This window comes from Cygnus olor, chromosome 3 (genome assembly GCF_009769625.2).
Source record: "Cygnus olor isolate bCygOlo1 chromosome 3, bCygOlo1.pri.v2, whole genome shotgun sequence".
NCBI lineage: Eukaryota > Metazoa > Chordata > Aves > Anseriformes > Anatidae > Cygnus > Cygnus olor.
In genome coordinates this window covers 67,373,218-67,517,396 of record NC_049171.1, presented here as the reverse complement: position 1 = coordinate 67,517,396, position 144,179 = coordinate 67,373,218, and the positions used below count along the sequence as shown (strand labels likewise).

Genomic DNA, 144,179 nt, shown 5'->3' with positions numbered 1-144,179 from the left:
GTGTAGGTTAGAAGGTACCTCAAGAGCTCATCTAGTCCAACTTCTTATTCAAAGCAGGTCCAGCAAAAACAGCTTTAATTCAACATATCTGAATAATGGGCAGTTATTTGAAAGTGTCCACGACACATCCATTGTACAAAAATATACCTCTTTAAAAGAGTGTGTTTATGAATAGCAAAGCGAGAACATATTTTAACTAGAAAGAAAAGGGTGATTTATTTTCTACAAGATATTAATTTTGTGCTGGAATGATCCAATGTACTCTGCAGAAGGAACATGAAGACAACAAGCACAGGAAGTAATAATTGAAGATTAAAGCTTTCGTTACCTTGAGTAGGTTAGCATGCTCTTGTGCAGGTTCCAGTAATACAATTATAATTACACTGCATAAAGGTGCAAGAGCTGAAGTACCATTTTATAGTTCTTATAGGCAGTTAGCCTTTTTTAATATCCTGTTTGAAGATTAAAGCTTGGATAATAACAAATAACTCGTTTCCTTCCTATCATACACTGGTGAAACACAATAAAGCTTCAATAATTAGAGAAATATGTAGATATCATGGTGATGAACATGGTACAAAGAAATTAATAAATTAGACAATTTGGTAAATTTCACTTTCCAAACCTCAGCAAAATCATACACGTGAGTGTGCAAAGAGGAATTTCCTAAAGGAAGCTCACATTATTACAAGGTAACAGTTAGTGAGTAACTATAAAGCGCTGTTAAGGAAGTCATGCATCCGTCAGCGAACTGAATTTATGCTTCAGTAAAGCCCTAAAGACTTGCATTGTATTTTAAAGTCAGAGGAAAGACTCTCTTGTGGGTTTGTCCTGTCTTTTTGCAAGATCCCGTTTCTAAGCTGTGATTGTAGACAATGCTTAGATTCGGAATATGAACATTCCTTTGTAATAGTAGACTGCTACATGGGAAAAGTTAACATAATATTTTTTTAAATCAATCACAGAAAGAAAAAAACATCTGAATTGAGAACCATATTTCTAAAATTTAACCTTAGTTCCTTTGAAGATTCTGACTGCCATGACTGAGGAGAAGAGCAGAGAGGGATTTGCTCTGTTACTTGAAGGATACATGACCATTTATGCATTTATGTTTCTCCAAACACATAATAGGCTTTTTCTCCTTAGAGAGAATAAAGAAAAGGTGTGTCGCCCAATTGGAAAATCCTTTGAACAAACCAGTTTTACGAAATCTCTATGGTCTGGAGGATGTTCTGCTTCCTGAGTGATGCAGATGTGGTTTATAAACACCCTGGCATTTAGTACATATTAAAGCCCTGTTGATGTAAAGTCCTGCATCTCACATGAAAGACCCTCCTACAGCAGTGAAGTCAAGCTCGGGCTTGACTGGGGGAAGCACTTTTGCTGAAAAAGTGCTGAGGGTGCTGGCAGACAGAGAGTTGAGCATGAGCCAGCAGTGTGCCCTGGCAGCAAAGAGACAGCCAACAACATCCCAAACTACGTGGCAAGGAACACAACCAGAGATGGAGCAAAGTGATCATTCCCCTTTAGTCACCACTCATGGGACTATACCTAGAGTATCATGTTCAGTTTTGGACTCCCAAGGAAAGGAAATAAACTGGAGTGGAGTTAGTGGAGGGCCACCAGGATGGTCAGAGGCTGGAGCACTCACCCTGTGAGGAGGTGCTGAGGTACTAGGGTTGGTTCAGCCTAGGGCAGAGATGCCTTTTTTGGCACCTAGCAGCAGCCCCTCAGCACCTATAGGGGAGGTCAGCAAGAAGATGGATCCAGGCTCTTCAAAGAAAGGCATGGCAGGAGCAAGAGAAATAACGGCCAGAGATAAGCCTGAGCAACTTGGTTTGAGCACACAACTGGCCCTGCCTTGAGCCGGAGGTTGTTCTAGACACCTCTTGATGTCTCTTCCAGCCTGATTTATCCCATGACCCTACCTGTTCCCAGAAAAAAGCCAAATAGTAGAGAGGATCACAGCTCAACACGAGTCAACAATGTATTGCTGTTGCCAAAGCAGCAAATATCATCCTGGGATGTATAAAGAGGAGCAGATTTGCGAGACTAAAATAATCTTTCTGCTTTCTTGTACTATTGGTACTTCCTGAGCTGGAGCATGGTTTCAGCTTCAGGCAAAACTACCAGCTTCTTGACCCTGCAAAAGTAGAGCATAATATCTGACTTTGAAGAACACATTCTGCAAAAGACAAAGATTAGGCACAGGGCAGTAAGAATGATCAGTGTTGTAGAAAACTGGCTACACAAAAGAACGTTAGGCTGTTTAATTAAGAAGGAAATGGAATGGTGGGGATGACTCCTGTCTTCAAATGCATATGAGACTCCTGCAGAAAAGAAACCAATAGTTTGCCCTCTTCTTGAATCGTGAGTAGGAATAACCTTAAATTCTAGCAATAGATTCAACAGCCACGTGTTCCCCCTTTTAAATATTGTTTAGCCATACCCTATTCTGCAGTATTTATAAAGCCTCATTTATTGCTTGTTTTCTCTTTATCTGTGTTCTCTTTCTGATATTGTCTGTTTGCTCCTCCAGACACTTGAGACAGTAACAATAACAATAAAAGCATTTATTTTACCCTAAAATACATGCATTGGGATAAGGGGGAAGAGGAAAAGGAGCCTGAAAAAGAGGAGAATTTAAGCTTTGTTTTTTTTTTTTTCTTGGCAAGGAACGTTATCATGCTGCCGTACCTTGGTACTGACAGAATTACTTTAAGTAATTTCAAAAATGTCCAGAAAATCAATTAAGTCAAGATAAACACTTCTGTTATACACTACATAAAATCAAAAAACAATGAGGAGGAAGAAAAATAGCTGTGGATCATTAGAGGCATTATTCTTTCTTGAAAAATCAAGTGCAAGCACTGCAGATCCTAGGATCAGGATTACAGTCACTAAATAAAATCATGTGCTTCAACAGGTTTGATCTAAAAAATGCTGATTTTATCACTTCCATCTGATGTGAAGTCAATCTTTATTGGATTTCACAAGAGCAGAAACATTCAATAGCTGCTTTTACTAGTCTAATGAACATTTACGATCATTCTCAAACCAGATTTCTATTTCTAGATAGCAGAAGAGCTAGATAGAATGACTGTAGAGAAGAACAGACAAACAAAAAACTTGCTAAGTGGGCACTCTAAGAAAATATGGTAGATTTGTGCTGAATTTGTAATCTTACTTATCCTTCACTTCATGCAAAAACTTAGTGGACACCACTCTTGGACATAGTTTGTGTTCTTGGAAAAAATCTTAATGAGTTTATTGATTGCTTTGCAGCCTTTAGTTAAAACTAGAAGGTGAGTTAAGAACAATAGAAACATAATCAACTGATGTCTTTTTTTTCAGTCATCTAAAAGAAAATAGGGAAAGAGTTAAGTTCTATTTCAGCAACATAATCTTCTTGAAGACATGGTAGAAAGTATCCCTACAGAGAGCTCTCTAAAACAAGGAATATATCTTACTACCTTGATCAGTTACAATGGGGAACAGAGTGGATAATTCTATGAATTTTTGATTTTTCTAAGACTAGAAAATACATTTTGATCCTTGGACATTTAACACAGTGCCCAGAGCTAACACAATCTGAGTTGTATGCATCCTTATGAAAACAAAACAAAAAAACAAAACAAAAAAACCCACCTCTGGAAATATTTTGTTATATGAAAGTGGGATATAACTAAGATTTAAATTAATAAATAGTATAAAACCTAAATAAAAATAAGGAACATCATTTTGCAGAAAGGACTAAGAAAGACAAATTTCATATGCATTGCATAAAGTGGAAAAGATAGAAAAAGAAAAAAATAATAGAACAATTAGTCATTTTACACTATTACCGTAAATTTTTTTAAACCGCTTTCTATATGGAATCCCTATTCTGCAACAGTTAATGTGGATTTTTATATAAATTGTATTATGTACACTGTATATTATTCAAATAGCATTGCTCAGAGAAAGAATTATAGTTTTTCATTGAAGGACGTGCTGTATCAAGACAGAAAAAGTGATGAACCTCTTCATGATACCCATATTTCAGTACCTATAAAGAAAATGGCCATAAAAGACAAATGCCTTCTCCTCCATGACAGGGGATGGGGGGTGGAGAGAAGTAAATCGTAGAATCATAGAATACCATGAGCTGGAAGGGACCCACAAGGATTCTCAAGTCCAACTTCTGACTCCACACAGGCACACCCAAAAATCAGACTATGTGTTTGAGAGCATTATCCAAACACTTCTCGTACTTGGTGGGCTCGGTGCCATGACCACTGCCCTGAGGAGCCTGTCCCAGTGCCCAACCACCCTCTGGGTGCAGAACCTTTCCCTAACACCCAGCCTGACCCTCCCCTGTCCCAGCTCCATGCCATTCCTTTGGGTCCTGTCGCTGTCCCCAGAGAGCAGAGCTCAGCGCCTGCCCCTCCGCTCCCCTCGTGAGGGAGCTGCAGGCCGCCATGAGGCCTCCCCTCAGCCTCTTCTGGTCTGGGCTGAACAACCTAAGGCAACCTCAGCTGCAGTTCTCTGCTATGTGTTGAATGAAAATCTTTCAGTTAAGCCTCAAGTCAAACCTTCAGCTGCTACTAAGGTTTCGTTCAATCAATCTTTATTTTAAAAAAAAAGGCTGCCACACCCTCATGTCTAGAACCAGGACAAAACCTCAGATTTTTGTATGACCCAAGTGAGCCCATATTGATCTTAATCAGTGTACTGGATGAGGTACATGGTGAGGTTTTGGTAGTGGGGGTTTGCAGGGGTGGCCTCTGTGAGAAGAGTCTAGAAGCTGCCCCATGTTAGATAAGGGCCAGCTCCAGTTGGCTCCAAAGGGACCCGCTGCTGGCCAGAGCTGAGCCAGAGAGAGACGCTGGGTGGGCCCCTGGGAGAGCAGATTGAAGAAAGGGGGGGAAAAAAACCTGCTGCATAACAGCAGCTGGGAGAGAGGAGTGAGAACCAGCCCTGCAGACCCCAAGGTCAGTGCAGAAGGAGGGCAGGAGGTGCTCCAGGCATGCAGCAGCAGTTCCCCTGCGACCTGAGGAGAGGCCCCTGGTGGAGCAGGCTGTCCCCCTGCAGCCCATGGGTCCCACACGGAGCAGATCTCCACGCTGCAGCCCGTGGAGCAGGTGGATGTGGCCTAGAGGAGGCTGCGGCCCATGGAGAGCCCCCGCAGGAGCAGGCCCCGGGCCAGAGCTGCAGCCTGTGGAGAGGAGCCCACGCAGGAGCAGGGGGTCTGGGGGGAGCTGCCGCCCACCCGTGGGGGACCCGTGCTGGAGCAGTTTACTCGTGGGGGATGGATGGACCCTGTGGTACGGAGCCATGTGGGAGCAGTTCTTGAAGAGCTGCTGCCTGTGGGCAGCCCCTGCAGGCTCAGTTCGGGAAGGACGGCATCCCGTGGGAGGGACCCCACGTGGAGCAGGGGCAGAGAGTGACCGTGAAGGAGCAGAGGAGACAAAGCATTAGGGACTACCACAACCCCCATTCGTCATTCCCCTGTGCTGCTCGGGGGGAGGAGGTAGAAAAGGGTGGATGGGGGAAAGGTGTTTTTAGTTTGATTTTAGTTTCTTACTGCTCTAGCTTGTTAGTAACAGGTAATAAATTATATTAATCTCCCTATACTGAGTCTGTTTTGCCTGTGATGATAATTGTTGAGTGATCTCCCTGTCCTTATCTCAACCCTTGAGTCCTTTTCATCGTATTTTCTCCCCCTTTCCCTCTGAGAAGTGGGAGAGCAAGAGTGGCTGTGGTTGTGGCAGAGCTCAGCTGCCCAGCTGGTTAAAACCACCACAATCAGATATGTCCAGGATAGAAGTCAGGGTTAGGTGGAACCAGATCCATCTTTTTTAATTATTTTTTTCACATAGCTTCCACCTGAGTTCTACCTAAAGGGAGATTATACACCTGTGGGGCTTTTCCTCTCTCCATACGGACCTGCCAATTTCCACCATGCTGCCTGCATTGGGAAAGGGATCTGTCTTTACTCAGAACTGAGGAAAACTGCTCCCATTCACTTTCTGACTCCTCTGAATTTCTCAAGCTTTACCAGTCATTACCACAAACCACTGCAATCATTCCCTTGGAACCCAAATGGCCTACTTTCCGACACAAAAGCTAAGGCATCTCTGAGGTCACAGCTAGGTGTACCGATAAGCCAAGGCGGGAAAAAGAAACGTCTGCACTACCACTGAGTTCCTGGAGAAAAAGCACTACCACTGAGTTCCTGGAGAAAAAGGACTTTGTCCCTCAGGGATGCAGATCCTGTGCTACAGAGGAAGTTCTCCTACTGCAATCCTGGCAGATGGCAGCAGAGAAGATCCAGGGGCAGGAGAGAGACAGTCGCTGGCCCCGCAACCAGGAGAGGCTCCAAAAGAAAAGCTGGATGTGGTGTTGAGCACCTCAGTCTTGACCTCCTCTGTTTTGTCATCTTCTGCTCAGAGGGCCATGTCTTTGAGTGTCTTATTCATTGGCATTTTCTGCTAGATAGATAGGCAACAGTTAATCACCATCTGACCCACACTGCTTACTGGGCCAGTGAGTTTGTGGCAGCTTGTTTTGCTTACTGACCAGATGAATTTGCAAACACTTCTTAGGCAAATGAGCACACAGGCAGCTTTAGGAGTAATTTTCTGTGCTTTTTTTTTTTTTTTCTTTTTACTATAAAACCTGCTCTACAATTAACTGTACAAGTAAAATGTCATTGCTTGCAAATTTGCTGTTGTCAACACCAAGAAGGCAAAAAGCCCTACCAGCTTTATATACCTATTACTTCTGCAGATAAACTCTAAGAAGGTGGTTTTTTTGCCCCTTAACACTGGTCATTTGTAGAGTTTCTGTCTAATCTTCAGCCAGGCAGATTGGAGGGCCAGGGAAGAATGTCACAATACATACCACAAACTGATCTTTGAAAAATACCAGTCCAGAGGGGAAAAAGAAAAAAAAAAAGTGCATACTGGTGCATTATGATAAAGCCCTAAATTCCTATTTACTTCTTTGTAAGGAATGAGAGAAAAATAGTTTGCTTTTTTTTCTTTTTTTTTTTTTTTTCCCTAATTGATCTAACTTGTGGTGAATAAAAATTGCACAACTGCATCTGAATGTTTTCTTTAATTCTAATTTGTAATGAATCCCTTTATGCTTCCTACGTTGTCATCTGTCTCAACAACATTAAATTTCAATTTGTTGACATCTGGTCCAGTCTAAATCCAATCAAAGATGTTTGACATTGCAGAGCTGTACACAACAAGCTCCAGACAAACAGCAGAGGTTGGGCAGAATTTCTCAAACACTGCAACAGAACTCCTTCGTACTCAATTCACGATGAAAAATAATGTGATAATCAAGTATTAGAAGAGAAAGAATCAATAATTAAAAAGGGAAATCAGAGGTCTGGTTCTTTCTACTTTTTAAAACTTTTTTATAATTGTGGATTATAATAATTCCACTGAGGTCAGCAGAATTGATCTGGTGGAGGAAAAAAAATTTACATTTTATCACTTCAAACAAAAGTTGGTTGATTTTTAATATTGTTATGAATATTCTTTATTATTCACAAGTGCATCATTCTAGTCCTCTTGTAAAACAGATATAAATAAGCTTTCTGTAGCCAAACTTTTCTACCTGAAATGTTGTCTTATGTAATGGATAAAACTTTCCTCAGGAAATCTGAAGCAGAGTCAGTAAAGCAAGTCAGAAACAGAAGGTTTCAAAGTAGGAAATGATCTCATGTCTTATAGATTGTCTTCTTTCTTACTAAAAATCCAAAATAGATTAGCTGAGTAATTTTTAAACCTTTAAGTCATTAAAATGAATGAAACATTTTCCAGAGTTACTGGGGAGGGAGAAGAGCTCTCTTCCACTATCGGAAGTTATTTTGTTCGTTAATGTCTGATTGAAGCTTTGTAAGGGCTTAAAGGTATGTAAATTTTTGAAGCCTTTATGAAATAGTGTTTAGACTCTAGAAATGGGAGACAGAAACATAAAGGGAGTGGAGATTTATAATGAGCAAAAATGAGGGTGGAAGTCAAGCACCCCTGCATTGTAATCTTGGCTCTGAAACATTTTGAAGTGAACTTTCAGCTAGATACAAGTTCTTACTTCCGATTTTTCATTTGTGAAATGTAAATAGATTATAGGTTTATGAGAATTAGTGTGATTGTACAGTGCTTTAAAACTCATAAAGTGAATTTAAGCAGAGGACATATCCATTAAAGAATGGAACGGGAAAGGTAATTGCACAGGCAAGATCCAGGAAGGGGAGGATTTAGGTGGCATTAATGTTTTCATTTCTTCCAGTGCAGAGCTCCTGAGGAAAAGCTGTCTATTTTAATTTCAGTAAGGTAATTGTACCCTCCTGGCCCTGCAAACCCTTTCAGATTATCCATGTCCACATCAACCAGAGCACCATCCAGCAGGATTTCTGGTCCCTTGTAGTATCTCCTGGATTACATTTTGCAAGAGAATCTGCCTGCCTACACTGCATTGTAGGCTTTCCCCAGGCGGTTACAGAGGTTTAATAGGTAACATCCAAGACATCTGCAGTGAGAGCTGTTCTCTCGAATAACACAGTCTTTACAGTATAATTTCATATGCAGTTTGAGCTCAATTGTCATCATTCCCAAACTAGTGGCTGCAGTACTTCACTGAAATATCCTTTTCATTATGTGAGTTTACGTTAGTCCGCAATATACATAATGCTTTTTGGGGGAGTGGGGTTTGTGTCTGTTTGTTTGTTTGTTTAATTGAAGATTGCTGTGCCAAATTATTAGCTCTGAAAATGTAAAGATCCCCCTGAATGAAATGATAGCAATAAGAATATCAGTGTAGTGCTAAATACAATCAAGAGGAAGAGTTGTGTCTTTGCAAAGGCCAGTGGCATTTATCAATATGTTGTAAAAAGTATGAATGCATACCATCCTCTGCTGGAACTGGCTGTGTGACTGGAAGAAAACCATCAGTCCTTTTAGCAAATAGATCAACTCACAAAATGAAGTTCATGATTTTTCTCCAGCACCCCAAAATGTGCTGAAAGACCCAGCTTTAGCCCAGAGGATGATACAAGCTCAGCAGCAGCTAATCTAACCTATGAACAACACCTACAGCAACAGCTAGGTGAAAGCTGTGGAGGGTGCATGAGGACAGAAACATGATGGTGAGCACCTACAACACTGTTAGCAGTCTGATGGGTAACTTTGAGCTAGCGTACAACTATTTCTGCAGAAAAGAAACATGCAGGATGGAAATGTGACCAAATCAGAAAATATTAGTATATATGTGCAGAAGAGTGCTGTTCTCTACCCAATGCCACAAAGAGATGCTGCACGTCAAAGTCCCGTGGCAACCATGTACACTACGGGCCTATTAAGTGCAGCTGCTCTTCACTGACCTCAGTTTCTAAAACAGAAATAAATAAACAAATAAAAAAGCAACACAGACATACCTAGCAAGAAGAGCTCCACATGAAGACCCTAGGTGCAGCAACCTATGTGAAGTGATTTTGTGGGCTCTAAGCAGCTGCAGATACCATCTGGCAGAAGGCCTGTGTCAGGACCAGAGCCTCTATTTGATCTGTTTTTCACTGTAAGAAGTGAACGTATGATTCAGTGTCACGAACCTCCCTACTCTCTCTCTTTACCTGTTGAAGGATGATGCCCATCCTGTACTCCCCCACCTTCCACCTCCACGTGTGTTGAAAGATCTGCCTGTCATATTTTAAAACAGACCTCATCTTATGTTGAATAACAGCCACTGATATGATCCTAGGCCACCAGACTGTGCGGTTGGTCATAAGTGTCTGAAGTTATTGAGACTTCTTCAGTATGCCTGTTGAGGAAGAATGAGCAACTCAGGCCCTTCACCCTCGAGTTATCAGCTGCCCCATAGTGGGTGATGGATGGGCAAGCATTTTCTAGAAGTGCTCCAGGGAAGGATCTGCTGCCAAAAATCGCCTCCCATAGAAACCTGCATGCCACCTTTTCTCCTCCAATCACCTGAGGAAGTTGCTTCTGTGAGGGAAAAGGGGAATAAAATAAAAAGACAGTCTTGACATCCTGCTTTTCTTCCCTAGCCTCCAGGCTTCTATTTTGGGTAGAATGGGCAAATCCACTGCTTCTTCACCGAGCACCTACCAGGAGCTGAGGGGAAGGCGATGGATGGAAGTACGTCAGCTGGTTGCAGTCTTCTAAGGGTCAGTTCTGAGTCATCAGTCATCATTGTCACCACTTAACGAACAGGATGACCAATGCCTTCCACAAATGACTAAGTGGCTATAACTTTTATTTTCACCTTTCTCTCTTCTTTTTATTGGATCTGGTTTCTCATGTCAACACTTCATAACCATCTTTTAAGTCAACCTTCAAAGAGTAACCTCCCAGACTCAGTTATACATATTAAAGGGAATTGAATTTCCAACCTAACAGCCTGAAATTCACCAGCACCAGGGCCACATCCTAGCTGAGGTATTTCTCTCTGGGCTGCCTTGCTTTAGAAGCTGGTCGACATGGTGGAGCACATGGAAGTGCAGGACGTGCCCTCATTCCTACCTGCCCTCCCACATAAACATGTGGCAGAGGCTTGTCCTCTGCTGTGCTGGTGCACTGCTGGGTGGATTGCTAGGACTATTTGCATTACTCAAATAGCCACACTTCTGAGGAGAGGCTGAAGTGCCAGGCAGGAGTATCCCAGAGTCTAAATCCATTTTATATGTCACCTGCTGGACTGTGCTGTTGTAGAAAATGCTTCCCCTTGTACAGCCAGAAAAAACTAGCTGTTAACAGTATGGTAGTTGCAAAAAATACTCTGCAGAGGAACACCTGTTCTAAACACATTGTTATTAAGGAACCATCTAATTATAATATCTTGGTGATCTGATGATAATTCCTCACTGAATTATCAAAAGCAATAGCATCTCAATATAATTTTTTTAGAATATTATATGTTCATCTACTTTTCTGCTTGAAAAATGAAGTTACTTTCAATATTTCAGCATCATCAATTCAATTGAATAATCAATATTTTCCCTGGAAGAGCATTAAGAAGATAGAATCAACATAATTTATTGTTCTTTAGCCACAAATCTATTGTGTGATGATCAACATGATAGGCTCAATTTAACATGACTATCATGGACTTAAATATGTGACTGCTGGGTTTTAAACTTGCCAGTGATAGCAAGAAACATGACATAAACTGACATCTACACCTTTGCAATGCAGATGTTGGAGCTAATATGCCTTTCACCCAATGATCAAATACTTCTATGTTCATTGAAATTATTGCAAAATTATGCTAATGAAAACCACAGGAAAATCAGGCCTCAAAATCATTCTTATAGCCCAGAAATTATGTACACACAGTTTGGACTGATCCTCGTACTCTGTAAATCACATTGGTGCTTTGATTTACAGCAGCTGAAAAATCTGTCCCACCAAATATAAATTATAGGTTTCATCTGAGAGAAAAATCCCTGGGAAGCTTCAGCCGATATAGAATCTATGTTCTGTTTCAATGTGTTGAGTCTGTGTATTATCAGTCAAAATCTTTAGTTGCTGAATAGCACATATTATATTCATGTGTAAGTAATGCATGGACAAGTTCAATAACCAGAGCCATGCTCTCAGCTCTTCCCTTTCCTTCCCAACCTGCAGCAGGGATTTCAAAACGAGACTTTCTTTCCACCTCCATGGCATTGCTCATGTCTGCAAGCCTTTACCCCTGGCTTTCTGTCATGGTGCACAACCCTTTTAATCTCTCTGTTTCTTCCTTCCAAAGTACCTTGGAAGTACAAAACTCTTTCTTTCCATGTGCTTGGGACAAAGCAGGACACTCAGCTCAGTTATCAGAGGATGTCTGTCATTCCAGTGCTTTTCTTCCTGGGTATTTTTAGGGATGTGCATCTTTCCTGAGAGATGGGTCAGATCTATAAATATATGGTAATTTATTCACTATAATTACTTTTTAAGTTCCTACAATCCATCTATCTAGAAAGTAGGTATACTATCCCTTGAGCAACTACAGAAATTGCTTACATTGCTTAAAACATTTGGAATGTGAATAATGCATTTTTACTTCTCTCTCAAACAGGCTTCAGTCACTGTAGACAGGAATAAGATGAGGCAGTTCACCACAGAGTGCCCAGAGATGTCTTGACGCCACCATCTGGGACTATCTCTGTTGTATTGTGTAGCCTCTGGTGATTTCCCTTAGCTTTACTTCTTTGGTTAGAGATCTGAATGTGAACCGAATGGTACCCAATAAATTCTCATTGCCATAAAGGTAACTAAGATTGTGGACCAAACTTTAACCATGTTTTAAATGTTGTAGTTTCAGTAAAGATCATTCTCTACTAAAAGTTCAACCGGTGGTGTTAGAGCAGCTTAGCCAGTTCACTGTGGCTACCTCTACATAAACAAATTACAAGTTACATTAGTAGACTCCTGGGCACTGAAATACCTTATCCTCTAGTGTTAGAGCCATTAGCCTGTGCTGACTAGCTTTTTCCCAAATAATTGCTGTGTACTGTTCAAAAGTTATTACAGTTGGTGGAGATCACCTTCAATGGGTCATGTACACACAGTCCAACTCTTAGGGAGGCTGAGAGGGTTTGTCAGCATAGACATCGGCTGTAAGCCTCAATTACTATGAATGTTCCTGGACATTTTCATTTTGCCATCTTAAGCATGGCTTAAAACTGTGTATACTCTTAGCGCATTAGCTTATTGCAAAGCAGAATTTACCCTAAACACTACTGGATGGACTTTAAGATAAAATAAATCATTTGCATGAAAACTAGGACAAATATTGAGTCCAGGAACTGTTGCCACACTCAGCAGATAACCAATACTTTCTTAACCCGCCGTAACACACTCAAACATTTGATGTCTAAAACTGTAGCCTACATTATGGATACCTTAAAGCATAATATATATTACTACTACGGTGATTATTATTTCATGAAGAAAAAATAAGCACATACACTGGTTAGAATGCCAGAGCTGAAATGGCTGAAAGCTAAGGACATGTGCCTGTTACATAAAGCTTTAAAACTATTTCTTTTTCAAGTAAAGGGATGAGTATGCACATGTAGTCTGTCTTCAATCAATAATACAGCAATGTCATCATGGACAACTGCTTCAATAGATTAAACCACCCCCAACCTCGTTGTAATTCAACACGGTGGGAGGAGAAGGTCATAGCTTTATTCATTCCTTTATTAAAATTAAGAGGAAGATTTATTAACTTTGAATCCACATGATGATGCTTACAAGCTTATATACTGGGCAATAGCTTTACATTCTTATTAAGAGAAGAATAACTATAAACTGAAAGACTCAAAAATATTTTCAGTGCAGTAATATTTAAAACTAACAGTGATAAAACAAGGTAGTTCAAGAAATATGTAAGTTTGAAAATGCACTGGTTAATACATCAATAAAAAGATAAATTCAATTATGTTTTCTCATCTTGAGCTCTGACATCTTTCTCAAATTACTTTTGGAAATTGATAACATAGGAGCACTGTGCTGGAATTTAGTGCAAATAGGATTTAAAATCTTTATGCATGACAAATATCTGATGAAAGGTAAAAATCTTCGGTACTTACTTTATTTCAAGATCTCTTTGCCTTCTCTGCTTTAGCAGAGGACCCTTACTTTAGATGCATGCGTGGGTACTGGTATTGTTGCTGGCATCATGGGAACTGTCAGAGTTACTGAGATTAGATATGATTTTATACACATTTATAGCAGTGCAAAGAAAAGAACATCAATATAAAGCTAGCCAAAAGTTGGATGATTAAATTAATATGATAGCAAACTTGAAATCAGGGCCAAGTTTAGTACTCTGAATGTGAGGTGGCACCCATGACAAGAACTCTGATGTTCATTACAGCAAACCCAGCAGCAGGAATAAAAAATATCCAGAATCACTGCATGAGTGTGACTGTTTCTGAAAGGTTGTATCAGTGAGGGTTGTATCAAGGGAGGTCTGCACAGGCATACTCTGAAATCACTGCGTTCAAACTGCCCTCCCCAAGATCAAGAACCATATGTGCATGAACAAAACTGCTGTCTGAAAAACCTTTGCAGAGCAGGTAAGAAGACAGCTTTGTCTCTCTGCCCTGGTGGTTAAGTTCTGACTGATATATATATATATATAATATATATATTAAGTAGAAAAGATTGTATGTACACTATTTTAAAATATCAAGCCTTTCAAGAAAGTGGCCTCCAGCTGCCTCAGTACGTGGGTTAAATGTGTGAAGGTGTAATGGTACATCCCTTGCCACCTGGGAGAAAGTGGCCAGTATGGCAAAGCACTGTGGTGGTTCAGCTTCTTGGGCACTGCCTGTGACAAGTTGAAAGTATTTTAATAAAGTTATAGATTATAAATATTTTATATTTTATGAATACATAATACAAATTGGAATTTGGGAAAGGAATTTAAAACTCTGTAAATCCAAAATAAATTAACAACTTCAGAAATTTTTATACGACCTCCCTACTTTTAGCTAGCTCCTGACACAATCGTTGTAGAGAATAAAAACTCGTATTTTATGTCTAACATAATTTGCATTAAGATTAGGTAAATTAACTATAGATAAATACAATAAATACATATACAGAAAACCATGGAATAGAAGTATTCTTAAACCTTATTTGCTGAGTACAAATTGAGCTGGTTTATAGCAAAGAATTTATGTAAATGTGACAATGAGAACTTTCAGAAATATTTTGGAACTTTACAATTTTATTGAGTGATGTGTTGATTTCTTTGAAAGATAAATCTATTAAGGTCAAAACAAAGCAACAGTAATAAGTAATAATGTAAGTGATGGCTTTTTCTTTCCAGTTTATAATCCTTGCAAACCCATAGTAAGCTATATTTAATTTGTTCAGATAGATGAGGAAAAGCTACAGTAACCCTCTACCATCCTCTCCACAATTAATATTTTTTACCCTCTTGTCATGTTAAAGGGAACTTACCATAGTCCAACATTAGCCTGTTTAAGAGCCCTCCTAATGGTTTCACTGAGACAGCTTCACAGAATTTAAAGTAATTAGTAAGGCAAGAGAATAGGCATTGATAAATACACTTAATGCAGTAGCGGTAATATATGGTAATAGTGCTAGCAAAAATGTTATCCCAGGTATTTCTCACCAAAGGGTGAAGGCACAGAGCTTACCAGGGAGGCCTCCCTGTCTCAGTGGAGGAGAAGGAGCACAGCCCATTAACTGCCTTTCCTAGGTTTCCAATTTCTTCTTTCTTCCCCCTGCTTTTCTTTTTCCTCACTTTTTTTTTTTACTTTTTTTTTTTTCCTAACACGAACTTTCTTAACACTGACTCCTAACACTCTTTTATATCCTAACCTTATCTTTTCCCCCTCTGGGGTGATGTTTAGCATGATTTGGGTGAAGAGTTAAGTACTGTTAAGTCATATATGTCATATATGTTTAGCATGTACTTCATTAAGCTCATTATCATATTCAAGAATGTTCATTTTAATATTTATTTAACAAATAATGAAGCAAAAGTTTTCACTCTGGGCACTATGACCTTCAAGACTCTTCTGCCACCAGAACTGGGCTGTCCTTCCACCACAAGATTCCTGCCTTCGGCAGCCTCTCATACCAAACTTGCAGGCCTCCATCCACAAAGGTTGCATAAGAGATTAACAGGAGCAAGCTGCTCAACTCCCCTTTGCCCAAGGCTGGTGCTTATCAGTGATGCTAACAGTTCTGACTATTCTTCATACCTCTGGAGGCTCAAGTCACAGGCATTTCTTCCACTGATTTTTTTTTTTTTTTTTCACAGTGAGTTACACTTACATACTATAAAATAACAAAACCATTTCTGCCTAGTTAGCAGTGCTAAAAGTTAATCCTGTATTTTTACAAGAGCATAAATTTGTGTTTCTATCAGTCACATGAGCAATAAATATGTGATGTAGACTTAAGTGGGCTGTACATGTGTACATCACTCACCTGCAGTAAGAAGTTACATCAAAGGGTGAATCCTACATCAGAAAGAAACGCTAAGATTTTGCTACTTCTGATCTTCACCTCGTCTTAAAACTGTCTGAGGCATGAGCTGAGCCTGGTTTTATTGTTTCGGACAACTTGTTTTTTTGTACCTTTTATTATTATTGGTATTATTGTTGTTGTTGATATAAGTTAACCACTTTAAAATATAACCAATTTAAACCAGAAATCTTTCTCCACATTCATGTTCCCTAAAAGCTTCATTGCTTGTTTGGGCACTGTGTTCCATAAAATAGAAAATGCTCCTTTGATTTTCTACTTTAATTACTATGAAAAGCAGTTTGGATAGGAGAAGATATAGCCCCAGAATTTGGAGTCAGAAATTTCAGGATGTATTTGTAGCTGAAACCCTTCATGATCATGGACTAAGCATTTCATACCTCTCGGATTCTTTACATTTAAAATAGAATAACAACATTCATCTCACTTGTGAAGTTCTTTGCAAGTTACACATAAGGAAATTACATGTGATTTAGGTGTGGTTATGTCTTATTCTATCCTTGATTTATGTTCAAATAAGCCAGGATCATTCAAAAAACTATTTCTGAAACTGTTGTTGGTCATGGATTTGCCTTGCTTAGTATGAACGTTCAGGAAGAAAATGTTTCATTAAGATCTATCACTTTCAAGAAAGGAATTAGAGTCCTTGGGTGTTATTTTTCTCACATCACACATAGGCAAAGAATGAAACTGAGACACATCTCTCAAAAATCAAGTTGCTCTTACTGCAACACTTCTTGTTCACTTCTCATTACCTGCCTTACAAGTTAATATTTTTCATTATTATTAATATTATTGAGTACTTTCTATTTTTTTTCTCCTAGAGTATTTCCTGAGTAAGGAGGGCATATGATCTAACTTTTTTAAATGTACACAACCAGCACCTTTGATTTTGGTCACCAGGATTTATGAAATTAATATGCAAAAGAGTAAATACTGAGATCTATTTTGCTTCAGTGTCAATATGTATAGATAGGACATTGAATTTTTTTTTAACATTAATCGTATTCAAAACTAGCATGTAAACAAAACCCAACATGCTAAATTACTGTCAATGCCAGAAATTTGGGAAAACCTAACTATAGTGAGCTGCTCTGTATGAACAATGAAAATCTTGCTCTTGATTGAAGCTACAATGGAAGAGAGCCTTTATTCTGTCGTGATATCTGATATACAGCAAAGGAGTTGTTTTCATTCCTTTGAGCAAAACACCATTCAGATTTTAATCTGTTTACAAGAGTACCAAGAACACTGCAGAACATTACAATTTCTGACAAGAAAATAAGTACTCTGACTATTAACATACTGACAGTATAAATAGAAATATGTAAGAAGTGCACTCCTTACATATTTCATGTCTATTTCATAGCAGAGTGGGAGGAAAATGGTAGTGGTGTAGGGCACTAAGACATCTTAATAATTTATAATGTATTATATATTTTATATACTAATATACAAATATAAATACAGAAAATATAATAGCTATTTAATAGAGGTAAAAAGACCAGAAAAAATATGAACTGCCTGGCTTTTCAAAACTCCCGATAAAATGTATTCTATGAGTCTGGAAGTCCTGCAGTATTTTTTTTCTGATTTATTTGTTTAATATATGATATCTTACATGGCTTTTTACCCTGCTTCAACAGGCTTTTCCCACTACAGCTTCTCATTACTTATCACATAATCGTGATGTGCCATAAAGAATTATAAGGACATGTGAGCAAGCCACAAACTTCCTGGGTTTTATTCTGGCATATATATTTTTATTATTTTATTTTATTTTATTTTATTTTATTTTATTTTATTTTATTTTATTTTATTTTATTTTAATTTAATTTAATTTTATTTTATTTTCATTTCATTTCATTTTAATCTAGCAGTACATAAGTAAATGCATTGCAGAGACTAAATGCTATTGTGCTGCCTGTTGTGAGATTTTTTTTTTTTATTTTTTTTTTGCTTTTGGCAACACAGAGCTTTTTAATTTAAAAACATTATGTGTATTTTTACAAGCAGCTGGTGTTTAAAGTATGTTTGTAAGCAAATTGCAATTGATGTCTTCTCTGCTAATTTGGTACCCAGGGACAATCTTGAAAATTAGATCTACATATGACTAACGAAAATTTGTTGCACAATGTAATTAACTGAACCGAGGTGGACCCTCATAAAATGACACTAAATATGAGAGGTAAGTCTCAGAGGTCTTGTGTCATCGTGTTTGCATTATGATTCATGCCTGAGCAAGCTACCACCTAAGCCCTTTGAAGCAGCTTTCACCACTTTTGAGAAGGTGCACTGCGCACCCTGGTGGAAATACAGGAGATACAGGCAGAAAGCAAGCGTTTCAGGAGGCAGTAAATGTTGAAAGGACCAGAACCATAGCTGGATCCATATTAAGTCTCTCGTGAAGCTGTAGTCACTGTGCGTTACCTCCTCCTGAAACACCCAGGAGCTTCTGAGCAGCTTCCTTTTGCAGTGCTCTTCTCGGCCAGTGGTGCCGGCATGGGCCCATCCCCACACCTCCTCCAGGTCTCACAGGGGCCAAGCATCGCAGCATATAGAGGGCTACTGTGAAGAGCAGATGAGGGCTGCCTGAACCTTATGTGCCCACTGCACATACTTTTGGTTAAATACTTTTGGTTAGAGCCAACGCTGACCTTCAGGATGCTCTGGGTGTGGGTGATTCGTTTGTGAGGAATTTGGTGTAACTAGGCCATTTAGAGCATCAGCATCCAAAACTACCAGCCAGGTTTGGCTATAAGGTACCACAAACATCTGGAAACCTTTCCTCTGTTTCTCACTGTGCCCCAGAGTGGCCCTTGCTCCAGCTATGCCCCCTTGCTCCATGGCTCCCACCCCTACCCTTAGTCCTGCTCTGTGGCCATGCTTTTCCCCTGCCCCAAGTCCCACATCAGCCTCCTCCTTTTCCCCTTGCCATGCACAGCTGCGTTGACCAAGGTCAGCAGCACTTCTGGCACCTGCCCAAAACCAGTCCAGCAGCACTTAGGAAGTGGGAAATGGAGCAGAGGGTGTCCAGGGTTCCCTCTCTGTCCTCAGTAAGGCCCCTGCTCAACTAGAGGACATCCATTTGTGAGGCCACAGGCTGGTTCTGCCGCTACAGCTGGCTGAGAGCTCAGCTTGGCTTGTATCCCTCCCCAGCACCAAACAGACACCTGCAGAGTAATCAGCAGACATGAGGAACTGTGTTTTTTTATTTGTTGATGGGTTTTGTTTTTAATTTTTACATCTTAATTTCTCAAAATACCTCCCAAGCCTTGGTTTGTGTGAGTATAGTACTGAAGTACAGTGAACACACTTCTGAACAAAAAGTGTGGAGCAAGACTAAACCTTAGGAGACAAACCCGCAGCTGCTGAACCATCTCAGTGGCCATTACAACATGTATTCTTTCATTTGAACCTTGTGAGTATTTCTGTATGTACCTGCAAGTTCAAGGAGACCCTTGTAGCTTTCGTTTTATGTTAGAAATATCAACACTTTGTTTTCCACCTCTCCTTGTCTGCCCCTGGACTTCTTCAGGGGAGAAACAACTCCAACAAGGTAATATTAGCATCAAGTGGACCTGACATGACAATTTGTTCATTCTCAGGTAAAGACTTCCACTCCAGCAGTTCCCCAACTCTGTAAATCCTCATCCTCTGTTCCAAAGATTAAATGCATTAGAGGGATAACCTTTTCTGTCATGGGAAGTGTATTCCAAAATCAAGCATGTATCACAGAAGTTGCCCCAGTCCATCCTTTGATTTCCAGTAATGGCGTTTCAGCTCAAGACACCAGCTCCTCCAAAACACAGGAGAGGCACTGTCTGGGAAGTTGTCTTATGTATTCCCGCTAAGCCTTTTAGATATTTTGCAAGTTGGCAGCGTTAGCTTCTGCTAGAAGACAAGTCCAAGTCACTCTATAGCAGTCATACAGCTGATGCTTAAGTTGTTCAGAAACCAGACATCAAACCCCTTTCTCTTCCCCAGGCTGAACAGTCCCAGCTCTCTCAGTCTTTCCTCACAGGAGAGGTGCTCCAGTCCCTTCAACATCTTTGTGGCTCTTTGCTGGACCTTTTCCTGAATGTCCACATCTCTTTTTTACAAGGGAGTCCAGAACTGGACACAACGCTCCAGGTGTGGCCACACCAATGATGAGTAGAGGTGAAGAATCACCTCCCTCGACCTGCTGCAAGCACTTTGTCCAGTGCAGCAAGAATACCATTAGCCTTCTCAGCAGCAAGGGCACATTACTGACAACTTTGTTCAGACCCACACTGGTAGGATGACTCTTAACCACTGCTTTGGAGTCATGGCTTTGCTCTCTGCTTGTCACTACATGGGCACAAGGTCGACAAAATAAACTTTATGTTTTAGGTCAGACAATCACTGCTTGAAGAAGATGTGTAAATAAACAATACATAGCAGCAGGATAAAGCTTTTATAGAAAGTGCATATATTTGTTTAAGTGTAACAAACAAATACGTATTCTGATAAATATTTTTCAAACAAGTGTCAAAATAAGTAAATGAATTCAAGGTTTAGGATTTGTTCTTTTAATCACAGATTTAATGTAATCATCCTAGACCAGAGTAACTGGTATAGTTCACCCTAGACCAGAGTAACTGGATAGATAGCTATTGTCAGCGGAAATGGAGGAAATATATTCTGAAGTGAGCAAGAAGGAAGTCAATGAATCTGGCCTCATGCAGTGTTTCAAGAGCACCATCTTGTGGTTTTCCCTTTCCAGAACATATTTTATATTTTTTAAATCTCTATACTACACCACAATTTCCTCAATAGGGATGTCAGCCCTTGGCCTTAGGAGTATATGTTCTGGGAGTTGATGAGGCAATTCTTATTGCCGTCTTAATCTAGATCCTTTTTTTTTTTTTTTTTAAACTCTGTGAGTCAGGGAAGACTACACTATTTTACTATTTTTAGTCTTTACTATTAAATATTCTAAGGTTCTTTTTTGTTTTGTTTTGTTTTTTCTTTTTTTTTGATAGTGGTTGCTGCCAGAACTTTAAGTTTTAAACATTTAATCAAACAAAACATTCAGCATTATAAAAGGTAGCTTGTTTGTAGTGGAGCATTCAGCTAGTGACAGAATACCAGCAGTTTTGCCATGGGCTAGACTCAGGAAAACAGAGTCTCCCAGGAAAACAGAGAGGTTGTGTACTAAATTAAGGTGCCAACAGTTGCATGGTTGAAGTAAGCTTTCTTTTTTTTTTTTTTTGGCTTGGTTCTTCCATGTCTCATGGTCCTCATGGCACAAAACCTGCTGCTGGAAGGTAAATTACACTGATAGGTGCATGCAAAGTCATCCTTATTTTTAAAAGTGATTATATCATCAGTTTAATCAACATTTGACATTTCTCTAGTTTTTCTGGTTGCTGTGGTGGGACAGCTGAGAATGTCTTTAATGTTTTCCAAAAAGAAGTAAGCACCTCTTTGAACTGCTCAATAGCAACAGATGACCTCCTTGGGTTCTTCAGATTAGCATCATCAGTGCAGGACAGAAGAGTTGCCAAATGTGGATACTTACTGTTGGTTTACAAGAAGTCCTAAATCCCTTCCTCTACCTCCCTCACAGGGAGAAGGTAAGAACCATTCTGGTATCAAAGCTTTACAGGCTTGGGGAATGGCTACTAGCTGGGGTAATTTACAAAGCAGAGAAATGTCCTGCCCTTCCTTTCCATGTAGAGCCATGCCAAGAGATAAGCAAATAACCGGGAGTAATTTGCATTGCACCAACCATCCAGGGAACTCCATCATCCTGCACTGGTAACCCATGTATTATGGGTTTCCTGTGCTGTTCATAGAAGTCCTTGAATTTCATAGAAGTCCTCGAATTTCCTGTAAAATTTTCCAAGTTTCCAGGAATCACAGAATCATTTAGGTTGGAAAAGACTCTTGAGATTATCAAGTCCAACCATCAACCAGGTATTTATCACCCTTAGTAGATCTGAATGGTGCAAGTACTCTGGCTAAGAAGCTTACCTTGCTTACCTTGCTCCTGCCATACCACTAGGGCCACGAGATGGCAAGTCTGAAAGCATTTTTAAAAACACAGCTGTAGTAATTGGGCATCATTCATCTCTGTTTGGCAACTGTCATGCCATTCTCCTATGTTAGTTATTAATCTTATGTTGATTAGATATCAAAGCCAGGTTTAAGAAGGGCTCAGCACAGACATTAAGAATAATCTGCATATGCTACTGTGTTCCCACTTTTGGCACTTAAATCTTCAGCATTCGTGGGGGCACGAGTTAGTACTAATGTGTAGTGCCTCTAAAAATAGCAGCTTTCTTACTCAGTGGTAGATGTTGGTGTGGGGATGGAGATTTACTGTCCACTCTGTTTTGTTGTTGTTTTTTGTTTGTTTGTTTGACTGTTTTCTGCTGTACACCATTCACTGGAGCTATTTGTGAGGAGACCAACAATTATGTGGCATTCAGGAAGATGTATATGGTTTTCATATGGTTCCAATGCTATGCATCATTGGGAAAGATTTCAACCGTTGGGCGAGATTATCATAAAGAAAGAAATAGCAGTGTGGCCACCATAGATCCCCGTGCTTCTGCTTAAAAAAATTCCATAGGGAAATTACAAGCATTGGTAACAGGTCCAGATCCTTGAGGAGTTACCACAAAGGGACTCTTCTGGGGTATGAAGTTCCCTGCTCTTACCAGAAAGCAATTTATGCTAAGGTTTTCCTAGTTTCTAAGAACACATATTTGCTTGCTACACTTAAACAAATACAGGTGCTTTCTATAAAATCTACTAAATAAAAATTCCTTCTTCAAGCAGTGATTGGCTGCACTAAAACATAAAGTTTCTTTTGCTCACCTTGTGCCCATGTAGTGACAAGTAGAGAGCGAAGTCATGAATCCAGAACAGTCGTTAAGACTGCTGGTTAAAGGGACTCTCATCAGTGTGTATAAATACCTGAAGATGCAGTGAAGATAGAACCAGGCTCTTTCCAGTGGTACCCAGTGACAGATAGGACAAGTGGCAATGGGCACTCACTGGAGTACAAGAAGTTCCCTTTGGACATCAGAAGTCAATTCTTTACTGTGAGGATGATGGAGCACTGTCACAGGTTGCTCATAGACGTTGTGGAGACTCCCTCCTTAGAGATCTTCTAAAGCTGCTTGGACATGGCCCTGCGTTTCCTGTACTGTCCATGAACTTCCTATAAGATTTTCCTAGTTTCTAAAAAAGGGCTAGGAGTCACAGAACCCACAGGTTGGAAAAGACCCTTAGGATTATCAAGTCCAACTGTTAACCTGACATACTGAGTCCCATCACTGAATCATGTCCTAAGTGCCATATCCACACAACACTGAAGTACCTTCAGGGATGGGGACTCCACCAGTTCCCTGGGCAACCTGTTCCAGTGCCTATCCACCCTCTCTTTAAAGAAATTCTTCTTGACATCCAATCTAAACCTCTTCCGGCACAACTTGAGGCCGTTTCCTTGCATACTACCACTTGTCACCTGAGAAAAGGGACCAACACCCTCCTTGCTGCAATTTCCTTTCAGGTAGCTGTAGAGTGTTATGAGGTCTCCCCTCAGCCTTCTCTTCTTCAAACTAAACAGTCCCAGTTCCCTCAGCTGTCCCTAAATGCCTTGTTTTCTAGTCCTTTCATCAGTTTTCTTGCTCTTCTCTGAACTGAATCCAGATATTCAATATCTTTGGAGTACTGAGGGGCCCAAAAGTGTACACAATATTTGAGGTACGGTATCACCAATCACACTTTGCATTTCATTTATTTACAAACACAGATTGTTATTAGAAGCAGTTTACGCATTGCTTTCCAGATCATCAGTTTATGCTTTTGGCTTAGGATTCATAGTTTCACGCTTTTCATAGATTCATCATAGGATTCATACTTCCTTTTTTTTTTTTTTTTCTTTTTTTTTCCAGTAGACTATCCCCCCACCCCACCCTGAAGTTAGTGAAAAATGTCTGTTTCTTCATATTATTCATATCCCCATGATCACTGAAGCCACGTAGTCCAATTCCTTCCCCTTTGCTGCAAGTAATGAGGAATTTTCCTCAAAATTCTGCACGAGCAAGCAGAATGCTTAAACAGATAAATTTCTACAGGAGGGAAAAAGAAAATGAAGCTGTCCTTCACTTTCTCTGTATACAAATTATTAGGCTTATTGGAGAGTAGATACAGCTTACATTAGTAAGTTCAAAACCTGAAAAAGTAAAGCTGTTAAGTTTGTACCATCCACAATCAGCTTCAAAACAGACAAATTAGAATCATAGAATCAAATCATGTTTGGAAAAAACATCCAATATCATCCGGTCCAACCATCACCTTAACACCAAAGTCACCCACTAAACCATGTCCCTAAGCGCCACAGGCAAACTTTCCTTTAACATCCCCAGGGATGGTGACTCCACCACCTCCCTGGGCAACCTGTTCCAATGCCTGACCACTCTTTCTGAGAAGAAATGTCTCCTAATACCCAACCTGAACCTCCCCTGGCACAACTTGAGGCCATTCCCTCTAGTCCTATCACTAGTTATCTGTGAGAAGAGGCTGACCTCCAGCTCCCCACAACTTCCTTTCAGGTAGTTGTAGAAAGCAATGAGGTCTCCCCTGAGCCTCCTGTTCCCCAGACTAAACAACCCCAGTTCCCTCAGCCACTCCTCATAGGACTTGTGTTTCAGGCCCTTCACCAGCTTCATAGACCTTCTCTGGACACGCTCCAGGGCCTCGATGTCCTTCTTGTAGTGAGGAGCCCAAAGCTGAACACAGTACTCAAGGTGTAGCCTCACCAGAGCAGAGTACAGGGGGACGATCACCTCCCTGGTCCTGCTGGCTACACTATTCCTGATACAAGCCAGAATGCCATTGGCTTTCTAGACCACCTGGGCACACTGCCAGCTCATGTTCAGGTGAGTGTCGACCAACATCCCCAGCTCCTTTTCCTCTGCACAGCTTTCCAGCCACTCTGCCCCAGGCCTGTAGCGCTGCATGGGGTTCTTGTGACCAGAGTGCAGGACCTGGCATTTAACCATGTTGAACCTCATCCCACTGGCCTCTGCCCATTCATCCACCCTGTACAGGTCCTTCTGCAGGGCCTTCCTACCCTCCAGCAGACTGACACTTACCCCCTACTTGGTGTCATCTGCAAACTTACTGAGGGTGCACTCAATTCCCTCATCCAACTCATCAATGAAGATATTAAAGAGGATAGTTAAGTCACATTTAATTAAAGGTGTATCATATTCTGCAACACGAGTCTAAGTGTAGACACCTGTGATGCTTTTCTCAAAAGCTACAGAAAAAAGGGAATTCTGTCCAGGTCACATTGAATTGTCTGTGCTATTCAGGACACAGGAATTTCAGTAGACAGAGGAATACTTGGTAACAAACTTTTGCTGACACTATTTCTTACCTATCAGCGCTAGGCCTTTAGCCTTCCAACAGTCTTTGTGGTTACATGAGCATCAAGTCACTGACAATTGCCTATCCCCCATGTCAAACAAAACTGTAGACTGATACCTGCTGTTTGAGGAGTGTTCCCTCCAATAAAAACACTATTCTTTTTTTGGCCTATGCTACAGGACCAGCTAGTGAAACTGTTACGGCCTGATTACTAGAATAAGATATAATGGAATGGAAGACTTCTATTTTCATTCTAAGTCAACTAAGGGACGTTTTATGTAATGAAAGTTCTTGGTATAACTGTCAGCCCTTTATTTTAAGTCTCAGATTTAGATCAGGTGATTCAGTCTACCATGTAAATGCAGAAATTAGAGATTCTGCCTGTTTCTACCACTGTTGTCACACAAGAAAAATTAAAGTGCAGAAGATGTTGCCCTGCAGTATTTGATAACTACTATCCCAGAAGTTCAAGTAGGACAAGTAGACTGTGCTGCCTTCCCAGTCAGTTGTCTAAATGCTACCTGAAAAACAACAATAAAAAAAACACCATATAACAGTTGTTTCCAAAAAAAAATAAAATAATCAGGGCTTTTTTTGAAAGCTTGCCTTTTTCTTTTGCTGTGGAATAGCAAGTATGAGTTTACTGGCAGCAAACTAGTTCTACACAGCATCATAAATTCAGTCAAGGCAACATCTGCTACAATATGTTAGAACAGAAACTACCAGCAGTTACACTAACACACATTAGGTGAGCTGCGGAAACACAGCATGAGAATGGATTCCGAAGGTTTTACACAAAACCAGGAGATTTGGCCATTGTAAATATCAGAAATTTTAAGCAGCACTACCAGCAAAGATGAGAAATGAGTATATAAAGTTATCTGTTAAGACAACAAACAGGAAGTTCAGAGTTACTAACCAGATTGTTGAAAACAGTAATTTATTTTCACATTTACAAGACAAACAAAAAAAAATTAAAGTATTTACAAATATATACAAATATTAAAAATGTATATTATAATTTGGAAAATATTGGCAGTTTTTTTTAGCAGTATTGCCAAGATACAGTACTTTCTTTTTTTTAAAGAAAAAAAGCTAGGAAGAGTATCATCACAGTTCTGGGAAAAAATGTAGTTCCTGAAATGAATGAAGATTGAAGGAAGAACAACAAAATTTAAGATTCAAATAAACCATCAGAGAAAATGGCATTACATTCACATTTTAAAATTAAGGCAAAATCTTAAACAAGACAATAAAATCTAAAGTCTCATACAATTTTATTTTAAAGGGGACTTCATTCACCTCTCGACATTTGCATTATCAATGCTTTTAAAAGACTTTTGGAACACCAAAAGTAAACATTTAAATAAAACACAGCTTAGCTTTTTTCCTGTTGGCATCTAAGAATTGCCAAGAAGATTACTTGCCAAAAGCTTTTTGTTCAATATTTTTGTGGTGAAGTTTTTGGAGACTGGAACATGGCAGACAAAAATTGTCAAGACAATATTTAAAATGTTACTAGAATCCATGTCCTGTATTTTTTTTTTAAACTTGGAAATTAGTAAGACATTTTAAAATGGTTATTTGTGGCAATTCCTAGGAATTTGAGAATGACTAAATGGAATTATAAAATTAACTTTTTTTTTTTAATATAGAATAATGGCAGAATGCAAACGCATCTTTAGGCTTTGTTTTCTTTGCGGAAAAATTTACACCCTAGAAATCTTTTATGGCACATCTGACAAAGTGTATCAGGATGGATCACAATCGCCGCAGATTTTGCTTGCTTTTCTTAGTCCCAGGGAGTGGCCCTATCTTAGAGTTTGATTTTATTGGCTTGCCGCTCACACAGTCACTGGAGCTGTGGTAGCAACACATACACCTTGTGCAGAAGTCAAAGCCACAGCCTTCACGATTGCATGTTGCTCTTTGCAGATAGGAGTCATACTTTGCAGGTGAGCCACAGCGATGGCAGACTTTAAGGCTTTCAGTGTTTTTCAAAGTCTTTGCAGCCTATCAGAAAAAAGTATACAAAGAAAGTCGTAAGTGGAGGGTAAACACATTGCAAACATCCTCCGATATTAACCATGTGCCACAAAACAAATTATAACTTCTCTCACTCTAGAAACTACAAATTTAGCCTAGTTATGGTTGTATCAAGTTCTGATGGAGATTGAACAGAAGTTATCGGTTTTCAGTTACTTTGGACTGGATTAGAGATAAGTAATTTATAATTCTTACGTTTAAAGGACAGTCAGACTAAATGCAAACCAATAAGAAAAATAGCCAATATCAAACTTCTGAATCCTTCAAATCTCATCCAAAGATGGTGATTTAGTCAACTTTAAAAAATAAAGCAATCTGAATTCTACTGAATTAACAACATTTGCAAAGAGAACAATTGAGTCCAGATATCTCAGCTGTGGGGTACTCAGCTTGAGACATCAAATGGAAACAATTCCTACATTTATCCAAAGAATTCGTTTTTGACACAAAAACAGATCCTCCATTCAAAATAGCTCAACATGTATATTAGAGCTTATGTCACTCAATTGTTAAAAACAAAATGCTTTCATAATCAGTGTGTATAAACATATATACCTCCTTATCAAGGCAAAATAAATTTAGATGGCTTTAGTGTACAGTTGTACCTTCAGATTTCTAATGCTACTAAGTGCTTTATATTAGTATTAGAGCACTTTGATCATACTTTTCAATGCCATTATATCTTGTCTGTTTTATAAAAAATAGTAAGGTGAAGGGAAATCTGTTAGCAGTTGTTGACCAAGTAAGTATCTTAATCAAAACTCCAAACACAGGACACGCTACAAATGTGTAATTAAAAAGGTAATTTCAGTGTCAGATAATTAGTTCAAAAAGAAGCACAGAATGAACACGAGAATTATTAATGTTTCATTTTTCAAAAATAGGAACTAATTTCTTAGTTTTTTTTTTTTAAAAAAAGAAATTGCCCATTGGTGTTGAAGCAAATTGACAGTTTTTGTGGGACTGTATAACTGGAAAACACGTGATTCATCGTAAGTCCACAGGAAGTAAAAGGAAATGACTTAAAGTTTTCATGTCTGATGAAAGCCAAAATTTAAGCAAAAAAAAAAAGCACTAAGCTATTTTGATGTTACCTAGACACTCAGAGAAAAAAGATGCACAACTTCACAGTATATGTTCTCCACTTTGTTTCTACCACTGTGTTAAAATAGACTCAATAAGCAAAAGCTGGCAGTTATACTTAAGAGTTACAAGCACTTCAAATTGGAGATACTACTTTTAGAAATACACTTTACAAGCTGATGGTATGCCAGACAACGTGTGAGAAATTAAAGATGAATGAAATCCACCAGTTACCTCTGAAAACTCCATGAGCCTACTGTGATTCTTAGATGCTTTGGATCTGCTGCCTTTTTTACTTAGGCCGTTTGACGGGGTTGCTTTCTGAACTGAAGCTAAAGCCGCCCGGTAGAGAACGTACTCCCTTGTTGCAGCATGTTCTGATGTCTTAGTACCATCCTAACAAAGAGAAAACAAGAATAAAATTTGAGAAGAGACTTATAATGGCAACAGTTTATAGGATACAAAGTGCTTTTTGTTTAGCAAAATTAAGAACTTATTTTTGTGATCCCTCCTCTGGCTAGGTTTCCAATAATAAAGCGTCATAGCAGGTAGTATGCTAACAATTTTACCTTAGCTTTCACAGTCATTACTGTTAGGAACAAATAGAATTGACCCCTATTTCTGACCACCATTTGCAACCATTTTATATTACTTAATACAATTTAACTTCATAATAACACTTCATTAATTATTTAAGCAGAATGTCCACACTGCAATGTTTTAAAGCACAAAGCAGTATTTCTAAATCCTTACAGAGAATAGAAATGCTTGTACATTTTATTTCTAGAAAGTAAACTCCACCCTCCCCTCCACTGATTTTCTATGTTTGCATTTCAGGTTAAAAAAGGGATACAATGCAAGGCGAAAATCAAACTTTATGGCATAAATTTTTATATCAGTGGCATCCATTGTTTTCATTACAACTACCTAGTATCATGAAGTACTAGCGAAAACTCAGATTAATTAACTACCTCATTCTGTGACAGATGCCAAGCTTTGCTTCATTGTCTTCCCCTCTCTCAAAGAACGAAAGTACTCCTGACGTTCTGAAAGAGTCCTGCCTTGGTAAAGTGAAAACACCAGTGTGGCTGGATCTTGTATTTATTGTTTCACACAGCGAATAAGCATTAGGAGTAGCTCACAGAGCAAAAAGCTTTTTGGATGTCTGTAGCCAACATGTTGGACTTCAGAGACTGTTGATAGAAAGTATATGCAAAAAATCTGAGTCTCACAGTCAACCACTTAGTATCTTTGAGTCTCTCTCCCTTCTGGATGAGTGGGGATGCTGAAGTAAGCAAGCCTCTGCTGAGAGGATCTAGGGTTTGCTTAGTGGGCAGCGCTGGAACTGACACTGCCCTTTCTTCCTCTTTAAACAGGACATGTGGAAGCTCTTAAGAACATCTATATCTTGTAGGATAATCTTCTCAGCCAACCTTCCTTGGGCTCCAAAGTCAGTTTATGGAACTATCATGAATTGACTAGCAATGGTTGAGATAAGGCATCCTAACAGGACAAACTCAGACACTCAGTGACTAACTCTTCCCAACCTAAGAATCTCTTCTGTGAGGCTGGGAAGAGACACAGCTGGTTTAGGCTTAAAATATCCTACGAGTGCAAAAACTTACAGAAAGGTTTTTCACAGCTTTACTATATATTTGGAAAGCCCATTTATCTTCTTGCAGAATCTTCTTCCACGTTGTGCTGACTTTGGCAAAACTGTAATGACAACACAAACATGTCAGTTATCTTTTTAAGAAAGCCGGAAAACTTGTTATTTAGCAGTGGGAATAACTATTTATGCATTTTTTTCTTTCATACAGAAATGGGAAATGTTCACAATTATTGCCTTTACTTTCTAGGGAAAAGACACATTGCCCACAAATATTATGGATTACATCAACAGTTCTTGTTTTAGTATATTAATACATAATACTAACCCCTAAGAAAATGTCACAAATCACGTATCTAAAACATTAGGCCATCTGATTAGGTAGTTTGCTTTCATGGTGAAATACCTGAAGATCAAAATACTTACTTTATTAAGTCCATGTCACTGAGATGCCTTAAGATGTTTGCTAATATATGCTTCAGGTTCTTTTGGAAGAGTTCAGCAAGAATGTCTATTCCATCTAACCCCATTTTCTTTCCAATTAGGTTGTGAAATTCAGACTTTCCCCTAAAAACAATTCTGTCTACAGCAGTCCAAGATTTGAGATTTCTTTTACCACTTTTTTTCAAAGTTGAGCAAATCATTTTTTCATAATGGATTACTGGCAACAAAGTCTTCTTTGAAAACTGTACTTGGTTTTGGTTCTTCATGAGACAATGCTCTGGTGTGCCACAGAGATTTCCAGCCAAGGGTATACTATCTTCATGTTCTACTGCATCATTGAATTGATTACTTAGCATAGAGGAATAACCACTGTCCTCGTTAAGTTTACTATTTTCCAGTGCCTCCACTTCATAGATCCCTTCATCAAGTCTTTGGTTTATTTGTTTGTTTTCTTTGTTATGTACAGGCCTTCCTTCATCTTCAAGATCGAGATTTCTGGGGGCTGCAGGATATGATTCACTACGGAGTATTTTCTGATGCTCTTCAGCACAGCTTTTATACAAACCTTCCTCATAATTCGAGGGGCAGGACTCCTCCAGTCTTGTTTTTCCAGCAGTCTTTGATGGCACGAACCCAGTGCGAAGAGACGTACAACCAAAATCGCATTTCATTTTGAAAGAGTGGCTAATATTTGATTTCATTGCTTTATTTGTATCCTGCAAGTGACAGTAAGGAAATTATTACAACATAGTATAAACTGCAGCACAAACTGGTTTTGTTTCAAAGAAGTGATCATGCCTTCCTTCTGAAAGTAGGAATTTTAATCTATTATCTAATGACACCTCTAGTGGCTAAACACATAAAACCAGTGGAACTAAGGATTTGATCAGCCACACATTAGATCTACCTGAGATCTTCTCTTCTCAGAATTTGACCTTGATGCTGCATATAGCTGGGATGAGCAAAGTGAGTGGATGATTTACATTGCCACCATTCCACCAGTACAGATTGGTTTCAGACACACCAGTGCCTCCACTTCCTGCCCTAGATGCAATGATATGATGAGGACATTTGCAGTCCATGCAAGGGATGCTGGTGGGAGGGAGTCCAAAGGCCTTCACTGAGTGACAGCAGAGTGCCCAGGCAAGGGGCAGAGCCAGGCCAGAGCTGCCTGAACGGTCTGTGTGCATGGCCAGAAGCAATGCTACTGGTGCAGGGCAGGTACCTGGCATTTTTAAAGAGGAGGAGGGTGGGTGGCACAGGAAAAACGTGTGCGCTAACAGGCCCGGGTGAGTTACAGGGGAGTGCAAGGAGCCTTAGACAATGGTCAAGGTGAAGCAGGGGTCTTGCTTACGAGCAGGATTTTAAGCGGGTGCAAAGGGAAGGCATAGGGACTGGTAGCTGCTATAAGGAAATGGAGCCCTTCTTGCCCTGCTCCGCTCCCCTCCCCCCGTGCGTGGTGCTATCTATATTCGCGACCGCGGGGGATGGGCGAGGGCTGGAGGGGAGAGGGAAGCCATCGCTGCCGCCTTAGTCCTAAGGGGGAATTATTGCCAATATGCTCCACAATCAGCATGAAAAATAACCCCCCCAGTCTGAGCAGGTATTTTGGGGAGGGGATTTTAGCACTCCCAGTGGCGTAGGGCAAAGTAGGGGAGAACTGGAAACGTTTCATGATGTTCCAGGGAAATACCCGCTTCTTCGTGCCCACGTTTGGGGGAAGAGGGGGGTAAGATAGGACGGAAAGCGCCCACGGCTTTGTACACCCGGAGCGAGGCGGGTGGCAGCGGAGCCCCCCGGAGCCCCCTCCCCACCGCGGTGCGGCCGATGGTCCCTCCTCGGCCCAGCCCCGGGGGCTCCCAGACCGGCCCCGACCCCCTCCGGGCGGGCTCTGCCGCAGCCCCCTCAGGGCCGTCAGGGGTCCCGTTGGCGGCGGGTTTCCCCTCAAAATGGTGGTGGCGGGCCGGGTAGGGCTGGATGCCCCCCTCCGGCGGCGTGGCCCCGCGGGAGAGAGACAGCACGGTGCGGTGCGGCCCCTCCCCGCCCGCCCGCTGCCCGCCGGCGGGATCAGCGCTTGCCGGCCCGGCGTGGGGCGAGCAGTGCCCCGCATGCGGCTCGGGTCCGGCGGTCGCCATCCAGCCCCGCGGGGGGTTGCCCAGCCGCGGTCCCCCTGCGCGCCTCCCCTCGCAGCACGCCCAGCGCCCCTGGACCCCCCCAGCCCCGCCGGAGCCCCGTACAGCCCCGGTACAACCCCTCGGAGCCCCGCAGCAGCCCCGAGCCCCCGGCAGCGGCGGGGATGCCCCTCGCGGCGCGTCCCGGCGGGCGCTCACCTGCAGGGCTGCGGCCGCCGCGTCCCGCGGGCAGTGAGTGCGCGGCCGCCCTCGCCGGGTACTTTTAAAAACTTTGAATTTGGTATCCAAAACCGCGCCGGCCAATCGGGAGCCGGCGGCTCTGCCGACGCGGCCAATGGGGAAGGCCGGCAGGAGGCGGGGGCCAATCCGAGCCGCGGCGGGCGGGGCCGACCCCGCTCCCATTTTCCCTCCTTGGCAGGCGAGGAGCGAGCCGAGTGGCGGGGCGGTGGCGCGCGCGCGCCGGGGGCGGGGCCGAGGGCATCTCCCGCCCGGGCCGCGGCTCCCGCCCGGCACGGGCACCGCCACCGCCCCCCGCACCCACCGGCCCCGCACGGGCTCGCCCCCCGCAGAGCGCCCGGCGGCGGCTTGAGCAGGGAGAGGCAGGAGAGCGCCTCCCGGCTCCGGTTCTGCCCGCACCGCTCCCTCGCCGGTGGTCACAAAGAGCAAGCGGCTTCTGCGCTCCCGGGGAGCATCAGGCTCCCCGATGCTGCCCTCCTGCAGCCATGGTTATTTTCAAAGGGACGCGTTTGCGGCGTTCGCTTCGGCTCTGCACGCACCGAGTGTGAACTCGCCCCCCGGGAATTGCGCCTGGTGGCGGGGCTGACGTCTCCCTGCCTCCCCCTGGCTGACAGGCTGCTGCTAGCACGTGGGTGAAATTAAATGAAATGCCTGTGTTTCCTCTAAAGTATGATGAACATTGCTAGCTGGCAGCAGATGGAGAACAGGCTGTAAAAGGGAAGGGATCCTACCACCCTGAAAATATCCTCTCACAGCTGCACTTGCACCAAGACTACAAACAAGTCTTGCATTAAAATGAATACAGGGCCAAAAAGAGACTTCCAGCCCTTATGGTGCAAAGCCTGCCATGACTGACCAAGGAGGTGTGACACAGGGTACGGAAGTCCACCTCGTACAACACTGTCAGTTCCACATTCATTTTCAGACACCTCTGCCAGTCTCCTGCCAGGACCACAAGATGTCTGGCTTTTCTCACACAGATTCAAGGGTGGCCACTCGCAAGGCAATGATGCAGCTCGTGGCTGTTGAGGAGGCAGACTAGAACAGGGAGGCTCTGAGCGTGGTAGGATCTGGCCAGCAAGGCCACCAGCTGGAACATCGAGGAAGGTTTTGAGGTGACAAAGACCCAAAAAGTCCTGGGTTTTATGCAGTAGGCCAGTGCTTAGACCAGGTTAATGTCCTTTACTTGCTTACAGAACTACGAAGCTAGAGAGAAGGAATCTCAAATTCCTTCCATCAAACCTGGCTTTAAGTCAGGAAGAGTGTGACAATTGCTTTGTAGTTTTCCATTTGCAGCACTGCTCTGGTAGGAATGAAGACCTCAGTCCAGGACTCTGCTCCAATCAATACCTAAACATTTTACACATGAAGCACTATGTATATTTTCACTTTCTTAGGTAACAGCTGGAGTTGTAAATCTTCTAGTAAATCTAGACAAAGGCCTCAAGATTTACCTCACCTCATGCATACAGGCACTCCAACATCTCAAAATAACGTATGCATCTTTAATTTGAAGATTTGGAATGTAATCATCATTACCGTGCAGTATTTCCTAGAAAATAAAGCTGACCAAGGTATTTATAAAAAAGTATAGAATCACTTATTTTTTTTAATGTGCTTTTGTTCCAACTGCAGTCGTATAATGAAAGAAGATAAACTGATAACACCCAGTTTTGTTTTTGCATTCCTTCCCGAATTTTATCTAGCATCCTTCAATAATGCATTTCAATAAGCTATCTGTAGCAAAGTGCTGCATTTACTTTGTTCCTACTCTGATTTCTTACACTAATTTTGATTAGAATTCTCAAAGTAAACATCTGTACTCATGGTAACATTCTTTCCTTAGGTTCTGATTTCTTATTTACTGGTACCTACAGTTCAAATATATTCTGCATGTATACACACATGCATACATGATGCACGATGGGATAACATGGGATGGAGGTAGGAGGTTTTCTGTTACTATATATATATATATATATATATTTGGGATTGCAAAACATATTTACCCGCAGATATAAACGTGCACATCTATCAGTAGATTAGAAAGGAAAAAGTGTTATTTTGCTTTCACAGATCAAACGTTTTAAGATGTTGTTAAACTGAATAGGTCAAAATAATAAGATGCCACTCATGTTACGTAAATTTCAGAAAAATCAAAAAAAAAATGGAGCCATTTAAAAACAAAGGAGAAATTGCACTCCTGAAATGGGAGATTGAAATCATACCAGCCTTCAAGATAAACATTACAAATTGTTTGATTCTTTTCAATTTTGACTCAGGAACAGAACCATTCTTTTCAAAAAGATTCCACATATCTTGTCATTTTGCTTCCAGAGCTCTTGTGGAACAAGGAACAATATTCTTAAATAATTCTTCGTGCTTGATTAATAAGGGCCAACAGGCCATGAACACGTGAAGAGATGCACTTTGAAGAACTCCCTCTCCTGTGTCACTTTTAAGTCATTAACACGTCTTCAGATTAGTATTGTTTTCATTTAGTTATCACTTTCTTCCTGTCACTCAAACAAAAAGGGATTTTTTGTTATTTCAAGTAAGCTACTTGACACTGTATCAATGTTCAAACTACCATTTAAATGAAATCTGGAACTAGAAATAGCTCGTTTTTAATGCATACCTTTTGGGTGTGGTGTATCAACATCATCTCAGCGGAGAAGGTTAAAAACTGCAGTTACTTCTGGACCAGTCAAATTTACTTAATTGTACTGCTGCAGCAATAAAGTCTTTTACTCAGCAAGTAAGAAAACTGTTTATCAGTCATGAGGAAACAAGATGCGGTGTCTTTCATGATCTGAAAAGCAGTTCTATTCTCTGGATGGTACTCCAAAAAGTTCCTTTGGCAGACGAGCATCTACATCTATTGAAATGGCTTGTCAAAGAGAAAGGTTCATTTTTCATTTTCTGAAATAATTTCCATCAAAGATTCATAATCAGCGTATTCCCTCAGAGTTTGTATCATTTCATCTAGCATTTCTTCCCCTAACATGAAACTCTCAATATGATGCACTGATCTGCTTATCCTGTGGTCAGTAATCCGGTCCTGTGGAAAGTTGTATGTTCTGATCTTCTCTGATCTTCCTTTAGTCCCAATCTATCAAACAAGAAGAATCAGTTTATAAAACTGATTAAAAGTCTTCTTAGAAAAAGGATGAAATGTTGATTAAACATTTAAAGGAAAAGCTTTCTTCTCCTCCCATAAATATTTAATACAAATATATAGTACTTAGACTAGTTCAGTAGTCACACTAATTACACTTAAACATGTAAAAGACCTATTTTACTATATTTTTTTCTAATACTATTCTAGTTCTACACACTCTAATCCAGTTTGTTTCACTAAGTCTCTAGAATTTACATACCACTGAAACGTTAAGTCTGGCTAACACACAACCTTTACGCTGAACAAGAACGTAATTTTCTTTTTTCCCCCCTCATGTAAGTCCTTAATGGACTCCTGTTCCTCTATAGTTCCATTTACTATTTGTGGCTGAACATAGCATAAAACATCCCAAAACATATGCACATATAGAATTCTATCTTTATAAAGTGAAACTTACTTGAATCTTTCGAACACTATTTCTCTTTCTGGTTTCTTCTTCCAGTTTAATGTTGTATAATTTAGCACAAAGCATTTGCATAGCCTTCTCTTTGTTTCTAATTTGAGATCTTTCTTGCTGACATTCAGACGTGACCCCTGCCAAAAATATCATGAGATTTAACGCTTAACTGTAACACACACTAGAAATGTCAAAACCCTATCTTAATATTTTTATTATGTTAAAAATTAAAATAATCATTTATTTTTTTTCTTCCAACACCTATTTTGGACTAGGAATGTAAAAGTCGAGGCTCACTAGTGTCTAATGATACATTTTGGAGGAGTGCAAACTTTAATCCAGAAGGCAAGAAATTTGATTTGAACAGGTAGACATGAAATAAGACACACAATGTGATCTGACTTATAGAAGATTCATTTAATACCTGTAGTTTTTGGCCACAGTTCCAGGAAATTTAGGATTTAAATAGCAGTAATATACACTAGGCAGTGAGTATACAGAACAGACCAAAGTGGGCACAGTTTTCTTAAAATGAAATTTAAAAAGTGTGGTTTTCCTCATCAAAATATATATACAATTTGACTTAAAACACAAAGTGAACAGCCTAACAAAACAGTTGGGAGAAGAAATATAGGAAGAAGATAGTACAAGCTAAGTTTTTATTTGGATTTATTTTAAGTAACTCTGGTAAGATTATTTATATATGATATATGAAAGAGTTGTTTAAAAACAACTTTTGGGGTCAAAATGAAGGCTTGTAAACAGAATTAGGATGAGAGAAGAAGGAAAAGAACGTTTGTAAAGGAAGAGAGATCAAGAAGAACAAAGATACAAAAGATGGAACAAGAAAAGTTCAAGAAATAAGGTGAAATACAAAAAACCTTATGAACCATCTCTATTGTATAATCACAAAAAAGCAATATATTTTAAGATTTATATAACAAAAACTAATAACTGCCACCAGCAAAAACTAAGGTCTTTTTTTTTCCCCAAACATGGAGACAATACAAAACTCTTGTAATCTGAAGTAACTTTTTGTCACCGTATCTTAAACGGAATTCTACCATCTCCACTATTTACCTTCTACTTTACTGAGGTGACGCAACAAGTGTAGAATGGATTTATGTCTCAATAAATATGAAGAAATGGGTGGCAAAAATCTGGATATGTGAAGATAAGCATGCTCAGGATTACCCTGAGGCTGTAAAACTTGACTAATGTTTGTGGTAGAGAAGAGGAAAAGTTAAAAAGCAATGAAAGTCAAGGCAGCTGTTGTGGATTGCTCAAAAGGAAGTAAAAAGCTTAGAAATGGCAATAAAAAAAGATATGATAGCTAAAATCAGGTAGTCGTTGAGGGCGTATCTTATCCATCCTCTTACATTCCCTAACCTGAGCCCTTGGGGGTGGACTTCCTAATTATGTCTGTAATCTATTGGAAAGGAGCCAGAAGACAAATGGAAGCTGGCATCATAATGCAATAGATGATACTTAAATCAATGTTTTAATAAAGAAAAAGAGCCAACCTCTCTTTCAGAGAATAGTCAAGAAAAGGCAAATCATCAGATTTTAACATTTGTTTTTCTGTGTCTTTTTTCATTAGTCGAAAGCTTAAATATAACTTTTTTTCACAGAAATTGGTTTGAATACTTCAAGAGTGTCATGCTTAATGGCAAAATGGATAGTTACCTACTAAAGCTTTCACTATTACAAACGAGTAAGCGCAAGACTTTTTTTTACCCCCCCCTTTTTTTAAACTCAATATTAGGGATATTTTTGCACACATAAAGCCTTTACAAAAACTCTGCTCTACTGTTAGCCATATTTGAAACTGTTGTTTCAAAGGAAATTATGATAGTAGTTTTACAACGTAGATCTTACGGTAAGGAAAAAATGAAGCACCTGTTGGAATATGAACTATCCGTACAGCACTATCTGTGGTATTGACATGCTGCCCTCCAGCTCCACTAGCTCTCTTTGTTTCTATTCGCAGATCTTTCGGATTAATTTTCAGCTTCATCTGTCATAAGAGGAAAAAAATGTCAAATACACATAGTTGGTTTATTTTATAAGTCACACTCAGGCAAGATCAAACCTTTTTTTCTGGTTTATGAGTGGTAGCTCAGATCCACTTACTAAATGTTGGGAAATCAGACAAAGGAGTTTAAGATACAACCATCCCTCAGCATTAATCTTCCCTGTCTTCTGAAAGCTCTGCACCCTCTCCCAGACAAGTTAATCAATATTTGAACTTGACTAGATGGGTTTCAGATAAAACACACTGATTTTTCTGGTTATGGAATGGGGTGATCTCTGTGAGGAAGTAACGAGACAACTTAGGGAGAACAGGAGGGAATAACATCTTTTGGCAGTTTGCTAGGTCAACATGAAACAAAGATACAAACAAAGTTTTAATTCTTAGCTTGTTGTTTTTAGCCAAGCAAATACGGTAAGAAAAAATTGTCACTCATACATTTTGGAAGGGAAAAGTGAGGATACTATAAAATAGTGGAAGAGAAAGTGCTAAAACAAACCTCTTTGAGCTCTCTAAACTAATTCAGTCCTTTGCAACTGTGCCAAATTTTCCACTGAACATGCAAGGCACAGTTACAGCAAATTTTCAAGTTATTGTGAAGTAAACTACCAGTAAGTTTTTTGAGATTAAGATTTTGAGGAAAAAACAGAAATTATTTCCCTAGACAAAAATAAACAAAAAAATACGATGTAAAATTTTAAGATTCAAAAAAACCCCAGACATTAAGAGAGAATAGTAAGACTGACAGAGAAGATGTAGATATCAGCAACATGGCGTTGCTTACAGTAATGTCTGTTATACTAAAAAAGCATTACCTCACTGGGTTGGGGTAATATTGCAACAGTCATTGTGCTGGTGTGAATGCGCCCTTGTTTTTCTGTCTTTGGCACGCGCTGTACGCGATGCACTCCTCCTTCAAATTTCATGTACTTGTAAGCCTCAATACCTGCTATACTGGCAACCGCACGTCTTAGGCCACCTTAAATAAAAAAGAAAAATAGTTGTAAAACTAAGAAAAACTGTTCGTTCTATGCTTTTCTATTTCAGACTTTCTATTTAGCATCATTGTTGACTTATTATTTCTTAAAATTTATTAAGTTGTTTCTTTGTTTCTTAAAATTATGAGTTTACCATTTAAATGCTTAGGCAGAATTATACCAAAAATGTAAGAAAACTCTAAAACCAGACATGTGTACTCACACAAAATGTCAAGTAAAGGCCTGTCAAGTTCTTTTTACAAAGTCCATTTTATTTTTTATATACATAAAAAGGTTGAGTCATGCACGCAAAGCTACCTTCAGAAACTACATCAAATTCTTTTGACTGGTATTTGAGAACCTCACCATTCACTGGAAAAAAAAAAATAATAATAACACCCAAAGTCTTTAACTTAGTGATGACTGATGTTACTCTTTCTTCTTCCCCCATCTTTTTCATGCATCCTACCCACATCCCATCCTTGCTCTTTCATTTCATTTTACTCTTTTAATCTTCCAGAACGAGCAGAACTCTAGCTCCTGTCCCCCTTACCCATATACCCAGCAAAACATTTGACAGCAATGTACTGAAAGCTAGCACCTAACCATCAGAATTGGAACTTGGAAGTAAGACCCAATATAATCATGGCTTCAAGACAAGTTTGTTGCAATACCAGCTGATGGTATTCTGTCTCCTTCTTGTTTGAAAGTGTGCAATCCCTTTAATTTTGCTAGTAAAACTGTTTGAAGGATTAAAGAACTGATGACACTACAAATAAATGTATTTTTTTCATTTTTTCTTTGAAACCTGCTTCATTTTTTAATCCAGATCAGTTCTCAGATCCCATTCTCAGAACAGGGAATGATGTGCCAAGGGAATCATTAGAAATAGAAGACCTTGAAAGAGTACTGCTGTCGAAGTCTTTCAATATGAACCCACAGTCAATGAAAATGAGAGGCCCACACATGCTTCTCAGAAGCACCATTTTAGGCTCTCTCTAGACTAAGGAAATCTACCACAGGGACAAAATAACAGCTTTATAAAAAAGGAAGATGAAGACAACAAAGAATCTGATAATGCTGTAACAGCACAGAACAAAGTCATTGGCCAGAACACAGGCCAGGTTTTACACCACTACTGAGGTTTGCAAATGTTTTTTTTCTACAGAAATGTATCATTCCCTTTAACTTTACTAAAAATTATTTCCTTTTACAGTCAGGTTTGTGGAAAATAGCCTGCACAGCCTCTTCCTTTCTCTTTCACCTCATTCTTGTCCTTGTGACTTCTAAAATTTTGCTCCCAGTTGTACAAATCTGTACCACTTTTGAATCAAATGCATTGTTCAACATATGCAGCCCAATTTATAACCATCATCTACTAGTAATTCTGTAAGATAAATCCATCATGTTTACAATAAATACGACCTTAAAGCACACAATTTAATAAGAATACCTGTTCAAAGTCTTCAGTTTAAAGGAGAAAGGTGCATTCTAACAGGTATTGTGAAATCCTGATTATGTGAACAGTACTCCAATGAACAAAATAATTCTTTACTCTAAAACAATCTTATATATGACCTAAAATAACGCCTTAAATAATTCAGAGGTTGACTGCAGTGCTAGCATCAAAACATACTTCCCCCGATATATATAAAAACAAGTACTAAAAAAACATAATAACTTCTGCACATGAGGAAGAAACAAAGCCACATCAGGAGTTAAAATAACTTGAATGTCCACAGTTCTATGTCACTCCTGACAAGCATTAATTACGTAATAAGCAGTTCATTGCAAAAGCTAATGTTCTGTCTCTTCTCCCTCACTCGTTCTGGGATTGGTACATCTATCATGGGTATCACGGGTACAACCTGTTATATTTGAGCTGCAGCTGCATATGTGACTTATTCAGCAGAGTTTATGTTCACGGAGATGATCGTGTGCCTGTGGCAACGTGGGGCTTAACACAAGACTGAGAAACTGGTTTGAAAGACAGGCATTTATATAGGTCGTACTGCTTCAAATCAACTATTTACCAACACATGGTAAACTCAGGTTTTAATATGAAACAGTCAAATCCAATGAAAATTCAGCAAACCATTTACCCAAAAATCTTCAATATGCCAGCAACAGCACAGGCCTGTCGAACACAGCTAGCCCTTACTAGCTCTATGTTTACCTCTAACTGAAAGTGTCCCCTTCTGTTCTGAAAAGGTGAGGTGCACAGAAGAAGGGTGCATGTTTGCACTCCCTCAATTTTTTGTGTGTCACCTTATAACCAGACTGAGACAAAGTCTGATACGTTTCCACATGCCACTAGCAAGCAGCAGCGGATAAACAATGACATGTGGGTTTGTGCTTTAATGTATGTGTTAAATCTCAAATGTGCTATTTTGCACAGTGTCATTCCTTGGGGGTAGGTCAATAATGTCAGTTAAGAGTAGATTCAGACTAATTCTTAATTGCAGCTTTGCTTAACATTCACCATATTTACATATGCTCACTTTCAAACTTCAGTCAAATTCTGGAACTCTTTGAAATGAGTAAACTTGATGTTTTAACATAGGACCTTGCTTTTGCTCATGCAGTCTGTAAGAATTAAGCATGGATGAGATGCAACCCGCTGGTATACCAGCGAATACCCTTACCTCAGTTCTTACTCAACACAGCATGGACAAAGTGAAACTGAGGACTTGTATGGGAAAGTAGTGGCAATGCCATCTACAATGCCTCTACCTTACTACTTATTCCCAGCCTCTCAAGCTTTGAAAGATGTGTGTTCATACAAATGAGCAAGATCTGAAAATGCACTGCAAGAGGCAAACAAAGGATAGGGCTGCCTTTATTTTTCTGTAAATTTACATCCCACCTTCCTAAATATTAATCTCATCACACAGGCAAGCCCTCAGCAAGACAAAACAGTTCAAATATACATATATATCCATTAAAGACTAGCAGTTTCAAAAAGGAAAAATGGCTAGATATTTATTAGATTTATGTATGAGTGATTTACTGTATAAGGCATTAAAAAGAATGTCTCTGATGGTGTGAGTTCAATATCTAAGATCTGAGCTTTCACCGAAAGAGTAGTCAAGCACAGCTCCCTTCCTCTTGCAATCACAGGAGTGTTAGTTGAGTCAGACCTGACCAAACTACCCTGTAAAAATAGGTAGCTTTCAAGCCGGATCAGCAGATTGATCCAATTAGCACTGTGGTCTCAAAACTGCGAGGGCTGAGATAGAAGGAACATGGAAGGTGGGACTGCCCCTGTTAAAGCTACGAAACTGCTCTGATGGTTGTATATGGCTGCTGGTGTTCACCTGATCCAAGTGTTGCTTCACTGGAAAGGACAGATCTCTTTTTGTCCTTAAATCCTCTTCTTGGCATACAAAATGAAGAATCACAGAATAGCTGAGGTTGGAAGGGAACCCTGGAGATCATCAGGTCCAACCTTCTGCTCAAGCAGAGTCAACTAGAGCACACTGCACAGGATCACGCTCAGGCAGGTTTCGACAAGGAGACTCCACAACCTCTCTGGACAACCTGTTCTAGTGCTCTGTCACCCTCACAATAAAGAAGTGTTTTCTCATATTCAGCTGGAACCTCCCGTGTTTGTGCCCATTGCTTCTCATCCTATCACTGGGAACGACCGAAAACAGTCTGGCCCCATCACCTTGACACCCTCCTTTAAGATATTTACATACATTGATAAGATCCCCTTCTCAGCCTTCTCTTTTCCTGGCTAAACATGGCCAACTGTTTCAGCCTTTCCTCATAAGAGAGATGTTCCAGTCCCCTAGTCATCATGAGAAGGCCTATCCCTTTTCCCCATGGCACTTTCACTCATCTAACCTGCACCACATTGATTCAACTTGATTTTAAAAGAAAGTTAATACATTTCTGTCAGCTCAGAAGGTTGAACTGACTGAGCTGCTGGTGAAGTGTTTGCCTAGGGATAAATGGGGATAAACAGAACTTTCCTCTTTCAGCAGCGAGCTGTGCTGTAACATGCAACAACTTCTTGCCCCTCCCATCACCTGAACTGTGCAAACGGACTCTTGACCATAAGAAAATGTATTAATAATAACATGTCTAGATAATAGTCAATACTGAATTCAAGTCTCATGAAATTCAAGATTGTATATTAACTGAATTAACAGTAGCCACTCTAGGAGATTCTGAAACAGAAAAACTGAGTTCATGTTCATGAGCTTGAATTTGAAGTAAGTTACTTAAGAACTCTAAAACAAAAGTTCCCATTTGAACACATTTACCAAAATAACATTTTTAAAAATTGAATTGTTAATGATTTTAAGAACTCAGAAATGCAAGTGAAATCCCGTAAAAAATTATATCAGCATTATCTGACAGGTGAAGATATGGGCCTTCCTCTTCGGAAGTATGAGTACAGACAACAAAATGAAGCCTGTGGCTAGACTTTCAAGTTCCCAATTTATGATGTCTGACTATATTCCTCCACGCAGTCCAATTTTTGTAATCTATTCACTACATTAACAGTGAATCAAAAACTGTACTTAAGCAAGAAAGGTCTTAAGGCACGGAAAGACCCTCATTAGAAGAGCAAAGTAGCTCACTGACACGAGAAGTTCAATTAGGAGAATCATGGATATTTATTTTTTATGAATTTCTACATGAAAAGAACAGAAAAGGTTCAAAGTAGTTGAAAATACTACTTATGACACATTTTGGACTCTGTGAACAGAAGAGTTGGAAGATGCTATACGTTTCTCAAAGTTTGCTAAAAGTACTTCTGCAATTAACTGTTGACTAAAAAGAGATGAGTTCTTCTTACAGGTTGCATACTCTGACATCCTGGCTTCTCCCATCTTCAAAGTTTCACAAGCAAACTGTTTTCTTCATTTTTTTTCCCAACGAAATCCAATTTTTAAAGGATTACTTTTCATTTTACCCATTACTTTCTATTGACACCTATTCAACAGAACAGTTAAGAACAAAAGCATAATTAAAACTATGAATTAACTGTCCACCATTATAAAAAAAGAAGAAAAGGATGCTGATGAAAGTACAAACACAGTTAAAGTTTCACAGCCATTCTGAGCTACAAGTTGTAAACTGCATAAGTATCCACCTACCGATCATACCCACAGCATGATGTAGGTTACCAGAATGTGCTAGCTTTACTCACCACAGCAGGTATGACAGCAAGCTTGCAGATCTGTTAACACAGAGTCAGCAGATTTGGCCTTCTGAGAACTGTGGCTAGCAATTTGTCAGTCAAAAAAAAGAAAAAAAACACTAATCCCTGCCATCACTTGGGCACGTCTCCATGTTTCAGACTGCTGTTTCAGTTAGGTTGAGCTGACCAAATCTCTTGCTGCTGGACAGAAAGGTCTTGATTTCTCACTGCCACCACTAGCAGACACACATTTCTGCTTCCATTCTCCCCATAAGCATTTTTCCTTTTCTCCTGTGTTGGATCACCTGAAAATTAATTGGGTTTTTGTGTGCTACTTGTCCATTGAATTAACTTGGTAATGAGACTTTCTGCATAGATGAAAGTGCCAGTGCAGAAGTGTCAGCAGCAGCACAGAGACAGAAGCCTGATTTCTGTTAAAACAACCTTACACAGCAGCTGGATTAAGCTACAATTAATAAATAAACATCACTGCCTCTGTTTGTTAAGTAAACCTATCAATCCCATCTCTATAAACACACTGCTACCTGAGATGACCAACTTAACAGCTCATCATCACCAAAAGAACCAGTTTTCCATTTCCTTTCATTCAAATGCATTGTTCCTTATTTTATGTTAGCTGAGAATTTGACTCAACTCAAACTAGACAAAAGACAAGTCTAGTCTGAGAAAGCACAGTCTTTGCCAGTTTAAGGGAAAGCACATCAGAAGAGGACTTAATGGAGGTAGGATTGCTTAGACAGGCACAGAGACAGTAAATGAGAGGACGGAGAAAAATATCTTTTCACAAGCATCATTAAGCTGCTAAATTTGACTACTTGTGAAATTTTACTCAAAGGCTTTCTTAAATAATTAGATGTCTTAGCTCTCCGCTGTCTCAACAGTTCCTCCACTTTGCAGATCCATTAGCTGTTATACTAGCTCACAAGCTTTATCCAAACATCCCATTTCCTTATATAAACCCTAAGTTGACATTTCAAAAAAATCAAGATGTTTTGGATTAAACACCAAGACTAGTTTTAATTATACTGTTTGCTTCTCTGCCAAGAAATAATAAACGGACTTTCAGCCTGCCTCTAAACTGATCTATAAACACAAGAAATATGTAACCTGTATTTGTAAAATTAATATAAAGCTAAAACACATCTACTTGACTTTCTGCATTTCCTTCCTCCAAACACTTAGTTTTATTTACATGTTTTTGAAACTACTGAATGACATTTTTTCCCTCCATATTTCAGCAGTACTTCTCAAATGTAATTTCACTCTCAAATACAGAAGCTGAGGAAAATTGTACCCTGACATTCTACCTCTGCTTCTGAAAATAAGTTACACAATTCAGTTTCCTGCACTTAGGAAATTCAAATGGCCTAGGAATAAACATTTCAACTTAAATTAAAAAGTTACACACTTTTTTTATTGTTACTGACCTATTTCACTGGGAAAGTATTCTAACGTTTCAAATTTCCACTTTTTATAGGCAGCATATCGTTGATACATATCGAATATCTCTGACGTGAACAGCATGGCTTCCTGTCCTCCAACTCCAGCGGTTACTTCCATGACAAGATCACTGTTGTCTGTTTCTTCTGAAGGAATCAAAAGCAATACTATCTGTGAATGCAAAAACACCCATCTAAGATTTCCCTCTGGCACTTCAATCCAGAACTGAGATTGTATAAAATGCCATGCAAGTCTGTAATTGATCTACTCTGCATTCTCCTGTGTTAACTCACAGATTCTCCAGAGGGCTGGCCTCTCAGTGCTTTCTGACATCCCTTGCACTAATACAGTCAAGAAGAGGGAGGGGAGGATGCTGCATTGCAGAAAGGCTCGCTGTGTCTGCTTGCAGTAACAAAAGACTTCTTTCGAGACCCACAAAGCTTCAAAGAACTTTTCATAAATTAGAAGCTTTCATAAATTAGAAACACTGCACTGTTTGGACAGCATAGGATACACAATTATTCTTGCAAGATAACTAAGCATTTCCCTTCCCACCAAATACCCTTTTAACCCAACATCCACTTCAGAACTAAGAAGGTATGGATGCTCTGGAGTACATTCCTTCAACAGTAATTCTGCTGCATCATTTTTATGTATTTAAAAGAAGTTTTACTGACCCATAAAAAATAGTAAATTTGCAGACTGGATTAAAATTCTGGATGATTTATGAATGCTTTTCAATCATCCTTTTTTTACTAGCGTCAGGTAATGTTTCTTTCTACTTCAGCCTTCTCTTACTCCTTTTAGTGTGTGTGTGTATATATAAATATATATATATTTTTATATAGGATGATTGTTGTATTGTTGTCAAAGGAATAAAAAAATATGAGAATACCAGCTTCTACTTCATCTGTAAGATTAGGAATATGTAACAGTTTGTTTACATAAATCTACGTATCTGATACAAAATACCATAGATACTATGTAGAACCTACATAAGGTAGCAGGCTACAGCAGTTACGTAGTATTAAACTATATTTTTTTTTTTACAAAAGACTAGTGTGGGGTACCATATAAATTCAGTTTTTCTAAAAGATAAAAGCTGAACACCCACAAAGGCACATCCAGACCAGACAAACCATAACACCTACTTACCAAGATGTATTGATTCAAAGAACTTCAGACTTAAGTAGGCACTTACAGGCCTTTATACCATCTATATACCATCTGCAGATGGTATATATGTCTATATACCATCTAAGAAAAATGAAAAATGCAGATAATAGACATTGGTCAAGGATTATAGTTAGTGGAGGAGGGTGGGGATGGGAGTAAGAGAAAAGTTCATCACATACATCTTCTTTCAATGATGACGATTTGGCTTTGTTTAAGAATGGCAAAGAAATAGAGGCTTTTAAAGGGAATCTAACCTGGTGTTTCAGTTCAGCTATCTCTTCTTCACAGGAAATGATTTCCCTTTCTGCAAGCTTCCGCAAATCTTCACTTTCATCTGGAATATTTGAGCATGGTTAATCCTCAGACTTAAATCAGTGCCACTCTCAGAAAAACTTCTGAAAAATAACCATACGAAGAACTTACTCTACTAAACAAACAAAAAACACAGTAAACCTATGTAAAAATTAGATTAATATTATGATCTGTAATGGAGATAAACAGTATGTACCAGTTTTCTGGTAGTGTTCAAGTGGGAGATGCAGGAACATCTGAAGTACAGGTAGTTCCACTTAGACACAAGAAAAAATTTGTATATGGTGGAGGTGGTCAAACACTGGAGCAGGATGCGCATAAAAGTTCTGGAGTCTGTCCTTGGAGATAGCCAAACCCTGACCAGATACGACCCTGAGTAGCCCGCTGTGCATGACCTTGCTCTGGGCAGGCAGGTTGGACTAGATGATCTCCAGAAGGGTCTTCCCATCTCCACTGCTCTGAGATTCTAAGGAATTGCTTTTTGTATTTCCCTGCGATAGGAACGTCAAGGATTTAAAAGGCATAAAAGCCACACAATTAACACTCTTCATTAAAAGGACTATTAGCCTATCGCCTTATATAAAAATCTCCAGTCAGTAGCAGTAACTTCAAGTATTCCATCTCCATCAAGTAATTCCAGAGCAGCTGCAAAACTTCTATCACTAAGATGAAAAAAGGTATGAAAGAACCCTCACATAATAAGAGGAACTTGAAATTTCAAGATCTTAGTTGACTGATCAACACTAACACTTTAGAATTAGACTTGTTTTTCTATACCAAGGTTTCAATAAATTAAAATGTTCTCTCTTTTTTTTTTTTTTCCTCTCTGGTCAGGATCAAGCTTCACACGGAAAAATAAAAATTCAGCTTAAGCTGCCTCTGATCTGCACTGACTCAGCTCATGTGCCCAGAAAAAAACTAAACTCCAAAAATAAGAAAATGGCACTTGTATTTAAAGAGCGGGTAGGGGGACACAGGGACATGTAACTGCAGCAGAAGAAAGGGAAAGATGCTAACCATTTCTTCTTTGTGCGTGGTGAGCTTTTACATGAATTCAGCCAGGACTGGAGGTACACTGTCACTGTAAACCTACACCTTTTTATCACTGTAATTGCATTTAGTCACTAACACAATTTTAAAATACATTTTTTTGAATTTACAGATCAAGTTTAATATCTGATTTTTTCCCCCGAATCACCTCTGCAAGAAGGAAACTGCAAAAAATAGGCACGTGTAAGTTGTTTATATAACAGGCATGCTTTACCTACAGCTGGTAAGAGGCATGTATGGTTGACCAGCTAACTGTAACACTTCACACATGCAAACTCGATCACCTGCAACTATCTACTTTTAATTTTTTTTACTGACTGTTCAAGGGCTAGATATTAAAGCCAACAGAAATGAGGAAAAGAATTAAGGAATTGTATGTCTATTACAGTCAGACCAGATATTTATTATTTAAATAATAAGAAATAATCTATTTAATACCAGTTGCATATTTAAAGGTATAAAAGCAATATAAGCTTTAAAATCATTTAAGAGTAATAAAAATATTTTTAAGGATGAGCAATAGGATTTCTTATAGTTAGTGACTAAACCCTTATGTTCACTTCACTTTGCGGAATTTCTACATCAGGTTTTAATGACACCAGCATCTTCAGCAGGTTCTGAAAGGAGAAAAAAATCCTTCATTCCATTTCATGGGAATGGAAACTAACAGGTTTGGGTCAAGCATTAGTTTGTTCAAAGGATGCACTTCCTATTTTCACTGCGGGATGGAAGAAAATAAGAAATACGATTTGTTTTCCAACAATGTTTGTCATCTCCACCATCCATAGTAACAGAGTGTAGTTAACGCTTCTGTTGAACATTTGTTAAGCGTTAACAAATCTGGTGAATGCTTACGGAGGTAGCACAAATAGGTAATAAATTCTATTACTTCTGAAGTGAACCCGTGCAGATCTGTGTTTAAAGGAGAAAAAAAAACACACTATAACCAAGAAAACAGGCAAGTTCTCACTCCGTCCCTGGGGAGCTCTGCTGCTGCCAACTGCAGCCAGCGCGGATCCCATCCCGCACCACGGGGCGCGCCCCCGCGCCGGGACGTGCCCTCCGCGTGCACGCGCAGCCGGCACTACCGGAGGTAGGCGGTGCCAGGCGGGCCCCCCCGCCCAGCCGGCGGGCCGCTCAGCCAATCGCGCCGGGCTATGCAAATCGCCCCTCGGGCTATGCAAATCGCCCCCGCTCGCCCAGGAGGCCCAACGGCCCGCCTCCTCTCCCCCCGGCAGCGGCCCCTGAGGCGGGGCCGGGCCGGGCCGGGTCAGGTCAGGTCGCTGGGCTCCCCTCGCTTGGCCTCACCTTGCCCCGCCAGCTGCCGCGTGTCGCGCAGCTCCTGCTCCTTGTCGCGCAGTCGCTGGATCCGCGCCGCCAGCTCCGGCCCCGCCTCGCCGCTCGCCCGCGCCTCCAGGAGGCGGCTCAATGCGTTGGTGGCGAACAGGCCGTCCAAGCAGGGCCGGCCGCTCAGACCGCGCCGTGGCTGCGGCGGGCACGGCCCCGCCGCCGCGCTGCCCCCGGCGGGCGCTGCTCGGTAGCTCCGGGCGGGCAGCGCCGCCGCCCGGCAGCCGTGCGCCGCACGGAGGGCTCGCGACAGCAGCCGCATGCCGGCCCCGAGCCGCCGGGCGGGAACCCCGGCCGTCCTCCCTCGCCAGCCCCGGCCCTGCCGGAGACACCCGAAGGCGCTCGGCCCCCTCCCTTCCGGGCTTCCGGAAACTGCCGAAGTGGTTCGGCCCCGAGCCCAACCGTCGGCGCTGCGCTGGCGGAAACGGCCGAAGGGCTTCGGCTCCCTTCGGCTACCGGGGCCGAGCCTCCGGGAGGGGAGGGCGCGCTCTGATTGGTCGGTGAGCCGCGGGGGTGGTGCCAGGAGCTCTTGTGGGCGGAGGGGCTGGAGCGGGACGGTTGGTTGTCGTTCTGAGCAAAACAAAATAAAATATAAAAATAAAACCTCGCCGAATGACCCGCACCGTATCGCGACTTTATAAAAGGCCTTCTGGGAAGAGAGCCCAAGGGGGTGCTGAGGGGGTGTCGCTTCAGCAAGCGGGGGAGGGGCTGGTTGGTGGGGGCCGCCTGGTGGTGAGGGGTAGCCTGGTGAGGGGCAGCCTGGTGAGGGGCTGGGGCGGCCTGCTGGGGCTGTCTGTCCGAGGGGACCTTGGTTTAGGTAATGCCATCAATGAGAGCCTTAGCTAAACTCAGAGCGTAGTTTGAAGAATATAATTTATTATAAAAATTTGCAACTATCCATAAAAGTTTATTAGGCGGTCTATATTACAGTCACTGGAGGGATCAAAGTCAGGTTTTTGCTGCTCTCCCGTTCTTGGTCATGTCTTAACAGAAGGAGGCAATCAGACTTTACAGCTAAGTTACACTGATGGAATAACAGCAACTTCAGTATGTTAAATCAGCAAATTGTTATCTTCATGAGATAATACCAATGGTGCAATATCAAAAGTAGGGGTAGTGCTTGCACACCCAAGTGGTTCCAGTAGTCAGAAATGAAAGCCTGGGAGTTTTGTTCCACTGCAGGCATCCCAAAGCAATATGGACAACACAAATGCTTGTTATTTGGAATGTCAAACATTAAAATAAATGGTGGGATAAAAATGTTTTCCTATGATGCAAATGCACTGCTTTGAGTAAGGCTCTGACAAATTATGCTGTAACAATATTTTATAAGTAAAATTACACTTGAAGACCTCTGTGGAGGATGTGCAGTGTTTGCAGCTAGCCTGGCATCAATAAATAGTCCAGACTGCTGCTCATGAACCTTTCTTACTGACAGCGTCCCTTACGCTCACTGCCACCTGCCTGTGACACTCCCTGGACGCCTTCTTTTCAGAGAGGTAAAAAAAAAAAAGATCAAATTTATACCTTTCATACACCAAATACTTCGGTATTCTGAGAACAATGAAAGAAATGTTGAGAGTTTTAACTGCTGTAGAGATCACTGCTTGTGAGAGAAATACACAGAGCTTGGGTAATTCAGAATAAAAAGTGATTTAATGTAAAGCTTCTGGGAAGAAAAAAAGCTTTTGTGAGTCAATGACTGATTGTCAGCCTTTGAATCACCTTTATTGTATTTCTGTTTTAAATTGGAAGGATGGATTTCCAGAGAGTGATAGTTTGTGGATAAAGGAAGGGGCAAAATCTGACTTTTGGCATGACGTTAAGGTAATTGTTTCCCAAAAGTGCAGACAATGTTCATGTAAGTTCTTTTTCCATCTGATGTTGGCACCATGATCACATCATTCTTTCATCCCGCAAAGGTCACATCTGCTGGCAGAAGTATTCAGAACCAAGGTGAATGGGGATGAAGTTCCGTCACTGCAACGTGTGTTCAGGACAGAGGTGGACAGGGCTAGGAGTTTGTCACTGCAGCCACATCCTAGGCTGCTGTAAAGCTCTACTTTTGGGTATCCCCAGAAATATCAACTTGGGTTGAGAAAAATCCCATTTTGAAGTTGGTAGTTAGACTTGGTTCCATTCAGCTTGGGGCAGACATTGCAGCTGTGTACGTGCAGCCACAGCTCTTTGCTTTGTTGGATTTGATGAGGACTCAGGCTGTTGCAGACTGTGTTAAGGCTGTCAGGAGCAGGCTCACAGGCATTGTATACCTGTGACCTTTACTCCTGGTGGTGCAGGGAGCCGCTGAAGTTAAGAGGCTTCCTTGTATGAGCTTTGGTTTTGAGTCAGTGCCATGCAATACATATGCTAAATGGCTTTTGCAACACTCACTGGATATGGAAACTGCCTGTTCCTTAGCGGGCTCATAGTGTGGTCAGTCCAGCAAGCTGCTCTCACAGAAAGAGCTTCCTACCTCTTTTAGATGCTATTTCCGTGCTCAAGTGCTCCTTATGTTCGCATCTGATGCTAAGGGGAGTGAGTCTGGCATCAAGTGACGGTTCAAACCTGCTTAGTTAAGTTATAGTGTGGGTCTGCCGTATATTGTTGGTTTAGACCACAAACTAGCAGACACGTTGCGCGCTTGTAATTTAAGAGAGGGTATTATTAGCTGAAGTGTGATTTCTGCCAGCTCTCGGTGGTCCTGTGATGGCTCACGTGGATTCCGCAGGTGCTCGGGTAAGCTGTGTACCGCTGGGTGCACTGGATGCCGTACGGCCACGCTTCCAGGGTATCCTGCCTGGGCTGGGCTGGCTGACAGGCACTGCAGTCACTTCTATCACTGACTTCTCTTTTCTCCATCATACCTTCATTGTCATCCATACCATATTTGCCTTCAAGCTAATTTAAATATTCTTGATCTTACCTGTGTTTTTGTTTTATCCTGGGTATCCCAAACTACGTTTAGCTCAGTTATTTGAAAGTTGACTGCAAACAGCTAAGTTGAATGCATGCGTAATACAACATAGACTGAGTTTCTTCAAAACCTAAGAGTCTCAGGAGTGTACCCAAGTGCTTATTTGTGGCTATTTGGCATTAGGCTCTATTTGACAGAAAAGATTAAACACCAGGCAAAAATGAGAAAAAACATAACTCGCTTTCTGTAGTGTGCTTGCTATATACGTTTTCATGAAAAACTGAAATACAAGTTAAATACATACGTATTTTATTCCAGGCTATAGAATAAGTGTATTTAGGCAGTCTTTCAAAGTGTATTGTACACTGCATGCACAGTAAATCAGTTTAATAACTTGACTGTTTTACATTTTGTGTTCAAAGAACTGTATGACAGGCAATGAGATCATGTTATGGCACAATTTGTTGTCCATTTGGACTATATCCGTTTTTTCATAAAATTTTGGGAAATCCAAACTAATAGATGAAATGTATATTAACCATTTTAAATATGAGCATTTGCTCCAAGAAAGAAACTTCATACAAGTTATGGTCAAATTATAAATCCCGCCAACTAGAGGATTTAAGACAAGAAAATTTGAGCATGATTTCATTGCAGTATTACACTGAAGATTGGTGTAATATTTATCAAAATAATGAAACAGTTTCCAAATACAGGTTTTGGAATCCTTTGCTATAAATCAAGATAATATTTTAGGGCCCACACGGTTAGCTTTAAAAATGTCCTTGAAAGGGTGACTTGTCTGTGCTGACAAGAACTTCTACCTATGTGAAGTATCTTATAAAGATAGCTTATGACTAGCAGGTCACCATCAAATAGTAACATTGAGAATATTCAAGTCTACATTTGTAAAGACTTTTGCATGCAGTTTTGTCTCTTACACATTGTTTAGATGTGTGAGCTAAATGTTTTGTGCCTCAAACACCAACAAACTTGAAATTACACTATATAAATATATACATATATGATGCTGTATATGTTTAGTACCACAGTAAATACAACTGTAATCAAATGATACTAGACATATGTAGGACCATAGTTAAATTCCAGTTAAGAAAAGAAGCCAGAAAAAAATCATTTTTTTCTAACAGTATTTCACAGTAGAAGGAGGCAGTCTTTTCTCACTGACTTCCCCCCCCCTCAGGATTTGTAAACATCGTAGCTATTATTCTATCAGTATAATAATTGAATATTTTATTCATAATAGTAAGTAGCTAACCAACATGAATAAAGTTGTCATAACACAATAACACTTTCAGACAAAACAGTTATTTATTAAAAGAAACATTTATAAATATTTTGTCTTGCATTTTAAACTACATTTTCATAAATAACAATATTTAAAAGTGCTGAATATGGTAGGATAGTCAGCAACGCCACTGTAAACAGATTTGTTTTCCACTTTGCAGATTTTTTTTAGATCCCATTTTGTCAAACACTACAACAGTTAAAATATTTGCATAGGGAATAGAGAATAGCCCTTTTAATCATCTCCTGAATTCTATATAAATTACAAAACCAAATGAGTTTAAGAAACAGTTCATTAAATTGTTCGTATATATCCAAAAAAAGCACATAGGTTTCAAGTAAAAAGAATGATTAAAAAATTCCCCAGACTTGCTATTTGAAGCATGTTCAATAAATTAAAAAAAAAAAAAAAAAGAAAAAAGAAAAAAAGAAAAGGAAAAGAAGAAAAAAAAGAGAGAGAGAGAAAGAGGTAGTAAAATAAAGGAAAAAAAAAAAAGCCCCAGGAAATAAACTAAGACCTGCATCCTACCAGCTACTGTATAGAGCCAGAGCAGCCTCGGTAGCAGCGGCTTCATCAAGAGCTGGCACCAGGGGCTGCCTGCAAGAAGCAGCTTGCTGGTTGGAGCCAAGTTTGTTGGGGCCAGATTCCACTCAGTTACACAACTGTAAAGCCTTTCAGTCCCATCAAAAGCAGTAGGGTTATGCTGTGTTTAGGCCTAGGAAAGTGAGAAGAACTTTGCCTCTTAAGTCTTAGTACAAGACCAGAGTTGTCAGTGTTAAATATATATATACAAACACACATGCATATATATATATATTTAACAAGCATTCAAAGCAATCTCATGGTATGTTATTAGCAGTTTGTGAGGGATGCTAATGCTCATTTGTCTTGTATATGGTAGGTATGAAGATGTTGGGATTTGTAAGTTCCAAGTCACTTCTCTTTAAACATCAAAATGCATCCTAAAATTGGACATTTTTTGATAAAAAGGCCAAGCAAACATCTATTAAAAACACCATGGCAGCAAAGTGATTCAGTACTGTGCTGCCTTAGCTCTAATTTAGGGCTCACTACAGGATTCTTTACCCAGGAAAGACACCCGTTGAGTTTTGGTAGGCATTTTGCTTGGGTAAGGACTGCAGATTTAGGAGCCCTTGAAGTTTGGTTTAATATCACTCTCCAAACCCCTTGTTTTCAAGGAGTACTCAAAATCAACGAGGCTAGAAGTTAAGATAAATCTTCTTTAACCCGCCACCTTGTAAAACATTACTTTGTTTAAAAACATTTTTTTTGACTGGATTTAGCTCTCAAAAAAAATCTTACAGGACAGATGTAATTCATCAAAATGTTCTAAAATGCTCTAAAATGCTACATGTAGGCAGTCTTTTATTAAATTTCTTTATTCAAAAAACTAAATTATCAAGCTTTTGTTTGTTTGTTTTTCTTTTTCTTTTTTTTTCTTTTTTTCTTTTCTGAAGTACATAACATTATACAACAGTGTTAGAACTGGATAGCCAGTCTTTAATAAATCAATTACAGTATCTGACATCTGAAATGTACATTGAAAATCTTTGTTCTTTTAACAATTAAACAATATCAGCGCATAGATTGTGTCACCCAGATATGGATCCCTTTAAGTGGTTTGTGCTTTTTTTTCTCTCTTTCTTTTTGACATTGCAAACTCTGTAATGAAAATGCCACAGTTTTGGCAGTGAACAACCAGAGGAATCCTCCGCTTGATTTATTTTAAATAAACAGTGATAAATAGCTCTTTTTTTTTTTTTTTTTTCTGTACAGAAATATTGGCTTCAAAAAGTCAGTGTATTGTACTCAGTAGAGCATGTTGAGTAATGCTACACCTTAAAAATTGGCTTTTTTCAGTTAGTGATGTTAAAAAATGCAAGCCTCTTTCTGGTTTGCTGCAATTGTTTCTATGTACCATTAGACTGTATTGCACAAAAAAGTTCTTAAATACAGATATAATTTATGTTATTGGATTAAATATTGCAACAACTAAGTGGTAAGTGAAGCAGTTTTACCTTGCACATGCAGTGTGAGGATACACAAGGAGACTGTTCATAAAACTACAAATACATCATTGCAATCGTGACTGCAGTTGGGTGAAAGGAGTGTGAAACAAATGTATTTTGGCAAATCCATTGTTCCCCTCCCATGCCATCTCAAGCAAGGAGGACCTTGGTAAAAATGTAGACATAGACCATAATATGTATTTGTTTCTTCACAGTAGCCTGAGTAGAGCTAAACTGTAGTTCTCCAGGAACCCAGCTCCAGATGTTATTAAACTACTTTTCTTCCATCCCGCCCACCCAAAAAAAATCAAGTTACTTTATTTGAAAATTAAAACTAAGTTTCAGAAGTAGAGCCTGTAATACTTTCAACAAGAGACTTATAAATTTGAGAGTTCAAAAACCTTGGAAAAGAGTCTCTGTGCATTAGGGTGTATATCTGGAGTTGGGCATCTTCATACATATGAGGACTGGGATCCAGCAAGTTTCTGTTAATCACTTCTCTCACCCGGGAATCAAGACTAACCTGAAGGAGATGAGAATAGACTGATATTAAACAATAATGCTGGGAAGGATGTATACATCTCATCATTGCATAGGGCTCCACAGAATACTTAGAGCTTATCAATTTCATAGTTTATTCAAGTTATGCTGTTTGTCTTTCACAGCCAGCATTCTAAAATGACCACACACAATTACAAAGTCAGACAACTAACTCAATTTCAGTTTTGACCTGTTCTTTTCATCCATATTAAGAGCTGTAAAATTAAATTCCTCTCTTTAACAGAATAAATACAGTGCTGCTAAATAAAGCTCTGCAGTAACCTGGATCTCCCCAAATATGTTATTATATCTTAAAATGTTTTATCTTTTTACATATTTAGAAATATTTCTCACAAAGGCTTTTTTTTTCCCCCTTATAATTTGTGGTTGAATCTTTAGAAATTTCCTATTCAGCATTCTTATCTGGCTGTCCTACAAGCAGTTGTTTTTTTTTTTTTTTTCCAGGCATTAAACTTGTTACTTACAAATTACCCAGAGTTTTTCGTTGTTTTTGTTGTGCTAATCTCCCCATTAATATTGAGTATTTCTGATTCATTTTTCTCTTCAAGATCTGTTAACATCTGGCAATTTATACTTTCAGGATATCATGTGTCCAGATTGAAGTTGTTAGCGAGCTTCAGTTTTAGCTTCTGAAGGTGACACGTTGTCTTCCAGGCTATTTCTGACCCAGCTATTGTTCAGATTGACTTCAGTGCCTAACTGACTTAGCTGGGCAAGCATGCTGGGCTGTGTGGCCAAGCTTAACAAGCTGGAGGGGTTACTCTGGTGGTGATTAAATGCTTTGAGACACAACAGCATGCAGGGGTGTAGCTTACATAGTTTTGAGCAGCAGTGTTACAGCCTTGTCTTAGGAGTTTATTAAAATAATTTTAAATCCTAGACCACTGCCTATCTGTAGCATGGAAATGACATGCTAAGATTGAAGCAATTGCTCCCCCCATGACACACACAGATGCGCATACACAGGCACTTATTTTAGCAAGACCAGTTTATGCAGCTAGCTAATTGACTCCTCATTATCAAATAAAAGGGCTGGGACAAAAAAGCTCAAATTTGGCAGAACGGCGGTGTCGTTTTGCCATTGAATATTGTAAAAGTTAATTGCAGTTATAGAGTGAAACAAAAATTAATTAGGGATCTGTTAATTCACATTGTAGTTTTTCCGTGACTCACTAGAGCCAGATGGCAAGAGTAGTTGCAATTATTAAAGTTATCTCCTTGGTAAACAGATGTATACAAGGTATTTGTTTAGTACACTAGGAGTTTCTGCCTCAATGACTTCATCACTGAGCAAGTTCCTATGTCAAAGTCCTCCTTTCGGTTCCTATGTCAAAAGGTTTCATCTAGAATGTGATGCTGGGATGAACAAGAACTTTAAAGCTCCTATGCTGATCTAAAGCATTGCAAACTCTTCTTCTTTGCCTCATGGGGTTTCCAGTAGGGGCAGGAGCAATTGGGATGATGACATCCTCACACATCCAGAGCATGAAGTTTGTGAGCAGGTTTTTTGAAACCCTAAGTCAAGCAAAACTACTTTAGTGTTTAAATTGTATCTGCTGGTACATGGCGGCTTAGAAAGACAACTGAGTGTTCAGTACATATATGTGTACTAGAGACACATATATACTATCAGGAATACACATTATTATCTTGCTGTATTGGTAGTTGTCTCATTCCAAAGCCAAAGCACACATGGTGTCACAAGAGAAGGGAATGGAGTTAAAAATGGCTGGTGTCTTCCTTCATATGAATGAATTTGCAAGTTATTACTAAAAGCAGTGCAAAGGTAAAACGTAGCAAGCCAAGTCCACAAGTGAGCGTAAATTAGCATAATGCTATTGAGGAGAAAGTCAGATGCAAGACAAGGCGGAGTTGCTAAAGGTACATGACATGGCCTGAGAAACTCTTCTACAATGCCTTTATATTTATTTGTTTATTCCAAACTGTGATTTGACAGGGGATGCTTTTACTCAACTTCAGCTGAAGATCATTTCAGTTTTAGGATTGGAGGAAGTTATATATAATTTCCTAGATGTTATCATACCTTTCATTAGAGAAAATGTGATCTCACTTCTTAGAGATCAACTTAGACTAGCTGATCCCACATAGGAATAACCAGAGCAAGTTTTACTTTTTTTTTTTTTTTTCCCAGCCAGATGTTGCAGCAGATAAATCTGTGCTGATTATGATTTAAATTCCTTTATATTGTACAAGACACAAACTGTGAATCTGTTTCATGATTGATTTGTTTCCTGTTAAATATTGAGTATTTTATTTGTCATATGATGCTGAAAATTTTGGTGCCATTTCTCCGTAAATCCATTTCTATGACGTATTTCTTGTTTTTGGCAGGCACACTGCATTGCTAAGGTAGTATTCCCATTTCTCATCCTTCTGTTTCTGGAATTTCCCTTTTATTCCTCTCTTATAGAGAGCTTTGAGGAGTTGTGGGCAGTGATACTAAATGGCTTAGCACCTGTGTCAGCACTTGTTCTATCCCTTGCTTTGTGATCTAAACTTCCATAATAAGTATTGCTCTCGTCTGATAGATCAGGCAGAGTTTCTGACCCCCCTCTGGCAATCCAGGGTATAGCATATCTGCTCTGGAATATCAGAAAATGCAAATCTAACATTTACAGCTTTACCTCTTTTGGTGAAAGTATAGAAATGTAATCTTCATAAATAAGTCTTGCTTTTTCTTCAATAACTTTCTTGTTCTGTTCCTTCTTTAGATCTTCACATGCAAGCCAGAAAAGCAGGTTCTCTTCACTATACTCTGTTCGAAGAAACTCTCTAAAAAGGTTCCTCCCAGCTGGTGTTTTCATCATCTTGTCAAAATTCTGAGCCCAAGACAAAATTTCATCTGCAGTAGGGTTTTGGCTGCAAAAGCAAAGTATCATTACAAATATGCTTCTATTTTTGTAACAGTGTTTTCATACATTCATCCAAAATTCTCCTTTCAATTGTACTTTAATCCAGAGTGAAAACTGGAAGCAACAAGGCTTCAGCAGTGACACGAGAATTTTGTTCACTCTTCACTTGTGCATTCATTATCTCAACAGCCCACTAAACTATGTTTAATATTAAGAGATGTGCACTTGGCTTTCTGCAAGGTTTCTACTGGTATTGTTCACCATCAGACTCAAAGAAATTTCCAGCAACAGGACTGAATTCCTGCTTCTGCATTTAAAGGAGATGTGAATTGAGGCAGCTGACAATAGGTTCTTTTTCATGATGGGCTTGGAAGACACCTGATGTCCCTGCCTGCTTCTGATAGGGTTTGGCCAATCACTGCCTGCCACACGATTTGGTTCAGCAAGGACAAGAAAAACAAAAGGCTCTTGGCAGCCAAGAGCATACTAATGAGGCCCAACAAAATAGTAATTCAGAGAGCTTTTAAATTAGCATATTTCTCTGTGCTTGTACCTAAGGGTTGCTAAGCTTCTCTCTGTTTGGTGCTATTGACCTGAATGATGATCTATTGGCATGGGATGTGATAGATGTTTCTGGCAAAACTGAAGAGAGAAGAAATGGGAAAAAATCCCCATTCCCATTTTCTGAAAGAAGCTATTTGCAGCTTGTAAGAGCGGATGCATGGGATAAGTGAACAGAAGACTAATTCGGGTCGCTAATCCACTAATGTACAAATCAACAGCCTGAGAAGGTCATACTCCAAGTTACTTAAAAAACAATTAAATGTGGTTTCACCCTTAACTCTGAGTGCTCATCCTCCCCTTCCTGATAGGATACAATGCAAGAGTTTTACTGGATGTTGTTAACAGTGTCTGTGCAATCATATTGCACAATAAGTGATATTTGTCCATACGATTTCAAGTCCATTTGTCAACTCCTAGTCTGCATGCAAGGCAGACTGGATGACAGGAAGCTATTCATGATAGTTTTTTGGCAGACCAAAAGATCTAATAAATGAGAAAGTGTTTAACATTGAAACTATCCAGCAAAATAGTTGTAATCTGAAGCAAAAGTTATAAACATACAGATTTAAAGGTAAAAAGTCCTCTCTCTGAGGAGAATGAAGCAAACCTGCTGAAGTAGATGGAGCTGACAAGCAACCTGTGTTTGGAAGGCATCTTTACTACAGTTGGATGAAAGTAAAAACAATATGAAGAAAAGTACAGAATAAGGCCATTTTGATAAGGTTTCACTTATAAAGATATTTTTTTTTCCACTGTAAGGTATGTCATTTCATTAAAAACTGCTTTCCTGTTCCCTCTCCAAAATGCTTGTTTCCTGAGGAGATTTGTGAAGAATACTCTTGTGCTATACCACTATATCAGTTTAAGGAAAGAATCACATGCAGAATCTCCAGTTTGATAAACTAAGGCTCATTTTTGTTTAAATAACTCATCCTGATGTTGGGAAATAGAAGAACAACTCCCTTTTTGAAGCCTTGAATTTAGTAGACATTGAAACCAGCCAAAACACTGCAGTGGGGCAGTGTCTGAATGTTCCTTGTTCCCAGGAAAGAAGAGGTAGATACTTACATGGAATATTTGAACCTCTGGATGTTCAGTCACCTCCTGTTTGGGTGTAGCCCTAACATACAGCACATGATGAGGCCTGATATATGCTGGGAGCAGCACCATTAGGTTAAAATGTGAGTATCATGTGTGTGGGACGCTATGGACAGAGTGAGACACGGGCCATCTTGCAGCCATTGTGACCTTTGGCTCTCATCTCCTGCATTTTTGCAACAGCAACTGTCTGGCAGTTTCTGCAGAATCCAGTAATTTAGGGGGTAGTGTAGACTGAAAGAGGTCTAAACTCATCAGTTCACCCAACAAGCCTTTCAAATGAATGGATCTGTCAGCAACTGAACTGCTAAGACTAGGATGTGCCTAGGAAGAAGCAGGAAAGGTGAGCACCCTCCCCATCAGCCAAGTAACTATTTTGCTCAGTCATGCATGAGTTGATGAACTTGCAAAGTTGGTGAATTTGTGAATTAATGAATTCATGAATAAATGAAGTTGTGAATCAGAATCTTAATAAGTTAGTCTCTTAAAAGGCTACTGAGATCGTTTGTTTTTTACCTAATGAGCTCATGCAATGAAGTTTGATTCACCGAGTACCTTGTCCTGTAAATTTGACAAGTTCAGACAAACTAAGATACTAACCTTAGCTGACGGATGTTACCTGACATAAGTTTCACTAGCAGTGGATGCAAAAATGTAGGTTTTGCCATGGCCTAAATTCAGGTGCTCTGAGTATGGTCTGGAGTTATTGATCTCCATTGGATTACAGAAGGATCTTAAGTTATGTAGGATGCAGTTTTATATCATGGTTGAGCTGAATTAAAAAAAATGTGGAATTAATATTTAACTAAGTAATCTCTTTACCTGCTACCTCTGCACATTTTCCTTGAGTTGAAGAACCTCAGATGAATACCAATTCAGTGTAGTTTGTGGTGGGGGAGCAGAACTGGAGGCAAAAGAGGAGGGAGCAGAGATATGTCATGGGTGGCAAACCTCCTCCTCCCAAAAGGCAAGGAGCTGTTAAGTCACAGCTTTGAATTAACCACATCTTTGTCTTGTGAAGCCACGTCCTTACTTTCTGTTAATATTCCTCTGACAGACCTTTCAGGCTTCCTGTCCCTCTGCCTACCACAGACAATGACGTTGAGAACAGGATCTCAGCCATGCAGGCTGAGCTCCCTGACTAAACTCTGTTCTTCCTTTGCATGGCAAAGCTACAAGGCTGAGTGTTAAAGCCTATGAAACATATAATCCTAGATGGAAATGTCACAAAGTACCATAGATATGTTGTGATGGAGAGCTCCTGTAAGTTCTTTGCAAGTAACTTGAATTCTGGGGTGCTCAGCATAATATAACTGAAGGAAATAAATAGTTAAACCGTACTCCTATAAACCTAAAAAAGATCTGTCAAATCAGTTCACTAGATGTTCTTTGTCAGTAAGAACAACAACAAAAAAAAGTCTATACTACTTATATCTTGTGGAAATTTTTGATTTTGACCTCTCAAAAATGACTGTGAGTAGAAATGGATAGGCTGAGGTGATTGGATTGCTTTTAAAATCGATCATAGAGTTAGAGTTAAGTTAGAGTTAAATTTTAATTTACTTTTTATGGGATTAGAGAAGTCAAGACCACTGATAGTTTAGCATATTTCCCAACAGAATAAATACAGGCCCAACCTTCAGACAGAAACAGAAGCTCAGACTTTTAATTTGCCCAGCTTTCAGAGTATGTGTTTCCTTGGTTAATTCAGATGAAACCATAGTCCAAGCTGTTCTACAAAAAGTAGCCATGTTAAAAATCTGACTATAAAGTACACTTTTGCCCAAGTCAGTTTTTCTTCTTGTTTGGGTAAGCAGAAGAAAATGATCCCACAAATAGCATACACTTCCTATAGAGTCCCATAGATCAGTGGAACCATTCTTGCACCTCCCATTTCTTCCCATCATTCTTTACCAACAAATGTGAAACTGTAAGTAAGCCTGAATGTCCCTGTTGGCATTTCATATCAGGCCTCATTTTGCTTCCTTTTGTCTAGAAATTTTAGGAGGAAAAGTCATTAAAAGAATATTTCAAAAGCCTACAAAACCAAAACAAGTTAGTTACAGGCAAATTAAAAAACATTTACTGGACAACGGTTTGACCAACTTACCATTCTTCTATGACTTGGATGCTCTCCATTTTGGTCGTATGTGTTGGTCTTCCTGCATTGTCTCCTCTATCTTCATTCCTAACAGTGAGGCTGCAATGTAGTACAACACTTTATTTTGTCTAGAGAAAGTTAATTTAAAAGAATGACTACAGAAACGCAAACTTTCAAAAGATATAAATATATGTAAAGTGTCATTTTTCACTCTTGCCCCTAAAATTTACACCCAAATCAAAATTTACATTTGGAGAGAAATTTTTTATAACATTTTTTTTTCCTGTAATAATGATGAATGTTAATTAACAGTTGGTATTAACATATGTGATTTTTATTTATTTATTTATTTACAAGCTGACAGTTTATCCACTGAAAAATTGAGAAGAACTTAGAGATCACTGTTGGAGTAATTTCACTTAGGAAATTTTGGATAATATTAGTAACAATAAGGATAGGGAGGATAAGAATATCTGAATCAGACACCGATCAGGGATTGGTGCCCCACCAGCTCTGGATGGTTGTTCATTCTTTATGAACATCCCCCTTTTTCTCTCCAGGATATAGTGGCAGTAGATGGCTTGGATACAGATCTTAACATGTGGCTACTCCTTATGATTTCTTCCTCTAATTCAAATTTCTTTTTTTGGAATGAAAGTTAAAGTTACTGGCCTCTAAACAGAAAGGCCTCCATTAAAGTTATGTTACTAGAAGCAATGAAAATAAAAACTTCCTTTAGGTAAAGACCTAGTTAAATTATATTTATTATCATTATTATTATTATTATTATTTTAATTTTTGGCTTCTCTTTCAAGCTGGTAACTTGCATCACTTACTTTTCTGTAAATGTCTTTTTAATTGGATTTGGTTCAGTGGTAGTGGCTTCCCCTGTGTGTGCTCTCTATGAGTGTTCTGGACCATGGTATTGCCAGCAAAAACACAGTCCCTGAAAACTACTGAAATAAAGTGCATTTTGAATAACATCAGTATTCATATTAGAAAGCTGGTTCCAATAATTAAGCTTAAGAAGTAAAACAGAGAAAATGGAGATTTTCCTTCAGTGGGTGTTCCCCGCATATTCAACTGAGGGAAAACAAGCAACCAAGCAAAAAATTCTCCCCTCTTAGTCCCAACAAAACTCATATTTTGAATATTTAGTATTCATCATACAATGATGCTCTCAATCATTCCAAGTGGAGATATGCAAAAATACGTTGATAACATAAGTGTCCCCTCCCCCCCCCCCCCCCCCCCGCAACTGTAGTAACTTCCACTCAGTTCTAAGAAGAAATCCCAACTTTGAGACATTTTTAGCACAAATAACCTTTCTTCCTAGCCCTTCTGCATTGATGAGTTTCATCAACATGTTTTCAGGCATTTGGCAGAGTGAATTGGGGATCTCAACTACTCTTCTGAAAATTGGCAGTTTAAACTTGCATGTAAAGCAGAGCACATATTAAGACTTAAACATTACAAAGACGTACACTTTCAAACAAAGCTGTTTGATACTGGTTGCTCCTTCACTTACCTGCCAAGACCTTAGTTCAGGCCCTTGATCCTGCTTTCCCTGTTACAGCGTAGGAATGCAGCTCCAGTGCTGCTAAGGTGTTAGGGTGTCATCAACTGCTGCAGGAGAAACAACACATCCTGAACTCTGGGGTTGGCAGGTAAAAAGCCCTTCCATCTCCTCTGACCTGTTGCTTGTCAGTCTATAGAGGGAGCACCCATGAAAACCGATGGGAGTTCCATATATAGAAGGAGAAAAAAAAGGGACCATCCACTTTCTGTCTTGTAATCTTTAAGTCCGCACATGTAACTGCTTAGGGTTTACTTTGCATCTGGTTGGAGCACAAAGTGAGGGCGAAGGAGAAGCAGGGGAGGCACAAAGCTGCTCTCCCTCCCTGCCTTTGCAGTCCTCCACTAGAACAGCATTCATTCGTGTTCTCCGCTGGGTTCAGAGAACTGACTGTCCTTTGGGCCATGGGAGTGTGACACAGCAGAAGCAGTAAACAGCTTGCGTCAGCTGGGAATGCAGCAGGGTGTTCACCTGAGTCCTTCAAAAAAAGGCTGCCCTTTTATTTCTTCTATCACACGAGCAGTAGCTAAACCATACTGAGATAATTTACTTATTGGACAGTAGACTTATTGCAAGGTTTGGATGCAGAGTCTTACTGGAAGTGGAAGGTGACTGATCTGAGAGCAGCTAATCTGCCCTGCTACTTTAATTTGATGTCTGGGGTCAGATATTGATGGTTGTGCTCATGCAAAATCTGTGCTGAACTTGAGAAAACCAATATGGGTTGATGAAAGGGGAATACAAGTAGTGAGTAGGGAATAAGAAAGAGAAATAGAGAAATGGACGAGAAATCCATGTTGACCTCATTGCACGTTTTTGTCAGAGGAGTAATGGATAGGCCCTATGCATTTTGATTTTCTGCAAGACTACATGTTGGTAAAAAGTTTGGATTGTGGGCCCAGAATGCAACGTACAGTTTTCTGGTATTTATACCAGTGTGATAGTGTGAAGGGCACACTTGGCCCTGATTCCTTCATCTCAGCAGTCATAGCTGAAGTTCAATGGCTGAAGTTAGTCAGCACTACAAAACAGGGAAGACTCTAAAAGAGGTGTTAGATGTGGTTGGACCAATTTCTCAAGTTTGGGTACTGTATTCAAAACTATGCTAAATTTATAATATATCTTGGCCTAAATTCTACATTATGTTTCTAGTGACAACAACTAGCTCTACATTTCAACTTTTATTTATCTACATCTGTCAAGACTGGAGTTCCATCGGATACATTATTTTTGCTATGTTTTTCCTGTGAAAGAAACCATCATTTTTATACAGAAGTACATTCAATTCAGACATGTTCTGTTTTCAGTCAAGGAACTGGTTCGTGTTAAGTTAGAAAAAAATATATTAAATATTTACACATTTGTGACTGTAAAGCTAATTTAAAAGCAGTCTTTAAATAACACTGATCACAATAACAGACTGCTACCTTTTACATCAAAATGACAACACTACATTGTTATTTGCTAAGTCGCTATCTTCATTTGAAAATACCCTATCTGCTCACATTTCTCTGTGGAATTCAAGCGTATCCTTCATACACTACTCCATCATGGAAGCTAGCTGATTATGGCAGAAGAATTATTTAGTGTAAAACTAAACTAACTAAAAGCAACAGGATGATCAACAAATGGCCTTACATATTTAAGGCTCTGAGAAAAAGGAAATTGCTGAGAAGCCTTATAAAAAAAATAAAAAGTAGTTAAATAAAAGAGAGGTGTTCTAGGGAGACATCTGATAGAAATTAACATATATGGCACCCATTATTATGTATTAGTTAGAATATATCCAACAGAGATCTTTAAAATTTAGAGACACAAATTATCTATAATAAAACTGCAACAAAACTACTAAGGGATTAAAAAGAGAGAGTTTGGGCTGCCTAATGGAAGAGTTAAGTGCAAAGCACAAGCAGTGGCTTGTTTTCTGTTCTTTTGGAAGGTTTGTTCTACCCATATTTGTGCTGACTTTATTTATAAGTATAAATAAGTATAAGTACTTCAGTAAGCCCAAGTACTTGACCTTGATGTTGCTTTCAAATATATCTTGGGTTCTTGACACTTATAAAAGTAATAGTTACTTTAACTACTGCAACAGTATTATTATGAGTAATTTATATTTGAAGTCAGTACAATTCTATTTTGCTACTTCAGGAACCTTATAAGTAAAAATGTTAATGTCCAGGGATTACATGAAGATGTATACAAATTGAAAATATTACCATATACAAGGTTAAACTGGTCTGGGTTCCTAGCTGATGTGTTTTTGGAGAAAATACTGTGATTCAGAAGACCAACATTTATTTATTTAGCTACTATTAATCACCTGTTAATATCCATGTTCAGAAATTAAATAGTTGTTCTGTTGAGTAATTACTTTAATAAAAATATATTGCAGCCCACTGGTGCACGGTGAGGTAAAAAAGGCAAGCTAATTGGATAGAATCATCAAGAGAGTTGGAGTCATTTAAGAGCAAGGACCTCACTGCCTGTCCTTCAAGGTGTTTCCTGCCAATGGTTTTAGCCTTTTTAAAAAGCTGGTTAATTTCTCTGCTGCTGCACTCACCTATACTGCCACTAAGAAACTGAAAATTAGTTAGAGCTTGGACCTAATCTTTCATTCTATGTATATATACATATATACATGTATATGTACATGAGTAGTCTTCACTGTTTCCCAAACATCAGATCCTTATATACCAGTAGCCTAAATCTGGTGAATCAATGAAATTACTGTTATGGCAAGAAAATTGCCATGGTGACAGGTGCTAAGACCAATACTCTGCCAGTGCATGGCTACCACTAGTTACTATTTACTCAGGTATTTTCTGGGTTATATGCATCATATGCAGTATATCATCCCAGTATTTTGCAATTATATCTGGCATTGAAGACTGACAATTAAAGCCTGTCCTCTTAGTGGCATTTATTGTGTTGCCATGAAGATAAGGAGTAGAAATCAAACGGGGACATTGTACACTTATTTGGTAGGCTATTGGGTTGCCATTCAGGAGATCAGTGCTCAATTTCTACTTCATTGCTGATGACTGTATTTTGGCCTGAATCTGTGTGTGTAATGCAGTAGGGCCACAATCCTTTTAGCCACTGCTGTAACACAACTGCATTTTTTACTTCAGCCAAAAGGCCACATAAGTCAGTTGCACACATATAATCTAAAGGCAGAATTTGGTTTCCAGGTAAAAATCAATATTCATTTCAGGGCCTCTGGATAACAGATGAATGTTCTGACATGTTTCTTTCACAGGTTTACCCTCTGAAAGAGTATAGCTTGCTGACACTACTTTTCACCTATCCTACTCCTAGGAAATTTTGTTATCATTGAATCAAAAGACAAAATATTTTTAGGTCTTAGGTGCAAGACCCAGGAAGGATTGTTTTGACGCTTGAATCCAGCTTCCAGTTTAAGCAAACTATGTGGAGGATCACATAACTTAAATAATAGTGATTTAGTAGGTGTAGATTAAATGAAATTTTTTTTTTTTTTTCTTGAAAGGAAAGGAAAGGAAAGGAAAGGAAAGGAAAGGAAAGGAAAGGAAAGGAAAGGAAAGGAAAGGAAAGGAAAGGAAAGGAAAGGAAAGGAAAGGAAAGGAAAGGAAAGGAAAGGAAAGGAAAGGAAAGGAAAGGAAAGGAAAGGAAAGGAAGGGAAAGGAAGGGAAAGGAAGGGAAAGGAAGGGAAGGGAAAGGAAAGGGAAAGGAAAGGAAAGGAAAGGAAAGGAAAGGAAAGGAAAGGAAAGGAAAGGAAAAGGAAAGGAAAGGAAAGGAAAGGAAAGGAAAGGAAAGGAAAGGAAAGGAAAGGAAAGGAAAGGAAAGGAAAGAAAAGAGAAAAGAAAAGAAAAGAAAAGAAAAGAAAAGGAAAGAAAAGGAAAGGAAAGGAAAGGAAAGGAAAGGAAAGGAAAGGAAAGGAAAGGAAAGAAGAAAAGAAAAGAAAAGAAAAAAAAAGAAAAAAGAAAAGAAAGAAAAGAGAAAAAGAAAAGAAAAAAGAAAAGAAAAAAGAAAAGAAAAGAAAAGAAAAGAAAAGAAAAAAGAAAAAAAGAAAAAAAGAAAAAAGAATAAAAAATAAAAAAAAAGAAAAAAATAAAAGAAAAGAAAAGAAAAGAAAAGAAAAGAAAAGAAAAGAAAAGAAAAGAAAAGAAAAGAAAAGAAAAGAAAAGAAGAAAAGAAAAGGAAAGGAAAGGAAAGGAAAGGAAAGGAAAGGAAAAGAAAAGAAAAGAAAAGAAAAGAAAAGAAAAGAAAAGAAAAGAAAAGAAAAGAAAAGAAAAGAAAAGAAAAGAAAAGAAAAAGAAAAAAGAATGAGATCAAGATATATTTGGGATTTCAAAATTCCACTGGCAGACAATATAATGTGGCCCTTTACCTGAAAATGTTGAGAAACTCAGGTCAAATTTGCCAAACAGATTCAGCCATTAAATATTTTTTTTCAGGGTGATCTGGAGGAGGAGAAGCCCTTTGCTAAACCAGGAGGTTAGTAGATTCATTGAATGGTTTGAAACACCCTCACTGTGGGACTGCTGTGGGGTCTTTCAAGATGTTCTGCTGAAATTATTCCACTTGGTAAAAATAAGAGGTTATATGAGGTGGAAATAAGAGACTCTTAATGGCAAAACATTGCATAATGAATAATTATATTTTATATGAAGTACAATATTTTTATACCATTGAGGGGAGAGCCTGAAAACAAGAACATATGATCACTGAATTTTCCTGAAAAGAGGAAAATGTGTTTTTGAGTACTCTGAGACAAAGATGGGCAGTAATCCTAGATCTCTGCCCAGCTGGCTAAATACCTTCACTCTTCAGTATAAAATGTTAGTGCCCCTTCCTGTCTCCAAGCTCTTTGATTCCTTCATTTTATTTTTATTTATTTTTTAATAAATGTCTGATGTAAAACATGCCATATGAACAGAAATATATTTTTCCTGGGTTTAATTTGGATGCAGAAAAAGTGCATGCTGGTATCTCCTGCCATTTTTGATTGTGCATCAATCTGATCAGACTTTTTTCAAAAGTTTAATTCAACAGTCAGTCATTGAAAAATCAGCATATTTGCACAGCTTTGTTCAGCTGCTGAGGCAGGCTCTGGTAGAAGTCAAAGATGGATGTGGTCTCGTGATGCTGTATGGCACTAAAACAGACAACTATACTGGCACCCTTTAATTTCTTCATGAAACAAAGGGTAAAATTATCTTCTGACAACTCTTTTCTTCTGACAGATGGAATAGTGAAGCTTGAAGGCAGTGAAAACTATGCAGGGCTGTGTTTATGACCAGAGGAGTATGATGATTTTACTATATTGAATAAATCAAAAATAATGAAAAATAGCTGCAATATATTTGTGATCCGTTTGTAAAGAACAATAAAGCTATGTTAACCTCATAATTTAGGCAGAGCCTAGTCAGTAATGCTATCTTCTATCTCCCATTTAATGTTGCAAAAATAGGTATTTGTCAAAAGGATTTTTAAAAGAGCTTTTTTTTTTTTTTGGTAGCAGAGAAAAAGATGAGAGCTGAGAAAAAGTTAGGAAGGGTTGATTTTTGATACAGTAAGTGAAAAAATTTAGAATAATTAGTTTGAGAAACACTTGAACTAGAGTAATGATTTTTGTCAAGAAGTGATGCCCTCCACTAGATATTTTCATAGGGGATGCATGAGACATAAAAGCCATGTGTTATGGTCTCTTATCTCTGACCTCTGAGAATTTATATCCTTGTCAGTAAGAATTGCAAGACAGGCTAAAGCATTTAGGTTGTTGTAATACCAATATATGCAAAGCATAGAAATGCAGAGCAACCTTCAGCCAAATTAGTAGCACTAAATGAATTCTGAAGCAGAGGCTCCAGAGAAAAAAACCCTGGTGACAAAGCCAGCATAAGTGATGTACATCTAGCCCACAGAAAGACACAAATCAGTTAAAAGTGCTTATTTGTTATTTCAATATATATATATACATTGATTGTCTGCAAGAAACTGAAGTGGAAGCGGTGGTCAAGAGCCTTGGGAATCATTTACAGAATGATTACAGGTCTTAACTGAGGCAGCAGAACACGATCATCTTTGTCGAAAGGTAAAGCAGAAAAAAAAAATGTGAAGGAATTTATTTTAGAATTAGTGTCCTTCCTAGTTCTTTAATGAAATAAAATTTACAGATCTTCATTGAATTCAGTGAAGAAATGTAGGATGTAAAATTTTATGTTGAATACATGTTAGGATCTTAGAGAAAAATAGCTACATCCTTCTTTGAGGCCTTGAATTGTCTCATGCTTTAAACTAAATGAGGGAGATTGTGTTTAGTAGACTGCCACAGGAAAGAAGCCTGTTGGGGAAAAGCCAACAATTACCATAAGGCTATAATCAGCCTACTTGGCAGTGTCCACTGAAACTATAAACTCCTTTCAAAAAGTCCAGGTACCTGTGGTGCTAAGTTTCCTGAGTGCCAGAGTTACATTTGCCTTAAATGAAAAGATGGCGCAAGAGATATGTATGATACAAATTGTTTCTTAAAAAAATAGAATAATAATAATCAAAACAAACCTACACTCTACCTTGGACTCAGCTATTTTAGAGTGAAAAAAAAGTGTTTGCAAAGAGAACTTGAGGTCCGATTCTGCAAGCTTACCTCATATAAGAAAAAAAAAAAAAAAAGCAATAATTTTGTTTAGTTTTGTTTTTAAATAAAACAAGTATTTGCAAGGTTCAAAGGTTCTCTCATCCTGGAGATTTTATATTGCAGCTATAAAAACTCTAATATTTCAAAGCTTCAGTGAGGGAAAGGAATGTGCAGTCACAAACTTCCAAGTTCATGTGTTCAGTTTAGTTCAGCTTGCACCATGATTGCAACATTCTGACCTGTAACCATAAAAGCCACAATGAAAACTAGGTGATAACTGATAACTGGCTTTTTTTTTTTTTCTTTTTTTTTTTCCTTCTCATAGGTCACAAAAGGTAAAATAAAAATGAACCAGATGATAAAACAGACACTTTCTTTCTTCCAATGGCTAGAACACATTAAATTTCTCCCTTTCCAATTTTTCTTGGTGGTATTTTTTCTGTTTGATTCAGATTGGTATGTTGTAGTGTGGTGTACTTCAGATGTTTCCTCTTTTTCCATCTCTTTGTTTGAAGAGCATACAGCTGAGATACGGTATGTAACAGACAGTTGGGCACTTGTGTGTGCTGTGAATGAGTTTTCAACTAAAAAGCTTAGTGCCTGCTCAAGATCCAGTAATAGTAAAGGCAGGCAGACTTCTGGCTCCCATATGCATCTTTCGGCATACCGTAAATCCTGGGGGCCAATGGGAAACTCAAGGTGGAAATTTTCTGGTCAGATTTTCACTAATGGATACAGAAGTTGTTTCACAGCCCTTTGTACTGTGGTGTGGTAGGGAATACAGCTGACTGAAACTGAGTTTGTATTGGGTACAAATTGACAGTTGAAGATAATTTACTTCTGAATTGGATTTTAAACACTTCATTTTCCACAAAACAGCATTTTTGAAAAAGTAAGTTTCAGATTCATGAAATTTCATAATTTGTTTTGATACTCTTAAAATCATTTTTCTTCAATTATACAGTAAAATAATCTGTAGTTTTGGTTTCATTCACTGCTAGTAGGTGCTAGTTACTATGACAAACTGCTAGTTACTAACAACAAACTAGTCATTTATATTTATTTCCAGCTAATATAATCAAAAATACATTTAAATGAATTATTGTGTTTAGATTTATTAAAGTGCTTGACTTTAAAAAGCTCTTTAAAAAGTTACATTGTCGTAGCAGATTTTTTTCCCCCAGTAATCTCTCTGATAATTAGAAAAGAGATTTTCTAATAAGAAAGCAGTTAACAAGAAAATCCAAAAGCTGTAACTCTTAATTTCATGATACCTGGAGCCTACTAGTTTATCTCTCAGAGTCCTGCTAATACTTTTTCACCTTCCATTAGAGTCATGTTTGTGCTAAGCATTATTGAGAGGTTTGAAGAGCAATGCCTGAAAGAATCAAAATCCCAAAACACAACAAAAACTGCATTTGTTTTGTGTGTTATTTTGAAGTATCCTTGCTTCCCTAAATCAGTCATGAGATTCCTAGACAAGTGGCTGTGAAGTGTGTGAAGACAGGAGTGAAGAGTTATCTGCATCCTTCCAATACCTAAAGGGGGCCTACAAGAAAGCAGAAGAAGAACTCTGTCAGGGAGTGTAGTGACAGGACAAGGAGTAATGGTTTTAAAGTATAAAAGGGTAGGTTTAGATTAGATGTTAGGAAGAAATTATTTACTATGCGGGTGGAACAGATTGCCCAGAGAAGCTGTGTATGCCCTGTCCCTGGAGGTGTTCAAGGCCAGGCTGGATGGGGCTTTGAGCAACCTGGTCTACTGGGAGGTGTCCCTGCCCATGGCAGGGGGATTGGAACGAGATGGTCTTTAAGGTCCCTTCCAACCCAAAGCATTCTATGATTCTTTGATGATCTGTGGCCAAAAAATTTTGTGCCTACACACAAGTATCTTGGCCTGTTTGCTGCAGTATTTCTAATACCTACAATGCAGCAGCAATCCAGACGTGACTAAGGAATTGCTGACAATTAACCTGTCTTTGTTCATGCTGCTTTTGAAGTGCTCTTTGCACTTTTCTGTGTGAAGAGCTAGCTGCTAGTTCTGCAAGAAATTTGAGAGTTTAGAATGAAATACACTTAAAACACTGTAGATGAAGAGGAGGGGAGTCCTACCTTTCTTCCTCATGAAATTTTGAACTAAGGTGTGTGAATGCTTTTCTTAAAAGGATTATCATAAGGCCAACCCTATTTTAATTCAGAAGCATGAACTTCCCCCTGAAAAATAAGAAATTTCTCAGTTTATCTGAGATTGTATGTTTCTGGCGTGCTTTGAAGGTGGGGGAGAGCAGGCTTTTCAATAGCAGTGCTTCCTTAATACTGTGCTGGATTCAGGGTAATTGGTCAAAGTCATTACAGATGCAACTACAAACCATAAAAGAAAAAAGAGATCAGTAAAAATTAACGTTTCAGTTATCTGCATCATCTCAGTCTATTAAGGTCTGGTCAGTTAAGGCATCTAGCTCTGTTCTGATGCTCTTACCTTTGCTGTGCTACTCCTTAGCTTGAGTAAAAGCGGAATTGAAACCAAGTGATCTACTGCTTGAGAGTATAATCATCTCTTTGTTAATGGGAAGTCTTGGACAAGATTTTAGAGTTTATGTAAGATCATTATATAAGGTCATTATATAAGGATACAATATAAATTGCATCCCACATGCCACTGTGAAGGTAAATCATCCTTATGAAAAATGAATGCTAAGCTAAAGTCATAACGGCTCAGTAAAATCAGTACCTAAAAAGGTTTGAGCAAATCTACAGCGCTCCACTTTATTCCCTTTCCAGTATATTTAATAATTTAAAATGTAACAGATCTAAAATCTGATAACTTTTTCTGTTCATAAGGGACAGTTGAACTAACAGTCTCTTTTTAAAGCCATGAGCTGTATCATCCTGCTGTATTTTCCATGAAAGTAGAAATCAGTATAAATTCGGCAGACAAAGCTTTCAAATTTGTCCAAACTCTGCATTTTCCTATTGGAGCCCACAAAGAATTTGAAAGCAAGGCCTTGTAGAATTAAAAATTCAGGTGTTGATATGTCTTCTGACAAAGATTGATATTTGCAGTTTGATCTTTGATGCAATTTTTCAACCAACTCTTTCTTCTTGTGGAAAATGTTCAGAAGCAGTTTGATAGAGGAGAAGCTAACCTGCTGCAAAAACTCCTGACAGAAGAGGCATATTCCTAAGATACCCACAAATATATCCACAACAACAAAAGTTTTGCAAACATTCAAGATCTGAGTTTAGTCTTTCCCCAGTCAAACACAGAATCACAGAACCACATCATGGCTGAGGTTGGCAGGGATCTCTGGAGGCCGTCTAGTCCAAGCCCAACTCAAGCAGGGACACCCAGAGAAGGCTGCCCAGCACCATGTCCAGGTGGCATCTGAAGAGCTACAAAGAGCCCCACAACCCCACAACCTCTCTGGGCAACCTGTGCCAGTGCTTGGTCACCTGCACAGTACAGAAGTGCTGCCTGATGTTCAGAGGGAACCTCTTGTGTCCATTTCTTGTTATGAACCCTCTTGTTCTGGGTCTGGGCAACACTGAAAAGAGCCTGGCTCTGTCTTCATTGCACCTTCCCTTCAGGTCTTTGCACACACTGATAAAAAAAGAGTAAAAATATTTACATTTCAGAATATATATATATTTTTTTCTCAGTGAAAGAGGGAGATATTCCCAAGGTCAATGACAGTAAATTCAGGCTAAAGAGTATCTGAAAGCAGTCTTGTCCTTTTTATGGACAGTCTTTCAGAAAGCCAAGGCTTGCTGAACTTGCTTTTCTCCTCTCTTCTTGTGTGACTGATTTAATCTACCTAGCTACAGATATTGCATCTCAGCAGGCATCCAGAGGCAGATGGAAACTACCAGTGTGCATTGTACTTGAACTTCTGAAATAAAGGACAGTATCTTCCTCAAAGTTAGACTAGTACTGAACAAAAGTTGCGACTGTGCAAAAGAAGAAAAAAATGGTGACTTCCTAAACTCTCCTTTTTTTTCTCAGAAGTATTTTGTTCTTCTTAAAATCTTTAAGAAAAATATGTTTTCTGATGGATTCTACTGCAAGGAGATTATATTACTTTTACATAATGATAGCCACACCAGAAGCTATTACATCTTTTGGGAACTTTGAGTCTCCTCTAGGATAAATTATTGACATTTTTGGTCTCACATACGGAATGTAACGTTTGTATACATAAGAAATCCATTGATGCAATTTGACTAAGTTCCCTTGCCACTGATTCTTAATATAATTACTCTGGCTTTGTTTTGTTACAGTAGGGTTGGTTTCTGCTTTAGGCAAGATTCAACTTAAGGGTGTATTTCTCTTGTCAGGTCACCCAACAGCTCACTAGTCTGGCTGTCAACTTCATTCCTTCCTTCCGAATAAGATTACCATTCATATCCTGTTTTGTACAATGGATACGTCTAATTACTAGACAATCTGTAGTGTCCTTACTCCTGGCTACAGCTATTTTGCAAGCAATTCCTTCATATACTTGACACAATTAAAAGTGGCAGTTGTCTAGTGTTCAAAGAAATAGAAATTATGTGAGGGTAACTGGATGAATAAAAGCCCTCCAATTCATTAGTAAGCAAGCCTAATGGTCTCAGTTTATTCAGATAAATGAGTCTAGTCTCGATTTCCATAGTGTTTTTGATTATTCTTGGTTTAAAGGGATGAAGATAGCAGCAGCAGTAAAGAATTCACTCTGACTAGGGTCGCTCCTTTGCTTCTGTAGATTTAGTGCCTGTTTCTAAATGGAAGAAGGTGAATTGCAGCATTCATACTAAATTCATAATTTTTCATAAAGTGTTTTAAAATTCTTCAATTATGAAGGGCTTTATGCATTTGTAAAGTGTAATACCTACCATGATGTTTATGAATAGATTATTTTATTTATGAAATTAACATGGGCCAAACTAGTTTACGCTTATCCACACTACAATCGTATATGATGGGGATCTTCCACTTAACATTTGTCCACCTAACAAGCTGGAATTACAACTGTCATGCCAGTCTGTATTTAATACAGACAAGCTTCTGTTATGATGGATGCCAACTTCTGGGTTCCAGATATTGTTAAACAAGTTGCTGAGCTGACAAGCACTTTCAACGAATACCAAAAGGGACTGTAAAGAGCAAAAGGAATATCCATTGCTCCATAATGGTTGCTCAGTATCTGCCAGTATCAGGCCTAAATCAGCTACTTTGGAAGAGCCAGAATTACCATCTAGACCAATAAGTGTGCTATGAAATTATTAAGAGTGACTAGACAAGATTCTCATCTTCTTTGCCTTTCTGCCTCCCATAATGAATATCTGACCCACTTTCAAGTGCGAGGATCTCCATCACATAAGTGTTATCTACTAGAGGTGCAGACTCATTTCCATGATACTTTTTCTCATTTTTTCTCTTAAAAGCACTAGGCATTTATTCCTGTTTTAACTGACATTTTAAACCGATTTGAAATGATACATGGTTAAAAAATAAGCCATCATAAGATGGAAATTTTGCTTCTAACAGATTTAAGTAGCCTAATATTTTTCCCCTTTCAGCTCAGAACTGCAGGCTGCATTTATTCTTGCAGGGGTTGGGAGAGTTCTCTGGCGCTGAGGCTTACGGACAGCCCACAGCTCAAATCCATAAATACCATATCCAAAACAGGGGTGGGTTCTGCACATGCAATAGGTCACTGTCTGAAACTGTGCCAAAACTGACAGGGAGGTACCAACTGCTAACAATTTAACAGTATGACTGATTGCTTGAGCCCATATTGGCCCCTGGACCTGTTTAGTTTGCTAATATAGATGCAGCGAATGTGTTTAATTTGAGTAAGATTTTGTTGGCTTTGTTTTTGCATTTAAATATTTAAGCCCTTCTTACACTGCATGATGGATAAAGCTCTGAGTATTTGCAATGTCACTTTTTCTCCTTTAAAATGACACCGCCTGTAACAAACCTTAGTTGAGCTTCTATTTTGATCTCTGACCCATTTTGATCTTTCACATCTGCATTTCTGTGTTTTTCCACAGACTCCTAAGTTAATGCATCCCTGTGTAAATATATAATTGACAAATTTTCAATAAGGAAAAAAAATAATAAACAAAAAATCTGGGGAGATTTCAAAAGCTTCATACTCCTAACAACTGAAGATCACTGAAACTGTAGCACAAACTGGACTCAGGCATCCTCAGCACTCGTTTTTATTGTTTTTGTGTTTTTTTTTTCTTTCTTTTTTTCCACAGCAACAGTCAAGCTGTGTGCTAGTGACAGAAAATCTGTCCTGACATTATGAATCTTCCTTCAGACACCATTCTGCAGACATCAGGCTGAACAGTATTTTGGCACAGGCAGGTGGGAAACGGGCATGAGTGGTGAGGGAGAGCCAAGATGCTGATGCTCTGAAGCTATCCATCTCTTAAACAGCCTCCAAGGAGACATCAAGCTGCTGTACCCCAGTGGAGGTGATTCTGCCTTCACTTTCTCCTCCTCTAGTCTCCTCAAGAGCAGCTGTCCCTGAATACACCCTGCATGCTGTGCCAGGACAGAATCAACATCATTTTCTAAAGTTAACTAGATTTAGTCTGCTTTTTCCTTCTAAGGAGCTACTGTCAGAATCTTATGTATGGCTGAATTAGAATAAGCCTTCTGTAATCCCAAATCCCCTCTGAACATGTATTTATTCTTCAATTTAGGAGGATTGTTGTTCTGATTTTTTTTCTTTAATTCCAATTCCTTTGCAGAATCATTTGCTTGAAACAGGACTATTTTCTGCAGTTAAACTCTGCTTTTTGACTGATAGGTGTTTCTTATCTCAGCAGTATTATACGCATAAGAATCTATGCATTTGCTTTATGAAGCTTCAGAAACATTTATTAAAAATTTGCTAATATGTTATGTTTATGTTCTACCATCCTCTAACCTGCTTGTGTTATCACAGATGGGTAGAAATGTCACTACATTATTAATTTATTTTTTACTGTATTTTATTATTTATTTATTTGTATTTTTTTTACTGCAATTGTATGTATATGTAAATACATGATCTTTCATTTATTTCTCAATACGAAATGAACTTCATAGTTTAAGATATCAAGGACCTAATCTTGAAAGCTTGACCAAGAGAACACAGTGCTGCTTTTGATGTTAATGAAGATTCTACCACTAGGTTGGGAGCAAAGTTAACAGCCTGGCTGCATGAATGAGCTATTGCTCCATTCCTCACATTAGTCTTCTATTTTACGGTGGGGAGGAACAAAGTTATCTCATACCTTTGAAAATAGAAACATCTGTCAGTTTACATGGAGTTAGACTGAATTTATGGTGGTATGTTTTTTTTCCAAACCAGAGCTTTTGGCTAAAAATTCATTTAAAATGATGTGTATAAGCTGAACATGTGGTATCTTTTGTATCTTTGTGCTTCCACTACGATTTCATGGTAGCCCAGCAGCACGTTAGTGACAACCCCTTTGCAGACACTGGCAGAAATAATATGCAGTGTGTGGCTTGCTGCTTGATTCTAGAGAAATGCAGGATTTTGATCTACTTTACACGTCCCAGTGGGGCAATGACCTGCACCAAGGCCACTTCTGTGTGGCAAATGGCCTGTGGAGACTCATTCCTGCTGCGGGAGTCAGTGTGTGGTCCAAGGCTCCACAATACCTTCAGCAATGGGCTTTAGAGGTAGGTGGCAGGAGGCTGAGAAGAAGACAGGGGGAAGATAGGAAGACAAAAGGTGATGGATGGAGTTGGAAATAGTGATTTCTGGGCTGCTTTCTGACTAGACAAGATCAGATTAGCATTCTAGAGCAGGGCTCCACAGTGACTGAGGCAGGCTTTCACATGAGATTTAACAGGTTAATTTTAAGCTTTCTTTAGTTGATTTTACATTAAATTCTGCTTTTTCTAATTTTTATTTCTGTAGTCCTTTCAGTTTGCTGTTAGCATTTTGATTTCCTGCCATGGCCTCTTGCTCTCTAGAAGTAGATAAAGGAAAAATTGTGAAGTTTGCTGCAGTTAGCATACCTGAAACCAAATCTGTCATATGTTCACACTTAGTGGCATTATTTATGTAGATGAAATGTGCTCCCTTCTTTCAAACAGTAGCATTTCACATCTGCTTCACAGAGAGGTGCAGGAAATGGTCAAAATCTTTCTCTGCTCACTGCCTCTGGATCTCTGGGATTGGACCTGCCCCAAATCACATCTGAGATAAATTTGTGTTCCGGCTCAAGGGGAGAGCAGACTTCTGGGAATTATTAGGCTAAAACTGACAATCTGGCACAGTGTCACTGAAGGGTGCAAGCTCAGAGGTTGGCAGGTCAGACTGTGATGCCCTGGGAGAGCTGTGTAAACAAGCACGTACAGAGCCACCTGTCCCCCACCTGCCCTTAGGAACGAAGCATCCATAAAACTCCTGAAAAAACACTTGCCCGTTTGAATTACAAAGCAGAGAGAGCCCATTAAATATCATACCCATTAGAAAGACAGGATTCACTTCTCTGATTTTTTAACTTCAGAGATCATCCCTTTCATTTGCTTTAAAGGGAAAAGAAATGCTTTACCTCTCAAGTATTAACACAGTTTATGAAAGTATGAAAAGAATACTTGACAAGCTATTCATTTTTAGAGTGTCTTCTGCTTGTTTTTCCAAATGCTGAGAATTTAAATTTCTTATTTTAAGTAGCTCAGGGTTCCTTGAGAGGCCCACTTCTGAGGACTAAGCATTTAAGTCTTCACCCCAAGCTCACGCCATGGTGCGTTCCTGGGACAAAAGGAATGCCTGCCAGGCTGCTTTCTGTCATGGCCTCAGCACTCAGGATTGGTGGACTTAAAGGCAAGGTGATTTAAAACTAGTTTTCTAAAATATCACTTTCAGTAGCATATGTGACAGGTTATGTAATGGATTTTGCACAGCGTTAAATTCTACCTGTCAGGAAAACTAGTGCTTTTTTTTGTCAGGAAGCACCAGTGCTGCCCCTTGCAATGTGATAACCCGAGGCAAAGCAAGTGAGGCTGTCTCACAGAAGCATATAGCACAAGCTCCTGTGCTAGCTAAGCCCACTACCGCTCAGGATAAATTATTCTGCAGGAATGAGAGGGAATGTTTTCATCTTTGACCTCTGTAACCACAAATGATAAAAACTGAAGGAAGTTCTGTGATGTTTGAAAGTATAAAAAGATTCAGAATTGAACATCTTTTCCTGATATATATATATATAATTTTTTTTTAGAATATCACCTTCTATTTCAGTATATTAGAGTGCAATTGTCTATGCTTCCATATTCTACACTACAGCACAATAATTCCCAGTGCACTTTTACACATTTGCTTTTCTCAGGTCTGACATTTTGAAAAAATACAACATAGAGAGTTGGATACATCTGTTTGAGATATGTTCTCACTGAGGGAGAAAAAGAAGAATTAAAATATTAGGTTCATAAAAAAAAAAAAAGCCAAAAATGTTTTTCAAAATGTGTGAGTGCCTTTGCTTTGAGGATAAAGATATTTTCTTGCTAAAAACTTTAACAAAATGCCAGAGCCTGGGTGTCTCTATTTGTACCAGTTCCCCTCTAGTCTACTCCCAGCATAAGAGTTCTGCTGCAGACATGCTTGGGAAGTAGAATATAGATTTTAGTTTCTGCACACATTTCAGAAAATGTGGCTATAATTTATTGCATTAAATTGTTGGGGTTCTTTTGTTTGTTTGTTTTTGTTTCCATTCTTTTCTTTCCCCTCCAAACTTTCCTCCATAGTTAAAAAAGATAAAGCAGCCCTGACTATAATCCCCAGCAATTGCCTTGTGTAGAGTCATGCAAAGCTTAGACACAATTTTTCAGTGGCAAATACCGAATATGCTAGAAAACAAGTATTCATCTCAAAGTACTAGAGGTTGGAAGTACAGATTTTTATTTTTATTTTTTAATTTAGAGTACTATTCATGCTATCTATTAGTTAGGAGGAGGAGAACATTGAACCCCATAGAGGAAAAAAATATTAATATAATTTGAAATCACATCTTAGAACTATATCTGTCATCTCATATTCAAGGCACAAGTGACAGAAGTATCTTCCTGTAGTCCCAGGTCAGCTCCTAAACCCAGGCAAGGAAAATGAGCCCTTTAATAAAGAAAAATATTTGTGTAACAATGTCATCAGGAAGAAGTTTCAGACTTAACTCACAGCAGGCATGGGCAAGTTATTAGAGCTAGAAGGGAGAGGTTTCTTTCCAACACAACTCTTGTTTACTGCCAAGCTGGCAAATACCCTATCTTCCTTGAGATCTCTTGGGTGTGGGAAACTAGTCACAGAAAGGTCACAAGAAATCAAATGGCGGGCACAGATTTTGTATGGGTCATGCTGCTGGACTTGTGAGCACCTCTCCCTCTTCCACAAGTTCTTCAGCAACTGCTGCAGGTCTCGTTAAGGTTCCCTTTAAGGAAAAGGCCATCCAGCTCAGATACTTGAATCAAGCTACAGAAGTAGGTATGGTTGTGTGATCAGCTTCACTCATCCCGAGGAAGCCTCTTCATGTCCCCCACGGTCCCATACAGAAAAGGTCTTGCAGGGCTGATGTTGGATGTCCTCTGAACCTTCTGTGTATGATGAAATAAGAGAGGTCTTATTAGGCATCAGGGTGTCCAAGAGCTTTGAAATTCACTGAGCACCTTATAAAAGGAAGAGAGGATAAAAAACTGTGACTTCTCTGGGTGGGAGAAAAAAAAGGAAGCAAAGTAAAAATGGCAAATAGCCAATATCTCCGTGTTTGCATCTTGAGATTATTTTGAAGAATATGATTTACAAATGTTTGCATGAGAGCCACTAGACTGATGTCTGCTCAGGAAGTTGAATTAGTGGACTGTTAAAGAAAGTGAAATAAAGGTCTTTCTCCGCCTTTACCTTGCCAGGCTGAGCTCAAAGCACTAAAGCCATAGCACTAAACACTAGTGCAGCTCTCTGAAGAGCAGTGAAATTGAGGAAATCACAGATAGTCATTCTAGGACAGTTATGGCTACTTGAATCATTGAAGTTATACTTCGTGAGGAAGCCTTTTCTTCTCTCCTCTATGGGAATGGTATTTTGTGGTGGCTTAAGACACAGGGTGGGATTCAGTTTAGCACCTTAGGTACCTAACTTGTACTTATATACTAGACACTTCAGTGAGGCAGTCCTTCCAAAGTAAGCACCTAAGGCTTATATCTGGTCAACGGAGAGAAGAAGGTTTTATAGAAGACCTTCAGAGGCATATATTATTTGCCTCTGAAGTAAATGGACAAACTTTTGCTGTTGAGGATTTCAGTAGTAATGTATTTTCCCCAGTAAGGAGGAACCACTCATAATTAGCTAGTCATGCTCAGGAACTACCACTTAAAGGCTTAAAATAGTTGAGCATCCTACTGACCATACCTATCAAAATAAAATGCCATCTTAAGGAGTCCATTTATCTCCATCTTGGCAATCTGGGCAAACCCTGCTCTGTCCATTTAAACTAAGCAATTTACTGTCATGACAATTATCTAAAATTTCAGGTTGGAAATCAGGAGAAATTTCTTCTCAGAAAGTGTAGTTAGGCATTGGAATAGGTTGCCCAGGGAGGTGGTGGAGTCACCTTCCCTGGGGGTGTTTAAGGAAAAGTTGGACATGGTACTTAGGGTCATGGTTTAGTGGGTGATATTGGTGGTAGGGGGATGATTGGACCAGATGATCTTGGAGGTCTTTTCCAACCTTAATGATTCTATGATTCCATGATCTGTACCAATGGACATACTGGGTTTGGTTGGGATGGAGTTAATTGTCTTCACAGTAGATTGTACAGTGCTATGTTTTGGATTTGTGGAGAAAACAGTGTTGATAACACACCAAGTGCTGAACAGTGATTACACAGAGTCAAGGTTCTGTTTCTTACACTGCCCCACCAGCAAGTTAGCTGGGGGTGCACAGGAAGCTGGGAGGGGACACAGTCAGAACTGCTGACCCAAAATCACCAAAGTAATATCCCATACCTTATGACATCATGTTAAACAATAAAACTGAGGGAAAGAAGGACGAAGGGAGGACATTCGTCATTATGGTGTTTGCCTTTCTAAGTAACTGTTACATATGATGAGCCCTGCTTTCCTGGAAATGGCTGAACATCTGTCAGCCCATGGGAAGCAGTGAATGAATTCCTTGTTTTGATTTGCTTGTGCATGCAGCCTTGTTTTACTTATTAAGCTGTCTTCATGTCAACCCACAAATTTTATGCCTTTCACCTTTCCAGTTCTCTCCCCAGCCAGCTGGGAGGGAGGGCTGGGTGGGGCTCAGATGCCTTCTGGGATTAACTCACAATAACAGAAATGTGCTCCGGAAGTTTATTACCTTTAAGAAGGAATTATTAGAGAAAAAAAAAAGTTTGTAAAAATATGTACTGGGTAATTTTGGGATTCAACCTGTTGCTGCTAACAAGTCTCTGTTAGGCAAAGTATTAATTCTCCAAACAAAGGTGTGAATATTTGCCTATGCTGTTATGCAAACAGAAGACTTAATGCCTATTCTGATTTTAACACAGGGTAGAACAAAAGGAAACAAACATCACATGATTCACAAAACATATTTTTAGAATTGGAATGATTTGTGTGGAGATACGAACTATTGAACTAGCTCTTCACATAGACACAAGTGAAAGCTTTATGCTAAAAGCTGCCCTCCTCCCTCCCCCCTTTTCTATGAATAGTGAGGAAGTTGTGGCACTAAATGATAGTGATATAAGAGCTGTCCCTTAGTTACATAAGCTGGTGGAAAAACAGAAGAAAAGCCTTCTTATCTTGATATTGACAGCTAAAGCATTATTATCACCATTAATAAACCCAGCTACGTTTCCAGACTGGTATCTCTTGAGAAATTCATGTTACTCAAATACCTGTGGAACTAGGGAAAGCATGTAATTACATTAGGTCCAGAGAACCTGTTACAGTGATTGATTAAGCCTTCCTGTTACATGACCCTAGAGAATTACCTACCTATAATCATCTATATAATGAGTGACTAGCAAAGTTTTTTTTTGTTTGTTTGTTTTTTCTCTTTAGGGTAAGTAACTGGTGCAAGAACAGTAATTTGTACTCCACCTGGACAGCTCAAATTCACCAAACAAATTTGTCACCAGAACCAATTACTTCATTTTAACTCAGATTCAGAAGCATTTCATGCTGTCTTTTTCAAAATTTGTCCCATCTCTTCTCTTTTGGGGTTTCCACTGTAGAATCACAGAAGATAGAGCTGGAAAAGACTTATTATATCATCTATTTTATCTCTTTGATTTTAGAAAATACAAGGGATGTCACTACCTCCTTTGATTGCGTGTTTTGCCTTAATTCAGAATATTAGCTTAAATTGACAGAATTTCTGCATGTTCAGTGTAATCTACATTATCAAAAACAAACAAACAAACAAACGAAGCACCCAAACCCTACCATTCAACATTCCCTTTTTTCCCCAAAAAAGACAGTATATCAACAGCAAAAACAGTTACTAAAGCATTTGGAAGGATATCCTACAATTTAAAGCAAATATGTAATGGTATTGCATTCTAAGGTGTGGAGGAAGTTCAAGGGGCACAGAGCTCATGAAAGCATTGCAACAGAGTGCAGCCATGGTACAGCTATGTCTTGACTACTGCAACAGTTCTGGTCACACATCTCAGACGGGGGATAGTAGAAAAGGAAAGATATATAGAGAGACACAAGTAGGTGGATCCATAGAAGGGGATAAACTAAGGTCTGGGTCAATTTCTGTATCACAGAGATTATAGAGGAGACTATGTAAGAAAAGACACATGAAGGGAGATACGACAGAGCCTTTCTAAAAAATGATCATCCTGAGTACAATTATTCACTGTTCCTCATAATCATACGAGCAAGGAGGCATCAAATGAAATTATTCTGTAGCAGGTTAAAACAAATAAGAGGGGTTAATAATTTACGCAGAACACAGGTCTGCTGTAGAATCTATTTCTATGGGAAACTAGATGCCAAAAGTTTAGGTGAGTTACAGAAGTCACTTCAGAAAACCGTATGACAAATTAATGAAAGAAAATTCCATCAAGGGAATTTAAATAACCATAGATATAACCTCTGGGCCAGGAAGTCCCTAAACTGCAGATTGCCAGAAGTTGTGACTTTTGTTGGGGTAAGCATGAGGATGTGGATGTTCACTTCTTTTATCCTTTCCTTCTAGCATCCACTACAGCATCCTGAGGTAGGATGCTGAACTAAATGGACCTTTGGTCTGTAATAGTGTAGCAAATCTTATATTGTGCCTTTGTCACAAGCAGAAGAAAACAGCAGCAAAACATCCTCCTGTTTCTTTCCATTAAAGGCACTTCTGCCCCTTTGCTGTATGGAATGAACACATTGCAAAGTATCTTTATAAAAGCATGAGCACTCCTTCATCTTTGCTCCAAATATCCACTTGCATGTATTTTTAAATGTACTGGGGGCAAATAGCCTCTGATTTTAGATTGGGGCTAGAGGGCTGGTTCAAGTGAAAATAACACAGATACACAGATGAATGGTCACTCCAAAGAGGCTGAACTCGGTATGTAACAGGATGCACAGGCTCTGAACACTGCAGGTCAATTTCTTTTTCTTTCAACACTGACTGTGTTCATGAAAATAAGAAGTAAAGACAATGTTTTTCAAGACACTGAAAATTTTAAGCTATTTCTGAAACTGTCTTTAATTCTTTGACTTTCCAAGCCAACACTTTGTTCAGGAACAGACAGGCAACCACAATTACTAAGCCTTTTTTTCCATCAAAATTTTGACACACCAGTTAAAAGGTAAAGTAGAATTCAAGGCTTATGATTTCAGATTTACAGAATATATATTATTTAACAACTAAGAAGTAATACAAGTCTCCCTTTTTTCTTCCTGAATGCAAAGAACTGCAATATCGAAATACAAGCAGAAAAAGTCCCGACACTTTGAACACAAAATATAAAATATTCAGCATGAAGTCTCTCACATATAAGTTTCAGGAGTGAAATTTTCTCATTTAGTTATGATTTTGATAGGGTAAATATATCTTGAATTTACTATTCTTTCCTCTTCCCCCTTTCCCCCTCACAAGATGTCCAACCAAATCAGGGAATTATTTTTTTAAATTTTTTTTATTTTTATTCATTTATTTATTTATTTATTTTTGCGTGCGAAATGTTTAAATTGTGCCTCTTGGCAGCAATCCTCTCCCAGAAGTTTGCATGTTCCCAGTACTTGGCTCTTTCCATTCTCATTGTTTACCTGTGGTGGATATGGAACCAAATATACTACAGGACATACCATGAACAGCTGCAGCAACAGCACCAACAAAAGCAACATGTGTTGTTGGGCCTTTGGTTTCCAGGTGCTTGAGACACAGCTGATGTTCCTTCATTTTGTGACTGCTGCCTCTTTCTCATTTCAGCTACTTCAGTGCCCAAGTGGCTATAAGAACACAGACATAAGAGATGTACAGAATTACTACAGACCATCATAAAGGACATTCACATTTCTACAATAACCTCTAATTCTACTGATTCTCACAGCTTGTGGCAATGAAAGCACGTGGCCATCAACCGTGGTGGCCAAGTCATAGTTCTCCTGTGATAAAAGCAGTTTCCAGAAGACCACGTTTTGGTGACAAGTTTATGCTACTGTGCTTTCAAATCACATCTATTATCACTTTGACTGGACTAACAGGACTGTTATTACCCTGCTGAACACCAAGCTACACAGCTTGGATAGCACTTGGTAGAAACTGAGTCGTTTATTACCATATGTCTATCACAGCTTTTTCCATTGTACTAAAAATATGGCAAAATGGTTATATACTTCAAACATGAGCTGGAAAGTGATCTTTATTTTTTAATCCAGTACTGACTTCGCTGGTGAATGTTGGACCAGAGAAATCGATATAAGTGTTGTAAAAGTCATGGGCAGCAATAGCTGTCTGTAAATAACGAGCCAAGATTACTATGTGTCATAACTGAGAGGTTTGCTACTTGAGAGTTATTTTCTGTAAATAAAAGGAATAATAAATATTTATTTCCAAAATACTTTTCCAGCTTTGGGACTATTTTCTGGTGACAGATTTTCTTTTGCTCATTGTCAGTCCGCCAAGATATTTTTCTTTCCAGTGACTTGCACTATGCAACTAGAAGTAATATTCCATGCATTACTTAGTTTTCAAAAGAAGCTATAACTTTACTGCCAGGTTATGTTATTTGGGAAGGTTTAGGTACCAGAGTCCTTCTAATGGTTCATGTCTTCCTTGTACAACTATTGTTTTCCCAGAGTAAGAGTTATAACAAGTAAATGCAAATTAGAATAAATTTGGTACTTCTGTCTCTGAAAAAGTGCAAACATTTTAGTGTGGAGAGCAGCCCAGTGTTAAACAGAAGTGGATTGAAGAGGGCCTGGTGTGAGCAGCACGTGCTCTGCTCTTTGCCCTCAGGCCTCCTGTTGCAGCCAGGAGTGCTGTGGAAAGTCAGGCTCCAGTTAATTTGCCACCTGGGTACATCATGCACAGGTAATGGAGAGATGTCTGTACTCCCTCTACATGCATTCAAAGAGCAGCTTTGAGAATTTGCATTTTACATGATTTCTAAAACTCCTGAATTTCTTCTGTAAAAGTGTCCTCATAGATAGGTTACACACAACGCCTTGTAGCAAGAACATCAAGTCTCAGCGCTTGAACCCATGCTGCAGAACTCAGGGTTGGTGCTCGTTTCAGTGTCTTGTGCAGCTAACTTTTTGGTATATGTTGAAAAACTGAGTCATTTCAGTGTTTTGGTTAAACTGAACAATGAACAACCATTTTATATTTGTTTCACATAAAATGATTTTGATTTAAGTCCCACCACTTCGGGGACTTTCAGGAATACTTTCAGGATTTAACTACCTGTTTATGCTATTGATATTACTTCTTATGGTTTATAGTTGCTGAATTCTTGAAGATTAAAATTTAAAAAAATATATATTTTTAATCTATTGTAAATGTGTTGTTAACATGGAATACTTTGATAAAATTGAAAGAATGCCCATATTTCTACAGTAGGTAGGAAAGGAAAGTGTTGCAGCATAATGTGTTGCTTAGACAGTGACAGCATGGAGCCACTTTCTCCAAATTACAGTGCTGAACTTCTGCTGACTATGCATGATGTAGTTAAATTATTTCATAGATAGCTGTGCCATGCTGTGAATAGTACTTACTTCAGCAGGTGCAATGACTATGGGTAAAGAAATTAAAGCCAGATATTTTCACAGGGAACATTTGATTCTTATAAAACAGAGATTCTCAAAATATTTCTACATAATCATAAAATGTATTAGTTTCAGAAACCAGTGAGATTACCCATATTTAGGCATTTATAGGGCTGTAATATTGGAATGAAAGCAGCCCATGTGTTCAACCTCTATACCTGATATCATGCATTTCTTACACAATTTTAGCTACACATATAAAATATACTATTACCTTTGTTGAAAAAATGGCTAGAATCTCTTTCACTATAAATACAAGTTGGCAGGATAAAGGTTAGCCATGCAGACATAGTGATGACTGTTGTGACTTTGTTGTACTTTCACAATAACTAACACAGCACAAGCTGCTGCTGCTACTAAGATAGATGACCCTCTCTCTGCCTTTGGTTCTGCTGAGCACACAGCCTCTCATTCCCTTGCTTGAGCTGTCCTCTTCTCTGTGCAGGCAGCAGCATTTGTGCAGGCAAATTCACTTGGTGAATGGGATAAAACAGTACACATGATTGAAAAGTAATATAAAGGGGGTGGAAAATAAATTTAACTTGGTTCAGGTCCAAGTCTTGTTCACCTTGGGAAGATGTGAACACCTGGGGTGGAGCAAGAGAGGAAACAGAGCAGTACAGCACAAACATACAGAAGGGGAGGTGAGAGTGGGGACTACTGCTGGCAGCCCTTGCTTATGCTGGCATGAAATTATGGTGAAACTGACGGGAGATGTTCATCTGCGTAAAGGTAAAATCTGTAATTTTAATTCCCAGTTCACAACCCTGGCCATGTCTGGGGACAGAGGCAGACGTGTGATTTCACAGGGGTGGTTCAATGTCCCCAGCCCTGCCCAGCAACATCTACCATTGAAACTTCTCCAGTGTTCGCGTTTTGATGTGGACTGCAATGGCCAGCCTTGTCAGAGGTTTGCAACTCTGGCAGTATATGGTAGCAACACAGGAGCTGTGAGGAAACATGTACCTTCACTCCTGACTATTTCAGGAGGCATGGTTTCCTTCAAGGCTGCTCATAGCCTACAGACTAGCCAGTCACTAGAGCGATACAATGTGCTTTACTATGCTCTGGCTCTTCTCTGGAGTTTGAGGAGGGACATGATCCATCCTGTTCCTTACCATGCAGTCTCCAACCTGAAGTCTATAAGAAATGTGAGAAATCCACCCTGCCATGCAAAACAATACTATGTTTACTGAGGATGAATGAGGATGGGTGGAAACTTTAGTTTCATGCTGATTTTATTTTAATGTTTCAGGTTGTATTTGTGAATACCGGATGTCATCTAGGACAGGAAAACTGTAATTGATTCTGTTAGATTACTTAGGATTCAGAAACAGGAACATCCTAATTCTTGGCTGTATTGACAGACTGAACCATAGACAGCGGATTTATATTTGGCGCCTTGGTCCAAGGTATGAAAAAGGAATTTAGAATCTTTAATTCAGCAATTAAGTCTAGTGAGATAAATTGTTTTTCTGAAACCAAGCGTGAAAGTTAGTGCATAACTACGAAGGAGTAGAATACTGTGAGATGATATTGAGCAGACCTTCTAGGATAGTAGTACAAATTGTATCTACTATCTCCAAGACTTTTGCCTTTTAGGTTTTTCAACATTTTCATTCTTCTCTAGCTTGACAATAATACCTGGTCATGAAGGTGGACCTTTGTCCAGTAGAAGTATTATTTTTCCATGATACTCTGTATGATCTCTCAGACCATCATAACACAGGTTAAAGTTTCCTCTGCCAGTTTTACATCTGATTCTTTGCCTCCACTTCATGGCATGGTTTACTAGCATTGTTATGATTTACATTTGTGCTGATCAGAAATCAGAATAGTATTCTATTTTGCTTGACTGACTCATTCTCCTGGGGGTGGGTAGGTATTATGGCCCTCTGAGCAGTACCGTAATCATGGAGGATTTAATTTTGCACATCTGCTGCCCCTACCTTGCAGCTGAGGAAAAGAACCCCAGGGTATAGCAACTGTTTATTATACTTGTTACAGACAGGTAGTTCATATAAACTGCAAAGCAAGAACATTTCTACAGCCCTGTGAACATCATCAATGCTGCGGTGCAAGAGGAATATGAAAACTAAAAAACCCTTAGAAATTTTAAGTTTGGAGTAAGGCTTCCTGTGAGTTGTGGAACCGTTGGCACAAGGATCTATTTCTGTTTATATGGTGTAATTACTACTTATTCCACTGGGTACTCGGGAGTAATTATTCGACATATTCCCTTGTGCACAGAAGAGTATCTTGGGAAGAGAGCTCAAAAAGGATTAGCTGACAGAACATTTGGTTTATTACATTTATACCTGGGCAGTTCTATTGAATACTGACTGCAGTAATTTCAAACTCCACACATGATGAAAAGGCAATTTCTGAATGTTTCAACCACCCTATTCCTCCATCTTCTGTAGAACTTGTGCTAAGCTTTTAGAATGGTTTCCCCAGAAAGTCCCAAGGTGTTCAACACAGCACAGAACACAGGCTACATCATTTCAGTAGCTGTAGTGAAGTCTATTTTCTGATGAAACAAGAACTTTTTTTTTCTTTTTTTTTTTTTTCTTCTCTGACCTCAAAAGCCTGACATTAGTACCCTGAAAATTATCTGAACTTTACTTTTGGCACTGACAAGACCAGCCTTCTCTGCTAGTGTTGTAGCTTTCCCCTGCATATGACCCTCCTGTAAGCATTTCTACTCTCAGGATTGAGAGGGCATACCATGGAGCAGTTCAGATGCTGGGAAGTCATAGAAGCATCTTGAAACTCCATTAGGGACAGATAATTTTTGATCATATCTTCTTGAGCCATTCCCTAATGTCTGTTTGGAAAAAGAGATATCATATAAGGGTGCAGATAAACACACACCATCATTTTCTACAGCAGGCAAGTGGTATTATGTCTTTTGTTGCAGGTAGGACACATAATGACAGCTTTCAGGACAGAATTGGAGCAGAATCAGTTAGAGCAATCTGTCTTTTGTCAAACTTCTGCGATGGAAGAGAAAAAAATCATGTTTCATCAGAAAGAAGCAGACTTAAGGATATTGAAGGTGATTTACTCCGCAGGCAAGAAACCTAGCCATTAAAATACTTTCTTTGGGTGATCTAGCACATCAACTCTTCTGCATTGCTTTGCTTCTTTTAACTTTGACAATAAAGCACCAAAACCTCAGCTGCATAGCTTGCATAAATTTAAACTTTATATCAGTTTATACTAGCCCCAGATGCAACTCTACTGATGCTCACAGATGCTTGTGCTGTTCCTGAGATGCAAGGACAGCCACCACACAGCAACAGCCTTTTATTTGTGCTGTCTTCATTCTAGAGTGTCTTCAGGGTGCCACAAGCTAAATGAAGATAAACTGGAAGATTTTATTGAGTGTCTGTGAACTATAAGGTTTTCCGTACACCCCTGGCAATATTGGATGAATAGTGAAGTCAAGACATAAGAGACATGGGCATCCTTTGAAGTGCTCCTCACCACCTATACAATCTTTGTAGAGCAATGGCAATCATACTCTACCCAAGAGAAACCTTGACATGAATACATTCTCTATTTTGCTACTGGGTCATGATAACCACTCAATATTTCACAAATAAATGAATGTAAAGTAATAGAGAAGGATAAGCTTACCAGAAGGAGAAGTGTAATTGAATTACCGTGGGCTCCATTTACTTATTTCAATGTATTTGTAGTCTATTAAAGGACAATTAGAAGTTATTGGTAAAAATGGAACCTTAATTTTTTTGAATATAGCATACATGGAAAATGCCAATTAATTCCAGCAGTATGGAAAGTTTGAAATGCTTGTATTGTTAAGAATGCTAATTTTTTGGAAGGAAAGATCAAACCAAGGGGAGGAGAATTGAAGACCCAAGTGCCTACAGCAAAATATCTTGCTCTTCTATCAGTTACTGCAACTTAACAAGAAGCTTCAAGACCTGTACCTTTTTTCTGTGCAGTTATCTTTCTCCTGCTCTGGCAATGTTTGACTCTTTCTAAAGTCTTTTAGAAGGTCACAAACTGGACATTCCGTCCAATGATGGAAGGAGAAGAAAAAGAAATTGTGTGAACACTTGGCAGAAAATGTTCGGACATTATGTGTTTTATTAGAATACAACACTGCTCCGTGAGTGTTCATTTAACCGGAAACTGTGCAATTTGGCTGAACATTATAAAATCTTTGCCTTGTGTACAGTAATATTCTTTTTATGACTTTTCCAGACAGCTTTTGTGCTCATAAAGGATGTCTGAGATTTCTTTTTATTATTTTATGGTGAACTTAGTATCCTTAGGAAGCCCAGCTTAAATCTCTACAATCTCATCAAGTAGATATGCATTTGTACTTTTGAATCAGAGGTTACTGCTAAGAAACAAAACATTAAGCCTGACAGTAATGCATTATTGAAAAGTTTGAGATGCCTGCATGTGGTTTTTAAGGAACTGTTCTAAAATCATGATCAAGAGCACTCTACAGCCTTCAGGAACATTTTTATAAAAAGCAAAATGTAACACTCACCAGGAAACCTTTTATCTTTTTTAAGCATATTGCTTTTATTTATGTGTGTTTGAGAAACATCTGAGAATCTCATTTTATGCTATATATATATACCTATTGTTTGTGGCTATCATGGTTGCTGCTGATTTGGACACATCAAGCCACTACACTTCTGAAAACTGAAAAGATATTCTCCTCACAGGAAGGAAATACAGATCTTGACATACAGCTAAATAATTAAAGTGTTTGTTGAAGTCCATGACATTCCCCATAAAGGGGACACTAAGAAGACACTTGAGAACACATACAGCTTTACTGCAAACATTACGGTTGTAATTTCCAAATAAGTTTATCTATGCTTAAAGCCAGTTTTCTGTGTGAAAAAACAGAAGTAATTTTTGGGGATATGTGAACTGCATAGATTCTCTACAATCTTCAGCAGAAATTTAAGAAAAATCATAGGACCAGTACAAGTCTTTGTACCAAATGTAGGGGAAAAATATTTGCATGTGCAAGGCAAGTATCCAACAAGCTTTAATGTTGGTTGACTACATTTTCTGCACATAAGACCATTCTGGTCTTATTCTAGATTTCCATAGGCAGAAATGGCAGCAACTTTGCATAAATGACTATGGCATTTAATCAAATAAATGCACAAAACTTTCATTTAGGGTGCATGTGCTAATACAGGCTGAAAAACAAAGAAGGCATTAGGAAAATGGTTTTAGGGTGAAAACAGATTTCATGAAATAACTTTGGACATGGTCCTAGTCTCTGAGGTGAAAAAATTGTACATTCTTCACTGTAGAATGAACACTTGTGCTCTCTACTTCTTAATCACCTTTATTATTATTATTATTATTATTTTAAATTATCTTCAGAAATGGAAGTTGCAGCTTTAGACAGAAGTAGCCTCCAAAAGACTTCTGTAGCATAGGTCTTTTGAAATAATGAGATTTGCTCATTATGCTGACTTTAGGTTCACTGACTGACTTCTCTGACAGGATCTTTGTGTGCTTCAGCCCTCCTTCCCTCAGACACCCTCAAAACAACAAAAATAAATAAATAAATAAATGAGAGATTTGTGTGACAGGGAGAAGGTATTTGGTTAACATAGCAAAGAAATAAAAATAAAAAAGAGGGAGAGGAACAGAAGGTGGCATGAGGGAGAAACAAGTTTAGGCATGTAGCATTGTGCTGGATGGCTTGGAATAGTGGGAGAAGGTTAATACAAGCACACCCTATGGATAGGCTTGATGGGAGCCAGCTGCAGCAAGTAGCTGCCAGTAAGAGGCAGGGGCAGATTATCCTCATGCTCTCCATACATCATAGTACCCGTGAACTTTACGACCACAGAACTAAGGACATATTTACCCTCGACAGGTAGTGCTCAGGCTGTGTGCATACACTTCAGCTCCTGTGCCTCTTTCTGGTGCAGTTAGCATCCCCACTTCCCTCCAATCTATGCTACTTCTGTTGAACTTGTAGCAAGCTCCTGATATGTCTGGTCCTCCAGTTGGTGCTAATGTTTGCTAACTTGAGGAAGAGAGAGGAGACTAGCTTCTACTTGGTGCAGAGGACACGCTCTTTCCCACCATGCTGGCATTTGGATCCATAGCAGTTAAAGCCTTGACTCTTTCTACTGCACAGTGCTATTCGCATGGTTCTTGCTTCCACCTTGCTTGTTTTTCATTCATTTACCTTCCTACCACCTCCAGACAACAAATTTATGTTGCCTTTTCTGACTTCATCCTTAGCTGTTAACCCTGTTTCAAGAGTTTCTGCAGGATCTGTGTGAGGCTATTCTATTAGTAATATTTCTATTACCACTCCACAGTTACCTTTGTTTCCTTCTCCTCCACTCCCACCCCATGTCTGTAACTACTTTAAGTGACCTACAGTCCATGGTAAGTTGGGCTTTTGCTCTCTAGCCCTTGGTGTGGGTAACCATTTGCTCACCTGCATAACAGATTCAGATTTGTGGCAGTTCTATTTCTCATCATTCCTACAGTTAAATCTCTGCCACGTCAAGCTCTTCATTACGTTTGACTCTCATAGGCAGGTCTTAGCATATCAGTTTGTGCAGGGCTACAATTAGCATCCAATAAGGTACACAGGATAATTTAGCATGACACAGGAGGGATCCTTTCCATCCATTCTTTATCATCTGTCAATCTCTTGGTTATCTTTACTGCTGACAAGATCTTTTTGTGGTTTTGTGACTGTCTAGGTCAAGATGATTTGTGCTAACTGATGCTAGGACTGGTGCTATGCCATGGGTGCAATAGTACCATTGCATGAGGTAAGAGGACAAAGCATTGAGTACTTTGCAAGGAACAAATTCTAATCACAGTTTTGACTGTGTATCTTCCAGACTGCTAACTCATTTTTGGGATATGAACTAACAGTAATTCATATAATTAAAGACACACAGGTGTGTTCTTGAATCCTTCCAGGCTTGGCTGCGACTTACTTAGCACTTCTTCTTATTTAATTGCTATGCTTTTATCAGGGCTATACAGGTAATTATTTTTCAGTTTAGGAAGATATATTGATTTTTACCTGAATGGCTCTGCTGCCTTGACTTTTTTAGACTGTAGCTTTAGGATGAAATCTACCATCATTACCCAAATCTTTGCAATAAATTGTAATCAAATGTTCCTCCAATTTTGTGTTTTTAAAATTAGGGAATCTTGCATAATTTCAAAAATTGCCATAAGTAATATAAGAACTTATAAGTTCTCATGCCAATTATCTTCTTGTCTTATAATATGTCTGTTCTCTCTGTGTTCCTAGATGCTAGGTAAAACAAACAGACAAGCAAACAAACAAAACCAAAACCCTTTTTTTTTTTTTTTTTTTTTTTTTTTTTTCCCCTGTTACTCAGTATCAGCCGTTTCTGTGTTTCAGGCACTATTTCTGACAAGGATGTCTCAGACTTTTTCCATCTCCCCTTTCTCCTCCCCACAAAGCTTTGCCCTCATTTCCTCATCCCTTTCTGCAGAAGCAGCTACTGCTTCCATGCTTGGAGAATGCTTGTAGTCTGAATGCCTTCATTTCCACTAGTTTTGCTGTCTCCCGGTACTTGCTTGCTTTGTGTTGGATGCTGCTTTCCTGTTAGTCACACATCCCTCGTAGTGACTCTCACTTTACCATCTGCTGCTTCCAAGTTTCATGTCTTACATGCAGGTCACATGAGGGGATTCCCCACTTATAAAAAGAAAGCGTCCCTTTTCCTTATCAACAGCACAGTTTGTGGAGGTGCCAAAGCTGCAGGGAACACTGTGGCCCCAGGCTTCCTCACGGTTTCACCAGATCGCTGTAACTGGTGCACTCACCCTCTCCACCCCAGGCTGCATGTCCCTGGTTGCTGGTTGGGACCTCACTGTTGCAAGGGGATGCAGGAGCTGCTTATCACAGCCACAGGACAGTCATTTGGAGGAGCTCTTTTCTGTCTTTCTGCTTTTGATGAGCAAGCAGCTTGTTCACCAGAAAAAAAGTAAAAAAAATAATAATAAAAAAAAAAAGATAAAAGATGGCCTGAAGTAAAAAGGGGAGCTGACAGCAGTAGGGAAATGGAAAGAGAATGAAAAAAAAAAATCTAGAAGAGAGAATTTGTGGATTTACCTGACTAAATCTTGGGTTAGAACCATTTTGGAGCAAGGAATGGAGTGGGTATCAGGCAGGCTATGTGTCTCGTAAAGCTTCAACATTTTAATGAGAGACTTTTTTTGGCATTTGCATGCAGATATAAAAATATGCAGAGCTTTCAGCTTCTGGGTGCCTTGATATATATATCTATATCAACAAAAAAAAACATTTCACCAACATTTACTTTGGTCAGAAACATAAAAATTCTGTGTACTTCTCATGGAAAACTGAGGCACACCCCACGTCTGACACATCTCGGGGCAGTGAGAACCACTGGTCTAGGTCCTGAAGTTGTTCCTTTCTAAGACTTGCTGCCAGCAGAAAAGAGCAAGACTTCATTTTGCACAGTCGTGGAGCTCTCCAGGCTTTGATCCGCATCCACCTGCAGCAAACCAGTGTGGTGGCATGGGCCGCCCACAGCCGATGACGAAGGGAAAGAACCTCATGGCATGGCCAAGGGAAGGAGCCTCATGGGACTGGCTGCTGACTGGCAGCTCAGCTCCCTTCCCAAGGCTTCCTTCCCTCCCAATCCCAAGCCTGCTGAGGCACTTCTGAGCTCTGCTGTGCCACCGACAGCCTACAGAGCAACACCAGGCAGGTTCTGCTGCAGCAAGACTCACTGCGGCTCATCTGTCAAGGCCACTAGTCAGCACAGGAGACAGAAAGAGATTTGTGGGAAAAAAAGAGAAAGCAGACTTCCAGGTGAAGCCCCTCGCCATTACAAGAGCTGTCTAGAACTTATTCACTACATTTTTTGTGAGAATAAGCAGGCTTTCTTTCCTCTCCCTTGCCCTTGTTTTATCCCTTCCCTTGCTGGAAGGATTCCCATGTGTAAAGCGGCAAGCTCCTTTGCGTGCCTCATCACTTGAGTATCTGCCTCAGCTGACTGAATCCGCAGTAGCTTCAGGGTTATTATCTTGCCTGGAAGGCTTTTCAGGAGCTACACTTTCCTACCGCCACAAACTGATGTGGCTGCTGGTACTTTGTAACATCAGGTGGTGGACACTTTTAGCACAATCTCTCTCCCTAAACACGGAGATATGATGCAAGGATACAGCATAAATGTCTAAATCATACAGAGAGGGGCTAACAATCATACAGGTTTCTCTAGGTTCATAGAGATTCTCCAAATGCCAGACTGAGGCAGGGAGTTTGAGACATTCTGAAGTGAGTATGGGAAGTCCCTAAAGCGAGTTAACATGCTGTGTGTTGGGAGGGATATGAGGATGTACAGAGAATGGAAACAAAAGCAAGTATGATTTCTTCCCTCCTTTATCTTCCCATGGTCATTCTTTTAATGTCAGTTTTAAAAATACAGATTCACAACCATTCCAGTAAACAAAGTTTTGTAGTAAGCTGCCCATGTGTTCTTTCATATTCGCCAACAGAAAAGAATAAATTATGTCTTCCTGCAGGATCTGATAGCTATTGAACTATGGAAGACTTGCATATTCCTTCAGAATGGAAACAAACAAACAAAAAAAATGATATAGAAGTTTTTCTTCCTTTTTTTTTTTTTAACCTATGAAACATGTCACTAATTTACTCTTAAGAAATATATTCTTGATAAATCATTGCAATAAAAACTCTTTTAGCTTTTGCACAAATACAATGCTAAATACATTTTTTTTTTTTTCTAAAAAAAAATTATAATTTTTCTTCTTGGGAAAAGAATATTTGAACTTGGGAAACATGCACCAAGAGTAAGTAATGCTCCATAAGTTATTTTTTCTCCTCTTTCTTTGTATGATGTTGTTCTTGAAGCAGTGTGTGCTCAGGGAAGGCTGTAGTGCTAGTGAATTTGTTTCAAAGCTTAAAAAGAGAGAAAGAATTGCAAATCAATTGCTGCCCAGAAAAGAGCAAAATACATCCAAAGGCAGGAAAACCTTTTGAAAACCTCTTATAAGGGAATTACAAAAACAGGTTACATAAAATGTTTATTTTTAATGCCTTATTTTTATAAAGTTTAAAGGCTGGAACTTGAAACTACTCTGCCGTGGTATAACTTCCACGATTTATCATAATCCAAGTCTACTCATTGTAGTGGTATTAAAAAAATCTAACACAAGGGACAGAAATGCTATGGAAACTTGAAACCTTTGAAATTTCTGGGAACATGCAATTTTTGGTATGAAAGTGTCATGTCTAGCCAGATCTGTATATTTACAATCTCTCTGATCTTATGCTGGGCATTAGAACAGATTTACAATTATCAGCTGTATTACTGTGCAACAAGGCTTTCAAGTAGCTCTTCTGCTTGAGTATGCAATGGGATAGAGTGAAACGATTTAATTTACATAAATAGATCCCCAAAGATCTATCAGCAGGCGAGACTTCTTGGAACCCTGTCTTCACAGATCTCTGAACAGAGCTTGATGTGAATGCCTGCTATATCACCTCTCTCCCTATCAAAATCCTCCTCGCTGGCAGTGTAGTGTGTTTGATGTCCTCTCATGTTTACTGCCACAGAGGTTATAGGTTCCATGACAGAAGTTCATCAGCACCCTTTTTTCCAGTATTACATATTGTTAAAAAAAAAAAGAGCAAAAATCTTTGCATAAAGAACTGTTCCCTCTAGACAGTGAAATATGCTTAAGTAGTTTTCTGGCTCAATTTTAGAAAATTATATTTACAACAATTAGAGGACAAGGTACCATTTTCATTATTTAAAAGATATGTGCAAGAGCTCTGCAATTAATTTTATTTACTGGAAAACTATCCGTGTTTTAAGTATTAGACAAAGTTGCTGCTTCAGGAGGATGTTTTCTAAGGCTGCATGATGTGAATTAGATTCCTCTGATATTGTAACTCTTTCACTAAGAAAATATATATATATATTTAGTTTAGTCCAGATAAATAAATAAGACAATTCTTTGAGGCAAAAGATGATCATTTAACACAGCTGTGCATCCTCAGATCTCTACTTGTTAGGAGATGCGCAATTAAATGCAGTAATAACTAAGAACAGAGCCTTCCCAGAGAGACATTGAGCACAGTATTTCTCAATAAAAAAGACCACTGTTTTGTTTCAAGAACTCTCAGACTAAATGATGCTTTCATGTTATGTTTTATATTTGACTCATGCCTCTTGCAAAGTTTTGGCATATTCAGTAAATGCACAACTGGAAAAGCAAAACTCAGCATTTCTTCCCAACACACTTGACACATGTCAGCAGGCCTAATGCCAGTTCGCTAGTCCTTGCTTGTTCTAATAAACATCTCTTGAAGTGGCTTTATTCCACATTATAGACAAGAATGGAAAATCCCAACAAAGTTACTCAGCTATGTTTGGAGACAACTTGTGGAGAAACATTGCCCAGAGGAGAAGTGGTGCCCAGAGGAGCTCACAGATGTGGAAACAAATGAGGCCACATGATGTGGCCGGCATGGGCAGCACCCTCAGAGCAGTGGAGGCAGAGGTCTCTGGACGTATCTATTCTGAAGGGTGGACAGCTGATAAAAAAGAAAAGATATAACAGATATTAGCCCTTACAGGAACACTATTTTCCCCTCAGTGATATTGTGGGTGTTATCTTTTCCATTTGTTGTTTAGCTGTTCTTTAATGGAGGAAAGTTCAGTTTGCGTATTACTATCTGTTGCCTTTCTCTTCTTTTCAACTGACTTGTGCACGAGCATGCAACTAACAGCTGAGATTCCACATATTTGCAACTAATAATCTGGTCATTTTTCTATTCCAGTGCTGTCTAGAACTGCTAGGAAGCATTCTTCTGTGCATTTGGTCAGATCATCAATTTATGTTCATCAGCTTTTCCTGAAGTTTGCACAGTCTTCCTAATGGCATATTCCAGCTCAGCTCCTTCATTATTTCCATGCTGGACAACCACACTTGTGTTGTTTGCAGGCTGCTGTATATTAGTTCTGAATGTTGTTGTACTTCAAGCCTGTTTTTAAAATGTATTTTATAATTTTCCTCGCTGTTCACACTATCAAATTTCTGCTTTACATTCAAAATTTCAGGCAGGGGCACTTCATTTATCCATTAATAATCATATTGCTAAGTTAATTCTGGATCTTTCATCAGGCCGAGCACCTTGCCTCAAATTGCAGTCCGTTTGCTTTTGCATCAGAAACTTTCCCAAAATTACCTTTAAAAATTAAACCAGTCAATAGCTCCATTTCACTTGCATATGTAATGTCTTGCTCAAAAACACATTGTTTCTGAGGCTCTTTTCTGTGTATTTTCCATACTTTGAACAGTCTTGTGTTTAACCATCTCTACTTGAGTAAGCAAAAATAATGAAAAATGTGACATTCTTGAGTATCGTCTACTTTCAGAAATATGAATGCTTCTGCTTGACTTCTTTTTCTGATAGCTCCGGTTCCTGCCAAAATGAAGGCATGTCTGAAACTTCTTCATCAGCCTTCCCCATTTCCAGTGTTTCAGTTCCCAGTGGAGGATGATCTGCCCCTTTCTTCCTCTGAAGCTGGGGTCATTGTTTCCATTGCTACTTTGGCTGCTCTGAACCAGCATCTGGATGCAATCAACATCCCCCATAAAGCCACTGCATGAACTCCCACTAGAGCTGAACGTGCGAGGGGCCTCCAGTGAAACCGTTGGGAATAAGCTTCCCCTGCAAGGGCTGAGATAACTCCATAAGCAATTCTTACTGCAGGAGGCACATGGCAACACGAGGGAGATTTGTTTTTTCTATTTGCATGTAAATACATCTGCCACCCTTCCCTACCATGTAAAGACAGTGTTTTTAATGAGACACAAACAGGAAGTGGTTAAAGGAATGTTTCCAGGCAATTTATTCAAGTTGATTAATCATTACAGATAATCTGAATGCAGCTAATGAAAGTGACGAGAACTCAGAAGTTGAGTACTCCTTTGATACTATTTGCTCCAACACAAAAGCTAATTCAGATGTACAAAAATAAATGACATGAAAAATTATGTAGGTGATGTAGCTGGCTATTGTCATTCTGTCTTGCATGAAGTATCCTACAGGCTTATCCATAAACAAAACTTCCAAATAACCTGCACTAGCCTAAAATGTTTGTGAATGACTTGATAATATTCACAACTGTGTTTGCATTTTTTTTCCCCAGAAAAATAGACACAAATTAAATGCTGCTGATGATAGCAGATAGTAGACAAATCTCTTCACGGGTATTTTCAAGTTCCATAGTTTAGAAAATGCAAAAAATGCTGCAGAAACAATTAGTTATATCTTGCTGTAAGTTACTGAACAACATTTAATCTGAGTCTGCCAAGGACTAATCAGAATTTCCCTGTGACTGTTGGAAAATGGCATTTTTGCAACATTACAGGTTCCTAGGGGGTGTGGTGGTGGTGGAAAGATTTTGCTAGTTATGCTCTAAATTTCTGGATGGGGGAACCCTCCCCCCTTTCAGACTTGTTCAGTTCAACATTAGGCTGTTGCTGCCACTGATGCCATGATTCATCAGTTTCCCAAATGTTGGGAGCATTTGCTAGATTTATCTCCCATCATGAACCGTTTTCCCCTTGCTGCCTAAATCACATACTGTGTCACTGCAGTCTCAATACTGCAAGTGCATCATATGGGAAACAGTGGGTAGAGAAGATCTTGATGCGATAGAAAGGTGCCATTCTGCAAATAATGCCTGAAATACTTTGGCCAGAGATGTTCAAATGATGCCTTGTTATTCCGAAATCCAAGTTCAGAAGTTTTGTGGCTACTTCAGGCATTCAAGACAGAATTATTTAAGTAAGGCAGTTCTGCATTGGATGTGTAGTCTCATTTTTTGCCCAAGTTAATCTGTTTTAGAGCCAGAAGAGGGGCTGAAAAATTTCATTGGCACTTCTATCAGCTGTGTGGTCTTTTCAAATTCAAATTAATCCAGAAGAGTAATTTTGCTGGAGTGGGTCCTTTTCTACTCACATTACTTATTATTTTAATTTCCTGTATTCAAACTTTTTTTTTTTTTGTATTCCTCAATTGCCATTTTAGTAACAACAGGCCAAATTCAGAGCTCCCTGTTCAGTGGTAAACACAACCACTTTGTTGACTCTCTTGCAGGTGTTCTTCCTCTGCAGCAGTGTCAGTGGGCCTAGGTTTTCCTCCACAAATTAGGAAGGTCAGCCACTCTGTACAGGCACCTGTGCACTTCTAAAGAACCTTCCTCAGTGCCTACTTTGTTCATCTGTTTAAGGCTGCAGTCCCTGTTTCACTCAGCCTTTTGGAAGGCTTCAGTGAATCATGCTGGAGCTGTGTCAAGTCATTTATAGCCACTACTGTCTCCATGTTCTTCCTTTTCCTTCTCTTCCCCTCCCCATTCCTACTGGCACATGTACAAACAAGATGAAGCAAAGAATTATTATAATCAATTTATGGGAGTTACAAGGGATTCCTGTAGCAGTGGCATTCATGTCCTCTTTCTGCCCTCAAGTCAGAAAAGTATTCTCATTTACCTTTTGAGTCTGTGACAGTGATCTATTGTCCTCTTGGTAAGTCTAGAGCTTTAATGTCAGTGACACCCAAGCAAAATAAACTATTACTGTTACAGCTGAAAGAAAAACTTCTGACATGATAAAAACCTGAGCATCTACTATGTTTTTGTTTTACTGGTCCTTAAAATTCCCTCCAGAGATTGGTCTGCTTTAATGAGTTAAATATCTAGGGGAGCTCTGTCCATTTTGTCAGTTCTGCTTCAGAATTATACACGGCGGATTCCCTCTCAAGGATAGTTTGATTTCTGTTAAATAAAGAAATATTCACCACAGCTTCCAAACGTAATTTATTCAAACTCTCTTGAAACATATTGATTTGGGTGTTCAAAGTGAGTGATTTGTAGCAGTGAATAAATCCCCCCCCGGGGAGCAAAGGTGTCTGCTGAAGATGAGACTTGGAGAGAATCCCAATGCAATCTCAAGTGCACAAGGAAAAAATTAATTATATCTGCCCTAAAAACGCTTGTGGCTAGAAAGCTGGAATTGCACAGGGAGACTGAAATCACTATTGTCCTCTTGCACATTAGGAGAAAAATAAATAAAAAAATAAAAATAAAAATAATAAAAGGAATTTGGTTTGGAGGTATAAAAAGGTTTTGAAATCTCTCCAGCATGACATTTTCTCCCCCTAGGAATGCAGAAATTCCCACTCATCCTATATGTACCGGACCCTTTTGTTACTGTTCTTATCACTGTACCTTCTTCACCTCCACAGGTAAAGCTCCTGCTGCAAGTACTGCTGCTGTCTCTGTGCACATTTCCACCTTTTCTGCTAGCAAAGCAGCTGTGGTAGCAGCAGCAGCAACAAAGGTGGTGGGAGGTACAGCAGCAGCAAAGAGCACCCCGATATTTTCCTGAAAATTTAGCCTAAAAATGTGGAGATGCTTCATAAGCAAGGTTAATTTGTAATTGGCAAAGTAATTATTCTGGTAAAATATTACAAGAGGAACAGGAAGATCTGTGACTGTGCACTTATGTAGTTTTCTGTAGCCCTGCAATTAGCAGAACATAAGCTGTTCAATGGTCATCACCATCACTAAGGCTATTCAATGGAGTAAAGGTTTCCCTTTACTAAAGGTTTCTACATTATTTATATATATATATGTTCATATATATATTCATGAGAATGAGATACTGATGACTGATTTTTCTTGTAAAATTTCAACTTTTTAGCCACTGGCATTGTGGATGTAGATATACTACTGCTATGTCCTGCAGAGGACATATTAATAAGAGCAGATGCTTTCCACAGTCAGGGCATGAAGCAATCCCAGTTTGGCTATGCTAGTTCCCCATGCTGTCACAGCAAACAAAATCAGTACCGCTTTATGCTCCCTATGAGATTTCTCTGGGAAAGGAGCTGCCTTATATAACATCACCTTAATTTTATGCCCGCGGTCCTTAGCTTGCCATGTAAATATCATTTCTTTTGCATAGTGTCCAACTGCCAGTCAATTCCCATGTCAATCTGGAATAGGCCTGGTCAGGAATTTTTCAATTAAGTATAAATTAGAAAAGACCATGTTTGGCAAAACCAAAACTGACTGCTGAAGCAACTGTTAATGACAGATGTCCTCTTAAAAAAACATTTATTTGAAAGAAAGTTTGGAAGTTGCCAAAGTATCTCACTGAAATGTTTTTTGTTTTGCTTTGTTTTACTGTCGTTTTTTTTCTTCTACTTTTTTTTTTTTTTTTCCCCTAAATTAAGGCCAGCTTTTCAAAGGGAAACTTTTGCTTTGAAATTAATCAATTTATGTTGGAAATTGAAATAAAAGTATTCAAAAAATCAATGTTTTCATTAATCCAAATTAATTTCCACATTTTCTACTTAGGAAGGGTTATTATATCTGAGACAGTTTTTTCACTATTTAGGACAAATATTTTGGAAAATGTTAAAGATTCTCAACGTATGAAAAAAATGCTCCTGTCTCCACCTCTAGACTGGAGCTGTTCAGGACTTTGTGTCAACTAGTTCCTACAGACTCTGGAGAGTTAGAAGTGGAATACAATCCTTTTATGATAATATCGATTTCTAAATTGCCTCTAAACCACTAATTTTCTAGATTTAAAAGTTGTATGATCCTCTGGATTCCAATTTGTCTTGTTTTCAAGCAGTTGTGCTGAAAAAACCCTGAGTGCTTCCACATGAATAGAGAAAACTGCTGGCATGATTAAAAATGGGAAAACAATTGAGCAGAGAAATCAGAGCTCAAGTTATAGAATTTGTAAGTAGTTGGGGAAAAACAAACAAACAAACAAACAAACAACAAACTAATATTTAGAGAATAAATTTAGAGTGCTTCTTGTACCCAAATCATTTTTATTTTTATTTTTTAACAATGTGAACAAATACCTTAAATTCAGCTCTAATTAACAGATTATTACTTATTCAGTGGTGTATACCTCATTATTTTAGAGCAGAAAACAGTGTTCCCTCATGGAAAGTTATGAATGTAACTTAAAATAAATGTTAAAGAAAGCTTTTTAGCTTACCAAAGCTTTTCCACTTAAATTGAATGGCAAATAGTAGTCACAAAGGCACTGGGTTTATTCTTTCCTCTACAGAAAATACATATTAGCTAGGAAGCAACTTAGTTATTCTATGTATCTCACAATAATAAGAAGAAAAAGAATATTTAGATATTCAAACATCTAATGTCTGCTGTTACAGTCGTCTAGACTACCTCTCTGGATTAGCTCATCCCCCTTTGAGTACACCAGCAGGCAAGTATGATTGAACTGAAGAAATGGGATTCTCTGGGAAAAATGGGGATGAAAGGCCAGAGCTTTGCACAGTCAAGCATTGTCAAATAATCAAGGAGTATACAGAGAATTATAATGCTACTGAAGTGCCATTATCTTGTGGGAGAGGAGCAGCATGACAGAGGATGTTATAACTTTTCTTCTGTCTTTACCTCCCATGAAGAGAATGGATAATATGCACCCTACTTATTAAAATATGCTTTCTGTTCTCCTTTCATGACTGTTTCATTCACCTAGGCAGAGCTCAAAGTGGCAAATATGGCAATGACAGCCTTGAGTTTGCATTTGAAAGAGTCTTCCAGGTCAAAAAGGTGTCCTAGAAAATCTGGAGGAAGGCACTGTTTGTTTTTGCCTGTGGTCAGACATGAAATTCTGTAGCTGTCTAGAGGAACTACCATACAAAATGGACTGGCAGGTATAGCAGTTACTGCTGATTTCGATTTTAATTTTTAAGGAGAAAATGATGAATAAATCAGATATTAACAGGAAATACATTTGACTATCATATTGCTATTGGCTTTGTATGAGATCAGACTTGGTTAGGATATGCACTTAATGCCTAGAAGTAAGAGAGGCCACAAGATATGAGATTTACTGACTAACAGCAAGTCAGCAGTTAGTATCAGCATATATTAGGCATATATGCCTATATGTCAGAGACAGTAATGTTAACTCCAAAACTGATACAATTTGTTATACCTAGCTCTGCTTTAATGTCAAGACTATGCTGAGAGTCATTTTCCAGTGATTTTGGCCAATCATCTATAAGATTTCACTTTTTATTGTTTTTTTTTCTTTTAAAATTCTTCAGGTATTTACTTGTCCGAAGTTTCAGGTAAACCTGTGCAAAAAAAAACAATCTTATAGAACCATAGAATGCTTTGGGTTGGAAGGGACCTTATAGACCACTTAGTTCCAACCCCCCTGCCATGGGCAGGGACACCTCCCACTAGATCATGTTGCTTAGGGCCTCATCCAACCTGGCCTTGAACACCTCCAGGGATGGGACATCTCTAGGCAACCTGTGCCAGTGCCTCAACACCCTCTGACTGAAGAAAATCTTCTACATGAGAACCATAAATTGCCATATAATTACTCCTGTCCATGGCTACAGAAGAGTAACCACAGTCAAGTTTACTGAATATTATAATAAGTTATTTAGTCCTGATTACATCTCAGCACATGAATTGTCTGGAAGGAGTCCTTTCTAGATAACTGAATGGGTCAGGGTTGCAAAATTGAGTGATATACAATGACTGCTGCCTGAAAAGTGCTGTTTCAAAGATTGAGAAATTTCCCAAAAACTTATTTCATGAGACAGGTATCTATTATTTGCGTACATTTTTTCTAGGGGCGTTGAATAAATATACCTAGGAATTACTAATCACTATTCAACATCCCTTTACTCTTATACCAGAAAAACTGTATAAACTGGTGTTATAAAATGAAAAATGACTAATGAGCTGTAAACTTTACATGAGCTGTTGGAGAAGAAGTGCAATTTAAAAAGCAGCTATAGTGTACATCAAAGGGTAATCATTTTGACCAGTGAAACGATAAAGATGCCTAGGTCTATTTCTGAGTTAACTCCAGGTATTATAAAGCCACCATTTTTTAGGTGAGAAAACAGCTTTCTTCACTACACATCATCACTTTGCACTTGCACAGAACTTTCATTAACCTCCCCGGGCCAAGATATTAACCAGGTTTCCAAATAACCCTAAAAGCAAGATGAGTTTTGGTTTCCTATACCTGACCAAATGTAAAAAGCAAGCATAGAAGGTGTTTTTTCAGTGTTTTTTTTTTTTTTTTGAGTATACATAAAAGTACTCAGTAAGGATGTAGAGCACAAGATTCTTGAATTGCTCAAATTTCTCCAGTTAGGATTACATACATTTGATTCTAGATAATGTGAAAATGTATTTATTTATTTATTTATTTATTTACTCCTATGAAGGATAAGGGAATAGAATAGAATGCAGACATACCTTATTCACCTGATAGTCAGGAAACTCAGTACTGAGATGTCAAACTGTTAAAGTGATTATTTCTATAAAAACTCAAGCTTGGATACACTGTGCTTCCTAAAGGAGTCAGGATTACTCCTGAGCAAATGCAGAGTACAGTTTGTGTCCTACTGCTTCCTCAAGAGGATGGCATATGACATGATGGAGGAGTTTGCAGGTGTTCACCTTGTTTTCCTTTTCAGAGGTGGTTCTGTCAGCTGTCTCAGCACTTTTTGCTCCCTTTCTCTATGCTCCATCCTTCCTTATGCTGTTTCATTGCAATTCAGTAGGTGCTTATGCTTCAGCCACAAGAGATGTCTACTCTAGCACTCTATTGGCAGTTCGTAGCCACTTGGCAAAAAGAAAGATGGGTTATGCTTTATCATCATGCCAGGAAACTGCAATTCGAGTCATTGAAAAGCAGTGCAGTTTTAACAGACTGACCACCTCAGATTTCAAGAATTATCTCAGTCTGGCTTCCTGCTGTAGCCATGCCTTTCTAGTAGCTTAGCTCTGAAAGTCTACTAGCTCAAGTGACTTTACGGAAACTAAGCTGCAGCCAAGAGAGTAATACTTTGGTCTTCAGCACCAAGTCAGATTCTATCACCTAAATGATATAAAAGAGACTCATTTTTTTCTGTTCCATGCTAAATGGTGTACACTGTTACTCCCTAGCACATTTTCTTCAGTGACAGCTGACATTAGTCATCCTGTGAGCACACTTGCAGTTTACATGGATTGCTTTGGCATGCTTGCTTTAGAAAAGGTAGCAAGACAATGTTTTCAAACTCCTCACACACCCCAGAAAAATCCAAACCTCAAACCAACACCAAGCCTCACATACCACAGCTTTTTGAAAAACTGTTTTTTTTTTTTTTTTTTTTTTTTTTCCTGTTCTGGGTAGCCAATATATGATCTTCCAACTAAAAATGGCCATTATACTAACCTGGATACAGACTGAAGATATCCCTCCTTCAGATACGCAGGATTATTTTTTTTTTTATCAAATGGGGCCAATAAGTTGATGTGATACCCCCCCAAAAAAAAATCAGAAACTGTACTAGATGGAAAAATTGAAATTATATATAAACAGGTAATCATTCAAGACATGCTTGGCAAATTTTTATGGTAAGAATGCTATCACTTTGGAAGATAACTTAATAGAGAGAGAGTACAGGAAAGCCAGTTTGCTTCTAATGGCATTGCTATGGTGTAATGGGGTTGAGATGGCTATATTCAAGACAGATGCTATTATTTGTTCTAGTTTTACCATAAGTGACACTATGATATTTCCAAAATCAAGCCTGAAAGCCCATTAAAAACGTCTTGCTGGCTTGACTCATAACAAAATGTAGGAATTGTTTTTTTTGTATCCTGCTGAATGGAGAAGCTTTCAGAACACTCAGCTTGATGATTCCTAGCTTTTACAGCAAAGTACAAGGCAAACTTAGTGGTCTAGTGATATGCTTTTATCGCCCTTTCTCTTTTAATGGTGTGTCTTTTTCCATCTAAGTTACTGAAGCAATGGATAGGAATGTTGCTTCCCCATTTATTCATTTACTCTTAGTTTTGTGCATTTGTGTCACTTTCATGGGAGGCTTAAAGAAGATGGTCAGTCTGCTAGTCTCACACAAAGACATTTGCATGTTTTTGAACTGAAGAAATGAGTTCTGTGCTCCAGGTGCAATCCAGATAATTGAAGTATAATTCATCATGAAAACCTATCTCTTATTGCATTTTGTTTTTTACAGTGTTCCTTTACAGTAAGCCATTGTATTGCTCTCACAGACCACACAGATTCTTAATTTGATTTCTCATCCAGTGTTCATCTTCTCCGCTTTCTCATATCCTAAAATCTGACAGTGTATGAGCAAAAAATTCCTTTCAGGAAAAAACAGCCATACAGGATTTATGTTTATATTGACTAGTCAGAAAATCTGTTCAGTGTGTCCAACTTTACACAGAAGGCAGCACGCAATCCTGCTGTGATTCACATCTGGCAGTGTGTCAGTAGAGGAGCCCAAGGGATTTTAAAAGTGTTCAGATTCCATAAAAGAACATAACCTTTAAACTTTCTACAACAGCCATTCACCACAGCTTTAATACATGATTACTAATGGAGGTTCCACTTGTGTCCAAGTCAGCCACCATACCCAACTGATCAGAAACAGCCAATAAACTGGAGAGAAAGCACAAGCCAGTAGGTGAGGACTATCCTAAAATTTAGAAGCCTGGCTAAATTTGTTGCTTACTGTCCGAATTCTATCAAGTTATTTCTTTCAATAGGAGTTGGCGACTGTAGGTTGTGAAATGATGTATTGCAGTTCTTCCTGTATAAAATATATATATATTTTTTGACTTTATGAAACAAATCTGTGATTTTAAAATCTTTCCAGTTTTGAATCAAATGACTCCAGACTTCTTACTTTTGTGCTGATCTCATTGAAGTGTATGTAACTGTTTGCAGTTATATAGCTAGAGGATGCAAGAGATGCAGATGTAATTCCCTTTTCAGCTCAGCTTGGCCTTAAACCTTGCTTTCTACATACAGGTGTAAGAACATGTGATTGACTATTGGGTGAGCAGAAAGGAGTCGTTTCTTTTTGACCAAATAGTCTAGCTCAGGCTCCAGACACTGTTTTGAGATTCTGGCTTGGACAACGAGAGACATAAGAATGACATAAGATGTGCAGACAACCAGATGTCATGGTTTTGGCTGGGATAGAGTTAATCTTCTTTGTAGAGGCTCACACAATGCTGTATTTTGGATTTTTGATGAGAATAATGCTGACAACACACCAATGTTTAGTTGCTGCAGAGCCATGCTCTCACAGAGCCATGGACTCTTTGGTTCCTCGTGCTGCCCTGCCAGTGAGGAGGCTTGGGGTGCACCAGGAGCTGGCAGGGGACATGGCCAGGACACCCAACTCAGAATAACCAAAGAGATATCCCATACCACGTGGTGTCATGTTCAGCAGTAAAAATGGAAGGGAAAGAAGAAGGGGGGGGGGGGAGGATGTTGGGAGTGATGGTGTTTGTCTTTCCAAGAAACCATTATGCATGATGAGCCCTGCTGTCCTGGGATTGACAAAACACATGCCTACAGATGGGAAGCAGCAGATGGATTCCTTGTTTTGCCTTTCTTGTGTGAATGGCTTTTTTTTTTTTTTTTTTTTTTTTACCAGGTAAACTGTCTGTATCTCAACCCCCTAGTTCTTGCACTTTTACCGTTCTGATTCTCCCTCCTCCATCCCAGCTGGGGAGAATGAGTGAGTGGCTCACTTAGTAGTGGTGCTGAGCTGCCTTCTATGGCTAAAACAAAACACCCAAGAAAAACTTTAACTTACACAAATTTGTGATTAGTGTTTAAATAAGCTATTGTGTGAGGCCATAATAGTGGACCTGTCTTCATTTAAGTCCTGGCTGGAATTACAAATGGTGTTGTACATTATTGTGTCAGTCTTATGATCACAAGATCTCAGTTTTGAGCTCCCGTATATGACTCCTGTCAAACTAATAATTTCACAGAGTAGGGGAACATACATGAAAGGTTAAAAAAAAAAAAGTGTTCTCTTTTCAGAAAGAAACAATCTCAAAATTGTCTGATACAACTCCCAGAAGAGTTCATCTCCTCATCTACAACAAATGGTATATCTGCAAAAATTCTTAGAAAAGGCATTCAGTGCATTCCCCATCCATGTTTGGTGAATATCTTCACCCAGATGAACTATCACAAGACTTGATTATAGTATAAATAGAAAAGAAAAAGGAAGAAACTTGTATTTAGAGGAAGAAATTAATTTTCTATTTAGGGGTTTAGGATAACCACATATGTGCAGAACATCTATGTACAGATAAATATCTTTTAGGGTGTCTGGTCAGGGTGAACATCCACTTAATAATAACTGCAGGAATTTGAAGAGAACTTGTCAGGGTATTTGCTGCATGCAACATTTACTGTAGGTTTAGTCTTTGTCCCAGGCAGGGACACAGATTTTGTTACTTTTAATGGGTTTTTTTTGGTTTGTTTTTGTTTGTTTTTGAGATACAATTTAAACAACTTTTTTTAGCTACACAATGAGTTAAAAAAAAATCAAACACAAACTTAATTTCAAAAGTTAAAACTGGGGCCCATTAGAACTACAATGCAAGCAGAAAATAAATAAATGAATAAATAAATAAATAAAATAATAATTAAAAAATCACACAGTGCATATTGGCATTTTTACCAAGATAAGGAAATGATAAAACCAAACGAATGCCTCCCTCTGCTTCTAGAGCACTGTGGCAATACTGGGTCCCCCAGAGCTGATCTGCTCATCTGGCTTGAAAATACCAGACCAGAGAACTCTGGCTGCAAAAACACAACTAGCACCTAGCTTTTGGAGGTGTTTTTGCCTCCTTATGTGAAATACTGGGCATCTGCAATACATTGACAGGATTAGACATTTCAGATTGAATTGCCAAAGGCAGCACACCAAGCAGAAGCCTCTGTGGCATCTTTGGCTGGCTGAAGTCTGAGCTGCCAGTCCTCAAACTCCTGATTTCTGCTAATGTGTTTCTACCATGTGGTAAGCCAAATCAAGCAGCTGTTGTGGCAAGAAACTAACTCTACAGTCATCAGCTGGAATGGTTCTCTGCACTGATTCACATGTGGCAGGGAGACAGAAGCAGCAGTTCTGGTCTGGACTGGATTAAGCTGGGGCACAACCATGAGTGGAAGATAGGTGACCAAGAGAGTACTTTAACCTGTCCCTTCCTGGAACTGAGAAACCCCGCCTGAATTGCAGAATGACTGAGATTTTTGGCCAAGGACCTCTCCTAGATTTAGGACTCTGAGTCATCTGTTTTAAAAACGCATTAAGGGGCAGGTTATGCTTTGAAAAAAGGAAATGATAGATGTGCTTTCTTGCTTTTATTCAATATCATGAAGATTAAAGAATGTAGCTCCAATACTCTCTTTGGCACTTAGGGCAAAAATCAAGGTGTTCCTGCTCCCAGGTGAACACTGTAGAGGTGGGTACTCTGCTGCCTCTCTGGCTAAGGACTGTTTAATTGTTTGATGGGTTTTAGTTTTTTGTTTGTTTGTTTTGGGTTTGGTTTTGAAAAACAATATAGTGTCAACAGAAATAGTGGAAAGGGACTTTAAATATCTTCAGGACACAATACTGGTGATTAAGGCAGGCTTCTTTTGATTGCAAAGGGGAGGTCTGAACTCCTGAGATTCACATGATGTGGAACTGAGGCATCCTGTGGTACTCACATCCCGGCTGGAGCTGTCCGTCTTGCATAGTTTTAAGAAAAAAAAAATAGTGAAGAAAATTTTAACAGTTTTTATGAGGGCGGGGGGGCTGTTAAACAACCACAAAAACTACTTCTGGCCAGGCTTCATCTCTGGCTGTGTTTTGGAATGACAGTTGATTTGTGACCTGTGTTTTGTGATGAGCTCAGCTGTTTTAGAAAACGAGAAGTACACTCTCAGCATGTCCCTTGGACCAGCCTCCTCTGGGATCTCAGGCTGAAAACTTGTCCTGATAAGAGCTGGTTGTGGCTTACTTAGCTGGAAGCAGTTTCAGGCATAACTGTTAGGAGAGTAATAGGCACTCAAGGTAGTTGACTTGGGAAATTTGGGTACCTGACGTTGTGGGAGGAATGGGATGTTGAGAATTCTTGGATACAGAGGACTGAAAGCCAATTAAATAAATCCTAGTTTGGATTCCTAATGTCTATGGAAGACTGAGGCCAAGGTACATGCAGCAGATACTGCCATCGCAGATTAAATAAAGATAAACTCTTCCTTGCCTATTTCTATGCTATGCCAATTCAACCTGTGCACATATACCTCATCCTACGAGGAAGGCTGAATGCAAATGGAGGTCTAGGAAACATTTCAATTACATGAGATTGCTTAATATATATATATTTTTTTCATAAAAAGACAGTTAGTCATGCCTGTCTCCCCCCTTTCTATTTACCAGAGCACTGGTATGTTGGAAAACAATGTCACCAATAGCTATGTTATAACATAATATTTATGCATCTTCCATAAACAGATTTGATGAGAAAAAATATTGTGGAAATTTTGGATGGTGGAAAGTGGTTTTTGTTTGTTTGTTTGTTTTTGGTTTTGGTTTTGTTTTGTAGAACAATGAAACAACATCTATTTTGAAATGTTAAGAGTATTGAATAGGATACAATGAAATTTTGAATTATCTCTAAAGAAACAAATAAACCCAGCAATAAAATCTTTGGGAGACTTGCAGTTGGTCTCCAGTAGAATCCCCACATAAAGCAAATTTAGGAATGGTATGAATATTTACTGCCATCAAAAGTTGTCTGCATTCTTTCTCTTCATGGATCTCCAGTTGCAAAGAAAGCACAGCTTTGGAAAAGTTAATCTTTCCATTCAAGAAGAATACATTTGCTCTTACTTATTCAAAGGTGTCTTAAGTTGAGTGTAGGATAGGATCAGAAAAAAAGAGAGAATATAAAATTGTTATCTGTTTGTTAGTTCTGACCTAGTTGAATGGTACATAGTTTTGAGTGCCTCAGGAAGAAATTTTAGTTTAGGGAAAATTGAACATTTTTGTTTCTTTGGTTGGTTCTGGTGTTGTCCATGTGTCATATTTTAATGCAGTTAAATTAACTCTTTAAGTTTTAAACTACTTTTTAAAGCAGGACTTGAATAAAATCTTAGCTAATGTTCAGGCTGAAAAAACATCTTGTTATAAGGACTGGATTCCTCAAATGTTACAAACATCTTCTAATAATCAAAATATATTAGAAATAATCAGCTGTTATGTTGAAAAGTGATTATAGTACATTTCTTCCATTCCCCTCAGTCCTCACTATAAAACTCTTCAGCATCTACTGCTTTTTTTCTAGTACTTTAACATTAGTTTTCTTTTTCCCGCAACATGTTCCTCTACTGCCTTATGTCTAAACTGTTATCTGTGTAGTCAGCTTACTGTTGGTGAGATCTTGCTCTGTTCAGCCTCTTATCAACTAGCGAATGGCTTTCTTCTTCTTGATGTTGCACTGGCAAGTTAAATTCATTGGATAGAAAGAGAAACAGTCTTTCTTACCTCTCTACATATTCCACTCTGTTCTGCACCAAAAATCTTTCAAACCACTTTGTTCCCAACCTTTTAAACTTCAGTCACCATTGACTTCTCTCTCATTTATCATCTCATCTGTTGAAATACTGTCATTCATTTTTCTGAGCTCTAAAATCCCTCTCTCCTTCCTATCTCCACAGCAAAAAGCCTCCTTCCTCCCTCTCACATTTATTTTTCAGCTTTACTCTTTTTACTTTTACTACTTTACCCTCCTATTTCATACTTCCAGGTTTGTATCACTGTAGCCATCACTAAATTCCTCTTTTCTTCACTAATATCCAGGCTCATGTTCTCACTTCAGTACCCATCATTACTGTCTACCATTACAGTCTCAATGCCTGATATGCCTGTATCTTGCATTCCTACATTTTGAATGCCCCATTAACATCTCCTTGATGCCTCAGTCTTTGCTGGTTATTACTTCTGCTCTTGCAGAATTGTTTCTTTTCCTGAAAGATCTGGATAAACAGTTCTGAGATGTACACATAATCTAAATCTTTCTGTAGACTGTCTCTGTCAATAATTCAGTTTTCCTGCTCCCCAAGTTCAGCAGTTCTTGCCTCAGAATGTAAGCAGAAAAGCAGGTGGAGAGCCAGGGGCAAAAGGCTCACACTGAATATATGACTGTGGAATAAAAAGTTCTTCAGATCATATAGAAGGGCTGTATGCCAGGCAATGAAACAATATTTAGCATCTCAATAGAAGATTCATCCCACTTAATGAATGGATAGACTTCTGTTCTGTGGAGCTGACTCAAGCACTTCCTGCTCAGGCAAGGAAATTTTTGTAGTTTTGTGGAAAGAACTAGTCAGAGTGAAATTGAGCTGTCTGCATGTTTTGTCATAAAGTAAGATTAAGCAGATTTTTCTGGTAGGGTGGAGGCCTGTATTCGTGTTCATCATTCCATGTGTTGAAACGTTGGTAGTTTTGCATTGCAGTTCTTGATTTGAACTGACATGTTTTCTCACTGGCATTGACTTGTGGGCAAGTACTATGATACTTTCATGGAGAATATTTTTGATTTCATCCTTTAGGATGCAGGAGCACCCTAAGAAAGTATATTTCCGCTCTTATTGTCAGAAGTCACCCCTGGCCACTAACCATCTATACCACTAAAGATCAACTTCTAACCTTCCCATTCCCATTACTACTACTTTGGACACTTCTCAAAGACAATCAGAAAACTTCTTGAATTTAGTTTCTTTGGCTTTATCCTAATTTACGACATCATCGTTGTAATTTTGCTATGACTGATGACTTCTGGAGAGAGACTGACAAAGATTAGATATGCTTGCTAACAGTGTTCTGTGTAAGTCCACATCTGAAATTCTGATTTTGTGGAGTTGCAGATTAGTTCAGAGTCCTAGCCATAATAAACACGTGTTGTGTATACTTTCTATCTGCTTTAAGAAGCTTTGCTTACAGGGGGACCAAAATCGTATGTTCTAGCCAGCTGGATGTGTGGGAGGTTCCCATGCCCCATCTACATCGCTGTCTTGTGAACAAGACAAGATTTCTTGCGTCTGTGTGTGGAAGTATGATAAGAGAATGAGACAGGCTCAGACACTGGGATGTTGGTGGGATGTGGAGTGCTTCATGGAGTAAACAGCCACTGGACGCCCAAAAGGTAAGTGTTCATTGCTTGGGCACACAGACCAACTCAGTACTGTCTCCACATATTTTTTTTGGGGTACCTGAGCTCCAGAATGTCCTTTAACAAATAGCATGTGCATATCTACAACCTCAAGGTAGCTGCTTTTTTGATTAGGGGACTCTCCTCTGACACATGTAGATAATACTCATGACACATGTTGGCCTCTGGTATGGCACCCATGCAACATCTTAAGAAGGAGATGTGTTTTCAATGTGCTAATTGCACCAACCTCGCACATCACTCAGAAACACTGAAAAGCATTCAAAGTCTGAAACAGTCTGAAGCCAAATTTAGATGGTTTCTGAAAGGCTTTAATGTTTGTTTGAACAATACAATTTTTTTTTTTACTATTAAAGAATAAACTGAAGTCGTGTTATAATTGCATTTTCCGGGGGCATTGCTGCCTGTTAATCACATCAGACATTTGGACATCATTCAGCTATCGTAAGTTTGGGCTTGGCCAAATTTCATTTCCCAGTTAGGTCCCTGCCCTGATATAGGGCTGAGTATTTTCCTTATTGCATGTTAACAGCTAGGATAGCAAGGGGAATAAAATATATGTCATGCTTACTGTCAGTTCAAACCTTTGCTTGGGTGTAAAGACAACTTTTGAGACGTGAGAGTGAAAACTTTATAAATCCACATGGTCTGTTTCCATTCAAGTCTGCAAGTGGGTCAACATTACCTAGTTCATAACACAATTCAACTTTAAGAATAATCATGAGCCCATTCATTCAAATGGCCCAGATTCTTCATTACCTTGACAAATGTTTAATTTATCCTGTGATTTGACTTTTCTTCTGAACAAGAAGCAACAAATCAAAGTGGATGACATTCTTTTTTTGTCCTGTGAAATATCATATGGGGGAACCAAAGCAATTGCATCACACAGTTGTCATTGTTGGAACACTGTTCTTCTAGACTAACATCTTAGTATGTATGCTCATATTTTGTTAGTTTATCTAGTTCTACAAGATGCCAAAATTGAGAAGCACTTATAAGTAACTTACAGAAATTTCCTGAAAAAGCAATTTTGTCTGACAAGAGAAGGTATATTAATGCTTAAGCTTTCCCGTATCCAGATCAATGTGGAAAGGTAATTTGGTGATAGAAAAACAAACAAACAAACAACAACAACAAGAAAAACAAACAAACAAAAACAAACAACTTTCAGGCACCTCTAAACCTAGTAGTAAACAAGAATAAATTTGGTTTCTTTTGGGAGAGTGAATGAGAATTCTATTATACCAGATTTTTTGGCTATTAAGTTAGCAAGACCTTGTTTTGTTTCTTCCTTTATTTATTAGGTTTGAAATAATTCCAAAAGCAACTTTATCAACTTTTAAAGAAATTACATCCATTAAAGTTACATGAAGTCAGAAAAGCTTTCTGAAGTTAAGTATATCTTTAATATTAATATACTAATTAAATTTTTTTTCCTGAGATATATTGATATATCTTCCTATTTTTTTTCTCTCGTCTTGTTTCTTGTTTATTTTCATTCTAATACATATAGATAGAAAGATAGATACAAATATTAAATTTAAGGTAGGGAAAATTCATGCAGGAGTTCATGTAATTTATTTATTTTTTTTACTAACTACTATTTCACCTGAAATGTTTTTTCTTTTTCTTTCACATTGTATAACTTAGAATAGAAGTGGCTATGGGTCAGCTATCACCTTTCCTTCTGACAACCAGTCACTTGTTCACCTCACCAGTGGTGAATCATTATCAGCAGGCCTCACAGGTTGCAGCTTCATCAGAAATGAGTATCAAGATACATCTTTCAGTTAGGTCCAGATTGTAGAAGTTTATGTAACTGAGTCTTTTCTTACACAGACTACTTTAAGAGTTTTGATGCCATTATTTACAGCAAGGAAGGCTCTGTGTCACAGCACTGAAACTCAAGCAACACAACTCTATGCTTTCTTAAGGTGTTAGGTGCATCTTAGCATGGAATCACCTTTAAATAAATGGGAGTGAGAGGATGACTGTGTAGTAGTCATGCAGCCTATTGCATTCCTACTACAGTGAACTCCACAGATCAAGTTATGAAGAGAAAGGGCTGGAGGAGGTTTTTCATGAATGGAAGGAGTGCTGTTGCCATGGCATTTGAGCCTTCTTTCCTCCCAAGATATGGAGATTTTGCATTCTGAGGATTCCCTCCATCTTCTGAGGTCTGTTTGATCTAAGGAGCAATATGGGGACAAATATTTAAACGGGAGTGAGATGAATATGTCAGATGGACAAATAAAAGGAAGGGAAAACAATTTAATATGGATTATTGCATAGGAACAAATGGAGAATAAGCTAGTTTTCAATAAATGCATATGGAAATGAGAAAAAAAAGGTTTTCAGCAGGAGCTCTGGAACACCCTTTGAATAAGAATAGATGTAAGACCCTTCCTGCTTCTAATATTAAATTGATCCAGAATAGGAAGGAAAAGTAAGAACTGATGGTTGGAAACAGCTGGGGATTTGGATGCAATTAGCCAGGGTGTTCCCTCCAGTCTATGTTCTTATTTTCCAGTGTTCCTAAAACTACTCCTAAGCCACCTGCTGGAATTGGCCATACTAATAAAAAGCAGCCTAATCCAGAGAGCTGCTGAGTACATGCCGCCAGCCTGGTTCGATAGCAGTTGATTTGCTTGGCACCCTGCTGCATACACTCTGTACCTCTGAGGATAAGACTCTAGCACAATTTAAAGTAGTCTCTCACCTATGTGGATTGCGGTTTGATACAGACTGAAAAATAAATAAATAAATAAATAAATCTGCTGCATGAATATTGTTCAGCTTAAAACAAAAAATACTGTCTTTAGGTGGTTCCCATTAGTATCTCACTGCACAGGGTGCAGTCCAAGTCAGGGTGTCTCTGGCATTCAGTCCCTTTGCTGCATATGATCTCACTGTCCAGCAGAATAGTTTCTATTTAACAGCCTAAATAGAGCTCTCACAATCACATGTTTGAAATATGACTGGTGGCATTGCATGTAAGAATAGTTTCTGCCATAGAAGTCCATTGAAGTTAATGGAAAAATGCCTTATACGTTAACAGCAATTGAATTATTTGGACAGTTAAAACCCCTGTGAACCTTAAACCATCTGAATTCCAGCTACAACTCAGTCTGCAATAAATTACACTTTCAGACAAATTTAGTCTTCTTACATTAAAGTTCTTTTAAACCATATTTACTTGAATTCAAAGAGACCTTTCCCCCTATCTTTAAAGGGACATGGAGTGACTTCTTTTCACTAAGAAAAAACCTACTTTACATTTACTTGGGCCATCAGTGTACTTCAGGGCAAATATACTGGAGAAGTTGACTGGGAGTAACTTATGCTGCAGCCCGTGGATGTATTCTGTCACCATGCTACGCACAAGGCAATTTATTCAAAATATCTTAGACTGCATTAAAAATAAATATACATATAATATAAATTTATAAAGTATATGCTGATGTAGGCTGATGAAAACACCTCCCCTAGGCCAAGCTCTGATTAAGCCAAAGAATGTATAGTGTTGTTATCATTCAGAGTAATTTGGGGTTAGAAAATGTATTGTGTATTCATTAGCAGAATTAGACGTGTTGACTTGTTAGTCCACTCTTAGTCCTCTTGTTGCTAGCAGTAAAAAAAAAATAAAAAATTGTGTTATAGCTGTGATCTCATAGGATCTTTTGTCACACACACAAAAAAAAAGATAAACAAAACATATATGCAGAAAATTATTGTATTGTATTGTATTGTATTTTTAATTTAGTAAAGCTAGAACAAGTGTTATCCGACTGACTTTACTGTATTGGGAATTGTATAGACAGATCTATAGGTAATGGTTTAATGAATCATGCACACACATACAAGAAAGAAAACACACACACACAAACACACACACACAAAAACAAACGAACAACAAAAAAAACTAAACTAAACAAACCCAACAGATTTTTTTAAAGAACTGATGAGCCAAATATCAGTAGATATATGCAGAAGGTATCATGCCACCAACTATGTTTCCATTCTCTTCTTCCAGTTTACAAAATTTATGGTTACATTGCTCGATTATCCAAAGCTACCATGTTTTCGAAGTTTCTTTCTTCCTATTGAGGGATATTTTTCTAACAGGGCCATAACTAATACTTTTAATATTGATATTCAGGTTACATATTCAAGGCATCAGTGTAATTATATTGGATGAAAACATGTGGGCTTTGCTCTGGTCATTTTTAGAATGGCTAAGAACATTTGAACAGAAAGACTGACTTCTGAGTCAAATGCAAATTCCCATTTTTGTCCTGTATCTTAAGCTCTCACTGATATTTTACACCTGATCATTACTTTGGTAAAAAAGAAAGCTGTTAAGTTGAGTGTGAGTCAAGATTCTTGGTGTTAAATTCTGACTCTTGAACGTCTTTTCAACAAGAAATTTGATTCCTGCCCTTTATATTCAATTTATGCATCTGCCAGTACTTTACTGTGTGATCCTGGGAAATCACTTAATTAATGGGTATCTGTATTTCTTTTCCATGAAACAGCAGTGCTGTTTACTATGTCCTAGAACACAGAGGTGATGTGATTCTTTGAAAAATGAGCTTGTAGCAAAAATGGCATGATGGGACAATTATCTTAAAAGACTTCCTAGGTCTGAAACCCAGAAATCTGGAAAAACAGTATTAATAAGGACAGCCTTTTCATAATGTGCTCTGTATTCATTCTCAGTGCTTACTAAATTGTCTAGATTCTCAAGATTGTTATAATATGAAAAATCGTACCCTCCTCTTTTACAGTTTGGAGCTTTCTGGACTCTCTGTTTTCTTAAAAGTTCCTGAAATGTCACTGGCCTTTACACCCTGTATGAAACCAGGTCACGGTGTTTGTCACAGCATTATATGCCTGGCCAAGAAAAATGCTCAGTAGAAGTCAAGTCACACAGGGTATATAATTTTCCTATTATATCATGCACATACAGATATGAGCCACACCCCTTTTCTAAACTTTACACTTTCTTGCTAAATGTTTGAATAATTCTCCTCTATGCTGTTATGTGTGAAAGAAATCAATATTAAACATAAAAACAACACCACCACATCCAACAGATTTGATAGAATATTATTAATAATAATCATATGAAAGACTTGAGTGAACTTAATAATAATTAAAGGCATTCCATATGAGTTATGGTAAATAAAAAATTAAAACTATATGGCTATATATTTTACATAAGGTTATCAATTTGATGGCTGAATTTGGTGGCTATATTGCCAATGTAAATACGTTGACTTCTGTTAGTACATATAACATTGTGATTGTAAAATAAATATGATAAAAATGAACTTGGTAAACATTAAATGTATTAAAACCTGATAAATCTTGGTCTGAAATTAAAAATAGGGAATAACTTTTAAGCAGGTGTGTTTCTAATTGGGTCTTTCAGGAATATGTTATTTTATTCAGCTTGACAACCTTCCCTCTACTATGAACGAAACGGAAGGAACCATAAAAATTGCTAATGCTAATGTTTGTAGTAGGCGAATACTGAGGGAACAACATAGGCTAACAAGGGCAAATCACTGACTTAAGGTGATCTGGATCCATCGGTAACTAAGTCACAGCAAACAGGGATTTACTTTGGTTGAATCTAACATCACATACCAAAGGAGAAAAGATGCAGGCCAAAGCCAGAGGCTGGAAGCTCCATCCTGAAAAGATGTGACATATCTATATTAGAAAGCTAAGCAATTCCAGGACTTCTTCTCTGGCTCTGAGGCCAAACGGCCAATTTAGTTATATTCCTATAATTAGACTGCCCTGCTCTGAATAACAGGACTGCTTCATGCAGGCATTTTATTGGGAATTCTCCCTGGACTGCGCTAGTTTTCTAGCCAGGGCTGGGACCACTCTAACAATGCTATATGCAGATGGTCAGGTTCTGGTGCACAAGCTCAGGCTTCTGTTGTTTTACAGGACATAACCTGGGAATCTAACGGGAACTGAGTCACAGCAAGTAAAAGAAGTGCTCAGTGCAATACTGCACCTGGAAGAGCTGTCCTCCCTTAGCTACATAAAACTGAAAACTTAGACAGCCATGTGAAAGCTGTGTTAATTCTGTATTTTTCACTGACTGCTATTGAAATACAGTTGGGAAGTCCGTAGATGAAGAGGGATATTGATCAATTGAAGCAGGTTTAAGAACGGCTAAGACATCAGCTGAAGGAGTATGGAACATATTTCATGGTAAATGCCCTCAGAAGACATTTAGTTTAAAAAACAGAAAAAAATCAGGAGTGGATTTCTCAGTTTCTGAGTAGCCTATATTGCACGATGCAAGATGGCATACAGATAGGAGAGGTAAAATAAGGTCATTTTCTTCCACAGGGTACAGTGCTGCTTTAACTAGATTTTTTCCAGTGTTCAACTTATGTCAGGTCTCTCTACCATACATTGCAATTTGCAGTTAAGACATGCTCTTTGAGACAGATATTTGATATGGGATGGTTCTTCTGCAAACAGAACTCAGGACAAACCCCATAAACAGTCATATTTCTCTATAGTGAATCTTTGTATACTCAGTCGCTGACCAATGCCCAGTTGTACATGACTGTACCATTCAAAGATGCCATTTTCATGACTTCATAATTTATGAAGTTGCTGCATTTACTGGGTAGAGGTGTACCCTCTCTGCTTTTCTATGTCCTCACCACACGAGTACTGTCTTGACTTTTTTCAGTAGCTCTATGACTTGGTTTTACATATGAAATAATCAGATATTGAATTTGAAAATATCCTTGTCTATTCTGGTCAGCATGATGCTTACCATGCAGCTAAGACTCTGATTACTATTATCTTTTTTTTTTATTTTTCCACATTGTCTGGGTCAAAAAGTGTTTGTAGAGACCTTTGAATACATAATAAATATAACAGTGAAAAAAAACAGGACAAACTAAACTCTTGTTACAAGATTATGAGATATATCAAGCTGAATGAGTTAGATTATCAGATCATTATATGACAACTGCATTCCAACAAACTAGTTCAGAGTTAAGCGTGAAAATAATTTTTGGGTGTACTTTTGAACCGTTGTAAACGAACAATAAAAACAGGTTACACATCTCAATCCTCTCTTCCCAAACTCATCTTGAAAGCTGTGAAAATTTTCTGATTAATATTTTAGAGATTTTTCATTTCTGAAGATATTAAGACTTGGAAGTAAAACTACCTTTTGGACACAAAGTAATTAGGACCACACTTCCCACCTACATTCATTAAACCTGGGCTCCTTGTGAAGCCCTTGTAAAGGAAGTTATTACTCACTGCTCTTGTTTTTCATTTGATGCAAACAATTGAGAAAGCCACATCTACACCACCCAAAGGTGTGGTGCAATATGAATGCTGGAGACTGGGTGCTGCCTGCAGGGCTGGGTAAGAGCACCCTAATAAGGTGGATTGACTAAGAAACTCCTAATTTCACAAAGTCACTCTCATTGCATAAAGGATAAATAGTAACCACACTATTAAACATGTACTGCGTGTTTTCCTCTTATTTAGGCTTTTAGGAGATCAGCATGTATACGGTGACACTAGTTGGTAGCGTGAGAAATGTAAGGACTTCCTTAAGCTCCTTCCCTTAGCTGCAGCGTGTCTAGGGCTGGTTGAACACTTGCCTCTTGGAGTGCCCTGCATTTTGAGCCCTCTCATCTGAAAGCTGTCTGAACTGCAATAGGCATAGAAGTGTTGTGCTAAGGATGCCCTGACAGCCTTCATCCATGATTCCTGTGGTCTAATTGCTTTATCTTTGAACACATGGGGTTATTTTACTGCAGCTGTCACGAGTCGCTGATAAATGAAGACATTGTTACAGCACACCACAGCACAGCAAAATATAACATCGCAAAACATAACACAGCAAAACAGCCCAAACCATATTCAACCTTCCTAAAACAGACTACCAGCAAGTCTTGCTTGGACTTGCACTGAACCAAAATTACAGACCAAAGTGACATATTCAATTGACTTTTACAGCAGGAAGCCATGGTAGAGTGACTCCCTTTAAAGGCAGCATTTTCTCAGTTATACTCTCTGATGGGCAGCACATATAGAGTTAGGTCTATATAGAGTCATCCAGCTTGTGATCTCTCTCTCATACTTCAGCAAGCACAGAGCTGGCATCACTGGAAGAAGAGCCAAGATGCTTTAAATGAAGCTGCTTTGGTAGCAGAAGCTGCATAGCTATGTTAATGCATCACTCACTAATTTACTCCCTTTCTCACTGATGAAACTAGGCTAGTTATTTTGTATTTTTGTATGGAGAAGGATTATGCAGAGCAGTCGTAGTGTTGAAGATGTCTAAGTGTCTTTAAGTGCAATATGTAATACTTGGCTTTAAGATTTAAGATTTTTGGCTAGAAATCTACCAATTTCTAAGAACTTAATGCCATTTGATTACACAATAAATAATTTATGAAAATTGTGATTGTATGAAAGGTAAGAAACATTTCGTTCATATTTTATAAACAAGGAACCCAAAGACAAAGCTATCACTCAAAACATTAAGATATGATAGATTCAGTATTAAATCAGTTTGCATTACTTTGTTTTATTCTTTTTTTTTTTTTTTTTTTAATTTAAGCCCAGATTCATTAATATACCAGAACAGCACAAATTATTCAAAGCACAGCAGTCATTTAAATTGAGTTTACATCTATTTTGCATCACCAGAGCAGTGCAGAACTGCTGAAGCATGTGAACCCAGCCCCTACTTTGGAGGCCCCACATTTAGCTGTGGCCCAGGTTGCATGGTGGCTGGGCAGGAGCAGCAGTGCAGACCCTGAGTTCATTGGTTTGTGTGCTTTAAGTGTTCCCACAGGTTCCTGCCATAGTTACACTGCATGGCTGCTTCCTTTGTGCACATTAGAGGCAGCAGCTGTGCCAAGGGAAACCTTCTGAGAGCAGACACCCAGCTTCGGGTAGAGGCACAATTATTTTTTTTTTTTCAGACAGGAGGTCTCTGAAGCAGCAAACTTCCTAGTGGGACCGCGTGACACAGGCATGAATCCCCCCTGCCTCAGTCCTGCTGTAGCCAGGACCTGCCAGGGTGCTGAGCTGAAAGGCTCCGTTCCTTCAGGGGGTGCAGTAGCCCCTGAAGAGCCAGCAAAGCTACTCACACAAGCCTACTTACAGCCTGTATGGTTATAGCCATTAGCTATAGCCAGGAATAGGTAAACTTAATTACAACTTATTCTATTCATTTGTTTTTATACCCTATGCACAAGCTTTTAATTAACAATATGGAAAGTTTGATTGCATTATTTCATTACAAAGACTACTTAGGACAAACAAGAGGTCAATAGAAATGCTAAATTTCTTGAATGATTTCAATTTAACTAATTTTAACCGAAGCTAATTAGCACATTAATTTTATGTTCTTAGAAAACTCATTATACATTCCCAGAACAAGCACTACAAGTATGGTGAGGATATATTTTTCATCAAAAATGCTGAAGTTGAGACATTGGGTACAAGTGCAAAATAAATCCATACGTGAAATCATTGAGATGTTATAAGAAGGGAGCTAATGGAACTGCGACCAACATCTCTGTAAGAGCTAACACTGTTTCATTTAGTACACTTCTTGAGTACTCATAGAAATCTCCCCCTGTTTTATATTTAAAGGCACGCATGTGAAGCATACAAGTAAGAACGTTGTTTCATTTGCTCATTATAGAAGCAGAAAAAAAGTTTAATCTTATTTAAAAGATAGTAGGATTATATTTTTTTCACACATGCATTTTTGATGATGGAAAGTTTATATTCGTATGTTTGCCACATATATGTATACCTATACATACTAGTTTGAGACTGGCTTATGTCTGAGACTGACTGACATCCCTTATATCCTGTCTTCATAATCATACCACTTGGTCTCTTCTTTTAGTCTGTTGGGAGGTGAGGATTACAGCATCTGAGGTTGCCAATATTTTATCTTTTGTGAAGGATTTCTCAGCTTACATGAGTTCTTACGGTTCTCCATGGGCCCACAATTTGCTGTGGATTGTGTTGTTCTAAGTTGTGTCTGCACCTGATTTCAAACAGTAGGAACTTCTGGATCTTTGGGTCCATGTGGTGCTTTTGTAGCTCTCTGGGCTCTTATTCTTTTATTACTCTTGTGACGAACTCAAAGAGGGCCTAACAGTGAGATCAGGAAAGCTTTCTGCCATGTTAATCTGACCAAGGATTCTGCTTCTTAAGGATGATTCAAACTCAGTAGCACTCGTGGGGAGAAGACCTCGTGTCACAAGTCCTTCCAAATCACTTAGATTTTATGGGACATTTAAACTTTACTGATGAAACCGTGTGCATCGTTCAATATGCACATTCCTTATAATAAGCTTTACACAGATGAATTAATTAGCAGAGAAGTTACACAAATGTGCCGAGTTCATAGATGTATGTAGATTCCATTTTGTATTTAGTATACTTCTTGAAAAAAAAATGCAGTTTGAAAATAAAACATTTTATCTTCTGCTTAGGATAAGTAGAAAACTGGATTAGGACAGGATTTTTTTTTTCACCAAGCTGTCAGTCAGACTTTGATTCAAATCAATAGTGCAGAGAGTTAATTTTCAGCAGACAGCTTTTCAGTAGCCTTTTTGAAATGAGTTCATGGGTTCACGGCAATTTTTTGTGCACAAGTACCCATGTTGAATAACAAGAAAAAGAACGACTATTCTTATCTGTAGATTTCAACAGGAAGACTGAGAGCTTAATATGGCTTTACACTCCTAGGCAGACCTCCTAACTCAGTGTTAGATGAAATGACGGGACTTGTACTGCCAGTGCTGTACCTGCTCTGGAGTGAGAGGACACTGCTAGCAACTTGTGCAGGCACAGTGTGCGCTCTTTGTCACACACTGAATGAAATTATCAGGCAGCAGGTTCATAGCAAACAAAAGGAAGTACTTTTTCACACAAATCATAATTAAATTGTGGCGCTCATTGCCACAGAATGTGGTTGAGACCAAAGTATAAATGGATTAAAAAAAAGGAGCACAGAAAGTCAGGGGCTTATTACACATGATGGCCTGGAAGCAAACTCCAGGTTAAGAAATCCCTGTACTACAGTTTGCTTGAACTTGAAAGGATATGCCAGGAAAAAAACACTGTATACCAGCCCTGTTTCTTACATTTTTCTCCCTTCAGCATCTGCTAATGACTACAGTCAGAGCCAGGATATTGGACTAGATGTCCAACTCACTATAGCAATTCTTTTGATCGTATGCTTTTAATCAAATTATGTTCCCATTTCGGCTACTTAGAAGGATCTAAGGCCCTGATTGAGAAAGGCATTTCAATGTCTGACTCTCACGTATTTTAGGGAGGTAAATACTTGCATCTATCATGGCCTGCAGTTCTGAGGCAGTAAACTTACTGGGGTGGGGCACACACATCTTTTGTTAGGACTTTGCTTATTCTGAGTACGGAATCAAATGAAAATACATATTTGATAACAGTGATAACAGCGTGTAACACTGTGTCTTTATAACGGTGAAATAATTTGTTTGCCTAAACGACTTGGGCCACGGGAAAATTCCCTAGTGATTTACGTAAGGATGATGCCACTACCATCCACTGATTTGGATAAGGATTAACTTCCTTGATACAACTCCCCAAATTTGCAGCGTGTGTATATTACATTTGTTGAAAGCTATTTATCACCTGTTACCCATAATACTATTGCCAGACAATATGTAACTTACATTTACCTAGCAGGGTATTTGAGATTTCATCCATTTTGCAAAAGCATCTGGCTGCAAACCTGAGACACATATCGGTGAAAATCCACATACGGAAATGAGGAAACCGAATGCCGAAAATCCTAAATTTTACCCCTGCCGATGCTAAGCCTGACGGCGCGGGTAAGGTCCCCTGATGAATCAACAAGAATCAGCTATAAATTGTGCAACGCGGGCTTGACAGCCGAGCAAGAGAGACGACCTCAGCCTGCTTAAAACCGCGGGCGGGTTCATCCCGGGGAGAGGTGAGGAACCGCAGCGCACGGCGGCTTTGGGAGGCTGCCGGGGATTGCAGCATCCCCCCGCCGCACCGGCAGCGGCAGCAGCCGGGGTTTCCCCGGGCTCAGGGAAGCCCCGCGCCGCCCGGGGCCGCGCCGCCGTGCGGGGACCGGGGCCGGGGGTCGCACCGGGAGCAGCCCCAGTCCCGCCACCCGCTCCCCCCGCCGCCGTGCTGCCGCCGCCGGCATATACCGGGATGGAGGCCGGGGCAGGAGGCTGGCGGTGCCGCAGGGCAGCACGGCGGGGGCGGCCCCCGGGGGCTCCCCGGCCCGCTGGGGGCGGCCGAGACGGGGGCTTGGGGTAGGGGAACGGGGGAGCGGGAAGCAACTCTCGGCTTCGGAGCAACGACTCGGGTGTTCGCCCGCACCTTACGCCGGCTCCTCGGATGAAAACGGTAATAGCGATAATAATGCTAATTGCTGCCCGCCGCCCGCCAAGCAGAGCCGCGATACGCGGGGGAAGGTCAGGAGGGAAGGGAGGCAGGAGGAGCGCTGCCTCAGCTGCGAGCCGGCGGCTGTCACACCGCCAGCCCATGCCCCCGGCTTCCCCGGGGGCGGCACGGTCCCCCCCCACTTCCCGTGTCCCCCCCTTTTCCACGTCCCCGCCCCGGGCTGGGCAGCATCGCCCGGCTCGGCGGATGCCCGACGGCACCCCGGGCACGAACCGGGGGGGCGGCGGGGGAGGGCGCGGGCAGAGCCCGGCGGCACCTCTCTCCACCCCTTTGTGCATCGCGGGCACGGAGCCGCGCGCACACATACACACACACACACGCGCGCATACACACACACACACACACACAGAAACACCACCTTGCAGCCTCGGCGCCGCAGCCGCCCGTTGTAACACACACACACACTGCCACACACACAGCCGGTCCCCCCATTTTCAGCCTCACTCCACCGCCCTCCATCCATCCTCCCTCTCACCTCCCTCCTCTCTTCCTCCCCCCCTCCCCTTTCTTTTTTTTTTTTTTTTATTTTTTCTCCCCCCCTCCCCACTCCCCCCACCCCGCGCATCAGTCCGAAGCAGACATTTTGCTGCCGTTCCGCACGGTTCAGGCTGAAACCCCAGCGGAGAGCCTTACCCACCCCCGCCCGGCTGCGTGCGGTTGGCGCTGAGCGATCCCGGGAAGGGCTGCGGCGGCTCGTCCTAGCGGAGCTGGGCTGCTGCCATCCGCCCAACTTCAGCACCCAGCCGGCAGGGAGAGGAGACGGCGGCGGGCGGGCGGGCGGGGAGGGAAGGAGGGAAGGAGGCAGAGCAGGGAGGAAGGGCGGGAGGCAGGGAGGCAGCGAGGGGAGGGTGCGAGGAGCGGAGGCTGGGAGCCTCGGCACATGCGCTCTGCCACCGAAGCGGGAGTTTCCCCGCTTGGCCCCGGCGGGTGAGTCACGGAACGGCACGGCTCGGCACGGCTCGGCACGGCCCCGCCGCCCGCCCGCCCGCCGGCCGCGGGGATGCTCGGGGGATGCTCGCGGGAAAGCCCCCGGCGCAGCCCCGGCACGGCCGCGCTTCCGCGGGGCGCCTCGGCGGGGGGCCCCGGGGCTCCGAGGGCGGCGGGGGCCGCGGTGAGCTCCCCCCCCCCGGGTGTCTCCGCAGCCCCGCGGCAGCCGTGCCGGTGGCTTGGGAGTGCCCTGCGGCAGGCAGCCAGGAGCCGCGATGGTGAGGGGTGGCTGGGCTGCGGCTTAGGTGTTTTTCTTGTCCGCATATAGGTTTGTAAAAAAAGAGAAGTAGGTGTTTAAAACGCTACCCAACTCTTCCTTCCGCTCGTGCAGGCGAGAGCAGTGCAGGCATTTAGAGCCTGAGTAACTTTTTGATGTCAGGCACCTGAAGCACAACGCCTGGATAAAGAACCAGCGTGGATCTGTCAGTTGTGACCGTTAAGAAACAACACCAGGATGTTCTGAAAATCTGGCTTCGAATCCTGAATCCTGCCAGATCTTGCCAGTCATTTTTTCCCCAGCTTCCCAAACTCCAGTTTCCAAATTTTGGCTCGACAGAGAACGTTACTTAGCTTCCCTGCTACACCTTAAAAATCTGGAGCCTGATATGCCTGAAGGCAATGGCACTGGAAAAAATACATATTTGGCACCTGGATCCTGTCAAATCATGCCACGAGTCCAGAAATGTTAATATCTCAAGAGAGAACACATTGCTGCATTTACCACTCAGTCAAAACAATCTGGCAAGACGGTACAAAAAGGCACAAGGCTGGGTTAAGGTGGTACCGCACCTCGCCAACAGCCCATACTGGTTCTCTTCACAACACCGATCTAGACTCCTGTGCATCCCAGATAGATCCCACAGTCAAGTGTGCAAAAACTGAGGCCAGACCTGTGTGTATATTAGTAGGGTTGAAATTAAAAGGTTTGGAAGCAGTCCAGAGGGGAAGCAAACTGTCACTCTTATTTTCTTCTGATCCTGACCCTCATGGCAGAGAAATCTGAGAAATGGAATACATAACTTTGCTTGATACCAAAGGTTATTGGCTAAGTGAAGGCCATCATGGAAACTTCATATCATGTTTCCATCCATGGTAGCCCTTCAGTTTTCCACAGGCAAAATTTTTCCAGGCGTTTCTTCTGTGGCTTACAGGTGCTCATACATTGCCACCTTTTCCCTGGCAATTGTCCCCTTCTGCTCCTACAGCCTTCTCTTGATTTGTTCAGCCATTTTAAACATAATAAAGCAAGAACAGGAGACATTTAGTTTGATATTTAAGCTTTTGTTTAGGAGTTGAAGAAGATCTTGATGGCCCATTTTTTTGTTTTGTTTTGTTTTGTTTTTTCCTCCAACTATGCCAAGTGTCTTCATAAAAATGTTACCTACATGTAGAGTTTTGCCCGCAGAATTTTTAGTTACATACCTAAATAAAGATGTAGGTGTAACTCCAAGTTAAGCAACCAAGTGGATGGCAATTTGGAAATCTTTATGGAAATATAGCTCACGTTGTGTTTCTTCCAAAATACTGTTCAGAGTTTTGAAAATGAAAAAAAAATGCTTATGAAGTGTTAACGGTGTTGAATATGCTTCAAACTCATTTTCACTGTTCACAGACAGTTAAAGGGAAGTTAAAACTGCCTTTTCTTTAGGCAGTCCACACCCTGGATTGAAGTAGGATATCCCTTCTGTCAAGAATACAACAAATGTGTAAATTAGATTTTCTGATCCTCCAAGAAGGCCCTGGGAGACATTCAGAAAATAGCATGTTTTGCTATCAAAAATATGCAAACCAAGAACACATATACCCAGAGATGTAAATAGGAAAAGCAATTAGAAGGCTCACTAACAGATGTGCTGCCCAGCACTAGGAATCACATGCCTGCTGCTCCTGTACTGATGGCATTTGACAGGTTGTGTAATGGTACAACAAGCAACAGCATAACACTGCCCTGTTGCTCCTTGGATTCTCCAAAAGGAAAGATAGTTTTATATTCTGCCAAACCAGTGTTTTGAGCTTTGCATATCTGCAAAGTTTAAAGGAAAAAAAAAAAAAGTGTAATTAGACATTGCGCTCCAGAAGGATTAAGAGTGAGTGATGAAGGACAACTAGGAAGAATGAATGTTCAGAACTTCATACTTGTTCTATTCTGAGTCTCTTAACAGGTTTTGCTAAGTGATGATTAAAAAAAAAAGAAAAAGTATGTTACTATACATTAGGTATATTAACATTTAATATACAATTAAATTTAAAGAACTTTGATGCTATTCTAAGGCCTCAGCTCAGGAAAGTCTCCCTTTTTAGGAAATATTCCTAAAAGGAATATACTTAAATGTCATACGTTGGAGCTTATTAATTTCATACTGAAGACAGTAAGCCTTTAGAGCTTCCTTAATATTAGAACAACAGTTTTGATGACAGTTTTGTTCTGACAAAAGCTATGAAACCCATCAATCAAGTGTCTTCTCCCAAAGATTTAGTAAGTACACAGGAAGTGTTATGCAGGTGTTCAACATATATATATATATATATATATGTACATGTGTATATATATATATACACCAGAATATTTATATATATATATATATCAATATACTATATATATATCCATATACCATAAAAAAAATCACAATTTTAGAATTTTATGTTAGAAAATGCTATGCTTCAGTTATTTAAATGAATGAAAGATTTCAGCTTTCTATGACTTCCTTAATGTTTCCCACAGCCATTCCTATTTACCGTAGCTTCCTGCACTGAAGCCATTCCTTGTTCTTTGAACTCCTGTTTATAAATACACTTACTTTCAATAGCTGTTCAGCCACTCTGTTCAGACCACTGACTAATCCTTTTGCCTATTATAGACCCCTGCAATTGTGTTCAATGACTTTTTCTTCCAGGCCTTTCTATTTTCTCTCCCTAGTTCCTGTGTCTTGTTCCATGCTTCTTTGCACTTCTTAACCAAAACAATTTCCCTGTTACCATGCATTCGTTATTTTTTAATTGAAACCTGTTGTCATCATTTTTTCCGATGAATTGTCACTGACTTTTGAGAAAAATGAAAAGGACATAGTAAAGCATTATAAAACGTTTTGTAAAAAGCTAGAACACTGTGTACATGGGAAGGCTCTCTGGTGTAAAGATTACATATAAATATAATAAAATCATTATACACCAACTTTCTGATCTTTGATGTCAATATGCCTATTACTTTAATGAACATGAAGTTAGGTTCCTTATTTTCCTGTATAAAGGCTCCATGATTATTAGTTGACTGTGTAACTTCAGACAACTTCATATTTTACCTGTACAATACAAGATGTTTAAAATTTCTCATGGTCACGAACTCATCAAGATTACATTCTGTAAATAGTAGTCTCTGCCCCTCTTCAACATTAAAAGAATCAATGGCTATCATTAAAACAAATCAATAGTCAAAATTTCAAATTGATCAAAAAGTCATGACTTTCTTTTCTCCAGCACTGCTTCAATGTGATACAAAGTAAATTATTTAAAATATGTGTGAATATGTGTGAGCCCCTGATAATATACTTTTTTTTTTTTTTTTTTCCTCTGTAAGCAGCAGGGTTGCAGCAGATCAAAGGTGCTTGCCTTTGTACCATCAACTAGGCAATGAATTAGAAAAATGTGTTGTAGTTACAGGGGTGACTGTATATTTAAGATCTGTCTCATGCTAAATACTGATTTGAATCTTTCTTCGCTATGCCCATGAGAGAGCCATAGCTGTATTTAACCATCAGAGTATCTAATGCTATTTGATACTATTAGAGTTCAGAGAATGAAATAGACCTTTCTGTGCTGCTATGCAGAAAAATATGAAAAACAAATGAACAAACAAACAAACCCCAACTCCTCCTCTTTGGCACAAGCAAATAAGTTGAAGAAGTGATCCTTTTGCATTGGCTGTTTGGATGGAAAGATGGCTTGCAAAATGTAACACTACAGCATCTCAATGTTACAAAGATTTATTTTTGTAGTAGCAATAGATTGAACATACTCAGAGTCTGTCTCTGAGAGTCCAGTTTCAGATTTCCCCAAGCAACGTTCATAATTTGATGTGTTTATATGCAGAAACAAAGGCTTTAGAAGTCCCCTTATTAAAGAACTGCTCTTTGCAGATGGCAGTGCACTTGTAGCTCACTCAGAGCAAGACCCAGAGATAATGACATATTGTTTTGCAGCTGTTTCTGTTAACTTTGGCTGAGCAATCAGTATTTCAAAGGCTGGTATTATGTGCCAACAGACACCAAAACCCTGAAGTCTGTTGACTCAAAGGGGAAGAAAAATGGCACTGGCACTAAACTGAAGAAACCAGACTGAACTACAGCTCTGGTGTTTGAGATAGCTTCCTGTGAGCTTAAGCTATCCTGGTGGCCCTTTGACGCTAGCTCAATAACAAATTGGTTTTATCATTTATAATTTCAACAAATAAATTCTACTACAAGCTAGATAGGCTAGTTTACTTCAGTAACCAAGTGATCTGAGCACTCTGCAGTGAAACACTTCTGCTTTTTGAGTGGAAGTGAACAGAAAGTACCGGGAGATGGTTAAGTAATTTTTATTTTATTTTATTTTATTTTATTTTATTTTATTTTATTTTATTTTATATTTTATTTTATATTTTATTTTATTTTATTTTATTTTATTATTTTTTTTATTTTATTTTAATTAAAGTCTAGTAGTCAGAAAAGCCACTTTTATTTCCTAAGAAATGACACTTGGGTGGCAAGAAGTATGTAGTACTCTGGATGTATCTACTTCTAGTGAATGGGGTTATGAATTTTGAAAAATTAACAGTAATTTGTCAAGATCAAGATTAAGGTGCAGCTCATAAAATACTGATTTTTACTTACCTGGCTGATCCACAAACTCTTTAACATTTCTTTCTGATGATGACATCCCTGATTACTCTTAAACATCATAGGGCATATCATAATGTTATTTCTCTAAGCCCTTGTTTAGTCTCAATACAAGCAGAACAACCAAAGTTTTAAAATTTGATCCTGAGTCAAGAAAGTCTTGAACATGTATTTGCTCTCAGTAAATGGGACTTCAAGTGTAAAGGTAATTCCATACTTAAGAAGTTGAATAAGTATAACACATAATTCATTGTTTTCTTTAACGGGAGTTTGTATTTTCTATTGTGCTTTACATGATTTATAATCTTATAGAGTTTACTGTAGGTAAAATGTAAACACAAATATTTATGCTTTGTTTATTCTGATTTTACTTAATTTATTCTGTTTCCATGAAGATCATAATTAAGCTGAAGTTAAAGGTGAGAGTGCAGATAACAACTTGTAAAACAGCCCCTCCACCTCATAACACAACAATGATTACACAAGTTTGCACTGTGGAAATTAAAAAAAAAGATCAGAAATGGTTAGACTTAAACCTCCACGCATTTGAAACTAGGAAGTATGGGTGAATATAAGCCCAACTCTTCAAATAGGCAAATATTTCAGGTGGAGATTTGTACATAAATACAGAACAAGGTAGATGTGCTGGAATAAAATTGGGTATTTTATTTCATGGAAGGGTTTGGGTAGTATCTATTCTCTATTATAAGTACAAGCAATGTAGCCAGTGTAATGTGAAGAAATTAATGTTGCATCCAATAGTTAAATTAGCCCATTTCTTTTTGTAATATACATAATTCTTCTGTCAGAGTTGTTAGCAGCAACCAACTTTGGATTAGAAACACACATGAATGTTCACCCAGAGTTTTCAAGAGGACAGAGAACATTTTTTTTTTTTTCAAGGAAAATAAACAAAGAAATATTATAACAAGGGTATCTGGAAATAGAAGGTGATGATATCTCATAAAATTGCTTAACTTGCAGCTTTTGATATTCACATGGCTTAATTATGTATATGTTTGCCAAGTCAGGTCTATGTGACATAGAAGGCAGTGAGGTAGTGAGGGTCTGGTCTGATGCTGAGACCTCCCATTTCCTCAGCACTCTGTGAGGCAGGTTTTGCAGCTCGTAGCCTCGGAGATTTTATGAAACAGCTGAAGCAGCAGGGTGAGCAGTGTGGTATTGAGGATACGTGACTCTCTCTTCCATCTCCACCACATTTGGCAGGATTTTATTAACTCAGCCCAGAGACCACCATCTGGAACATCTGATGGGCAACTTTCCTGCCTGGTGCTGGCATGACCCACAGGTTGGCATCAGAGGTTTGTATATTCCCACAGTCCCAGGCACGTGTGTGAGTCCCAGACAGCAGGGCAGTTCCAGACAGCAGGGCAGTGCCCTGTGTTTGTCACCTGTGGCTGCACCCCCAGGCAGTGATTCAGCTTTGGTCCTTTTTCTGCTGTCAGTCTTGTTGACTTCAACAGTCAATGCCACATCCCCTGGCGAGGGCACATCTGTGTCCTTGTTTCCCTGTTTGTCAGGCTGTATTGAAAAATCCTCCAAAAGTCATATGGATTTTCTTGGCTAGAAATCAGCATCTGATAGCAGCTTGAATAGGTTCCTTACCACAAACTAGATACCTTTCCCCTCTTTTCGTGGATCAGCTCCACTTAAAAGGTTCCTGCAGTTGTGGTGAGTCCCAGAACAGTGTGTGTGGGGGAAATTCTGGGTCAAAAGCTTATGTGAATGGATCTCTGTCCATGCTTCCCTGTCTGTCATAGCACAGCTGTCCTCCCCCTCTGAAGCATGTTCATCTGGCTTTTGCACCAATGAAGTATCCAGACGAAAAAGAGAATCTCAGCTGGCTGTCCTTCCTGTGGTTCACCGAGAGATGGAAGCAGAGCACTCCCTCTCTGGTGCCAGGGCGCTGTGCTCTCTACCTGTGCCACTCACAGCACTTCAGGTGGGGAAAAAATTGGTGATGTGATTCGACACGGTTAATCACTCGGTATTCACAAACACACTCCTGTTGGGAGGATGTCTAGCCCTTCTACCGGTATTTGTATTTGCACGTAGAGAGCACCATTCTCTGGTTGATATTTGCTATTCCTTTTTGCATAAGCAGGAACTTTCTGAAGTAGAGCTTGTATCCAGTCACAGAGAGGCAACACTGAATGACTTAGGTAAGTAATCACTAGCAGATGTGTCAAAGAGTGGCTAAATTGTCCTTGTGAATGATGCCTCAAATATTCTGTAACGTGTCCTTTTACTGTATTCTTTTTAAAATGAATAACAAATGGAAATATGGACTTCATTCTTTGTCTGGTGTTCGTCTCATCTACAAATACTTTCAGATAATTTACTGTGTTTAAGTTCTTGTCAATAAAGTCTGAAAAAAAATTTTGTCCTTGTTTGCTTTGATCAAGAATAACTGCCAGGAAAACCAAAATGAGGCAAGCTTTTTTTCAAAGCAACACTACAAATTACTGTTTTGCTTCAATTTAAGTTTTCTGCAGAAAAATGGAAATTTGATGACAAATTCTGAGTTCTGGAACATTCTCACAAAAATCAAGAGTTTTTCTGTCAGATTTTTTCCTGCACAACCAATTTAAACTGGCTTGATCTAAACACTGGGAGTTGAGGATGTCTCTGACCTCTGCTTCCTTCTCACAGGACAACCTAACCATCTTGATCAGCAAGTGGCACATGCAGCTGATCAGAGGACAGTGCTACTCAACCTCTCCTATGAGAGACATGATCCAAATTTTTCTGAAAACACCCCAGTGACTACCAGCACAGTACTGCTACACTCAGCTCAAAATTTGCATAAATTCTGAATGTTCTTGTGTGGCTTGCATTTCCCCAATTCCATTTATTTCCTCAGTTTCAGGTGTGAGTGTTTGTAGGATGTGTTCTGTTTCCCTTCTCCCCACAGCCATTCTGTGAGGTAACCCCAGGCTGAGAAGAAGTGAGGTGCACCACACTCCTCTTTCCCAGCCTCACAACATCAAGCCCAGCCCAGAAACATCACTGAGGCTTTGAGAGATTTACAGCAGGTGAAAAAAAGGGCAATGAATGTAGGTCTGGTGATTTGCAAAACTCTGATTTAAAAATATACTGGTTTGTGCAAAGTGGCTTTTTTTTTATTATTATTATTTTTTTTATGGCTCCATTTGGACTTGTTTAGCTTTTTGTTTCTGTTATTACCTCTCACAGTCTTACTGACCTCTAACTTTATTGCTCCTTTTGAAAGATGAGAAACTGCGCTGTAACTAACAAGAGAAAGTGGTGGTACTTTATTTCAGCTATGTATCATTTTAAATGAAGCCAAATCCTGAAGCAGAGGTGTAACAGCAGCTGTATTCAAGCACTTCTGCCTTGACAACTGCGTCAGAGCTAAGCAGACAAGCGTGGTGGCTGGCTTCTGTGCTTTATTTTTTTATTTATTTTTTTTTTTTTAGGGCAATTTCATGTCCTAGATGTATAGTTTATTTAGAGGGGAAAAGAGGAAAATTTCTGCCTTATCTGCACAACTGAAAACATTTACATTTGAGTATGTCATGATTATGCCATCAATGCAAATTATAAGACCTGTGAGTTTGTCACTCAGCTAGGCACCATGATTTAATGGTCTGAGCACATGACTGGAAGCTAAGAGGCCGTGCGTAGTTACTATTCATATATGGTGATTATGTACCTGTCAAAACTCACTTCCCTAAGTAGACTCCTGGATTAGTCTTTATTTATTTAAAGACTTTTAGACTAGTCTATATTTATTTAAACATGATAAAGCAATTCTGAAATTATACCCAGACAGCCACCTAAGCTCATTATTTCCTTATTAGTCTCTCTCCCTAGAAGAATTTCCTGTATTTGTTATCTTCTTCTGTTGCTCTTGTTTTAAATTAACATGTCATTTCTTTCAAGCAAGACTCCATCTTTATTTTCTAAAGCACAACATATGTCTACAGAACTATAAAAAAGGAAAGAGCTCACCATTGTGTCATCTGTTTAATATTGCACTGATGGATGTAATCCATAAACATGACTACAATAATATTGTACAGAGAAATGTGACTTCACATTCTTTGCTGCTGTAGAGGAATCAGGAATCACTGTGCACACCTAAAATGAAATCAGCCAAGCCCCTCTGTCCCTTTTGAAACTTGCTACAAATAAATCTAGGGCATACTACTGTAAATCCTGAGAAATTCTATTTAACTCAACACAATCCAGAATGATAGTATAGTCAATTGTGATGTGAAGATCTCATATAATAAAATAGAATTGATAATCACTACGAAATCTGTGTCTGTATGATGTCATAATCAGCCCACCAATTTCTTCTCTTTCCCCTCCATGAAACACAACATCTGGTCAAGCCTTGTTTGTCTCAAAACTAAGAAAGACAACACTATAAACAAGCTGGAGACAACATGTAAGTAACCCCCCCCCCCCCTTTTTTTTTAAAAAGATAATTGACTTGTTATCTAAATCTGTCTGAAGCCTAATAGTTCAATAAATGGCATGTAGCTAATATTGCCCTGTAAAGTACTTTAGACAGAATAAAGAAAATGAAACAGAGTCTTTTGAGATGAATGATACCATTGTTTTTAAGAGCATTTTAATGCCTGCCATAATCCAGAAGGCAGCAGACCAGAACTTGAACAGCAAATTTATCCTGAAAAAAGAATGTTTAAAATTTCACCCTCTAACCAAAAAAGTCTCTTTCCTAGATATAATCAGAGCTATAGTGGAGGGAAGGCATCTGGAAATTTCAGCATGCTAAGGAACACTACAAAGAATTCCTAAGCATTTCTTTATGAATCAAATCAAAGCAAGTAAAATGAAATAACATCAAAGCATCTTGAACCATAGGGCCTCTTTTACGCTGACCAACTGTTATTTACAAGATCCATGCAATACTTATAACCCGTATGCCATCAGAGGCAGGTAGACAAGGTTGCCAACTTAAAAAAAATAATAAATAAATCACTCTTCAGAAATGACTTGTTATTTTGGCTCAACAACCTCAGACATCCAAAGCCCAAACATTCTTAGGGAAGAGGCAGGGAAGAAGCTCATGAGTTCTGGAAGGACCAGCCTTCTAGAAATATCTTAAGTTGGTCACTCTAACTCATGATTATTTAAAAATCATTGTCCCAGTTAGATCTCAATTGTAATGTTATAAATTCAAAAAACTCACACCAACCTTAACAGAACTGATTAAGCAGTCACACTATTACAATTTAGATCAGGACAGGATTTACAGGACATTTTAGATCCTGTAGGCAGAAATTTGAAAATATATCTTTTTACATATAAATCCCTCAGTAGAGGAGGGCATCATGAGAGAAAGGGAACTCTGGAGTACGTCTTTAAATAGACAAATAAATAAATAAATAAATAAAGACTTCCCTTTTTCTTCCCTGGATTTATAATATTGCCAATAGGAAGAAAATAGGATTATAAGCATTACCTGTTGCTGTGGTTTAACCCTGCATGCAGCTCAGTACCACACGGCTGCTTGCTCTTTCTCCCCGGGTAGGATGGAGGAGACAACTGGAAAGGTAAAAGTGTGAGAACTCATCGGTCGGGATACAGAAAATTTACCAGGTAAATCAAAAGCTGCATGCAGAAGCAAGGCAAAATAAGAAATCCATTTTCTGCTTCCCATCAGCAGGCAGGTGTTCAGCCACTTGCAGGAAAGCAGGGCTCATCACACGTAATGGTTCCTTGGGAAGACAAACACCATCACTCTGAATGTCCCCATCCTTCCTGACCCCAGCTTTTACTGTTGAGCATGATGACATATGATATGGAATATCCATTTGGTTTTTATGTGTCAGTTCTCCTGGCTTTGTCCTCTCCCAGTTCCTGGTGCACCCTCAGCCTTCTCACTGGCAGGTCAGCATGGGGAGCAGAAGAATCCTTGGCTCTATGTGAACACTGCTCTGCAGTAACTAAAACATCAGCATGTTACCACCATTATTTTCATCAAAAATACAAAATACAGCTTCATATGAGCCTCTATGAAGAAAATTAACTCTATCTCAGCCAAAATCTTGACATCTGTGTATCTTAAATAATTTCTGTTTTGTTTGTCACAGTGTTGCACACAAATCAGCTTCTAAGAGGCGTATATATCCACTGGATGTAGGAGAAAATACTACAAATGCATGTATGCAGAGTTACACAATGCATTTGGTGCTGTGGGGTTTTTGAGAAAATATTTTGATGAACAAAATGACTCAAACAAGTGGCCAGGCCATTCTGTTATAAATTAACATTTTCGGTAAAGATGTGCTTGAAGTTATACAGGCTCAGTCTGGAAATCCCTTGTCAAATTCAGTTCTGGCTCCCAACAGGGTAGATGAAAATGTAGTTCAGCTGTTTGGGACTGGGCAATCCCACTTATTTTTATGCTTTTGCTCCTGAGAGCACAGTGAGTTCTGCTCATGTTAGAAGTCGAGCTGCATTTCTGACCTCTTCTGCTTTTTGACAAGCCCTATCTCCTAAGCTATGACCAAGACTGACCTTGTCATTGACTGTCTTCTTCAACAGTATCTTTTAGAGGCTATTAGGCCACATGTTATTTTGGAACTCGGTACAACGAAATGTGTCTACCATTTCTGGTAATGCTGGCAGCTAGAATAGCATTTGTAAGTCACTGCAGCACCAGACACTCTGCTTGTGCACGCAGAAAATGGCAGGGAAGTTTTTAATCACCAAAGCTCTTTAGCACTGGCCCATCTATCAATTTGTTGTGAGTCAAAGGTAAGTCCAAATGTAAGGTAATGTCAGAAAATCCTGGTAGTGAATCAGCAGTTATTGTATGTGATTTCTTTATAACGTTTGTATGGAAAGTGAAATTGTAATTTTACTATTAAGTCAATCTTTCTTTCCTTACCCACTAAAGACTGCCCTCATCTTTGCTATAGAGAGCTATTGTATCAGAATTGGAAATGCATTTTGTGTTCCAAAGTAAATAACAAGGGAAGGGTTGAAAACACCCAATTTAAGACAATAATGACATGACCAAGATACAATAGATGCAGTTGTAGGAGTGAGAGAATTTTGCTGATGAGAAAGAAAAATATCAGAGGAAAATACATAAATGGACTTAAACTTTATCAACCTGAACATTTTCTTAACAACATTTCCAAAAAAATACATTTTCTTGAACATTAGAAGTTGTTTCTCTCCTCCTCTCACTCTCTCCCCAGGGGCATTGAAATCAGGACAGCTGTATTAATGTACATCAGCAGATTTGGTCCTGAGGATGTGTAAGTGTAAAAATTGGGATGGATGGCTACAACAACTGCTGGAATTTGTATCAGTATTTGTTGTTCATGGCCTCAAAAATGAACTTATAATTCAGTGTTTCCCCATCCCATATATGATTATTGTTTGTCCATTATGAAAAAATAATATTACTGTAAATTCTAGTAAATAATTCAAATTATTCAAAGAAGTCCTTCACATTCAATTTTTCTCTTTGGTGTATAATAATGATACTTTTCACTGACAATCCCACATTGTTTTCCTTGCCTCATTTAGATCCAAGTGTTCATTCCTGAATGTTTACAGTGAATAAAAATTGGGTCTGGGGTTTGAAAATCTGTCTCAAAGAACAGTATGTCAACAAATTAGAAGCCTTTCCAGTTCAATTATAAAGCTCATTTATTCAATCTTTTCTTTCACAACAGGCAGGAAATAAGCATGTCTGCTTCTTCTTCTTCTTTCATTTTTATATATTTTTATTTTTTAAATATGCATTTACCTTTTCTGTTTATGTGAATATCACAACATCCCTCCCACACAGCACTCACATAACATTTCTTTGTAGGGGAGGAACAGAGGAAACTTCACATGACAGACATTACTCTTCTTTGTTTAAATCTTAATTTGGAAAGTGTTCTGATGCTGTGATGATTGGCACAGAATGAATAGGAAAGGACAACAGAGTAATTCTACTTCTTTTGCCACCCTCTTACTCCCACAGAAGTCCATAGGGTCTAAGTGAGGGCAAAATTTGTCCAGCACTTCCTGAAATGAACTTTGATCTTCCTCCAAATAGATCTGATTGGAGTAGAATTGTGACCTTAATTCTTCATAGGATGTGATGTAGTGCTGTTTCTATTTTATAAACATTAAAGGTAAGTGATTTACCCAAAAAAGCAGAGATAACACTCCTAAAATCAAGATCAAGAGGTACGTTCCTTCCACTAAACCACATTTACAGTTTACTTCAACCTCACTACTAATTTTCAGTAAATTTCAATTTGATTTGGAAATCCCAATTTCTTATATGTTGTATTTATTAAAAACAAAAGAACAAAAAGAGATGGTTTAAAAGTATTGTGTAAGGCAAAATATAGTCCTCCAGTCATGCCTACAATATATCTTTTGCTACACTCGATCCACAATAGCTGTAGGAGAAAAATAGTAGATTAAATACCTTTTCATTTAAGATTGTTTTTCCAGCCTCATCCTCCCTCCTTATACAGAGAGAAAGGCCAATTGCTCTTTAACATGGTAAAACCCTTAATAGCTTTGTGCAGAGTTATAGGGCCTCTGCCAAGTTTACAATTAAAAAAAAAAAAAAAAAAGAAAAACAACTAACCAAC

At 39.1% G+C, this 144,179-nt stretch overlaps 3 protein-coding genes and 1 long non-coding RNA gene across 11 annotated transcripts; 1 reads left to right on the top strand and 3 right to left on the bottom strand.

Moving 5' to 3' along the window:
* Positions 1-26,375: 26,375 nt before the first annotated feature.
* Positions 26,376-35,769, bottom strand: FBXO5 (F-box protein 5). 3 transcript variants are annotated; one of them, XM_040551369.1, is made up of 5 exons: positions 35,632-35,769; positions 30,607-31,340; positions 30,197-30,287; positions 28,806-28,967; positions 26,376-27,455 (listed from the first exon to the last, which is right to left on the bottom strand). In XM_040551369.1, exons 1-5 carry the CDS (start codon positions 35,656-35,658, stop codon positions 27,204-27,206), a joined length of 1,266 nt encoding a protein of 421 aa, XP_040407303.1. In that variant the 5' UTR covers positions 35,659-35,769; the 3' UTR covers positions 26,376-27,203. The 3 variants fall into 3 exon arrangements, with proteins under 3 accessions (XP_040407303.1, XP_040407304.1, XP_040407301.1); XM_040551370.1 differs by lacking the exon at positions 35,632-35,769 and adding an exon at positions 34,453-34,576; XM_040551367.1 differs by lacking the exon at positions 35,632-35,769 and adding an exon at positions 32,955-33,223.
* MTRF1L (mitochondrial translation release factor 1 like) lies at positions 34,135-50,779 on the bottom strand. Of its 4 annotated transcripts, none has more exons than XM_040551371.1 (7): positions 50,043-50,779; positions 47,627-47,706; positions 46,184-46,367; positions 39,419-39,582; positions 38,471-38,588; positions 36,572-36,708; positions 34,135-36,105 (listed from the first exon to the last, which is right to left on the bottom strand). In XM_040551371.1, exons 1-7 carry the CDS (start codon positions 50,341-50,343, stop codon positions 35,902-35,904), a joined length of 1,188 nt encoding a protein of 395 aa, XP_040407305.1. In that variant the 5' UTR covers positions 50,344-50,779; the 3' UTR covers positions 34,135-35,901. The 4 variants fall into 4 exon arrangements, with proteins under 4 accessions (XP_040407305.1, XP_040407306.1, XP_040407308.1 ...); XM_040551372.1 differs by having other exon boundaries at positions 47,627-47,767; positions 50,043-50,229; XM_040551374.1 differs by having other exon boundaries at positions 46,184-46,342; positions 50,043-50,060.
* Positions 50,780-55,981: 5,202 nt separating this feature from the next.
* Positions 55,982-130,512, bottom strand: RGS17 (regulator of G protein signaling 17). 3 transcript variants are annotated; one of them, XM_040551364.1, is made up of 5 exons: positions 130,326-130,512; positions 87,048-87,191; positions 63,541-63,630; positions 59,541-59,775; positions 55,982-56,857 (listed from the first exon to the last, which is right to left on the bottom strand). In XM_040551364.1, exons 2-5 carry the CDS (start codon positions 87,164-87,166, stop codon positions 56,669-56,671), a joined length of 633 nt encoding a protein of 210 aa, XP_040407298.1. In that variant the 5' UTR covers positions 87,167-87,191; positions 130,326-130,512; the 3' UTR covers positions 55,982-56,668. The 3 variants fall into 3 exon arrangements, with proteins under 3 accessions (XP_040407298.1, XP_040407300.1, XP_040407299.1); XM_040551366.1 differs by having other exon boundaries at positions 63,541-63,618; XM_040551365.1 differs by lacking the exon at positions 130,326-130,512 and adding an exon at positions 91,737-91,818.
* A 9,210-nt stretch (positions 130,513-139,722) lies between these two features.
* Positions 139,723-143,110, top strand: LOC121067190. Its single transcript, XR_005818148.1, has 3 exons — positions 139,723-139,987; positions 141,098-141,165; positions 142,776-143,110. It is a non-coding gene; the product is annotated as an uncharacterized LOC121067190 (long non-coding RNA).
* The last annotated feature ends 1,069 nt before the right edge of the window (positions 143,111-144,179 follow it).

What these genes read in the sequence shown, in the direction of transcription:
- FBXO5 (XM_040551367.1), bottom strand. Translation starts at nt 33,158, where the DNA reads ATGGGAGCGGGGTCGGCCCCGCCCGCCGCGGCTCGGATTGGCCCCCGC. An exon ending in AAGCTGTGAAAAACCTTTCT is followed by an intron (nt 28,968 to 30,196) that starts GTAAGTTTTTGC and finishes TCTCTTTGTTAG; the next exon opens with GATGGTACTAAGACATCAGA. An exon ending in GGCTCATGGAGTTTTCAGAG is followed by an intron (nt 27,456 to 28,805) that starts GTAACTGGTGGA and finishes TTTTTCTGATAG; the next exon opens with GCTGCAAAGACTTTGAAAAA.
- MTRF1L (XM_040551371.1), bottom strand. Translation starts at nt 50,343, where the DNA reads ATGCGGCTGCTGTCGCGAGCCCTCCGTGCGGCGCACGGCTGCCGGGCG. An exon ending in TAGCTGAACTGAAACACCAG is followed by an intron (nt 46,368 to 47,626) that starts GTTAGATTCCCT and finishes TTGCATTCACAG; the next exon opens with ATAGTATTGCTTTTGATTCC. An exon ending in ATACTTTCCCAGTGAAATAG is followed by an intron (nt 39,583 to 46,183) that starts GTCAGTAACAAT and finishes TTTTTATTTAAG; the next exon opens with GTGGCCTAAGACGTGCGGTT.
- RGS17 (XM_040551364.1), bottom strand. Translation starts at nt 87,166, where the DNA reads ATGAGAAAGAGGCAGCAGTCACAAAATGAAGGAACATCAGCTGTGTCT. An exon ending in TGTTGCTGCAGCTGTTCATG is followed by an intron (nt 63,631 to 87,047) that starts GTATGTCCTGTA and finishes ACTACATTGCAG; the next exon opens with CCTCACTGTTAGGAATGAAG. An exon ending in ATCCAAGTCATAGAAGAATG is followed by an intron (nt 59,776 to 63,540) that starts GTAAGTTGGTCA and finishes TTGCTTTTGCAG; the next exon opens with CCAAAACCCTACTGCAGATG.